This window comes from Pistacia vera, unplaced genomic scaffold, assembly GCF_008641045.1.
Source record: "Pistacia vera cultivar Batoury unplaced genomic scaffold, PisVer_v2 Contig381, whole genome shotgun sequence".
In the NCBI taxonomy this organism is placed as follows: domain Eukaryota; kingdom Viridiplantae; phylum Streptophyta; class Magnoliopsida; order Sapindales; family Anacardiaceae; genus Pistacia; species Pistacia vera.
This window is the reverse complement of record NW_022196203.1, coordinates 138,082-282,260: the sequence shown is the minus strand read 5'-3', so window position 1 is coordinate 282,260 and position 144,179 is coordinate 138,082. Positions and strand designations below refer to the sequence as shown.

Here is a 144,179-nt window from a genome sequence, read left to right as displayed (position 1 = left end):
CATTGACTTAGACTTTCAAACACATTGCCAGTATAGTCAGTGGCGGATCCAGCCACTTTTTGGCCCACCCTAAAATTTTTTTTTTTAATATTAATATGTAAATTTATATATTTTGGCCCACCCTAAAAAAATAATTAATGGACAAAAATAGTAATGTATAATAAATTTTTATTTTGGCCCACCCTAAAAGAAATTTCTAGATCCGCTACTGAGTATAGTACAGTTCAACAAATATTCATGGAAAAAGAAGTGAAAGACTACTTTCATGGAAGACTAAAATAATGGACGAGCGTCCATTAGAAAGGGATGCCTGTCCAAACATTTTTTTTTTTTTTTAAAGTATGGACGGGCGTCCATTAGGAATGTATGCCCGTCCAAACTTAAGGGACGGCCGTCCATAATTTATGGATGGCCGTCCCCAAAGTTTTTTATTTTTTTTTATTTTCATAATTTATTTATGGACAGGCGTCCTTTAAATGGGGACGCTGTCCCTTGTATATAGACACCCGTCCATATAATATGAACGGGCGTCTATGTGAGTGAATGGTCGTCCAAATTTGATGGACGGCCGTTCACTAGAAAAAAATTATAAAAAGAATGAGAGGAGTGTTACACATAGGCCGGTATACGATTTCGGTGTAGTTTTTTCAGTGTCAATTATTGCTGAAAATAAATCCCCGTTCAAGAATTAGCCCAAATAGTGTTACGATGAATCCTAATATTATAGTTTACTTTTTAGGAATTTTTGATCTTATCTTAAATTCCTTAATTCTAATGGTTTAAAAAGGGTTTAGTATCCATGCCAATTTACATGATATCAAATACCTTCATTCCTTGTTGCCGCGTAATTATGGTTGTACCTCACGTTGACTGGAATTCAGGGCAAAAGAAGTTAAGACGTGGTGGGGTTTCAACAATATAATCCTGGTCCAACTGTGAACAACTCACGCTGCTGGCGTGTCAAAGATACTATTCACACCACAAAAGAGCGAATGACAATTTCCACCCTAGGTTTAACGTAAGTACGTTTTTCATCATTTGTTCAAACATGATGATAAATTGAAAAAATCAACCAACCAAACAAAACAAACAAACTCATAAATAGGGGTGTAGCCAAAGTACACTGAATGGGGTCAGTGTATTTGATATCATTGGGTGCGTTTGGTTTAGTATTTTAGATAGGATTTTAGGGATAGTATTAGATTATTGGATAGGGGAGTATTACGAGGTAAATTTTAAAAATTTATGAAAAAGCCCTTAGATTTACTAATTTAATTAAAGACTCTAACATATAAAATGACAAAAACACCCCAACCACCTGCAGTGCCAGATTTCGGCCACCACCGCAGGAATCTGGTCGGAAAATTTTGTTACGGCACAGACCAGTCGGATTTGTGCTGTAACATGTCGTTATGGCCTTTTCCGACCAGATCCATGGTGGATCTGGCTGAAAAAGGCCAGATCTACGGTCTGTTATGGCCGTCGACGGCCGGAAAAGGTCAAACGACGGCTAAAGATGTGGCTGTCGTTTTCGGTCAACGACGGCCATTTCTTTGGCCGTCGCTGACGGCTGGATCTGGCCGGAAAAGGCCACATCGGTGAACTTCTGGCCATTTCTGGTCAGAAGTTAGGCCGTTGTACAGATTCCGGCTATCACCGATGGTGGTTGCCGGAATCTGACAAGTTGGGTTGATGGGGGTGTTTTTGTTAATTTTTAAACTTTTTTTCAGGGGGTATTTAGTGAAATTAATAACCTTATGGGGTCTAAAAGTAATTAAAAAATAGGGTAATATTTCTGGAATAATGTGCCAAACATTATTTGGAGAATAGGATCCAGAATATGGCTAAAAATACTAAGCCAAACATGCAGATTGAAATTCTGACATTATAGGAGTGTAGCCAAAGTATACTCAGTGGGTCAATGTACTTGATCCCATTGAAATTATTAAGGATGGATATATATTTTATAGTAATTAACAATTTTAACCTTATTAAAATTTATATTGACTCTGTTAAAATAACTTATATTTTATTGATCCTATTAAAATATTTTCAGATTTTATTAGTGTCAAGATTTGAAAATACTCATTTTTTTTTCAAGCTTTCTCTCTTTCTCTCTTTCTCAGCTTTTCTCCTCTTCTCTCATACTTTCTTCTTCGTTTTGTTAGATTAATTAAGAAAAACTACCCATTTAAAGGTTACAAGGTAAGATGGTGCTCATTTTTTGCGATTTTGTTTAAAAATCAATTTTTCTAACTTTTTTAATTGATGAAAGATTATGAACTATTTTGCCTAGGTTGTTTTTATCATTTTATGTATGTAATTGATATAATTGTATGTTGAATGAGCCAAGTTTAGTTAATTTTGGGTAAAAAGGTTTGGATTTTGTTGAATTTAATGAATGAGTTTGAAATTGGAAGACGACATTGAGAGAGATATTTGATGACATTGTTAATGAAGTAATTATGCAACGTTTTAAGAATATAAAAAATCATCAAGGACAATTATAGAATTGATAATTTGGTGTGTATAATTTTTAAAATTAAAATTTTAGATCAAATTTTTTTATGTTTATTATTTCAATATATATTTTATTTTAAATTTATCAACTTAGATCTTTTGACCCCATTCATTACGCCTCTGCTCACAAAATTGATTTTGTAACTAAGTTTGTCTGAAAAAATTCAGGAACTAAAATAGCTAGAGGTGGGAATTTGGGCCCGGACCCAAAAAACTAGGCCTAAGACCAGTCCCAAAACTGGACCAGGCCCATGGAGGAGGGCCCAGGCCCAAGTTTGATCCCTCCTCCAAGGCCCGAGCTTGGAATTGGTCCCAAACCCTCTACCCAATTTTATGTAAGCCCTTGGTAAATATCCATAACCCCTCTATTTTATTCAAAATAGACAATAAATATAAGGGCTAAAAAAAATCTTACAAAAAATAATTACCAACAAATTCAAAATTTTCCAGGCCCATGACCGGTGCTAGGGACTAGTCCAGGCCCTTAAAAATTTCATGGGCCCAGGACCAATCCCAACCAAAATGGACTTGGTCCCAATTTGGGACCGGATCCATTGGGTCCAAACCCAGGACCGATTGGATCCGATCCTTACGCACCTCTAAAAATAGTAAACTCATGGCAAAGTCATTCACAATCTAAATCAATTTTTCTAGACAAATTCTTCAAAATATTCTAGACAAATTCTTCAAAATTAATCTTTAATCCTTGAAACTTGAAACTTGAAACTTGAAAGCCACCCTTCTACTTGCTCCAACCATTGCATTTGATGTTGTTCAAAGATTAATTGAACTAAATAAAAAACAAACTATATGGGTTACATGGATCTGCTCATTCTCACCATCAGGAGATGTTATTTTCTAATTTTTCTCTTGTTGTGTAGATTGTAGTGTTAGAAAAGTATCATGCAACCTTAAGAGGTTAGCCTGGTGGTCAAGGAGGTTGACTCCCTTCATTGAGTTTCTGGGTTCGAATCTTGAGGTCACCTACTACATTATGACTTATTGAGACTTGTAGAGTGTTTAATAGATTTTGGAGATTAGTTGAAGTGTACGCAAAACTCATCCAGCCAAAAAAGTACCATGCATGGTCATGTTCTTCAAAGATATGTAACTATCATGCATACCAACTATTTCTTCTGAAGGAGAACCAAAACCTGATTTTGATTCGCATATATTCTCTCTTTTAAAACCAATGAATTTTAAGTGCTCTTTTTCTTTTAGCTAGCAAATTCATTTATTAAACACTTTACTATCGATTGAAGCAGAGGTACTTTTATAATAAATATCTCTCACTGAATAAATATATCGAAGAACCCACATGACAATTTCCATTTTATGGGTTTCATTTATACATTTTTCATAATTAATATAATTCATGCTCTAGTTAAATGTGATTTTTCTTTTTAATGATTGGGGTGTCTGGACAAGCTTATGCGCACTATTCCTATTAGCAATCGAGGAGGGATTTAAATTCAGGATTTCTTGAATAATACATCAAAAAGTCTATGTCGAACCACCTCAAGAGAGTTTTAGTTAAAATTATTACCATCTCACCTTCTTCAAAATTGACAATAGCACAATTAGGGGAATTAATCAATTTAATAGGGGAGTTAGGCTTAGGCAATAGTACGGGTGAGCACGGGTAGCAGATAGAACCAAAACCTGCGGGTAGAACTGGAATCGAAACTGGAACCTACCTGGAACCAATACTATGCGGGTAGGTTCTGGTTCCATTTTATTGGAATTGACATTGTATGGTTCTGGTTCCAGTTCCTACAAGTTTCGGAACCGAAACTAAAACCAGAACTTGGGAAAAGAACCTGAAACGGGTACCCAGCTTGGAACCTGCTTGTGTTTTGGTTTTGATTAAATTTTTTTATGTGAATTGTGATGAATTGATTGAATTCAAGTTTTGCCTATATATTAGAGGATTTATGATCCACATTGGACACAAATGAATGAGTAATCAAATGTTGAAAGCTACTAAATGTAAGTTTTCCTAATTTGTTTGGGGTGTATTTGTAAACTTTTAAGGTATTTTTGTTTTTGAAACTAATATGGGGTAATTCATTTTTTACAAGATAGCCGGGTAAGGAACCGGAACCTGCATTTCAGGTTCTAGTTCCTTGAATTTAAGAACTAGAACCGACATGTTTCGGTTCCGATTTCTTTTTTTTGGGAGCCTGCACTGTACGGTTCTGATTTCGATTCTGATTCTCTTGAAAAATGGAGGCTACCCAGAACCTCTCACCCCTAGGCAATAGGGGAATCAGTCAATTTAATTAACAATTTCCTGGAAGTTTCCCATTTTCAACAATATTATTGACCTTTGACCCATTACTGTTATTAGTTACTATACCTGATTTTGGTACAATATCACGTCACAATTAGATTATTGAAAAGATTATTGAGTCACTTTTACGATAAACTCTTTTAATAAAAATAGAGAAACAAATCCAGAATATTACAAAGATATTACATCAACAATAATAAACGTTAATGTTTTCATGATATTTGATTTTTTTTTCATTCATTTATTTTTATAATTGACAAAAAATTGTGGAACTGATCTCCAAAATTCATATTTAATATGATTGATAGTTATTAGATATAATATTTATATGGCAATAAATAAGTTAGTTTCACGTTGTATTGTCGACGTTCTCCTTATTACTTTCGTGCAACTTTTTCATAATTAATATAATGAGTTAACAACTTTTTCTCACCCAAATAATGGCCTAATGACACTTTCCCACTCACAGACTTTTAAAATACCATTTTATTAATCAAATTTATATTTTGACAATGAATAGAGAACAAACTCGGTCTAAGCTTTTGGGATTTTTGAATATGAGAGACCGATGAATCTTTTGATGGTGGAAGGTTAGATAATGGTAGTTGGGATTGACCGAAATTTGACTTAGAAGGGGTGGCTACACAGACCCTAACGCTCGATTTATGGTGATTAGCAGGGTCGATGGGAGTAAGGTTTGAAGGGTTTTAGTGATTGATGATCAAGAAACAGAATGGTGGTGGTGGTGATGTAGGGTAGCAACGATGCCAAAATCGAAAATGGAATATTAATTTGGATAATAAAATGGTATTTTAAAAGTCTGTGGATAGAAAAATGTCATTAAACCATTATTTGGGTGGGAAAAAATAGTTTACTCTTAGGGTGCGTTTAGTTCAGGGAATGTTGTATTACTGAAAAGATAGATTACTAGTGAATCTTTAGAGAAATGTGTTTGATGGGTTGGAATAAATTGGTGGATATGTTATAATAATATGTTTGGTTAGGAGGATAAATGAGTGGGTATGTTATGTAGATTACTAAATTGGCCTACTTTTAAAATAATAATATAATATAATTTTTTTTATTATTTTATTCTATTATTTTTTTAAATTATTTCTTTTAACCCTCTACATTTGAAATTTTACTAAAACACCCCAGCCATATAAAACTTTAATTTGTAGCAAAATCATCCCCACCTACCCCAAGCCACTACCAACAGCTAGCCACCACAGCCGGAAGCTGCCGTAATGGTGTAGGACCAGTCGGATTTGGCTGGTTGTGCACCGGTAATGCCTAATCCGACTATGGATCTTTGACCAAAAACAGCTAGATCTGGCTGTGAATATGGTCGTCAGATCTATGGCATTTCGCAACCACATCTTTGGTCGTGAAATAGCCAGATTTGGTCGTTTCCGACCATGGATCACAAATCCATGGCCGGAAACATCCTTACCAGCACATGACCGGCAAGATCCCGCCAGTCTTACTCTGATATGATGACTTTCGTCGGCGGCCAACGGTGGTCTTGGATGGCTAGGGGTATTTTGTTAACTTTTAAACTTTTTTGTGGTTGGGGTGTTTTAGCTAAATTCTCAAATATAAGGGGTCTGGGTAATTGTTATTTGGTAGACATATGAGGGCAAATAAGTCCGAAATGATAAAAGATTAAGGGCAAAATAGGGTCAAAATTAAGATTACCTTGATAATATTATATTAACACCTTTTGAGAAGATAATCTGATTACTCACAATATTACTAACAGTAAACACTATTTACAATAAAAAATTATGTAATATTTTATTACTTAACAACCAAACAAGGGAATCTTGAAAATTAAATAAACATTACATGATTAATCTTATATTGTTGAGTCATTAGAGTTTGTTTAATAAATCCTATTTAGTAGGAAAGTAGATATTAGTTTGATTGTTTCTTCTCCATGATCCACGATCTATTAGAGCTAAAAGTGGAAGATTTGTTTTTTAGTTTTTTTCTTTTTGTAAGGCTATATAAGCCAACTGATTTGCTTTTGAATTGAATAAGAATTATTCTACAATTCTTGCAGAGTTGTGTGCTAAGTTTCTTTCGCCCAACATATTTGGTATCAGAGCCTAAGGAACTGCAGCTTCCTTGAAGAAGAGTGAAACACGAGTGAGATTGAGATTAAAAGTGTGAAACACGAGTTCGAGTGTCAAGAGAATATTCTTAAAGAGTTTTTTGCTATGGCAACAGAGAGTTGCTTTATTCAACCTGCCATATCTCGGTTTGATGGTTTTTGTGACCATTGGTTAATGTTGATGGAGAACTTTCTGAGATCGAAGGAATATTGGAGCTTGATTGAAATTGGCATTCCCACAATTACAGATGGAGTTCAATCTACAGCAGCAGAACGGAAAACCATTGAAGAGGCAAAACTCAAGGATTTAAAAGTGAAGAATTATTTATTTCAAGCTATTGACAGAACCATTATTGAAACCATCCTCAACAAGGAGACATCCAAGAGCATTTGGGAGTTAATGAAGCAGAAGCATCAAGGATCTACAAAGGTGAAACGAGCTTAGTTGCAAGCACTTCGCAGAGAATTTGAGATACTGTAGATAAAGGGAGGAGAACTGTAGATCAATACTTTTCTCGGACATTAACCATTGCCAATAAGATGAAAACTCAAGGTGAAAACATGGAGCCAAATGTGATTATCGAGACGGTGTTAAGATCAATGACTTCAAAATTCAACTATGTAATCTGCTCTATCGAAGAATCTCACAACCTCACCACCATGAACATCGATGAGCTTAAGAGTAGTTTGCTTGTTCATTAGCAAAGAATGCAAACTCCTTCAGTAGAAGAGCAGGTTCTTAAGGTGACACATGAAGACAGAAGTGGAGCAAGGGGCAAAGGAATAGAGGCTTTTGAGGTAAAGGAAGAGGAAGAGGTAGACAACCATTCAACAAAGCTTTGGTAGAATGCTACAATTGTCACAAATTAGGACATTTTCAATATGAATGTCCTGAATGGGAACGAGGTGCCAATTATGTAGAATTAGTTGATAGTGAAGAAATGCTCTTGATGGTAGCTTGGTTTCTTGACTCAGGATGCAGTAATCACGTGAGTGGAAACAAGGAATGGTTCACTGATATTGATGATCAATTTTGTCAATCAGTGAAGCTTGGAAATGACACAAAGATGGCCGTAAATGGTAGAGGCAATGTCAAATTTCATGTCAATGGAATTACACAAGTCATCACAGATGTGTATTATATGCCAGAATTAAAAAATAATCTCCTGAGCATCAGACAATTGCAAGAAAATGGAGCTACCATATTAATTAAAGATGGGGTGTGTGGAGTTCATCATCCAAGGAAAGGGCTGATCATGCAAACTACTATGTCCACCAACAAAATATTGGTCATTCTAGTGACCAAGATGCCTACAATCTCAACTTGCTTTCAAATTGTTTCTAAAGATAATACACATCTGTGGCATTGTCGCTATGGGCATCTCAGTTTCAAGGGATTAAAGACCTTGCAAAAAAAAAAAGAGATGGTGAAGGGGTTACTTGCAATGACGTTGCCAAGTAAGCTATGCAAAGATTGCATGATAGGGAAGCAAGAAAAGTAACCAATACCAAAGAAGAGCTTGTGGCGAGCTACACACAAGTTACAACTGGTACATTCAGATCTCTGTGGACCTATCACACCGGCTTCAAGTAGTGGAAAGAGGTATATAATCACTTTCATTGATGATTATAGTCGAAAAGTGTGGGTTTCTTTTCTGTCCGAGAAGTCTCAAGCATTTGAAGCTTTCAAAATCTTCAAAAGCTCTGTTGAAAAAGAAACAGGTTGCTCCATTCAAGGGCTTTGAACAGATAGGGGAGGAGAATTTACCTCGCATGAGTTTACTACATTTTGTAGTGAACATGACATAAACAGACAATTAACAACAACCTATACCCCTCAACAAAACGGAGTGGCCGAGAGAAAAAATTGAACCATCATGAATATGGTTCAAAGCATGCTGTCCGAGAAGAGTGTTCCAAAATGTTTTTGGCCTAAAGCAGTTAATTGGATAGTCCATGTTCTTAATCGAAGTCCAACATTAGTAGTCAAAGACAAGACACTTGAGGAAGCCTGGAGCAGCTATAAACCAAGTTCACTATTTCAGAGTTTTTGGTTGTGTTGCTCATGTCTATGTACCCAAAGCAAAGAGGAAGAAACTTGATGATAAAAGCATCAAGTGTGTCATGTTGGGAATGAGTGCAGAATCTAAAGCTTATCGTCTCTATGATCCTTCAACAAATTGAGTTATAATCAGTAGAGATGTCGAATTTGAAGAAGACAAATGCTGGGATTGGGGAAGAAGTGCTGAAGCAGTAAAGCTAGATGTGTTAGACTGGGGAGAAAGTGAAGAAGAAAGAAGTGATGATGCCTCTCAAAGTGAAGAAGAAGAAAGTGTTGAAACAATAGAAAATGAGAGGGAGAAGCTATTGTTGCCTCAAATAATTCATCAAGTTCAAGTCAGTCTTTGGGGAAAGATCAAGAAGCAGGGAGGACAAGAAATTCATTTGACATTCAACAAACATCAGGGAGGACAAGGAGCCAACCCGTTTGGATGGAAGACTTTGTGAGTGGAGAAGGTTTATCTGAAGAGGAAGAACTAACTAATTTTGTGCTATTTGTTAATGTAGTTGATCCAACCACATTTGAAGAAGCAAACAAAAGTGCTCGTTGGAGAAAAGCAATGGATCAAGAGATGGCAGCAATTGAAAAAAATAACACTTGGGAATTGACCACCTTACCTGTTGGGGCAAAAACCATTGAAGTAAAATGGATTTTCAAGACAAAATTAAATGAAAATGGAACTATTGAGAAGTACAAAGCTAGACTTTTGGCTAAAGGCTATGCTCAATAATATGGGATTGATTACAAGGAAGTTTTTCTCCAGTGGCTTGTTGGGATACCATTCGAATGGTTATTGCTCTTGCTGCTCAAAGAGGCTGGAATGTGTATTAATTAGATTTGAAGAGTGCATTCTTGCACGGGGAACTCACTGAGGCAGTTTATGTTGATCAACCACAAGGGTATGTGAAGAAAAGAGATGAGTTGAAGGTTTGTAAATTGAAGAAAGCTTTGTACGGGCTCAAACAGGCTCCCCGACATGGTATAGTCTAATTGAAGCTTACTTCTTCAAACAAGGTTTTGAAAGATGTCCACATGAACATACTTTGTTTGTGAAACAAAGTGAAGGAGGTAATATTCTCATTATTAGTTTGTATGTTAATGATCTCATATTTATTGCTAATAATGTGAATATGTTTGAAGAACTTAAAGAATCCATGAAAAAGGAGTTGGATATGTCTGATTTAGGAAAGATGCATTGTTTTCTTGGAGTTGAGGTAGTTCAAAATAAAAATGGAATTTATCTTAGTAAGAAAAAATATGCAAAAGAGGTGTTGGATAGGTTTGGAATGAGAGAGAGCAATCCTTCTAAAAATCCTATTGTTCCTGGATGCAAGTTAACTAAGGATGAGAATAGAGTTACAGTTGAGGAAACTGAGTATAAACAGGTAGTTGGCTGCTTGATGTATTTGGCAATCACACGACCTGATCTTATGTATGTTATAAGCTTGGTAAGCCGCTACATGGGGTGTTCAACAAAGTTACATATGCAAGTAGTAAAAAAGGTGCTCAGATATCTCAAGGGAACAGTTGATTTGGGGCTGCTATACAAGAGGAATGGAGCGGAGAAGTTGGAAGCATTCACTGACAGTGATTATGCAGGGGACTTAGATGATCGAAGGAGTACATCAGGGTATGTTTTTATGCTCAGTTCTTGTGCAGTTTCATGGTCCTCTAAGAAGCAACCAGTGGTCACATTGTCTACAACTGAAGCATAATTTATAGTTGCTGCCTCTTGTGCTTGTCAAGGAGTTTGGATGCGAAGAGTTCTTGAACAACTTGGTCATGCTTAACATGAAAGCACTGTCATTTACTGTGATAACAGTTCGACCATTAAGCTATCCAAAAATCCAGTGTTTCATGGCTGAAGCAAGCATATAGATATTCGTTTTTGTTTTCTTCGTGATCTTAACAAAGATGGAACAGTGGAGCTTGTGTATGGCAGCACTCAAAATCAGAGAGTAGATATCATGACAAAACCATTAAAGCTTGAAGTTTTTGAAACACTTCGTGAAGGACTTGGGATGTGCAGAGTACCGGAATAAACTAATTGCAACCGTGCAATCAGTTTAAGGGAGGATATGTTGAGTCATTAGAGTTTGTTTAATAAATCATATTTATTAGGAAAGTAGATATTAGTTTGATTGTTTCTTCTCCATGATCCACAATCTATTAGAGCTAAATGTGGAAGATTTGTTTTTCAGTTTTTTTCTTTTTGTAAGGCTATATAAGCCAACTGATTTGCTTCTCAATTGAATAAGAATTACTCTACAATTCTTGTAGAGTTGTGTACTAAGTTTCTGTCACCCAACATATATCACTCCCAGCCAAATGCAATCATAATATAATTTATAATCTTGTTAATGTTAAATATTATTATTGCGGTGACCACTTAACTTTTGTCAAAATCGAGAATGAATTTTTTTTGTTTCCTTAAATGGATCAAAATTCTGTGGTTGATTCTACAGGGGTCCCATGTTGACTGTGTCAACACTTGTAAAATAATGCAGCTTTTTTCCTTTTCAATTCTTGATTCCCACGTAATACCCTTTACGGCTTTACTAAATATTGCTGGCATTGAAAATAAAGAGTAATATTACCTCCTATTTCTTCTTACTAATTTTTTTCGTAACTTTTATATAATAGTTTACAATTATTTAACTATAATTTTATAAATTTAAACTCATCATAAATTGATTAATTATGATATATCACATCAAAATTATAAAAAAAATTATGAAAAAAAGTTATAAAACGTAATATTTTTAAAAAATAAATCCTTGTTCAAGAATTAACCCAGACAGTGTTAAGAAAAATCCAATTTTATAGTTTCCTTTTAAGAAATTTTTATCTTATCTTAAATTCTTTCATTCTAATGGTTTAAAAAGGGCTTAGTATCCATGCCAATTTGCATCTTATCAAATACCTTCATTCCTTGTTGCCGCGTAATTATGGTTGTGCGTCACGTTGACTGGAATTCCGGGCAAAAGAAGAGATGGGGACGTGGGGTTTCAACTTTCAACAATATCATCCTGATCCAACTGTGAACAACGCACGCTGGTGGCGTGTCAAAGATATGCTTCACAGTTCACACCACAAAAGAGTGAACGACAATTTACCCCCAAGGTTTGAAGTAACAATAATATTACACTCACAATTTCTTTCCATTAACTTTTTTATCACAAATGCAACATGTCAGTTCGTAATTAATCAGTTCACAATAGATCTCATTTGTTCAACAATGAGTCTCATCTAACCAAATACGAATTAATTAATTACGAGCTACCATGTCAGCATTTTTGAGAGAAAGTTATAAGAGTATTTAGTAACCTATCTTTATTCTTGAAGTAATTACGTTTTCCATCTATTGTTGAAACTTGTCTATTAACTTTAACTGAAGAAGGACATGCTAATAAATTCATCGGAAGCCCAAAAATCAACCAATCAAACAAAACCAATAAACTCACAAACACAGGCGTAGCCAAAATATACTTGGTACTTGACCCCACTGAAATTCTAAAATAATTAAAAATAGGTATATATTTTATGGTAATTAATAATTTTAACCTTACTAAAATTATTCATATTTTATTGATCTCACTAAGATATTTCCATATTTTATTGATTTCGGGATTCAAAAATACTTATATTTTTTTATCACGTTTTCTCTCTTTCTCAATTCCTGTTCTCTTCTCTCTTACTTTCTTCTTCATTTAGTTGAATTAATAAAGAAAAACTAATCCTTTAAAGGTCACAAGGTAAGTTGATGCTCATTTTTTGTTATTTTGCTTTTAAAATTTATTCTTCTATAATTCTTGATTGATGAAAGATCATGTCTATGTTACCTTAGGTTATTTTTAACCATTTATGTATGTGATTGACATAATTGTGTATGAAGCCGCACAGGTTGGCATATATCACTACTGATTTCCGTTCATTGGCGCAATACCAAGTCAGATCTGGTGCTGGATTGGATTTTCATTTTTTTGGGTGTTTTTCTAATTTAACAGATTGAAAGAGGAAAAAAAAAAAAAAAAAAGAGGAAAGGGGTTTAGAGAGAAGAAAGTAGAAATGGTATTTTCGTCTTTATAGTGACTATACATACCATGTCAATTAACAAATCTCATCAATGGATCTTAAATTTGGGTGAGAAATTGTTTTTCTCAAAGTTTTTGGGCTGGAAAAGTAATTATGTAAAACCTTGGGTGGAAAATTGTCATTCCCCCACCACAAAATGCACAAGAACTTTGACAAAATTAACAAAATGAGAAATTCTAAAAACACTGGTCCTAACACTCTTTTCTATACTATCTCATTCTTCTTACATGTATAAAAGATAAAATCACTAATTCTATTATTATAGTATCAACCTATAGTGAATGAGAAAATGTAAAAAAATAATGTGAAAATCTTATGAATCCACTCATCTACTCATGTTTATTGTGTTTGTCCTTTGCTTCATGTTTATTGGATGTGTTTAATTTTTCTTTAATGTGGAATGAGAAAGGCACACGAAAGCGTGAAAAAAGAAGAAGTAAATGTTATCGAAATTATATATAACTCAAAATAAATAAATAGACTCTGAAGGATGAGGTCTAATAAGATTGGCGATTCAGGAATAAAAATTATGTTTAGAATAATTTTTATTTTTCAAATAATATAACACCAATGAATAAATGATATGATACAACATTTATTTGATTAGTTTTTGTGGAAAGTTTGTGTACTCTTTTTATGTCGTCTAGGGTTTTTGTAGTTTTTTCCATGTTTTGATTGTTTGAGACTTTCTCTCTTTGCTATGGGTATGTGATATGTCTCTCGTTTTTTTATAGTAATTTTGTCTTATTTATTTAACAAAAAGACAATTAAGTAGGTACTATATATAACTTAATTTTTGATCGTTTTTGTTATGTCTAAAAAATACAAGGGCTGACATCAGGTCCATCTAGCCCACAAAAGTCAAATCATTGGAACAACTGCAACATGCGTCCGTTAGGATAGTGGGTGCGCGTCAGGCTAGTCAAGAGCTAAGGTGCTCCCACATGTTCAATCCCTACTCTAAATCGCGCAAATCACTCTGGAAGGTGGGCAATGTGACATAAAGAAGGATTTGCACGGATAATCCCGCTTACTTACAGATTTAGTGATCATTACCTCAAGGCATCCCACTATAAAATGGGAGCTCCGCTCTCATTAAAGGGGATTGGCATATTTACGCTTGATTAATAACTTTCTCTTTCCTAGAATTCTCAGCATTAGATATCTTGTAACATTATTGTAAAGTCAGTCAGCTAAAAGCGACCTAACCTCTATCATTTATATAAGCATTAGTGGACGTAGGACTTGCTACCTTAGCATCCGAACCACTTTAAAAATTGTCTCCATTGCATTTACTATCTTTTATCCATTACATTCACGTGTGTCTTCTGGGTCCGCACAGCATTTCACACTTGTGTTTCGTTGGTGCAAAAACGCGCATCAACAGTTTGGCGCTAGAAGGAGGGCCTGATTTAGTGTTCATCCTTCATCAGGAGAATCTCCAACTTACCGGTCCTACAGCAACAAATGGCCCACCAACCAGAACATGAGCAAACCAACCAAGGCACAGAGGCCCCCCCCCCCCCCCCCCCCCCCACGTTCAAGAGGATGCTTCTTCCAAAAAGCCTTCAGCCCCACAAAATGCTGTGGGAGATATCCTATCAAGTTCATAGCTTGACCCCGCTATAAGAAGCTACCTGGAAAGGTTTGACAATACTCTCCAGACGGTCAACCAAAGGTTGGACCGTTTGGACCAAGGCGCGCCATCTAAGTCAGCTGTGGTGGTGCAACCGCCAAAAACGCCTGCAGGTCGCGCGAAAGCCTGGCAAAAAGAGATAGCCCGTGCTGCGAGCACTGCAGCGCGTAGACGAAAGGGTAAGCAAGTGGCAAAAAGTAAGCCCACGGGCTCCAAAGGGCCAGCCAACACTGACCGCGTCCCAAGCAGAATACCAGTCTCATTGAAACTCGGTGAAAAGACGCAGCCCGAGCTGTCCCATGCCACATTGCAGGTGCGTACCCATAAAGTGCTGGACAAGGTGATTCTTATCATCGTCAGCAAGGCAATCCTGATCGTCACCGTGCGAGAGGCTCCCACACTTTGCAGGACGGTTCTTACCACCACGAAGGTCGTGAAAATACCCCATACCTTTCATCGCCATCACACGCCTCTAGTCAGCGTGTGTCGAGAGTGGTTGGAACCGTCGACCGAGGCAAAGAGGAACCCGACCTCCGGGCATTCCTCAATCTTAACCGCGAGAATCGAACTCGCATGGGTGAAAGTAACCCCCAAGTGGCTCCATTGCCGCAAATTGAGGAGCTGCAGCGAGCTCTTGACAGACTAAAAGCTTAGCAAAATAAGCAAGGGCAGGTTGCATCTGCATCCCCCCTCTCTCTTGAAGTGTTAGCCGCTCCACTCCTGCCAAGATTCAGGATGCCTGACATGCGGGCGTTTGATGGAAATTCCAATCCGCATGATCATCTATATGAATTTAACGACCTGATGGAGCTTCTCCAGGTCTCAGATTTGGCAAAATGCCGCTGACCTCCCATGCCAAATGATGGTTCAGGTCGCTCCCAACGGGGTTGATCAGTTCATGGCCTTAGATGAGCACGACGTTCCTAAGGCATTTTCAAGCGAATCGAAAGTTTTCGGTGCCTTTGAGCTATCTTAGTAATATAAGGCAAGAAAGGGACGAATCCCTCCAGTTTTACATTGACCGTTTCCACAAAGAACTCAACAAGATGGCTCATACTCCAGAAGAGTCTGTTCGGACTCTCATCATAGCCGAATTTCGCCCGTAAACTGACCTGCGGAAAGAGTTACAAGTTGAGGATGATGTCTCCCTTATAGGATTTTACAACCTTGCGGAGAAATACCTCCAAATAGAAAATTCGTTGGCGACACTCTGCCATCGTGACCCCGACACATCGAGCAGTATGTCTGGTCGGGGGGAAAGTAGAAGAGCTGATCGCAGAGGGGATGCTGACGATCAGTGAAAAGGGAAGAAACCCCGCTACGAGCACAAAAAATCCTATGCTCCTGTTCCTCATTGCGACCGCAACAAAGTTCAATATACTCCACTGAATGTGTCCGTATCGGCCATTCTTGATAAATCTGAGGAGGCCAGTCTGCTCGGTGAGCCAGAACCCATGAAAACTCCTGCGACAGCCAGAAATAGCAAAAAATAGTGTTGCTTCCATCAGGACAACGGGCATCATACCGATGAGTGCCGAGCTCTAAAACAAGCAATCGAAGAGCTCATCAAGAAATGGCACTTCAAGGAGTATATTGATGACTCCGCTCTCGCAAAAGAGAAGAGCCAAGAGGGGCAAGGGAGAAAGCGTCGTGATCACAGAGGGTATAGTAGCGTCAACATAATCTTTGGAGGACCGCACCTCGCGGGAAACACGTGAGGTGCGCAGGAAAGGTATGCTTGTGAAGCTCATCATGACCCGATCAGGGTAATAAACACATCGCAGCGACCACAAAAGGTTCGAAAGGAGGAGCTGATCGCCTTCTACAAGAAGGAAGCAGCTCGTTTGCATCATCCTCACGACGATGCCCTTGTGATCACGCCCCTCATAGGGCACCATAATGTCCGCAGAATGCTCGTGGACAACGGAAGCGCTGTGAACATTTTGTTCTAGACCGTTTTCAAAAGAATGAACTTGGACGAGGCCGACCTGAAGCCTGCCTCAATCCCTCTTTATGGCTTTACAGGGGACCACCTGATCCCCAAAGGAATGATCTAACTCCCAGTCACGCTGGGTGACTACGACGAGATGACTAAGGTAATTGAATTCTTGGTCGTGGATTGCCCATCGGCCTTCAATGGAATCCTAGGGCGACCTCTATTGAGAAGCTTCAAGGCAGTCACTTCCATATACCATCTCAAGATGAAGTTCCCCACCCCAATGGGGATAGGGGAAGTGAACGGATCTCAAAGCGCATCTCGTGACTACTACATAAAAGCGGTGCAGATGGCGTGTAAAGGAAAGGGCATTTCGCGATGTGTGCCCCGGCATGCTATGGCGATCAGCCAGATCGAGCCACAGCCTGGCCCAGCAGAGGATAATATAGATCCTCGAATTCAGGAAACTCCTCCAAGCGGCCCGGTTAGGGATTTGTCCGAGGTATCAGTCGACCCGAAAGAGCCGAGTCGAGTGTTGAGGATTGGGAGCAGTCTCAACCCCCAGCTCGCATTTGAACTGGTAAGCTTCCTGGTAGAAAATATCGATGAGTTTGCCTGGTCGCACACAGATATGGTCGGGATCAGCCTGGACATCATTTGCCATGCGTTAAATATCGACAGCGAAGCCAAGCCAGTTCGCCAGAAAAGAAGAGCAATGGATCCAGAGCGGTATGCCGCCTTGAAATTAGAAGTGGACAACCTCCTCCAAAATGGGTCCATTCGAAAGGCACTCTGCCCTACCTGGGTTGCCAATTCGGTTTGGGTAAAGAAGCCAAATGGCAAGTGGCGAACCTGCGTCAACTTCAGCGACCTCAACAAGGCTTGCCCTAAAGATAGCTTCCCTCTGCCAAGGATTGACTAGCTCGTGAATGCCACCTCGGGGCATGAGCTGCTAAGTTTCATGGACGCATACTCGGGATACAATCAAATTCTAATGTATGGGCCAGACGAGGAGCATACGTCCTTCATTACAGATCAGGGACTGTATTGTTACAAAGTTATACCTTTCAGCCTCAAGAACGCTGGCGCGACCTACCAGCGGCTAATTAACTGAATGTTCTCTAACCAGATCAGAAAAACAATGGAGGTCTATGTGGATGACATGCTGGTCAAATCCCAGTCTCCTCAGAGCACATTGCGCATCTCGTTGAGATGTTTGACATCCTCCGGCTGTATAGAATGAAACTGAATCCTCTCAAGTGTTCGTTCGGAGTATCGTCAGGAAAATTCTTGGGGTACATGGTTAACCAGCGAGGGATAGAAATAAACCCTGAGAAGATTCAAGCTTTACTCGATATAGAGAGCCCGACCAGCAAAAAAAAGGTCATGTGACTTAATGGGTGAATAGTGGTACTTAGTCGCTTCATATCGAGGTTAACAGATCGCTGCTTACCGTTTTTCAATGTCCTAAAGGCTAACAAGAAGTTCGAGTAGACACCCGAGTGCGAACAAGCGTTCCAAAGCATAAAAGAACACCTCGGGAAACCACCTCTCCTGTCCAAGCCTTTTCCATAAGAAATCCTGCTTCTGTACCTGTCCGTCCCTCAGTTCGCGGTCAGTGCAGCTCTAATTCGAGTAGAGCAAAAGGCGCAATGGCCTGTGTATTATGCAAGCAAGCATTTGACGGATGCCGAAATGCTGTATCCAAAGATGGAGCGATTAGCCTATGCCCTACTAATCGCCTCCAGAAAGCTGCGACCTTACATCCACGCCCATACTATCCATATGATGACAAATTACCCACTCAGGCACGTCCTTCAGAAACCAGAGGCATCTGGTAAAATAATCAAATGGGCCATGGAATTGAGTCAGTTTGATCTTAAGTACAAGCCCAGATTGACTATCAAGGGGCAAGCAGTTGTTGACTTCATCTCAGAATTTTCCTATCTTCTAAGTAAGCAAGAGCTTGGCGAAGCCATTCAGGAAAATATTCAGAACCTGTCAACCTGGAGTCTTTATGTCGACAGGTCATCAAACAGGAAAAGGGCCGGTGCAGGTCCTCTCCTTGTGAGCCCCGAAGGGGCTCGCGTTCATGGCATTCTTCGGTTCGGATTTAAAGCAACAAACAATGAGGCCGAATATGAAGCTCTGCTCGCTAGGTTGTGGTTGGCCAGAGAAATGGTTGCAACCGCAATCAGTGTCTACAGCGACTCCATGCTGGTTATCAACCAAATTTTGGGGGAATATCAAGCCAAGGAAGAAAACATAGTCTGTTATCTGAAAGAAGCTAAGGCCGCACTCGAGCCTTTCAAACATTTTGAAATCACTCAAATTCCCAGAGACAGCAACTCTATGGCAGATGCCCTGGCAAGGATAGCCTCATCGTTGGACTTAGAGGCACCAGATAACATTCCTATTTGGCTCGTCGAAACCTCAAGTATCAACCCAATCGAACAGGCCGTGAATGTGATGCATACTGATTCCTAGATGACTCCCATTATCTAGTACCTCAAGGATGGGATCTTGCCAGACGACAAGGTCGAGGCAAGGGTCTTGCGAACAAAGAAATATAAAGTTAGCCAATCAAAAGAAGCCAAGGATAGTCCTCGCCGAGGATAGTTCGCTCACCTTGCTTATGTGCTGGATCGACGTGGACATCAAGTCGACGTCGCCGAAATTTGTGAACTGCTCGAATGATTTCGAGAGTCCGCATTCCAGTAAAGTGTAGACCACCGATTGCAGAAACTCTGGCAGGTTCCCCAGCGAGTCCAACACTAGGGTATCCTTCTTCGCACCTTTAGTAGTGGTCGTGTCAACCGTCGGTTCCTTTCCCGACCTTCTCCCGACGTCCTTTTGCGACCTCCTTGGCTGCTCGCCTTCAGATTTAGTCTCTGATCCCTTGACCTGAATCTGCTTCCTCTTTTTTCACTGAGCCATCGTTTTCATCCTTGGGCAAGCAAGAGACGGCTGGGAGACCTTTGTGGTTTGCAGTGGTGCATCTTTTGCCGGCTGCAGCTGAGAAGTTTTGGAAGGTCGCGCCGATTGGCCCATGGTTGCACCCTCAGCCGAGGGGACTGTTCGAGCAGCTTCGGCCACCTTAGCTTTCTTCAACCGAGGAAAATTGATAGGCCTTCGTCGAGGCTGCTCTGGCTCCTTTGGCGGCATGGTCGCTGCATGCAAGGCAAAGTTAGTGAAGGCATTCTATTCCCTGACCAGCAAAAGAATCAATTAGCAGAACTTACTTGGTGGAGGCTCTAATGACGCGCTTTCATTAAAGAAACCGTACTTCCGCAAGTTTGCGATCGTCACAAGTTTCTTCGCGTCGCGCTTGTCCTCAGGAAGGGAGCCGAAGTGCACGATTCTTCTCCTATCGTAGAGCAGCCCTACTTCGGTCGTCTTGTTAACTGTCAAAAAGAAAAAACCAGGTCGTTAGAGCGAACACGCTTCGAACGTAATGAGTTCGCCAAACCAAAGCAGAAATACAAGCAAAGAGAAAGAGGCCTACTCGGGTCTTGGAAGTGGCAATGACCATCGTAATGAAAGAAGAAAAACTTCGTTTCGTAGGCCCCCGCATTACTGGGATAACTGTGTATCCCATCGGCAATAGTAGGTCGGTTGGACAAGTAACACGAATCCTTGTCCTTGCTCTTTTTCAGAAAATATGAGCAGCCAAGCTCCAAGGTGGTCAGCTCGCCCAACCCGTTTTCCTGGCACACGATGTACATTGCAACAGCAATGACGTACGCATTTGGGGTCAGCTGCATCGGCGCAACCCCGAAGTGGTCCAAAAACGACCTGATGAAAGGGTGTAGGGGGATAAGTCCTCCACCCTTGATAATCTCCTCGGAATCGCAGCTAGGCCGCTTGTCGGATATCGCGATGAATGCTTTAGGTCATGGAAAACGTCCACCTCGATGCCGTATTGGCTTATTACCCTCTCGAGTTCTTCCTCAGTAAGTACCAAGAAAACCTCGAGAGGGATGCTAGGAGCACCCTGCGGGGACGAGCTAGTTCCCTGCTCGGATCTGGTGGCTAAGGGGTCTATTTTGCTAGTCTGCAAAAGCGACAAGCAGAAGGGTTATTTGGCCTTCGTACGCTATTTCGTACGATGACGTGGGAGGAAATAAACTCCTAAATCCTAAAGAAAACCCTAGCAGCATGATTTGAGCCGCTATTTGTGGCTCGAACCCAGCGCAAACGTCTAGTCTCCGATGGGTTACCGGAAGGTCGATGCCATTAACTCATGGAAGAAACCAAATAATGGCAGGAAAGCTCTTACCTCTCGGAGTATGATGATTGTTTCTGCTTCAAATGCCAGAAAAATACAAGTTTGGAAGACAAAGGTTCCTGGCCTACGAATGTCTTTTGTTCTCTGTGAAAGAGGCTTCGGTGACATTGCCTGAGAACGATTTGGGGTTTTTATAGCGCGTGAACCGGTGTTTGGATTTCTCGGAATCGAAACAATGTTTGGGCGGTAAAGGCCTCTTACCATTGATCTTGGCCACGTGTCATTCATCAGCGGGGGAGGGTGAACGAAACGACTGGATAAAGACAAACTTTCATCTTTCCAGTTGAAAAACTCAAACGACGGCCATACCTCTCTCAAAGCATTAATTGCGTCTCAAATCATCATTTAATGCTCTGATAAAGGGGCGTTGTCCCAACGTATAATGCATTTAATGTCCTAGTAAAGCGCATCGTTTCAGCATGCAAGGCATTAAATGTGATTGGCTGGCATTTACCACGCAAGGGACACACCTGTCAGCGCAGGGATTGCTTCATTAAATGCCTTCCTATCACCAGAACAGACAGGTGGCGTCAGAACGAAATCAAGTCGCTCGTCCTTGAGCATGCAAGGTCACGCCCATAAAAATGCCACTCCGACCTGCTTTCAAACAGACTAAAATTTCCAGAAATTATCCCGCTGCGGCATGACCTGTAGTTTCTAAGGTTCAATCCTCAAACCTTATAAACTAGGAGACTTCTGTTATGCCTAAAAAATACAAGGGCTGACATCAGGTCCATCTAGCCCACGAAAGTCAGATCATTGGAACAACTATCGCATGCGTCCGTCAGGATAGTGGGTGCGCGTCAGGCTAGTCAAGAGCTGAGGTGCTCCCACGTGTCCAATCCCTGCTCTAAATTGCGCAAATCACTCTGGAATGTGGGCAATGTGACATAAAGAAGGATTTGCACAGATAATCCCACCTACTTACAGATTTAGTGATCATTACCTCAAGGCATCCCACTATAAAATGGGAGCTCCTCTCTCATTAAAGGGAATTGGCATATTTACGCTTGATTAATTACTTTCTCTTCCTAGAATTCTCAACATTAGATACCTTGTAACATTATTGTAAAGTCAGTCAGCTAAAAGCGACCTGACCTCTATCATTTATATAAGCATCAGTGGAAGTAGGACTTGCTACCTTAGCATGCGAACCACTTTAAAAATTGTCTCCATTGCATTTACTATCTTTTATCCATTACATTCACGTGTGTCTTTTGGGTCTGCACAGCATTTCACACGTGCGTTTTGTTGGTGCAAAAACGCGCATCAACAGTTTTTATGAGTATTTTTTTATTGTTTATTCAACAGTAATAAAAACACAAATAAAAGGAGATTTATGGGTGCGTTTGGTTTAGTATTTTGGATAGGATTTTGGGGATAGTATTGGGTTATTGGATAGGGGAGTATTGCGAGGTAAATTTTAAAAATTTATGAAAAAGTCCTTAGGTTTACTAATTTAATTAAAGACCCTAACATATAAAATGACAAAAACACCCCCACCACCTGCAGTGCCAGATTTCCGTCACCACCGCCGGAATCTGGCTGGAAAATTTCGTTACGGCACAGGCCGGTCAGATCTGTGCCGTAACACGTCGTTATGGCCTTTTCCGTCCAGATCCATGGTGGATCTGGCCAGAAAAGGCCAGATCTACGGTCTATTATGGCCGTCGATGGCCGGAAAAGGCCAAACGACGGCCATCTTTGGCCGTCAGCGACCGCCAAAGATGTGGCCGGAAAAGGCCACATCGGTGAAATTCCGGCCATTTCTGGTCGGAAGTTAGGCCGTTGTATAGATTCCGGCTATCACCGACGATGGTTGCTGGAATCTGACAAGTTGGGTTGATGGGGGTGTTTTTGTTAATTTTTAAACTTTTTTTCAGAGGGTATTTAGTGAAATTAATAACTTTATGGGGTCTAAAAGTAATTAAAAAAATAGGGTAATATTTCTGGAATAATGTGCCAAACATTATTTGGAGAATAGGATCCAGAATATGGATAAAAATACTAAGCCGAACATGCAGTATGTTATTTCTAAAATCATAGGGGGAACTTGTTATTTAATTAAAAATCAGGGGCATCCCTAAAAAACGCAACATTTACGTATCTTCGTCGTTTCTTCCAGTTTTCAGTTGTTACTGTCAATCGGTCAGCGTAGTGCTTATGAACTCCATTATAACTGGCGAGCGGTTTTGAGCTCTGATGAGTAGTATTCATTGAAGTCTATTGTGTTCTATTGAGTCCTACGTTATATAAGTCTCTTTCTTCTTCTTGCTCTTTGTGATCTCATCACTAAAGAAAATACTCACAGGTATAAAGTCTCCGTCGATCATTTTTCTTCTCAGGACTCAGTGCCCGTTCCAACTTGTTTGTTTTTTCACTCTTATTTTGTCTCTGGTTTTGTGTTTCTCTGGTTTGAACGCACTACTCGTTTGAATTCCCGAGAACTAGTATGGTCGTCGGTACTCATAATTGTTGGTAACATTACCACCAAGACGGAAAAAGGCTAGGAGGATTCAGCCGGTGCCAGTAAGCTTACTAAACTCGGCTAGTAGTAAGCTTACCCGCATTGGCTGGCTTACTCTTAGATTTTTTTTTATTTTTTTCATGCTGGTGGTAACGTTGCCAACAATTATGGAGCCACTCACAGCATGTTTCAATATTTTATAAATATTATTTCCTCTTCTCATGAGGTCGTGAAATTTCACGGTGTAGTGGTGTAATAACTAATAAGCTTTACTGTGTTTTCGCTTTCCAGATCTTAAGGTTGCTTTTTATCTGTTTCTTTTGATTTTTTATTAACCTGTTTTTGGTCTTTTTCTTTTGAATTCTCAGGTCTTGACTCGTTCTTGATGAATGCTTAAGCATTAGCATCACAGCTGCAGAAAAGTTTGCTTGCCGTAGATCAGTGGGAGAATTACTTGGTATTTTCTTTTTTCCCATCCCTCTGCCCTTAGCCCTTCATTGTTGAGGTATATTCTATTGTTCATTTTGTATTTGACCACTGCTGAAAATACTTTTCTACTGTTCATCGCAGAATATACTTTTCTATTTGAATATTGTTCATTTTGTTCTTCATTCTGATTTTCTTTGATGAGTTATTTGTTGAAAGAAAGGGCACGAGGCGTAGGCCAATAATCAAATAGAAAAGTAGAAAAATCATCAGAGTTTTTAAACACAACTTAGGGGAGAAGTCCAGTCTTTATGGAACACAGCCAAGTGTTGGGCTTCTCTCCAAGATCTGTAGTTCTTGTTTCTTTATTCATGGTGCAATTGGGAGATGATGGTGATTCTATGTCGGGACTCTTTGCTTGTTGCTGTCTTTGGACTTTTTTTTGGGAATGTCGTAATCAGTCGGGGTTTAGATTTCGGTTATTTTTTAATTCCAAACTGTTAATACGTGTAACGCTTCAGGCCACACCTTGTTTCTGTGGACTGTTTGTTTACCCTTTCTTAGATCTTTCTTGAATGCAGTTATACTTTGTTTCTTGTTAAAAGAAGTTTTGAACCCATATTTTTGTGTATTCGGAAGTGGATTATGATCCTGTCATGTTTGGGCTAATTGATTATCTTTGCTAGAACCAGCATAACATGTCAGCAAAAATGCAAACCCACTCCCAAATTAATAGGACTTGGGCTGACAATGGGCCTTTGATGAGAATTGGATTGGACATTGGTTTTTTTATGGGCTTGGATAGAACTTTTCTTGAAAAACTGGTTTGCCAAGGGAGGATGCCCAAGCCCTTATAAACCATATGCTCACCCATTTTATCCTCTCAATGTGGGATCCTAATATTTCACCACGCTTTAAGACCCACGCCCTCGTTGATCTTCTTTCCAGAGAGAGCTACGAGACCTAACACCCTCGTTGGGCTTCTTTCCAAAGAGCGTTCGCCCTCATTGGCCTTTATTGCCCTCTCAATGTTACTACCCTTTCAGTGTGGGATCCTAAAGTTCCTCTATGCTTCGAGACCCAACGCCTTAGTTGGTCTTCTTCCCAAAGAGCACCTGCCCTCATCGGGCTTTATTGGCTTCCCTTAGCTTCAAGACCTAATGCCCTTATTGGTCTTCTTTCCAGAGAGTGCTCACCCTCATTGGCCTTTACTGCCCTCTCAATGTTACTGCTCTCTCAATGTGGGATCCTAAAATTCCACCATGCTTCGAGACCCAACGCCCTCATTGGTCTTCTTCCCAGAGAGCGCCCTCTCTCCCTGTGGGTCTTACTTCGCCTAGAAGCCTGTTAGAAACTCTCCTTCCCAACTCCTCAAGTGGCCCATTGAGCCTTGCTGTGCGGGCTAGAAAGGTGAGGCTTGCTTTGATATCATTTGATAGGGACTCACTACCTAATTGATAGGACTTGGGTTGGAGTAGTGGTCATTTTGTGGGCTTGGGTAAAACTTTCCTTAGAAAACTAGCTTACTAAGGGAGAGTGCTCTAGCTTTATAAACCACATGCCCACTCCCTGTTCCTTCTCAACGTGAGATCCTAACAAAATACCTTAATAAAATAATAACTAAAGTGAGAAAAGAATAAGAGTTACCATTTACCTGTTTCTCTGTTTCACTGTTTTACCCATACATAAACAAGCTTCTTCTGTCTTTAGTTGTTACATTAGCCACATGCTTCTTCTGTTTGCTATGCTACATGTTTCCACAAAGAAATAAGCTGGTTTCATCAATGTGTAGATGATTATTTCATTCTTTCTGAGCTCCTTCTACTGTTGCTGTTGCCATTGTTTGGAGATTTTTATATTTAACCTTCTCTGCAATATAAAATCTTGCTTACTCTTTGTTGGCTTACAAGATTGGATGTGCTATTTCCCATTGATCTCCCTATGAAAATGCTCTTTTGTAAAATTAGTTCAGCAGCTCCTTATCAATCATTCTATCCTTTAGTCGTTCATTTCTCTTAGTTTTCTCTTAATGTTGATTTGCTAATTAAGGTTGCATGATAACCCTCACATATATGTTGATTTGTTCTGACCGATGCTGAAAAATTCCAGGCTGAGTTTTATTACCTGAAGATAGATGCACAATGTCGCATCTAAGAGAGGCAAATTGGCAAGAGAATCTTAATAATAAATTCAGCATCAATAAGGAAGTTGGTTGCATGAAGAAAGATTGCTGCTTCTATAAATCCTTTACGTTGAAGGGTATAAGATACTTTCTATATGATTCTGTTTATGTTTACGAAGAAGATTGCCCTGAGGCTCATATTGGTAAGATTGTGGAAATCTATAAGACACCAGCCGATGAAACGGGAATGAAGCTTGTATGGTTTTTTCGTCCAAATGAAATATGGAATTTCTTGAACGATTATAAGCCAAGCTGGAAGGAGATATTTTTAGCTTCAGGCGAGGGCAAGGGACTCTCCAATATCAGTCCTTTGGTAAATCAAATTCACTAGCCTTTTTTGATATAGGCTGCTCCTGAGAGATTTAGAATAATATTTAACTTGTTATTGTTACAAGGAATTCCGGAACTGCAATAGTTTTAACAGCTGTGTCAAACTGTTTTTTTATGATGCTTGCATTTTGATGTTTCCTATTTCAGGAAGCAGTTATAAGGAAATGCAATGTTCTTTGTGCATCAAATGACAGGAGAAATCCCCAGGCATCTAAACAAGAGTTGAGCAAAGCTGATTACATTTTTAGTCGGACTTTTGATGTTGCAAAGCTCAAGATAGAAGAGAGTTTCCCTGAGGAAATAGATGGGGTAAAAGGTTAGTTTATTAGTGGATTTCCTCTCATTTTAATGTCAGAGGATTGTGTTATATGTATCAATTTCCTTACCTTCAACATTTCTTTATTGATCAAATTTTCTTGTGGGTTGAATGAACGATTGCTATTAACATTAGTAATTATGAAGTTCACTAATTTGAATGAGTGCAGTGGAGCACTTTTTCAACCCAAAAAAAGATCAAGCACTTGTTAATGCTCATAATTCTGAAGAAAATGTTAGTTCGTCTTTGAGGTTTGGATTGAAGAAAGTGGTTAGCAGTAGAGTTAAAGTTGGCAGTTCTGGCATCAAACTGAGCCCAGTGGTGAAAGGTGATTTTTTGAAGTGCCTTCTTCACATGTATTACTTCTATTTTAAACTGATAAAATCAAATTAGCTTGTTTCCTAAATTTTCAGGAGCCAAAAAGCCTGCATTTAGTGCGGATAAGCTAGGGTGCCTTCTGAGGCCTAAATCTACTGCTGCAAAGTGTGCAGCAGGAGAGAGATACAAGAAAATTATAGATGGATTAGGAGGTTGGTTAGCTTGTAATTTCTAATATATTCGAAGTCAGCACTGGTTCTTCCTCTTAATTTAAATCAGACATTACAGGATGGACTGGAGAACCAAGCTCATCTTCCAAGTTAAGATTGGAGAAAGCAATCCACAATGCAGTTAAGGATGACAATTGTGGCAATAGAATAAACCCTGTGGTGAAAGGTGATTTTTGGGAATGTCTTTAATATTTCTTCCTTGTAAATTTAACTGATTGGATGAAGTTAACTTGTTTCCATCAAGTTCAGAATCAAAAAAAGCTGCAGTTCCAGTGGACCAACAAGAGCATTTTCCAAGTGATAAAAGAAAAAAGGATGAAGCATTCATTAGGCCTCTTAAGCCTAAAGCAAGAGTGAAAAAGTGGACTGGAAAATCAATTTTGTGTCCCAGGTTTGAAGTGGATGAAGTCCTTGGGCGTGTTGTTAAATTTTCCAGTTCTGGTATCAGAGTGAGCTCAGTGGTGAAAGGTAGTTGCTAAGAATACTTTTCTTTACATGTATAATTCTTAATGTAACAAATTATCTGAATTGGTTTTTGTTTCTTACATGTTCATTATCACAAAAAGCTGCACCAAATGTGGATAAACAAAGGCGTTTTCCAAGTTATAATACATCCTTGAGGCCTCAAACATCTGACAATGATGGTGCTGCGCGTAAAATTAGCAGCAGCCAACTTGAAAAAGAGGCTAAAGTGAGGCGTTCTGAGGATAGTATACAACGAAGTGCATCAGATATCCCTTTAAAAAAGAGGAGGCTTCTTCGGTATGAGAAGGAAAGCGAATATTTGGATGCACCGACTGCCCAACATGTCCTGACCAGGGGAGCCAAAACTGAGAGCCTAAACGTGGAGGTTAGAAGAAGACCAGATTCTGTAAGATTTTACGACTTGGATTTACTTTCTTTCCCCGCATTTTTTTTTTTTTCCTTTCTAAAATGATTCAGATTACCTAACAGTAGCAAGTGATACACATTTATCTAAGGGACAATAATTTGATACTTCTTTTTATCTTGCTAAAGTTTTGTACGTCAATTGAAACCTTTCTGTTACTCTGTGATGATTGGAATGATCATCTTTAAGGTGAACCTATATATTTACATCCACTAATAAGGTTTCAAGTATGTTTATGTGTTAATTGTGATCAGTTAAGTCCTAACATAATTTGATTGCTATTTTATACCGTTGATGAATGGTTCTCTTATTTTTCTGAAATTGAGCACACGTTAAGATTGTTACCGATAGAATATTTAGCATACTAATGCATTGAAAGTTATATTTATTTTTTTGTCTTTTTGTACATAAAATGCATTAAAATAAATAAATATTTTGTTTGTTAGTGATCATTTTTCTAGTCATGAGTCATTTTCAGAAATGAAACAGTATTTTAAGAGACTTGTTTGTGAGCATTTATTATTAAAAATATAAAATTTTATTTGCAAGTTTCTTTTGTGACTTTGAATGTTCTAATATATTCCTTTTTTTTTTTTTTTTTTGTTTTTTGCAGTATAGAAGAAGTTGGTTCAAGGAACTAGTGAGTTGTCTTTCCTCTACACATTACCATGAACTAATAGTTTTATGTTTGATTGTTCTCGCACATCTAAAATGAGTTTTCCTCCTCCTAGAAGCATCTCTTTTGTTGAAGAAAATAGAAAGTACCAATTACCAAATGCTTATAAACATAATTTAAATTTGATGAACTGAAAGAATAGGATAAAACCAGAATTTAATAAACACACTTTGAGAATGATATCAAACAGAGAGTTGATCACGCATGAAACATATTACAACTTGGTCTGTTATCTGATGTGAACAAAAATATGTCACTGTAAAAGAGAGGCATACATTTTGTGTTTTCAAACTTGATCCATTGTGAACCTTAAATTGACTATTACAACAATTTTTCGTTGTTGCTGGAATTTTTTAATTTACTTCCAGTGTTCACCTTTGTTTTTTTATTATTTATTCTTTTTTTATTTTTATGATGATTTAGAATCTAATAGCTTAACACATCTACAATCTCAAAATAATGGTTAAACTCAAAATTCACTGAATCTATACTTTTATTTTTTTTTAAATTATTATCTCATGTCACTCATTATCATCACTTTTTATCAGCCTTGGGAGAAAAGACTTCAAAGAGCAGATGAAGTAGGCTCCCTTGTATGCCTTGAAAATCTGGATCCATCCTATACATCATCCGAAGTAGGGTATTTGATATTTCTCCTTGCTAATGGCTCTTTGTTAATTGTTTATTAAAAAAAAAATCATTTCTATTTGTGGATGTGGTTCATGTTGCCATCATTTTATCATATTCTATTGAGCTTGGAAGATTTTTCAAGTTTCAGACATGCATTTCTCAGAAACCAGTGAATTTGATATTGTGTTCGATTTTACTTAAAGATGTGGTAACTCATATCCTTGTTTTGTTGTGCTTTTTTCAGTGAGTTGCATGAAGTGATTATTTCAAAACAAAGTATGCAGCATGATCTACACAATATGTATTGACTGTTTGATAATGATTTTGTAGAGCGTCCAAGCATGGAAGCTAGAATGGCCAATTGCCTTGCTATAGACAATAACCATATATCTGTACTATTTTCTAAAAAATATTTTTTTAACTTCTGCACCATTAAAATAATACACGATGAATAGCTAAAAATAAATATGGCATGCTAAAATTTACAATAACCATATATCTATATTATATCATAAACTCTTTATGTGTGTGGTATTATTTATATCCCAAACCATGAGTTGGGATACAAATTTAGGATCCCAAGTATGTTTAGCATTATTGATTATTATAATACTATGAATAATACTATATTTATATAGAGTTTATACAAAGTCTTTCATATAAAGTGACGTGTCAGAATATGATTAAATAAATTAATATAAAAAGCCAAGTTAATGAATGCACATTATTTGGGAACATGTAGCATTACTCCGAATTTTATGCTCATTGGAAAATAATATATGTTGGACATTAATTTTAGCTATTCTAAGTTCATAAATTTAATGGTTGAAATTCTAGTAGTTCTGACTCCTGATGGGATTAAGTTGACATAAATTCTTGTGTATATATCTGAATTTAATCAATGGATTCATCATATAAATTCAAGCACAGAAATATTACATGTGAAAAAGAAAAAAGAAAAATCAGCCAATTTTTTTAGTGCTATAAATTAATTAATAGAACAAGATATTCAATCAGAAGATTTGTTAATCATTTTGATTCTAATATTATGTTGAAAAACCATGAATTCCAAAAGCTAAACTGATAGGAAAGATCCCAATTATGAACTCTATAGTATACAAAGTTTGTCATAAAGTATATAAATAAATAGAGTTAATCCTAATCCTAGTGGTTTTAGTTGTCAATATTATGATTATCCTTGAAATTGGTTGACCAGCGTTGATCTTTCAAATGGACTTTTGAATTGAGTAGCCAAGTTAGTGTTCACAATGAAATTGTCTCTTAGTGTCAAGTGCTGTATCTGATGTGTACTTTCCTCAAATTTTCATAGGATCTGGCTTGGCATGCATTCAATGAAAGGGTTGATGCGAAGATGTTACAACACAGTACTTTTTCTAGCCCTGACAATGGTATATCATCTTCTTGTGGCTCTACTTTTAATAATTAATCCAACAATTGCATGCAGTATTTGGTGGTTGATTATGTGATTAATATGCTGGGAAATTTCACATCCACTGCTTATGAAGATTAGTCATTGCATCTGAAAATAGGTAAAGCCCTCGTAATCTTCAAGTCCAAAGATGCAGCGGACACTGCAATATTAGAGTTAAGAAGGAGATGCCTAATGCTGGCAGGCTGGAGGTACTTTATCGAACTGGCTTCTTCTTTTTCTACTATTTCTGCTCCATGATTGTTTCTTGATTTTTGGTATGGAAGGTATCCAATACTACTTAGATAAATCACTGAATTCCTAAATATTCAATTGAGAGGATAGCTATAGGGAAAAATTGGGCTACTGAAATTATTTATATTAATCCAGTTATAATGCAGAAACGAATTATCTTAAAAGTATAAAGTAGTTAATTCTGATAGGTCAGCCAGCTATTGACCTTCGTAGCCAAATGTATTACTACATGATGTCTTTAACGTCTTTTGTAGCCTTTGAACGAACAGACTTGATGTGTTTGTCGTTAGCATAGAGCGGACTTGGGAAATGAAATCTTCTAGATTTGAAAGAACTAAATCTGAAAAATTCTATATTATTGTTGCATCAACCTCCTCTTCTACAAGTAGTTGGATGCTAAATAGGAAAGGTCAAATAGGTTAGAGAAATACTAACCATGCTGTTTTGGCATTTATACGGTTTCTTGTTTTGATGCACTCGTAGTGGGTTCCAATGCTTTGAATGAGCGCCTTCTGAGTTTTTCTCCTTTTAGATTGTTGATAAAAGAATTTAGGTGGCTTTTAAAGGAAAGTTTCTCGTTGAAAAGCTCAACTGACACTTCGATTGGAAGCAATAATAGATCACTAAATAATGTGTGAATAGGATATTGATTTAGTTGTAGTATTCAAGTTTCACCTCGAAAGCCTAATTACATAGTTGAACTTAGGAATAGTAACATGGCAGGTAATGAAGCAAGGAACCCTAAACTTGTCCCACTATACTGAATGTCTCGCATCCTGCCGACTCTCAAGTCATGGTAGCTTATGGCCCCATGCCCCTCTTCATAAGTGAGAAGAAATCCATCACTAATTAGTAGTAATTAGGCTGAGCACATCCACCTCCTATCACCTGTCAAGTCTTTCAGACCTACACCGGTATCGAATACTTTAATATAATTACTAGATACCACTGCACTAGAAGAGGAAGTATGTTTCTATTATAACCAAAAGAAACTAAATTTCGAAAATAACAAAATGTGAACTGACAAGCTTAGGGTTATCTTCAGCTTTTAGTGCTAGATGTGAAATTGAAGTAAGAAATGAGAGAGCTTGAGAGTGTTTACTGAGGAAGGGACAAGTCATATATTTAGCAAAAGGAGCCTAAGATTTAGATTATAAGGTTTGGTCCACTTAATTAAGTAGACGCATTTTGGTTAAAGGATGCTTGGAGTTCAAAAACAAACTCATGTAAGTCTAACCCAAAGAGGATGGTGTCTATCAGGTTATAGTCGATATGACTAGGGGTAAAATGGAGTTGAGTATCTAGTAAATTGAACTTGACTTGAGGGTTACAATACCGGGTTCGAGTTTGAGCCTAAGAAATCAACTTTGAACTCGAACTTAGTACTTGAAATTAGAATTCGAGTTTGTATAATCAAGTTCGAGTTCGAACTATTACTTTATAACTTTTAAATTACATATAATCTCTATTACTTTAAAAATTATCAAATTAACCATCAAGCTTGGAAATATTAGCGAACATTTCGAATTGAGTTCTATTATGATCGAACTTGACTCGAATAACTACTCCAACTCGAACTTGACTCGACTAATGCCAAGCCGAGTTCATGCCAACATCGAGCTAAGCTCGAGCCACTCGCGAGCAACTTGACTCGATTTTCACCCCTAAATGTGACAATTGATATCAAAATGGACTCACTACTGTGTGGGGTGGAGGGCAGGTGGGACAACCTTACGAGGATGTGAGGTCCATAAGTTGTAGGGAGTTCGTCACACCCCACCGCTAGTGAATAATTTATAAGGCTTAAGTCCTAAGTAAGCATACGAATTTTAGGTGAAACACAATCTAAGATTTGATAATAAGAATTGGGGTTTGAACCCATGGTCGTACACCCAAGACCATTTAACTAGGTGATGATATACAATATGTAGACAACAAAATCACTTGAACACATAGGTGAAACCCACATCCACGTGGGTGTCCAGTGGGTCGTTTCACGTATACCATCCCTTGTTAAATGCATAAAGGTTAGCTTTATTAAGGGGTGTAATCGAGTCGGGCTTGAGCTTCCCATTACTCAACTCGAGCAGCTCACAAACTTACTCGAGCTTGACATATTATAACCCTAGATTCAAATCCCCATCTCATTTACCTTTTGCCACAAATCATTCTCACCTATTGTCTACTCATTCTTCTCTTTTGACGGAATTTCTCTCCATCCTCTTTCTTCTTCTCCTTCATCTTTTCTCTCCATTACTTTCTTCTTCATTGTTTCCTTCCCAGGTTATTTTTTTAATTATTATTATTTTTTTATCCTTCTTTATTTCCTCAATGTTTCTTTTTCATATCTGAACCAAAGCCGTAAGTTTGCAATCCCACTACCGCAACATCTCCATAGCCACCGGTACAACAACCCGGGTAGCCATCAATGCTGTAGCTCGCAGCGGCACTAGCTAGCGATTGCTCACTTGGCCGAAGCAAGGTCTTGCTTGGATTTTGCCATCTATATGGTGCCACCGTGAGCAGCTCCTGGCTCCTCTGGCTACTACAAGATACTCGCTTGGTCATTCTGGTGATGGTGGAATTGATACTCTTCTGTATTTTATGGTAGACTTTACGGATGACAGTGGATTCGATAATAGTTGATGGATTTTGTGTTGAATTTTTGAGTTGATTTTTGAGTTGATTTTTGAGTTGACTGTATTACAACTGAGTTGAGCTCAAGTTTGAGCTCAAACTGGAGCTTGATTTTGACTCGGTTGTAATCGAGCCAAGCTCGAGCCCACCATAATTCTATTGAGCTCGAGCTTTTCAATGCTTGGCTTGGCTCAGCTCGATTACGCCCCTGGCTGTATAGTTTTGTCATTCTTATAATAAAAATTGTTTCCTGCAGACCTGTTGTTGGCACTAGAGGAATTCTACCGGAGCCTAATGAGCCTGCCAGCTTTGTTGGGTATCTCACTCTTGACAAATTGAGGCATAGAAAGATGGTGATTCACCTTACGTGTCTCTATTTTCATGATTTTCTCTTCTCTTCTCTTGTATTTTTTTTTTTTTTTCATTTGATTTAAAGATGTTTGAGTTACTATATTTTTGAATCTCTTATAATTGTTTGTACTTCTCAGAATAACGCAGTATCAACATCACATTGTTCCCAGCCCACTACTCTAGAGTATCATATGGCCATAGAATGGTGTCTGCAACAGGCGAAGTCAGATTTGTATTGGAAGAAATTACATGAGGTCCTTAGAATATCTTTAAGTTCTATTCCTTTTATTAATTTCATCTAATTATATCCGTCTGATTATATCCACACGTGAATAGATATACGTCCCATGTAGGGTTATGCATGCTCATAAAGATTCACGTACACAAAAAGTTGGACTGATTTTCACCGTGTAGAACTAGAAGCGTGTCTCTCATGCACTTATTCCATGCATTGCATCACCGAGTTGTGTTAGCCTTGACCTGCTACGAGTACCAAAAGTAAATTTACTGATTTATTAGTAGTTAGCATAATTTGCTATACAATATTTTCTTTTTAGCTTAAGTAATAAAAGATGTCTAGAAGAAAGAGGTAGTGATAAATCAGAAAATATGTTTGGGGTCAAAATGTAAAATTTAACAGAGGAGGAAGACTACATTATAGAAATTTATATAGGAAATTGTTTTTAAGAGAGATCAAGTGTAAAGTTATCCACAGAGGATCCTAATGGACCTTTAACTAAACAAATGAAGGCTTGTGATTAATAGTTATAGAAAAAGAATATCAGACAAATAGATCTGAACCATATAAATAAAAATACAAGGTGTCACGAGATCTTTAAAAGCTTAAGAAATCTTAAAAAAAAATTGTTTTGGGTAAGATGAGGGCTGTCTATAATAACATGTGGTTTGTTACTTGATATAACAAAATATTTGGGCAAGTATGACATTACATTCCATGTAAGTAGCTCTCATATTATTTTAGCAACTTCCTAACAATGCATATTTTAGTCATCAACCGATTTCGTGTCTATTATAATAATTGCTTGAAATTATGGCTTAATAGCAATTGCTTCCAAGTGGTTTTTGTTCAAGCAATATAGAGTATGTAGGAATTTGTATAAGTATCAAGTATGAAGTTCAACCTAAGGCCTTATATATATTCTACTATTTTGTATTTTTTTTTCTTTGTTCCAAAATTTGTATCAGTATCAAGTATATAGTTATGTAAAAAATTGTGTTAGTATCAAGTTCGATTCCGAGGTCTTTTAACTTACATTTTGTACTTTTAGCAACAAGTAAATGAGATACGAGAGCTTACAAGTCAGATGAAGATGAATTATATTGATCAGAAATTGCATTTGGAAATGTCTAAAATCATTAACATTACTTTTGGAAGTCTTTAACTCTAATCTTGTAAGTATACATAATCAATTGAAATATTCTTTTTTTTTCTTCTTTCTTTGTTTAGACTTAACTTACTTTTATTCAAGATTCTTGTGTAATATATTATGCATGTTAATGAGACGTTCTTTTCTTGCAGGAAGGATTTAATTTTAATATACTTCAGTGTTCTATAACAAGGAAACACACGACACGATGTTAACTCTTTTTGGAGCAACATACAAGAAATTACTAGAAGCAAAATATGTTTTCTCATTTTTGTATACATACAATCTTAGTCTGAGATTTTCATTGTTGTAACATGTAAATGGGTAATACTACATTGCAAAAGAATCGCAAAAACTTTCTCTGACAAACCTATTATGGCAACTAATAATTAGTTTTTGATGAATTTTTCCGCTTGCTGAATCCATCAAAAACCAATTATCAGCTACCATGTTGGGTTTGTGAGATTCATTTATGAGTCTATCTTTATTTCAAGTAAATATTGCTATCAATTTATTTCATCTAAAATTGTTATCTGTTAAACATTTTCTATCACTTATGTAAGAATGATGCTACAGTTTTTGTCATAAAGATGATCCATGTTTTCAGCTCAAATTATGAAAAACTGTTAGTTTTTAGATTAGTAAGAGTGACACATACACGATTTAGATCCAACTAACATGTTTGTTCATATTCAGTATTACTTTATAAGAAAATAAATCTCATATCACACTTAGGTACTCACACATCAGTTTAGTCACTGTGTAAGGATGTAAAAAGAGTTCGTTCCAAAACTGCATGACCAGCTAGTGGTTGGGCTTTTAGGGGTGAAATCGAGTTGAATCGAATATCTGGATACTCGAACTCGACTTGATTGCTACAGTACCGAATTCGAGTTCAAGTTCAAGCCTGAGAAATCAAGTTCAAACTCAAACTCAAACTTGGTACCTAAATGTCAAATTTTAGCTTAGTTAATCGAGTTTTAGTCGAGTCTAAATTGAGCTTTAATCGAATTCGGTTATTTGAGCTTCAATCGATTTCAAAAAATTTACATGATGATAAATTTCCTTGACAAAAAAAGTTGCAATAAAGAGTGTTATGCGGTTATGCATGAAAAAGTAGGGTTGATGCAAAACCCAGTCAGCATAAAAAGTCAGAGCTTAGGTAGGTTTGCAGCCACGTCACACAATGACATGAACGGCATGCTCCTATTAGGGCAGTGGGTGTGTGTCAGACTAGCCAGGAGATAGAGTGATTCCACGTGTCTAATCCCTGTACTAAATCGCGCAAATCGTTTTAGAAGATAGGCAATGGGACATAAAGAAGGATTTGCATGGATAATCCCACCAACTCACAGATTTAGTAATCATAACCTTAACCCATCTTACCCTGAGTATCCGAACCACTTTAAACACTGTTCTCCATTGCTTTTACTCTCACTCTCTCATCCACGTGTGTCTTCTAGGCCAGCTCAACATTTCTCACATGTGTTTAGTTGGTGTCAAAATCACGCATCAACAAAGAGGGGTTGATTTGCTCTACTTTTTTCTCCAGAAAGTGTTGGCAATCATAGTCCCTTCAATATTCAAATCATATATAAAAATAAAAAACCTGAAATAAAGAAGGTAGGTTGATTTGCTCTCTTTTACCCTCCATAGAAGCAGACTGTAGATTTTCTCTTTAACACATATTTAAATAACACTCAACTGAATCAAAGGACCAGAATACACCAAACATTCACCTCGTTACATTTACTTGGGAAACTACTTGGGAAACTAAAAAATACACAATCAATAGCGACGGATGAATTCAATTAATAAAATAACTTGGGAAACTCGCTCCTCTCTTCCACTATCGCCATTTAGCACCACCACCATGACCACAATTATAACACCACATACGCAACACTGGTGACAAACTAATCCCAAGTAAATATAAATTTGAAGAATTGTAATTTCAATTTATTGATTTATCACTAAGGAGTTACACCCTTTATATAGGGAGTATATGATATCCTAAATCTCCTGATTATGTCAGTTGCAGATTACATAATATTCTATCTAATATATTTAAGAGATTACATAATTTCTAAAATATTATGAGATCGTATACCTGACATAACTAAAGGATTACATAATATTTACATCATTACAAAAGATTTACACAATATTATTGAAATCTTAACACTCCCCCTCAAGTTGGTGCGTAAATGTCACATATGTCCAACTTGTCTAACACTTGTGAGAAAATACGTTTGGAGACAGCCTTGGTGAGAATATCAGCCAATTGATCCTCTAATAGAATCTTGGGCAATTCAATAATCTTTTCATCTAGTTTTTCTTTGACAAAAAATCTACCTACTTCAAAATGTTTCATATGATCATGTTGAATTGGATTGTGAGCAATGTCTTATGCTGCTTTATTGTCACAACATAACTGGATTGATGGATTATGTTGATAGCCCAAATCTTGTAGTAGAAATATTAGCCACAAAGCTTCACAAATCCCAAGTGCCATTCCCCTAAATTCTGCTTTGGCGCTTAAGCGTGCCATAACATTCTGTTTCTTACTTCTCCACGTGATTAGATTATCTCCTACAAAAGTGAAATAACCAAAAGTAGATCGTTTGTCATCCATTGCTCTAGCCCAATTAGCATCAATATATGTATGCACATTTTTGCAGTCCTTATTTCTAGAATTATGCATGAACTAACTGACTATACTCAATGCATAAGCAAGATTTGGCATAGTATGAGACAAGTACATCAATCTTCCCACAAGTCTCTGATATCTTCCTTTGTCAACTAGTACGTAATCAGTCTTGACTCCTAATTTCAAGTCTTCTTCGATTGGTGTATCAGCTGGTTGACATATTGACATACCAATTTTCTGCAGCAGATCCAAGCATACTTTCTTTGTGATAGAAAGATACCTCTGTTAGATCGAGACACTTAATTATGAGAAAATATTTCAAAGAACCTAGGTCCTTCATCTCGAATTCTTCTGATAAGTACTTTTGCAGAGCCTTCCTTTTTTCTTGATCATTTCTTGTAACCACCATATCATCCACATAAACAATAAATGCAGTGATCTTTCCTTGATGTTTTTTAAGGAATAGTGTGTGATCTGAATTGCTCTGATGGTAGCCAAAAAACTTCATAGCTTTGGTAAGCCTCCCAAACTATGTCTTCAGAGATTGTTTTAACCCATACAGTGACTTCTTTAACTTGCATTCCTTTTCGCTATGGATCCTTGGTAAAATACACCCTGGTGGAGGATCCATATAGATTTCTTTAGACACTTCTCCATGTAAGAAAACATTCTTCACATCGAACTACTGTAATGGCCAATCCAGGTTTGCAGCCAAAGATAACAAGACACGTACTGTGTTGATTTTGGCTACGGGTGCAAATGTCTCTATATAGTCTATCCCATTAGTTTGGGTGAACCCTTTTGCTACTAGTCTTGCCTTAAATCGTTCAATTATACCATCAGCTTTATACTTCACAATGTAAACCCATTGTCATCCAACAATCTTCTTTCCTAGTAGACGATCAACAAGTTCCCAGGTCTCATTCTTCTGTAATGATTTCATCTCTTCATTCATAGCAGCTTTCCATTTTAGATTAGATAAGACTTCCTGCACACATTTAAGAATAGATACAGTAGATAATTGATTTACAAATGAAAAATTTGATTTTGACAGACGATGGTTAGACACATAATGACTCGTGAGATATTTAACATTACTAGATGACTCAGGTTCATATGTTGGTTTAGGAATCCCTCTAGTACTCCGTTGTGGTAACTGTTTCCTAATTGGTTTAGACTATATTAAATCAGACTCTAAATCAAGAACATTTGTAGTGAATAGTGGTTCTGATACACCATGCATGAGAGATTCGGACATTGTTGACTTTGACCTCTTTTTTAACACTAACTTTGACTCTTTTTTTACTTGGACTTGGACTTTGACCTTGACTTGGACTTGGACCCTGACTTTGACTTGACTTTTCTTGTTTATTTTTTTTTTTTAAATATCAGTTGAGAATAATTAAAAAAAAATAAAGAAAATAAAATTGAAAGAAAAAATAATAAAGTTAAAAAACAAAAACTCTCAGACCAACATGGACGGCAGTTCACGATGGCGCAGCAGCGACCGATCAGAGTCGCTGGTACTAGATTGGAGTTGATGTCAGTAAATTAGTGACATTAGCAACAGTTGGAGATGGTGGCGACAATGGTTGAGACAATAGCAAATCGACGGTTTCTCGGTGACAAGATGACGACAAATTGGCAGTTTCTCAGCGACAAGCTTCAGGTCAATCTGGGTTTTTTTTCATTCTATTGATTTGGTTTCTTCCCTTCTTGGCTCAACAATGGCAGCGTGGTGGTGTTTCTTGGTGATTGAAGTTGTTTGGGTGAATGGGTGATGATGTGGATTTACGGTAGATTGGTTGAAGGTGGTTGGAGTTGTTGATTTGTTTTGGATTGGGATTTTTTGGTGTTTTGTTGTTTGCAAGGGCCAGTTGGTGGCTGGGTTGGTAGGTTTTAGAATTTAGATTGCTATGTTTTCTCCTTTTCAAATTGACGATGGCTGATGGTAGGATTTCTTGCTAGTTAATTTCCTGACAGTCGCTCTAGAGTGAGCAATTTTTTAGATCAAAGAGTAGCTCCGATACCATGTAAATTTGAAGAATTGTATTTTCAATTTATTGATTTATCACTAAAAAGTTACACCCTTTATATAGGGAGTCTATGATCTCCTAAATCCCCTAATTATGTCAATTGCAGATTACACAATATTCTGTCTGACATAATTAAGAGACTACATAATCTCTAGAATATTATGAGATTGTATGTCTGACATAACTAAAGGATTACAAAATATTTACATGATTACAAAAGATTTACACAATATTATGGAAATCTTAATAATAAAAACTCATTACAAAGCAAAACAAACCCAATCCATTGCAAAACTAATAATATTATCTTCTTATGGATTTTAGTTTTCACAATACCAGAGAGTCTAAGAGGAGATGGAGTAGGACGACGACCGACGAAGAAGAGGGAAGAAAGCGGCGAATGGCAAGACAACGAATGGATTTGCGATTTCGATTTTCCAAGTAAAAAGGCAAAGAAGTGTAACCTTTGTGATTTAAGGATTCTAATTTCTTATTCCCAAATCCTTTTTTTACTTAGTTGAATTAGGGATGAAATCGAGTCGAGTCGAGTATCTAACTACTCAAACTCAACTCGGTTGCTACAGTACTGAGTTCAAGTTCGAGCTTAAGCGATGGAGATCGATCCCAAACGTTCGATCTCCATACCTTAAAGGGATACTCGAGCTCGGTTAATCAAGCTTTTAAGCTTGAGTTCTAATTCGAGCTCAAGCTTGGCGAAAAAATCTGATTAAAAAAAAAAAAAAAAAAAACCAATAGACAAAATGGCAACAAGACTTAGAAACGTTTCATTTGCTTCCCAAAACAATTTCTCACAAATACAAAACATTTCTTCCTCCTATGTCTCTTTACAAACAACACTTACATTAGTAGCCAGCAAATACCATCTCCAAGGCTCCACCCGCTACTACTACCCACCACCAATTACATTACTCTTTTCTTTCAGTTTCACTCTTCCTTAAACGAGGAAATTCAACCTGCAAAAGACCATCTACATTAACTCTCATGGCTGCCTCTACCACTACCAACCCCATCACAACTCCTCCCACTTTCCAGCCCGCCATAAAAAAAACAAGATAATCGTCATTATGGATGCCACCGGAATCGGAAATCCTGCCTTTCTATCAATCTCGCCACTAAGTTTTTCATCTTGAAAGTAATAGGGGAGACAAGGGCAAATCGGCAGAGTAAATAGACACAGAGGTTTTAGTTTTAGAGTTTTTTTCATTTTCAAAATCCCCAAATCGATTTTTATATATTAGGTGGATTTGCAATTTTAAAAACTATAAAATTTCATATGGCCCCTATTAGTTTCAAAACTATCAAACGCACCCTCGAGCTCCTTGAAACTCGTGAACTTTTCAAATCAATCAGGGTTGTGTTTAAACTCGGCTCGACACTGTAGTTGAGCCAAGCTCGAACTTTATTCGACGATTTTCGAGCCAAGTCTAGCATTTAATGAGCCAAGCTCAAGCCGCTCATGAGCGACTCGACTCGACTTTCACCCCTAGTTGAATATGGGTGGATTTACAAATTTTAAAACTTAATAAATTTTATATGACCCTTATAACTTTAAAAACTATCAAATTAATCCTGTAGCTTAGAAAAACTCACAAACTTTTCGAGTCAAGTTTTACCGTGATCAAACTTGACTTGAAAGCCTATTCGAGCTACTCGAACTCAGTCGAGTCGAGTTTGAGCCTAAACCGAGCTGAGCTCAAGTTGCTCACGAGTGGCTAAGCTCAGTTTTCACCCCTAGTTGGGCTCGGACTCGTCCTAACTCGACGTTACAATTTCACATATGGTAGTTGACAAACTCGACTTGTGTTGTGTAAGCTCAATTCTCATCCATTATTGTAGGCTTCTCAAATCAATACAAGAAAAGAGTTGGTCCCATTACGCGGGGCCCTGGCTAACTAAGAGGTGAACCAAGGTCTGGGATAATGCCTGAGGGTAAGTTGGACCATTAATTGGGTTCTTTTAAAATCCAAGGGGTGAGTCGAACTTGCTAGCGATAGTATTGAAAGTCCTAAGATGCAAACACGATTTAGTGGAGTTTAATGTTATCATTCAACATCAGATGAGAATGGTTTGGGATTTGGACTAAAGAGATGAATAAGTAGCATCACTTAATAAATTAGTCTTTTAGGTAATTGATAACTACTCTAACGTATGAATAAGTAGAACACTCAACATTCAACAAGTTAGTCTTTTAGGTAACTGACAAGTATTTTGGTATGTGACATCAAATATAATTAAACTTAGGATGGGTCACGAGCATGGTTTATACCCGAGCTCCCAAGTTTGGATATACCTCGAGTCAAGCCCTAGCTAGCTTTATCCAACTCAAACTTGGAAACATTATATGAAGTTTTATTAAAAAAACCATAGATAACCTCTTTGAAGACTATGATAACCGCTGAAATTATAACACCCATCACTAATTACGTCAATTATAATACAAAGTCCAAATTCGAACTCTATACACATATCATCATTATATTTATAGTTTTGTATATACTTGAATAGATGTGATTCAACATATTATTCATAATTAATATGGGTAGATTTTGCATGTATTAAACACTTGGAAGATGAATTTGCTAGGACTCGCACGATTGACACATTCGGTAGAAGGGCACAGAACTGTTTTTTCTAGCCTTATTAAACACTACACTGACAATGGAAAGCAAACATACCATCATGCTGTCACTGAATGAAACAAACATATCATCATTTTGTCACTGAATGAGAACGATCGATGCCAATTCCTCAAATTGAATATTTGTCATTGTTCCTCGTTCAAATCTGTCTGGCCTAAGCTCTAAAGTACAAACACAACAAAGCTGAGAAGGTAATATTACTACAAACTACTCTTTGGAGGATTTATTAATGAGGGATTTGTGAATGTGCGGGATAACGCCTCCACCAGCTATGGTTCCTTTGATGAGAGTGTCAAGTTCCTCATCTCCTCGAATTGCAAGCTGCAGATGCCTAGGCGTAATACGTTTCACCTTCAAATCCTTGCTAGCATTCCCTGCCAACTCCAGAACTTCTGCTGTCAGATACTCCAAAATGGCTGCTGAATAAACGGCAGCTGTGGCTCCAACCCTTCCATTTGCTGCAACCCTTTCCTTAAGTAGACGGTGGACTCGACCAACTGGAAACTGCAAGGAGAATACACAACTGACTTAGAATAAGAAACTGAATGCAATTCTTGAAAATTAAATAGTGTAATTATGTCTGTTCAAGCACAGATTTTAGAATCCAACATCCCACTCAAAGCAAAAGACATTAATTTGGAATAATTTAAGCATCCAATGCCTATTATACCTAAAGCACCTGTGGTAAGATGCAAGCTCTGAAAACAAAAACATTTACATACCAGAACCTCTTGGTTAAAACAGCCAAATCAGTCAAAACTTTTATGCTTGTGGCTAATGAGTTCAATTAAAGTGATAAGTATTTTGTTTAATCTAAAACATTTATTGTTTATGTTGTCAAAAATTCAAAACCAGTCTTCAGTGGTCAAATTCTTCATAAAAAGTTCAGCGGACTACTAAGTTGCTTCCCTACAAGCACTATTCACCAACTCATATCAGGGAAAATCATGGGTACTTCTCCAGTTGGGGTCATTCCATATTACACTCAGAAAAATTAATGCCTTCTCCATCTATCAAAAACTATATCCACTCCTTCCCTTTGTCGATGGTTTCATGAAAACAAATCAGCCTGAATAAGTATTCCATTTGATGTCATGAAACAATCAAACCCAATAGCATCCAGTCAACTTAGGATCTTTTTACCTTGCCTCTTTAGCCCATCCCTGTTATATATTATCAACCACTTCAAGAATGAGTTCACATTCCTTTTGAATCACTAAGAAAAATTACATGATCAACAATTCCCCAAAAAAGATCCACACGGCCTGTTACTTTTCTGCTCCAAAAGAATCAGATAACAGAGTGGACGGAGCTATGAATTTCTCTAGAACAAGAACCTTACTATAACCCCCCAAAATTACCTATTCCTAAAATGATTGCAAAGAAACCACTTACGCAACCTTAGATGTATAATCATTGGGACATCTCATTCTTCAAAAGTCTCCAGAGCCTTTTCTAAGCCGAGTCCACCTTAAAGTTACATTATGGACAATCAGTTGAAAAACTTTCAATCATCAAAACACAACGTTAGTCAATCTTTCCACAGTAACCAACCACAGTTTGATCCGAATACATATTTCTGACCAAAAAGCATACATTACCCATCACCTAACAGCAATTCTATAGATATCCGTAAGAGTTTCAATTCATTAACTGGAAAAAATAAAGAATCAGTATAACACAAAATAAACCATGAATTTTGCACCCTCGAATCAAATCACAGTAAAAACAAAATCTCAGCGTCAATAACAAACTCAGCAAAGCTTTGACTTAACTTTAGCCCTTTGACCAACTAAACTAAACCGTATCAAAACCACACAAAAAATATAGCATAATATTGATCCAAACGTCCACGAATGAAAACATACAGACTTACACTCACCAAACATATTTCAGTATATTTCAAAATATCCATAACAAAATATCATCTTTGAATCTTCAAATGATCTAAATCAACTAAAAAAAAAAAAACTGATACGAAACAAGTAAAACCAATAATCTAGTGAAAAGAACAAAGAGAAACCTGGAGACCGGCGCGAGAAGAGCGAGAGATAGGCTTCTTCTTATCCTTATCTTTGTTAACGGTGGTTTTGCCGGTAATCAAACCCTTAGCTCCTTTGCCTGACATTGTCCCGCCAAAATTTCAGGGTTTTTATATTATTTATTTAATTTATTAATTTAATTTTTACTAAGCGAAGCAGAGAAGGAACGAAGAGAGAAGAAGCTGAAGCTCGAGTGGGAGACAGACACAAGAGAGACAGGGTGCGAAGAAGAATCTAGACACCTTTGTTAAGGAATTTATATCTCTCTTTTTTGACGGAATTACCCTTGCTATTGTACGAAATTTCCAGCACGTGGATAATATGGATTTTGTTTGGATAATGTGATTCGGATGTGACCCGACCCTTATTGGCCTATGATTGAATTGCATTTTGGTCTCGGGCCAGGCCCATTTTCACCTTAGCCCATGAGTATTTTAGATTACTTCAAGAGCAGCTTTATTTTATTATTTCAACTTTAATGAATTAACAATAAAATAAAACATACCTGAAAATTATAAAAATTCTAATTTTGAATTTCATAAAGTTATTTATAAAAAATAAAAATATGGTAAGCTTATAGGACGATAATGTCATGAAATGTTATTTTTCCTGGACCAAAACATTTATAAGTATAATAGAAGTTGTTATATTTAAAATAAAAGTAAAGGACTTTTTCCTATTCAAATAATGGTTTAATGACACTTTCCACCTACATATTTTTAAAATACTATTTTACTATCCAAATTTATATTTTGTTTTCAATTTTGACATCGTTGCGATCCCACACTACCACTATTCTTTTCCTCAATCATCACACACGATGACACGAAAACCCTTCAAACCCTTACTCTCGCTGACCCCACCAATTGCCGACAATCGAGCAACTAAAGTTTGTATAACCGTCTCTCCCAAGTCAAATTCTAATCAATCTCAAGCACCAAAATCCAATATTTTACTACCAAAAAACTCATCAGTCTCCTCTCTTCAAAAATCTCAACAACCTAAACCGAGCTTGCTCTTTGTTCATTGTTAGAATATAAATTTGGATAATAAAGTGGTATTTTAAAAATTTGTGGATGAAAAAGTGTTATTAAATCATTATGCAAAATAATCCTTAACTCTTAAAATACTGTGATCTTAGGTAGTGATGTGATAAAGAAAGTATATTGAATGATTTTGATCACCAGCTTTATGCCTTTTTCTTTTATTTATTTATTTAGAAAGTGTTTCATCCATTGGGTCCCAGTGATAAAACGTGATTTTCGACTTTAATGATTTCCGTGATTGCAAATATAAATATAACCCAAGTTATAAAATTGATAAACAGAGTTAGTTTCAAGAGTAAAAAAACAAGGTCTAAAAGAACATAGGCATCAGAAAGTTTGGCTGAAAAACATTTGGTTTAACAGCAACCAGAACTGAAACAAGAGCAGTCTATTATATTTCCACAGGACAATCCACCAAAAGGAAACAGACTCTCTCTTGCCCACAACTAGTTAATCAAAGCATAGTGCACAACATAGCAAAACAATCCAAATTAACTCTCATTGGTCAGGTTACACATCTGCGGCTTTATCTTTCTCTCCGGCTTTCCCTTCTTTGCCGATATGAAAGCCCTCGATCTTCCGAGTTACCTCATCGGCCGAAACCTTTACTTTTCCGGTAGGTCCGTTTGCAGGATGTGAGTCATTCTCTTCATGATTTGCAGGACCTGTTTGCCATATTCTAATCGTGCCATCTTCAGATCCTGAAGCATATGATTCTCCTCCAGGAGAAAACCTTACACAATGGACTGGACCATGGTGACCTTTGTTGCATCCTACAGACACAATAAAGAAGCATATAAAAGTTATAACCCCAAAATTTTATTAGTAAGGCGCACTGTATGCCTCTTTACAAAAAAGCACTCTAGATGAAAGCCTTTTCATTTCTTATTCAATTTATTATAACTATGTTATTATTTGTGTTACTAGAGTCATATTTCCTTCCTTCTAAAACTATGTCCACTTGAAGACGGGAAATGGTAAATATGCCTATCCTCAGTTGGCAATAGATAAAGAACAGTGATACTATGGAAATGAAAGGGCACTAAAATGCAGCGCCTTGATGCAGAATTCAAATACCACACTAAAAGGAGCACCTAGATACCATCATCCATGTGATTAAGCAACCACCGCACAATAAATGAGCCGGTTTAAGACATCTAACAGTAAAAAATGATCCACTTTAGGCACCAGAATTTTATCTAATAATCACCCAATTCAGATGAACTTACCAATCTCTTCTCCGGTATGGAAATCAAATAAATGGACCCACATGTCTTCTCCTCCGGCAATGAACTTATTGCCAAGTTTTGGTTCCAATGAAGCTGATTCTACATTGCAGGGCATATTGTAGCTCTTCACCAATCCAAAACTGAAGAATAAAAAAGCAAGAACTAATCAGCCATGCCTGAAAAATTAGCATGAGCACCAAAACTATTTGATTTACAACTTACTGATTTGCGTCCCAGAACTTAACAGTAAAACCATCGGCAGTAGTTATATAGCGACCATCCCGACTCACTTCAGCACTAGTAACAGGCGACTTGGTCTCAAGAGTTTGAACAATTTTGCCACTTCTTACGTCACATAGCCTACAAAGCGACCAAAAAGCAATGAGTCAATGAAAACATTGCTGCACCAAAAGAAAACTGTACAAAAGATTCAGGCAATTGTATATGCCAATATGCATATCAAAATCGAGAAAACCAGATTACTTTTAAAAAAAATAATGAAAAGTTACCCCCCAAAAAAAAAAAATGATGATAATGAAAATAAGGTTAAAATCCAACCTGCATTAGGTCCAAGAGATTACAATTTGAATAACAAAAACACCAAACTATTCACATAAATCTCACGTGTACCACAGGTTGCTAAATTATTGACAATCCAATGACAACACCTTGACAAAAGGTTACTTAAGTGCCTGGCCAAAGTCCAACATCTAGCAATCAGCATGAGAGAATATGCATATTCATTTAGTTGCTCTCATGATAAATCCTATCAGAAAATATTTCTGGCTCAGGTTTCTCAACCTATCAGAAATTTAGAGAGCCTAGTTTTGGAGTGATAACTTCAATTGACATTGCGTACTTCATAAATATCCTAGAGAGAATACCTAAATGCATTAAGAACTTCGCATAATTACCAACCCTGTCACAAAAATTTAATTAACATATAACTGAAGGTCAGATTCTGGTTCTTAACCTTTATTACTTTCATTTTGTTAGATTCTGCCAAATATTAACAGAATTTATGCTGTGGATAGTGTTTCACGAGGTAAACAATTCTGAAAATTTTCTATATAAGAAGGGTGCTCATTAGTTTTACATAAGACTAGCACATAATTTCCAGCATCTCATATAATCTCACTTCATATCTCAAGAGGTTCAATACCAAGTCATCCATCTAAAATTTTTATTACAAGCATATCAGATAAAACCAGTACATTAATAATTTAAATCCAATTTACCCAAACAAAAAAGAAACCACAGAAACCAAAAAAATGATAATGGGTCAACTAAATTACTCTTCCATACCTCACACCACCAATATCAGTACAGGAACTTAAGATTGTCTGGTCACTGTGAAGCCATGCGACAGTTCTAATTGAACCAGGAGAATTGTCAACTTCTCTTGGAGGTGCATCTGGACGGTTCAAATCAAATATACGAAGAATTTTCTCAAATCCACCAGTGAGTAGAAAGTGTGTGTCCTGTGCAAAGAATTGACTTATTGCAAGTACCAGGCAAGATATATAATGCTTCAAACTATTTCAAAAATTCATGATGCAAAAGCCTAGAACCAGAATTCATCTTTTGACAAAATATTCCCATATAATCTAGATGGCCTAGTACACCCAAAAAAGTGAAAACTATGATAACAAATCTAGAAGAAGACTTGGTACAATAAGATGGCCAGATCTCAGATATTGAGTATGATATGCCTTTGCAGAGAATCAAAATGTACAATGTGATAGTCTTATTACACTAAGAAAATCAAATTTGCAATAAAAATTAGCTAAACAAAGTCTAGAGCATGCAAATAGCAAAGGAGATACAATCAAAAACAGAATCCTTAAGACTTGAGGAAAAAATATAAATCCACCTCAGAAAAAGCACATGCTCGAACAATATGCTTGTGTTCAAACGAGTGCTTTTCGTCCCCAGTCAATGCATCCCACAGTTTCCTACAAAAGATAGAGAACCATAATCTATGGCAATAATATATAGCATATGATGATTTGTTTAAAATTTGAATCTTTCCAATCAGCTCAGACTAAACCTTTTTATTATAATTAACTCACAATTGGCTTAAAGTGAGGAAGTCTAATAAACACACACTTTGAATTGAATTTTAAGTTGAGTCGAACTTGCTAGCGATAGTATGAAAGTCCTAAGATGCATACACGATTTAGTGGGGTTTAATGTTATCATTCAACATCAGATGAGAATGGTTTGATTTGGACTAAAAGAGTGAATAAGTAGCATCACTTAATAAATAGTCTTTTAGGTAATTGATAACTACTCTAACGTATGAATAAGTAGAACACTCAACATTCAACAAGTTAGTCTTTTAGGTAACTGACAAGTATTTTGGTATGTGGACATCAAATATAATTAAAATTAGGATGGGTCACGAGCATGGTTTATACCCGAGCTCCCCCAGTTTGGATATACCTCGAGTCAAGCCCTAGCTAGCTTATCCAACTCAAACTTGGAAACATTATAGAAGTTTTATTAAAAAAACCATAGATAACCTCTTTGAAGACTATGATAACCGCGAAATTATAACAACCATCACTAATTACGTCAATTATAATACAAAGTCCAAATTCGAACTCTATACACATATCATCATTATATTTAAGTTTTGTATATACTTGAATGAGTGATTCAACATATTATTCATAATTAATATGGGTAGATTTGCATGTATTAAACAATTGGAAGATGAATTTGCTAGGATTCGCAGATTGACACATTCGGTAGAAGGGCACAGAACGTTTTTCTGCCTTATTAAACACACTAACAATGGAAAGAAAACATACCATCATTCTGTACTGAATGAAACAAACATATCATCATTTGTCACTGAATGTGAACGATCGATGCCAATTCCTCAAATTGAATATTGTCATTGTTCCTCATTCAAATCTGCCGGCCTAAGCTCTAAAGTACAAACACAACAAAGTGAGAAGGTAATATTACTACAAACTACTCTTTGGAGGATTTATTAAGAGGGATTTGTGAATGTGCGGGATAACTCCTCCACCAGCTATGGTTCCTTTGATGAGAGTGTCAAGTTCCTCATCTCCTGAATGCAAGTGCAGATGCCTAGGCGTAATACGTTTCACCTTAAATCCTTGCTAGCATTCCCGCCAACTCCAGAACTTCTGCTGTCAGATACTCCAAATGGTGCTGAATAAACGGCAGCTGTGGCCCAACCCTTCCATTTGCTGCAACCCTTTCCTAAGTAGACGGTGGACTCGACCAACTGGAAACTGCAAGGAGAATACACAACGACTTAGAATAAGAAACTGAATGCAATTCTTGAAAATTAAATAGTGTAATTATGTCTGTTCAAGCACAGATTTTAGAATCCAACATCCCACTCAAAGCAAAAGACATTAATTTGGATAATTTAAGCATCCAATGCCTATTATACTAAAGACCTGTGGTAAGATGCAAGCTCTGAAAACAAAAACATTTACATACCAGAACCTCTTGGTTAAAACAGCCAAATCAGTCAAAAATTTTATGCTTGGCTAATGATTCAATTAAAGTGGTAAGTATTTTGTTTAATCTAAAACATTTATTGTTATGTTGTCAAAAATTCAAAACCAGTCTCAGTGGTCAAATTTCATAAAAAGTTCAGCGGACTACTAAGTTGCTTCTAAGCACTATTCACCAACTCATATCAGGGAAAATCATGGGTACTTCTCCAGTTGGGGTCATCCATATTACACCAGAAAAATTAATGCCTTCTCCATCTATCAAAAACTATATACTCCTTCCCTTTGCGATGGTTTCATGAAAACAAATCAGCCTGATAAGTATTCCATTTGATGTCATGAAACATCAAACCCAATAGCATCCAGTCCATTAGGATCTTTTTACCTTGCCTCTAGCCATCCCTGTTATATATATCAACCACTTCAAGAATGAGTTCACATTCCTTTTGAATCTAAGAAAAATTACATGATCAACAATTCCCCAAAAAAGATCCACCGGCCTGTTACTTTTCTGCTCCAAAAGAATCAGATAACAGAGTGGACGGAGCTATGAATTTCTCTAGAACAAGAACCTTACTATAACCCCCAAAATTACCTATTCCTAAAATGATTGCAAAGAAACCACTTACGCAACCTTAGATGTATAATCATTGGGAAATCTCATTCTTCAAAAGTCTCCAGAGCCTTTTCTAAGCCGAGTCCACCTTAAAGTTACATTATGGACAATCAGTTGAAAAACTTTCAATCATCAAAACAACGTTAGTCAATCTTTCCACAGTAACCAACCACAGTTTGACCGAATACTATTTCTGACCAAAAAGCATACATTACCCATCACCTAACAGCAATTCTATAGATATCCTAAGAGTTTCAATTCATTAACTGGAAAAAATAAAGAATCAGATAAACACAAAATAAACCATGAATTTTGCACCCTCGAATCAATCACAGTAAAAACAAAATCTCAGCGTCAATAACAAACTCAGCAAAGCTTTGACTTAACTTAGCCCTTTGACCAACTAAAATAACCGTATCAAAACCACACAAAAAAAATAGCATAATATTGATCCAAACGTCCACGAAAGAAAACATACCGACATTACACTCACCAAACATATTTCAGTATATTTCAAAATATCCATAACAAAAATACATCTTTGAATCTTCAAATGATCTAAATCAACTAAAAAAAAAAAAAACTGAACGAAACAAGTAAAACCAATAATCTAGTGAAAAGACAAAGAGAAACCTGGAGACCGGCGCGAGAAGAGCGAGAGATAGGCTTCTTCTTATCCTATCTTTGTTAACGGGTTTTGCCGGTAATCAAACCCTTAGCTCCTTTGCGACATTGTCCCGCCAAATTTCAGGTTTTTTATATTTATTAATTTATTAATTTAATTTTACTAAGCGAAGCAGAGAGGAACGAAGAGAGAAGAAGCTGAAGCTCGAGTGGGAGACAGACACAGAGAGACAGGGTGGAGAAGAATCTGAACCTTTGTTAAGGAATTATATCTCTCTTTTTTGACGGAATTACCCTTGCTATTACGAAATTTCCAGCACGTGGATATATGGATTTGTTGGATAATGTGATTCGATGTGACCCGACCCTTATGGCTATGATTGAATGATTTTGGTCTCGGGCCAGGCCATTTTCACCTTGCCCATGAGTATTTTAGATTACTTCAAGAGCAGCTTTATTTATTATTTCAACTTTAATGAATTAACATAAATAAAAAATACCTGAAAATTAAAAATTCTAATTTTGAATTTCATAAAGTTATTATAAAAAATAAAAATATGGTAAGCTTATAGGACGATAATGTCATGAAATGTATTTTTCTGGACCAAAACATTTATAAGATAAGTAAATAGAAGTTGTTATATTTAAATAAAAGTAAAGACTTTTTCTATTCAAATAATGGTTTAATGACACTTTCCACCTACATATTTTAAAATACTATTTTACTATCCAAATTATATTTTGTTTTCAATTTACATCGTTGCGATCCACACTACCACACTATCTTTTCTCAATCATCACACGATGACACGAAAACCCTTCAAACCTTACTCTCGCTGACCCACCAATTGCCGACACGAGCACTAAAGTTTGTATAACCGTCTCTCCCAAGTCAAATTCTAATCAATCTCAACACCAAAATCCAATATTTACTACCAAAAAACTCATCAGTCTCCTCTCTTCAAAAATCTCAACAACCTAAACCGAGCTTGCTCTTTGTTCATTGTTAGAATAATAAATTTGATAATAGTATTTTAAAAATTTGATGAAAAATGTATTAAATCATTATAAATAATCCTTAACTCTTAAAATACTGTGATCTTAGGTAGTGATGTGATAAAGAAAGATATTGAATGTTTTGTCACCAGCTTTATGCCTTTTCTTTTATTTATTTATTTAGAAGTGTTTCATCCATGGGTCCCAGTGATAAAACAGATTTTCGACTTTAATGATTTCCGTGATTGCAAATATAAATATAACCCAAGTTATAAAATTGATATAAACAGAGTTTTTCAAAGTAAAAAACAGGTCTAAAAGAACATAGGCATCAGAAAGTTTGGCTGAAAAACATTTGGTTTAACAGCAACCAGAACTGAAACAGAGCAGTCTATTATATTTCCACAGGACAATCCACCAAAAGGAAACAGACTCTCTCTTGCCCACAACTAGTTAATCAAAGCATAGTGCACAACATAGCAAAACAATCCAATTAACTTCTCATTGGTCAGGTTACACATCTGCGGCTTTACTTTCTCTCCGGCTTTCCCTTCTTTGCGATATGAAAGCCCTGATCTTCCGAGTTACCTCACGGCCGAAACCTTTACTTTTCCGGTAGGTCCGTTGCAGGATGTAGTCATTCTCTTCATGATTTGCAGGGCCTGTTTGCCATATTTAATCGTGCCATCTTCAGATCCTGAAGCATATGATTCTCCCCAGGAGAAAACCTTACACAATGGACTGGACCATGGTGACCTTTGTTGCATCTACAGACACAATAAAGAAGCATATAAAGTTATAACCCAAAATTTTATTAGTAAGGCGCATTGTATGCCTCTTTACAAAAAAGCATCTAGATGCAAGTATTATGTTTTGGTTAAAGTCTTATGTTGTGGTTGTTATTTGAAGTTGTAGAGAGAAATCAAGCTCCCAAAGGAAAGGAGAAGTGTTAAAGAAGCTATTTTCCCCACAAGGTAAGTAAATTCAACCAAGTTGAGATTTGAATAAGTTTTTGAGTAGAAATTGAGTAGAGATATATGCATGTATGACTATGTATTATGCTTGTTGAAAAATTGAGTTGAGATGAGATTCTATTTTGTGGTGGTTGGATATACTTCATGTATGAGGAGTGTTTGAATGTATATTGAGAAGTGGAAATTGAGTTGAAGTTTGGGAGATGTTGAGTAAACCTATTTGGAAGTGTTTTCCTTGACAGGGTTTATGGTTGTTTGAGGGAGTTTTCTCTCAATTTGGATGACTAGAGAATGTAGTAGAGTAGTAATTATAGTAGAGATTTTGTATGCACATGAATTATTTGATGAAATGCCTAAGAGAAATGTGAGCATGAATTGTGAACCTTAATTCTTATAACATTGCATATTGGCATTTCCTAAGTGCATCAATGAGCATAACCACCCATGTGCATTAGTTGTGCATTGAGTAATAGCTTGAGAGAGAGTAGAGATTTTTGAGTATAAGTTATACTATGAGTGTTAGTTTGAGAAAGAGTAGAGAATGTGAAGAATAAGCTTCTCTATTAGTAAAGAGAAAGAGAAATTGAGCACTAGAGAACAAAGAGAAAGTAGTGCTAATCAAGAGAATATAGTAGGTTGTGCGATGGAGAACCTGTGAGTAAGGGTAGAGTATTCCCGCATGTACGCCGCATTGAGAGAGCGGCATGAGTATAAGAGAGAGAAGTGGTGTAGCCCGTGAGAGTGCATGCGGATGAGGGCTATACCCGAGAGTACCCGAGAGAGAGTTTATACACTCACATGGCCAAAGATTCTGAATCCATGCATAACCGAGTCCGATCGGGTAGAATGAGTGCAAGTCACGTAGAGTGGGAGTGAGTCCCAACCGTGCCTCCGGTCAGATGGGGTCATGACTTACTAAAGAGAGTTGGTAGAAAAGAGTTACGAGAAAGAGAAAACAGAGAGAGTAAATGAGATTTGTAGGGAAAGAATTAGAAAGAGTTACAGGGATTTATGAGTAGAGGATTTACTTACTGAGCATTGTTTTGTGCTCACCCGTTGTTCCCTATGTTTTTGCAGGATTTAGGTGAGGACACAGTCGGATGGACGTCATCAAGCGAAGAGAACTGGCTACACTGTCCACCCTGTTTGATGTTTTTATACATGATACTACTTTTTGTACAAAGAGTATATATGTTTAATAAAAGAAAAATTTGGGCCCAACTTTTATGCTATTTTACATGTATTTTTACTATGCATTTTGTTAAAAGAATATGAGTAGAATGGAGTCATTACACACCACCAATTACATTACTCTTTTCTTTCAATTTCACTCCTTAAACGACGACATTCAGCCTGCAAAGACCATCTACATTAACTCCCATGGCTGCCTCTAGCCCTCTACCACTACCAACCCTATCACAACTCCTCCCACTTTCCAGCTCCGTCGTAAAAAAAACAAGATAACCGTCATTATGAATGCCACCGGAATAGAAAAATCCTGCCTTTCTATCAATCTCGCCACTAGGTATTTCATCTTGAAAGTAATAGGGGAGACAAGGGCAAATTGGCATAGTAAATAGACAGAGAGGTTTTAGTTTTAGAGTTTTTTTCATTTTCGAAATCCCCAAATCGATTTTTATATATTCGGTGGATTTGCAATTTTAAAAACTATAAAATTTTATATGGCCCCTATTAGTTTCAAAACTATCAAACGCACCCTCAAGCTCCCTGAAACTTGCGAGCTTTTCTAGTCGATCAGGGTTGTGTTCGAACTCGGCTCGACACTGTAGTTGAGCCAAGTCAAGCTCGAACTTGATTCGATGATTTTCGAGCCGAGTCGAGCATTTAATGAGCCAAGCTCGAGCCACTCGTGAGCGGCTCGACTCGACTTTCACCCCTAGTTGAATATGGGTGGATTTACAAATTTAAAACTTAAAAAATTTTATATGACCCCTATAACTTTAAAAACTATCAGGTTAATCCTCAAGCTTGGAAAAACTCACAAACTTTTCGAGTCGAGTTTTATCGTGATCAAACTTGACTTGAAAGCTTATTTGAGCTACTCTAACTTGAACTCAGTCGAGTCGAGTTCAAGCCCAAACCGAGCCGAGCTCAAGCTGCTCGCGAGTGGCTAACCTCGGTTTTCACCCCTAGTTGGGCTCGGACTCGTCCTAGCTCGACGTTACAATTTCACATATGGTAGTTGACAAACTCGACTTGTGTTGTGTAGGCTCAATTCTCATCCATTATTGTAGGCTTCTCAAATCAATACAAGAAAAGAGTTGGTCCCATTACGCGGGGCCCTGGCTAACTAAGAGGTGAACCAAGGTCTGGGATAATGCCTGAGGGTAAGTTGGACCATTAAGTGGGTTCTTTTAAAATCCAAGGGGTGAGTCGAACTTGCTAGCGATAGTATTGAAAGTCCTAAGATGCAAACACGAATTTGTGGAGGTTTTTAATGTTATCATTCAACATCAGATGAGAATGTTTGGGATTGCTATATGATTCAACATATTATTCATATTAATATGGCAGCTTTTGCATTATTAAACACTTGGAAGATGAATTTGCTAGGACTCGCACGATTGACACATTCGGTAGAAGGGCACAGACTGCTTTTTCTAGCCTTATTAAACACACATACACACATGGAAAGCAACATACCATCATGCTGTCACTGAATGAAACAAACATATCATCATTTGTCACTGAATTGAGAACGATCGATGCCAATTCCTCAAATTGAATATTTGTCATTGTTCCTCGTTCAAATCGTCTGGCCTAAGCTCTAAAGTACAAACACAACAAAGCTGAGAAGGTATATACTACAAACACTCTTTGGAGGATTATTAATAGGGATTTGGAATGTGCGGGATAACGCCTCCACCAGCTATGGTTCCTTTGATGAGAGTGTCAAGTTCCTCATCTCCTCGAATTGCAAGCTGCAGATGCCTAGCGTAATACGTTTCACCTTCATCCTTGCTAGCATTCCCTGCCAACTCCAGAACTTCTGCTGTCAGATACTCCAAATGGCTGCTGAATAATACGCGCAGCTGTGGCTCCAACCCTTCCATTTGCTGCAACCCTTTCCTTATTAGACGGTGGACTCGACCAACTGGAAACTGCAAGGAGAATACACAACTGACTGAATAAAACTGAATGCAATTCTTGAAAATTAAATAGTGTAATTGTCTGTTCAAGCACAGATTTTAGAATCCAACATCCCACTCAAAGCAAAAGACATTAATTTGGAATATTAAGCACCAATGCCTATTACCTAAAGCACCTGTGGTAAGATGCAAGCTCTGAAAACAAAAACATTTACATACCAGAACCTCTTGGTTAAAACAGCCAAATCAGTCAAAACTTTTATGCTTGTGGCTAATGAGTTCAATTAAGTGATAAGTATTTTGTTTAATCTAAAACATTTATTGTTTATGTTGTCAAAAGTTCAAAAACAGTCTTCAGTGTCAAATTCTTCATAAAAAGTTCACGGACTACTAAGTTGCTTCCCTAACAGCTATTCACCAACTCATATCAGGGAAAATCATGGGTACTTCTCCAGTTGGGGTCATTCCATATTACACCCAGAAAAATTAATGCCTTCTCCATCTATCAAAAACTATATCCACTCCTTCCCTTTGCCGATGGTTTCATGAAAACAAATCAGCCTGAATAAGTATTCCATTTGATGTCATGAAACAATCAAACCCAATAGCATCCAGTCAACTAGGATCTTTTTACCTTGCCTCTTTAGCCCATCCCTGTTATATATTATCAACCACTTCAAGAATGAGTTCACATTCCTTTTGAATCACTAAGAAAAATTACATGATCAACAATTCCCCAAAAAAGATCCACACGGCCTGTTACTTTTCTGCTCCAAAAGAACAGATAACAGAGTGGACGGAGCTATGAATTTCTCTAGAACAAGAACCTTACTATAACCCCCAAAATTACCTATTCCTAAAATGATTGCAAAGAAACCACTTACGCAACCTTATGTTATAATCATTGGGACATCTCATTCTTCAAAAGTCTCCAGACCTTTTCTAAGCCGAGTCACCTTAAAGTTACATTATGGACATCAGTTGAAAAACTTTCAACATCAAAACACAACGTTAGTCAATTTTCCACAGTAACCACCACAGTTTGATCCGAATACATATTTCTGACCAAAAAGCATACATTACCCATCACCTAACAGCAATTCTATAGATATCCCTAAGAGTTTCAATTCATTAACTGGAAAAATAAGACAGTATAACACAAAATAAACCATGAATTTCCACCCCGAATCCAATCACAGTAAAAACAAAATCCACGTCAATAACAAACTCAGCAAAGCTTTGACTTAACTTAGCCCTTTGACCAACTAAACTAAACCGTATCAAAACCACACAAAAAAATATGCAATATATTGATCCAAACGTCCACGAATGAAAACATACAGACTTACACTCACCAAACATATTTCAGTATTTCAAAATATCCATAACAAAATATCATCTTTGAATCTTCAAATGATCTAAATCAACTAAAAAAAAAAAAAACTGATAAGAAACAGTAAAACCAATAATCTAGTGAAAAGAACAAAGAGAAACCTGGAGACCGGCGCGAGAAGAGCGAGAGATAGGCTTCTTCTTATCCTTACTTTGTTAACGGTGGTTTTGCCGTAATCAAACCCTTAGCTCCTTTGCCTGACATTGTCCCGCCAAAATTTCAGGGTTTTATATTATTTATTTAATTTATTAATTTAATTTTTACTAAGAAGCAGAGGAGGAACGAAGAGAGAAGAAGCTGAAGCTCGAGTGGGAGACAGAGACAAGAGAGACAGGGTGAGAAGAAGTCTGGATACCTTGTTAAGGAATTTATATCTCCTCTTTTGACGGAATTACCCTTGCATTTTACGAAATTTCCAGCACGTGGATATATGGATTTGTTTGGATAATGTGATCGGATGTGACCCGACCCTTATTGGTCTATGATTGAATGCATTTTGGTCTGGGCCAGGCCCATTTTCACCTTGGCCCATGAGTATTTTAGATGACTTCAAAGCACAGCCTTATTTTATTATTTCAACTTTAATGAATTAACAATAATAAAACATACCTGAAATTTTAAAATTCTAATTTTGAATTTCATAAAGTTATTTATAAAAAATAAAATATGGTAAGCTTATAGGACGATAATGTCATGAAATGTTATTTTTCCTGACCAAAACATTTATAAGTATAATAGAAGTTGTTATATTAAAATAAGAGTAAATGACTTTTTCCTATTCAATAATGTTTGATGACACTTTCCACCTACGTATTTTTAAAATACTATTTTACTATCCAAATTTATATTCTTTTCCAATTCTTCATCGTTGCGACCCCACACCACCACTATTACACTATTCTTTTTCTCAATCATCACTCACGAAAACCCTTCAAACCGTAATCCCGCTGACCTCACTAATTGCCGACAATAGAGCGACTAAGGTTGTATAGTGCCCCTCCCCCCAAGTCAAATTCTAATCAATCTCAACCACCAAAATCCGACATTCTACCTTTAAAAGACTCGTCGACCTCCCTCTTCAAAAGTCCTAACAACCAACCGAGCTTGCTCTTTGTTCATTGTCGGAATATAAGTTTAAATAATAAAATGATTTAAAAATTTATGTAAAAATATCTTAAATTGTTATTTGGATTAAATAACCGTTAACTCTTAAAATAGTGTGATCATGTGTTGTGATAGTCATAAAGAAAGCATATTGAATTTTGGTCATCACTTTATGCCTTTTTCTTTTTATTTATTATTTAGAAAGTGTTTCATCCATTGGGTCCCAGTGATAAAACGTGATTTTCGACTTTAATGATTTCCTGATTGCAAATATAAATATAACCCAAGTTATAAAATTGATACTTAAAAACAGAGTTAATTTCAATAGTGAAAAACGTCGTCTAAAAGAACATAGCATCAGAAGTCTGGCTGAAAAACATTTGGTTTAACAGCAACCAGAACTGAAACAAGAGCAGTCTATTATATTTCCACAGGACAATCCCACCAAAGGAAACAGACTCTCTCTTGCCCACAACTAGTTAATCAACAGCATAGTGCACACATAGCAAACAATCCAAATTAACTCTCATTGGTCAGGTTCCACATCTGCGGCTTATCTTTCTCTCCGGCTTTCCCTTCTTTGCCGATATGAAAGCCCTCGATCTTCCGAGTTACCTCATGGCCGAAACCTTTACTTTTCCGGTAGGTCCGTTTGCAGGATGTAAGTCATTCTCTTCATGTTTGCAGGACCTGTTTGCCATATTCTAATCGTGCCATCTTCAGATCCTGAAGCATATGATTCTCCTCCAGGAGAAAACCTTACACATGGACTGGACCATGGTGACCTTTGTGCATCCTACAGACACAATAAAGAAGCATATAGAAGTTATAACCCCAAAATTTATAGTATAGGCGCACTGTATGCCTCTTTACAAAAAAGCACTCTAGATGAAAGCCTTTTCATTTCTTATTCATTTATTATAACTATGTTATTATTTGTGTTACTAGAGTCATATTCCTTCCTTCTAAAACTATGTCCACTTGAAGACGGGAAATGGTAAATATGCCTATCCTCAGTTGGCAATAGATAAAGAACAGTGATACTATGGAAATGAAAGGGCACTAAAATGCGGCGCCTTGATGCAGAATTCAAATACCACACTAAAAGGAGCACCTAGATACCATCATCCATGTGATTAACACACCACGCACAATAAAGAGCCGTTTAAGACATCTAACAGTAAAAAATGATCCACTTTAGGCACCAGAATTTTATCTAATATCACCCACTTCAGAAGAACTTACCAATCTCTTCTCCGTATGGAAATCAAATAAATGGACCCCCATGCTTCTCCTCCGGCAATGAACTTATTGCCAAGTTTGGTTCCAATGAAGCTGATTCTACATTGCAGGGCATATTGTAGCTCTTCACCAATCCAAAACTGAAGAATAAAAAGGCAAGAACTAATCACCATGCCTGAAAAATTAGCATGAGCACCAAAACTATTTGATTTACAACTTACGATTTGCGTCCCAGAACTTAACAGTAAAACCATCGGCAGTAGTTATATAGCGACCATCCCGACTCCTTCAGCACTAGTAACAGCGACTTGGTCTCAAGGGTTTGACCAATTTTGCCACTTCTACGTCACATAGCCTACAAGCGACCAAAAAGTAATGAGTCAATGAAAACATTGCTGCACCAAAAGAAAACTGTACAAAAGATTCAGGCAATTGTATATGCCAAAATGCATAACAAAATCGAGAAAACCGAGTACTTTTAAAAAAAATAATGAAAAGTTACCCCCCAAAAAAAAATGATGATAATGAAAATAGGTTAAAATCCACCTCCATAGGTCCAAGAGATTACAATTTGAATAACAAAAACACCAAACTATTCACATAAATCTCACGTGTACCACAGGTTGCTAAATTATTGACAATCCAATGACACACCTTGACAAAAGGTTACTTAAGTGCCTGCCAAAGTCCAACATCTAGCAATCAGCATGAGAGATATGCATATTCATTTAGTTGCTCTCATGATAAATCCTATCAGAAAATATTTCTGGCTCAGGTTTCTCAACCTATCAGAAATTTAGAGGCCTGTTTTGGAGTGATAACTTAAATTGACATTGCGTACTTCATAAATATCCTAGAGAGAATACCTAAATGCATTGAGAACTTCGCATAATTACCAACCCTGTCACAAAAATTTATAACATATAACTGAAGGTCAGATTCTGGTTCTTAACCTTTATTACTTTCATTTTGTTAGATTCTGCCAATATTAACAGAATTTATGCTGTGGATAGTGTTTCACGAGGTAACAATTCTGAAAATTTTCTATATAAGAAGGTGCTCATTAGTTTTACATAAGACTAGCACATATTCCAGCATCTCATATAATCTCACTTCATATCTCAAGGGGTTCAATACCAGCATCCATCTAAAATTTTTATTACAAGCATATCAGATAAAACCAGTACATTATCATTTAAATCCAATTTACCCAAACAAAAAAGAAACCACAGAAACCAAAAAAATGATAATGGGTCAACTAATACTCTTCCATACCTCACACCACCAATATCAGTACAGGAACTTAAGATTGTCTGGTCACTGTGAAGCCATGCGACAGTTCTAATGAACCAGGAGAATTGTCAACTTCTCTTGGAGGTGCATCTGGACGGTTCAAATCAAATATACGAAGAATTTTCTCAAATCCACCAGTGAGTAGAAAGTGTGTGTCCTGTGCAAAGAATTGACTTATTGCGAGTACCAGGCAAGATATAATGCTTCAAACTATTTCAAGAATTCATGATGCAAAAGTCTAGAACCAGAAATTCTCTTTTGACAAAATATCCCATATATTAGATGGCCTAGTATACCCAAAAAGTGAAAACTATGATACAATCTAGAAGAAGACTTTGTACAATAAGATGGCCAGATCTCAGATATTGAGTATGATATGCCTTTGCGGAGAACAAAATGTACAATGGTTAGTCTTATTACACTAAGAAAATCAATTTGCAATAAAAATTAGCTACAAAGTCTAGAGCATGCAAATACAAAGGAGATACAATCAAAAACAGAATCCTTAGACTTGAGGAAAAAATATAAATCCACCTCAGAAAAAGCACATGCTCCGAACAATATCTTGTGTTCAAACGAGTGCTTTTCGTCCCCAGTCAATGCATCCCACAGTTTCCTACAAAAGATGAGAACCATAATCTATGGCAATAATATTAGCATATGATGATTTGTTTAAATTTGAATCTTTCCAATCAGCTCAGACTAAACCTTTTTATTATAATTAACTCACAATTGGCTTAAAGTGAGGAAGTCTAATAAACACACTTTGAATTGAATTTTAAGTCCATATACACCACAGGTTGGGTCAAATTATTTTCAGTTCAAGTACCAATTCCAGTGGTTCTCTATTGGCAAATTTTTTTTTTTTTTTTTTTTTTTTTTTTTTTTTTTTGGGTATGACCAGTTGCTCTTTAATTGAGCATCCAATTATCATTACTTTACATCAGATATTGAAAAGAGTGATACAAGTAATGTAAACCTTTAACATGAGCTGTTTCATAGCATCAAATTATTGTACAATATGATATCCAAACGCTATCTCACATCATTGATTACATATTATACAGCCTAAATAACCATTTTTACAAGGGCAAACAAATACAACAACAACAATGAACTTTTTGAAGTAAACAATATCCTACAAGAACGAGCTCAACACTTACGCACTAAAATCTGCAGAACCAGATGCCGCATACAATGCATTAGTATCCAGGCAACAACTCCATACTGCCTTTTATGTCCTTCAAATGTACCAATCCAATCCCCAGTCTCCCCATTTCTCAACATTGGACTAGAACTCATTTCAAAGAACATCATTATAAGTCAAAAACTAGTCACCAAACAATCTTACAAACTGCAAAACCATTCATAACACTCTGTAGCTTCATTTCTCATAACAAATTCACTTTAAGTAACGCATAATCCTGAACCACCACATATAAATTTCTAATAAAACAAAAGAGTAAAAACAAAACAAAACAAAAATTCAATGCAAACCCAACTCAGAACAATCGGGACTCAAATGACAATTCAAACAATACCAAAATCAACATTAAAAAAAAAAAAAATTACCTAAAAGAGACTATAACAACAATTCAAAGCAAACCCAACCCAGAACTATGAAATAAAATATAGAAACAAAGTCATGATCACAAAAATGTCAGTTCAAACAATCTCCAATTCCACCATTCAAGACATCAAAACAAAAAAATAGCTTAAAGTTTTATTCAAAGTCAACACCATCAAACGACATCGTACCTTGCTAGCACTGATGAGAAAAAACCCATCTGGAGTGATCGACTGTAAAATAATCAACCACCGGACTGAATGGCCATGACAAACTAATGGGACTGCCAGTTTTTTCTTGTCCATTTTTCCCACAGAAAGTTATGAAACGTACAAAACAATTATATCAATATTGATACAAAACAATTAAACAATCTTTTTATTGTACCACCAAAACTGGGTTCAGCTTCAATTCAAGAGTAATTTACACAATATAAAACCTATACTGATAAAAAGTTGGTTTTCTTTTTTTGTTTTTTTAGTGATTTAGAAGGAAACCCTAGTTCTAGGGTTAGTGGATTTTTTTTTTTTTTTTTTTTTTAGTTTTTTGTGTATGATTTAGAAATGCAATGAAAAGCTATTATTAGGAAAATATTTAAAGTGAAAAAACAAATAATAAAATGAAAAATTGAAAGATACGGAACTTGTGAAAGGTAACAACATAGAAGCAGGGATATGCTTATGAGAAATGATAGGTTACAATGAAGAATACAAAGAAAAGCATACGAACAAATCTTATCCTTAATATTCGTGGTTGTCTTTTTTTCTCTCTCTTTTTCACTTCTTTTAAGAGTATGATTTATCTTTGTATGTTTATCTTTATATTCTTCTTTGTAAAAGTAACATTTCTCCATGCTTTTATAGTGAATACTAGATTTCTTTTTAAAAAAAATTATCAATAAATTTTTTTTTTAATGATTGAGGTGTTTGATCGGTTTATACATATCTCAACTAATCTTTTGGGACCTTAAAACTATTAGTTGGGTAAGAGTTGCAATAATCACCCCTGTTAATTATCAAAGACAAAGAGAGATTCAAATCAAAATCTTTTGAGTAATACACCCAAGAGTCTTTATTGAGCCACATGACAAAGGGTTGGTTAATTATCAATAACTCCACTCTTCCCCAAACTTGTCCCAAATTTCATATGTTAAATGACTTGTAATATGTAAATTAAGTCATAATGTATTGAATTATATGATAATATCCATATAGTAACATATCACTTAGAGTAATGTTATGCTTATTCACGATCTTACTAACCATCTTACTATCCTTTGTAAATATAACGCATAGTACGGGTACCATACGCATAGTACAGGTACTATATGTAATTTTAACAAAGGTAATAAGACGGTTAATAAACTCATGAGTAAGCATAGCATTATTATATCACTTATCATATAGTGAGACATCGTTTAGAATGTAAAATTTGGTATACCTGTTTAGAATTAGTAGTATTATTCAAAATAATTTTATAACTTTATTACTTTTGGATAATATTTATTGTTTTCTCGACTTTGAAGTTTAATTTAATTAAAAAAAAAAAATCCTCCTAAGGTTTCTGAAATAATATAAATTCTCTCACTATTAGACATCAATGAGTTATGATGTGGTGAATTAATGGAAAATTATAGACTTTTTATTTATAAACTTTATATAATATCTTTGCATAATTTTTTTTATTTTTATTTTATAATAATCCACAATTTTCATTCTTCCTCCGGATTATGATCCAAATTCCAAAATATTGAAGAAAAAAAATCATCTCTCATCAACTCGTTAAAAATGAGGCCAAAAAAAAAAAAAAAAAAACAAAAAAAAGGTTTTCTTCGATTGCTGCAGAGTTTAGGCCATTTATTCCATTTTCCAAAGAATACTATTTCTTGGGCTCAAAGGCCAATCCCCTAATGGGAAGGGTCTCTGTTTTTCAGGCCCATTAACTAGACAGACTATTCTACCTTCAGTTCGAGCATGCATGAAATGTGCCAGAAAATAATTTCTAAGAGCTGAAAATAACATCACCTTACTTTGATTTTTAACAATTTTCTCATATTATCCTCAATATTTGTATACTGTTGTTGTGCATGATTCTCCTATGGCTTGGTTTGCACCACCTGTCTGTAAGCCATATCAAAAATTAAGTGACCAAGATCGTCTCACGTGTCACTCCCACAATAAATGACTTAACCAATAAGCTCATCAGTTTCAAGCATAACTACTCTAGCTTAAGTATGGATAAAGGTTGACGTAGATCCATATTAGGATAGATTATGCATGGAAATTCCTCCCTCCCCCCCGGGTAATCATCAACTCTCAACCATTGTCAAACGGGAGTATAAAAAGGGAAGCTACTTCCATTTTAAACAGGAATGGAGAGAGAGAAATTCATTCAACCACACACTCACAAAAGAAAATAGTGAGTCAAGAGAGAAAAAGAAGGAGAACAACTCGAGGGTTTACCTTGCTGTGCACCCATTTGTTACTATTTCTTGCTATAATTGTTTTGAATGTAAAGCTAAAATCGAGCAATAAAATAACAGAGGACGTAGACTTGGGAGTTAATCCGCCAAACCTCTTTAAAAATCCTTCTTTGTTTCTTCTTAATTTTGATATGTTTATCTCTTATTTTTTACATGTTCATCTTACTTTGTTGATTGATAACAACCATACATCCACCTGATTCGATCCCGTTAAGGTTGATTGAGTCTTATCGGTTATTGCGAATTTTCGTAACAACAATTGAAATAGACAATTACTAAATGTAAAACAAAGATAAATTAGTTTGTTTGATTTGGTACGTCATCTCACTTGATCAAAACCGAAATGGGTCTCACTACTTTGCTCAGCAAATCCTGAAAGTCTGAAACCATTGTTGAAAACCATGAAAGGAAGTCAAATTAATATATCAAAAAATATTATACTCTCATTAAGTGTTAACAAAGAATTATTTCGCTTTCATGAATAAACTAGGAGAAATCTTACTAACCCTATTATTTAGTTTTATATTGGGGCGTCATTGAATTCGTCAGCATTTATGTATTTCTTGCCTTAATACATCATTCAATATATAGAATTTGAATTTCTTGAAAAGTGTTTTTATTTTCATAGCTTTTTGTCAATGGAAGATAGATCAAAATTTCAACCCACTAACCAACTCTTGGGTGGTTAAGTGGCTTGATAAAAAATTTTGGGTGTATTACTCAAGAGTTTCTGGTTCGAGTCCCTCCTTGATTATTAATAAAGGTAATCATTGGAGCTTTTATCTGGTCGATAGTTTCAGGGTCTCTAAAGATTAGTTGAGGTACGTGTAAACTTATTTTGACACTTCCGATCTAAAAAAATAAAAAAATAAAAAAAGATATTCCAACCCAGTGAGTTGAACCATAAATATGGTCAGTTTCGAACTGAGGCCGGGTTAGCTAGCTCATTAATTAATTTTAAAGTTTGTTTAATTTTGTGACTTCAATTTTTATATAATAAAAAACATTAGAGGCGTTTGATAATAGGGCAACAAATTAAAGATATGGCTTGATTGAGAGTCTTTAAGCTACGTCTTTCTTTTATGACTGCATGCCATTTCTTAAGGATTCAAATTTTGTCTTTCTGCATTTTTTGTCCTCAAAGAAAACCAAACATTCACCGTAGAAAGTACAGGCCCAATTTTCAGTCAATTCAATCACCGCTAACACAGCTTCCATGTATAAGACATTTGTTTTATTCAGTAATTGTTTAATTACACGTACAAGCTTTTCTGTTTCTTGGAAAATATTTTCTGATTTCAGTATGGAAAACTCCTCTTTAATTCTAATCCATTTGGTAAATTTTCATACATGATTTTAAAATTCTTAATGTAATCAACATTTTGATATTATAAATGAAAATTTTCCGAGTACATTTTCATTCTCAATTATATTCCATAGTGGATTCATACCTAATGGTAGCTAGTTGGCAAATGTTTCGACATGAAGCAAATTTTCACTCAAAAAGTTTTGAGTACGACAGGCATATCTTGTCTATAACATGAATATAACATTTACTTTTTAGCGAGTTATTGATGTTACATATGTTTATCTATACCATGAAATAATCCTATTCATCGGTGTATCTCTCATATAAGATATCTAAATGTTACTCTCATTCATTTTGCAGCTAGTTTATTGGTGGGGTATTGCTCAAATGAGGAGTATTTCATTTTCAGCTACACAAAAGTTATATCTATGTATTTCATCTAAAATAATATCATGAAATAAAATGAGTTGATACAAAGAATATTAATATTATGCCTAAAAAATCAAACTGATGTTAGCTCAATAAGTGTCTAAAAGACAAAGTGTACGTACTAACTGTCAAGTCCATACCGACTCAAAGATATTTTATACTAACCTTATCTCATTTTAAGATGAGGACGAATAAGAGCTCCTCATGTGTCAAGACAACTTGCAAAAATACTTATTACATTGACCTCAAAGGTGAATAAATTGACACCTCTCTTCATAAAAGAGAAGACTAGACATATGAGAGTTAGACACATGAGAGCTTATTTTTCTCTGTAAATAAAGTATTTTTTCATTTTTGTATGCTTTACAGGCAATATCATGGAAATAGTCTTAAAATAATAAAATTACAGTGGATACAAGATTCGCTTTAAGCATATGAACTACTATAAAAATCTCACTTGCCTATCTATTATTTATGTTTCTGCAAACATATATAATCTCAGCATTATATTTAAATATCATAAATTCATCATTTGTAATTTTTAAAATTCTCTTAACACTTTACACATGCGAATCGTTGATATCAAAATCAAACATCAACCATTAATATATAAATTTCCAATGCCCGTTTAAGATAGTACAAATATCATACATATATATATATTCTTCATTTTGTTTATCTTGACAAAATAATGTCGTTTTGTTATTAAAGTCCAAGAACTTACTTCTGCAATATTAATTTTCAAATAATTTGTCCTTCGCATTGAGAGAAGAATCCAGAAATTATATTCTTCATATCTTATATTTCCATTACGTCAATTGGTATCAAAATTATTTGATTTTCTATTCATGTCACATTAACTTATGAATATATATATAAACTTGATATAAATCGTATTATATTATTCATTAACCAATAATCTATCTCGATTGCTTGACAAAATAATGTTGTTTTGCTATTATATTATATCCTAATATGATATCTATATAATGAGATAGATAGTCCAAGAACTTTACCTACGTCTGCAATATTAATGTATGAAGAATAGATGGAGTTGGATTAGGTTAGATTAGATTTCTTGAATAAAAAAAATATATAATAAACAATTTATTTGTCCATGAAGTATTACTCATAAAAAATTTAAAAAAAAAAAAAAAACCACCTAGGATTAATTTGAATTCATATCTAATATGATATATAATCGAGTCTATATTAGTGCTTATAAATTATGAGATGGATAGTCCAAGAACTTTGCTTACGTTGCAATATTAATATATGAAGAATAGATGGAGTTGGATTAATATTATATCATAATAGATTATATTAGACTCTTGTTTGTTACACTATTTTAAATCATTATTTGTTATCCTATTTGGATTAAAAAAAAAAAAAAAAGAATATGTGTTTATTTAATTATTAGGCCAATTCATTCAGAAAATTAATCCAACTCAAATATAATTTTTTGTCTCAAAATGAAAAGTGGGTAAGACTTGTTTTCAATTATCTTATTCTATTCAACTAAAAATATTTTTTCAACTCTATTAAAGTAAAAGCAATTACCTTTCACTTATTACAATCTGAAAATTAATCCACCCAAGACCACTATTGCCTGCCAGCAATCAACCACTGCCGTTGCCGCCGTTGCCGTCACCGGAACTGCGTATGATTGACTAGATATGACTTATAGCTAGATCTCTCGCCACCGTTAACGGCCAGGCTTGGGAGTAACTCGTCAAAACTCTTTAAAAATCCTTTTTTGTTTTTTCTCAATTTCGATATGTTTATCTCTTACTTTCTACATGTTTATCTTACTTTGCTGAATGATAACAACCATACGCCCACCTAATTCGATCCCGTCAAGGTTGATTAAGCCTCACCAATTGTTGTGAATTTTTATAACAACAATTGTAACAGACAATTACTAAATTAATGTGAAACATAAATAAATTAGTTTGTTTGATTTGGTACGTCATCTCACTTGATCAAAACCGAAATGGGTCTCACTACTTTGCTCAGCAAATCCTGAAACCATTTTTGAAAATCATGAAAGGAAGTCAAATATATAAAAAATATTATACACTCATTAAGTGTTAATTTCGCTTTCATGAAAGAACAAAGAGAAATCTTACTAACCCTATTATTTAGTTTTATATTGGGGCGTCATTGAATTCGTCAGCATTTATGTATTTCTTGCCTTAATACATCATTCAATATATAGAATTTGAATTTCTTGAAAAGTGTTTTTATTTTCATAGCTTTTTGTCAATGGAAGATAGATCAAAATTTCAACCCACTAACCATTCTTGAATGGTGGAGTGATTTGATAAGGACCATTAAATGTATTATTCAAGAAGTCCTAGTTCGTCCCTCCTTGATTATTAATAAAGGTAATCATTGGAGCTTTTATCTGGTCGATAGTTTCAGGGTCTCTAAAGATTAGTTGAGGTACGTGTAAACTTATTTTGACACTTCCGATCTAAAAAAATAAAAAAATAAAAAAAGATATTCCAACCCAGTGAGTTGAACCATAAATATGGTCAGTTTCGAACTGAGGCCGGGTTAGCTAGCTCATTAATTAATTTTAAAGTTTGTTTAATTTTGTGACTTCAATTTTTATATAATAAAAAACATTAGAGGCGTTTGATAATAGGACAACAAATTAAAGATATGGCTTGATTGAGAGTCTTTAAGCTACGTCTTTCTTTTATGACTGCATGCCATTTCTTAAGGATTCAAATTTTGTCCTCAAAGAAAACCAAACATTCACCGAAGAAAGTACAGGCTCAATTTTCGGTCAATTCAATCACTGCTGGCAGAGCTTCCATGTATAAGACATTTGTTTTGTTCAGTAATTGTTTAATTACACGTACAAGCTTTTTTGTTTCTTGGAAAAAAATTTCTGATTTCAGTATGGAAAACTCCTCTTTAATTCTAATCCATTTGGTAAATTTTCATACATGATTTTAAAATTCTTAATGTAATCAACATTTTGATATTATAAATGAAAATTTTCCGAGTACATTTTCATTCTCAATTATATTCCATATTGGATTCATACCTAATGGTAGTTAGTTGGCAAATGTTTCGATACTCAAAAAGTTTTGAGTACAACGGGCATATCTTGTCTATAACATGAATATAACATTTACTTTTTAGCGAGTTATTGATGTTACATATGTTTATCTACACCATGAAATAATCATATTCATCGGTGTATCTCTCATATAAGATATCTAATTGTTACTCTCATTCATTTTGCAGCTAGTTTATTGGTGGGGTATTGCTCAAATGAGGAGTACTTCATTTTCAGCTACACAAAAGTTATATCTATGTATTTCATCTAAAATAATATCATGAAATAAAATGAATTGATACAAAGAATATTAATGTCATGCCTAAAAAATCAGGCCGATGTCAGCTAAATAAGTGCCCAAAAGACAAAGTATATTAGCTGTCAAGCCCATACCGCCTCAAAGATATTTTATACCAACTCTCTCTCATTTTAAGATAAAGAACAATGAAAGCTCTTTATGTGTCAAAACAACTTGCAAAAATACTCATTACATTGACCTCAAAGGTGTATAAATTGACATCTCTCTTCGTAAAACGGGAGGCTGGACATATGAGAGCACATGAGAACTTATTTTTCTCTATAAAAAAAATATTTCTCCATCTTTGTACACCTTACAGGTAATATCATGGAAATAATCAAAGAATAATAAAATAACAATGGACATAGGATTCGCTTTAAGCATCTGAACCACTATAAAAATCCAACTTGTCTATTTATTATTTATGTTTTTGCAAACATATATAATCTCAGCACCACATTCAAATCTCATGAATCCATCACGTGTAATTTCTAATATTCTCTTAACACTTTGCATGTGCGAATCTTTGATATCAAAATCAACCATCAACAATTAATATATAAATTTTCAATGCCCATTTAAGATAGTGCAAATATTATATTATATATATATATATTCTTCATTTTGCTTTTCTTGATAAAATAATGTCGTTTTGTTATTGTCAGAGTGAAGCAACAAAAACGCTGTTGTTGTACCCTTTAGTACAAAGCTGTCGTTTTAAGCTTCTCATCACAAAGAAAAAAAAATCCAGACCATTGAAGAGTAAAGCATCTAACGGCCAGGATATGTTCTTCTCAAAACAGAATGGAAAAAAACGCATTAAACTTGCTGCTGCGTTTTTTTGTTTGCTGGGTATTTTTTTCAGTTTTCATTATTCCTGTGCGTTACGAGTCTGCTCTGTATCATTTTTTTCTTGGCTGTAATCTTTGTGTGGTTGGTTATAATCACTTATAAGGGTTGCGTTTCCCTTTGATTCTTGAGGATTTGTGTATAGAGTTCTTATAGGAAAGATTGCAGGTTGTTGTGAGGGAGAGATTCGTTGTTTAAGAGAGATTCGTTGTTTGATCAGTTTGTATTCAGGTTGGATTAATCTTTAGTGCAGAGAGCTCTTGAGTTTTTGGAGCTCAACGCGGATGTAGTTTATCATATACAGGATAAGCGAACCATAGTAAAAATCCGTGTCTTTTCTTGATTTCTTTACACTTTTGATTGTCTGTGAAATTAGTGGATTATTAGGTTGTTAGAAGTGCAGATTTTCTCTACAGTTATTAAAGTCTAAGAATTTACTTCTGCAATATTAATTTTTAGATAATTTGTCCTTCGCATTGAGAGAAGAATCCAGGAATTATATTCTTCATATCGTATATTTCCATTACATCTATTGATATCAAAATTATTTGATTTTCTATTCATGTCACATTAACTTATGAATATATATAAACTTGATATAAATCGTATTATATTATTCATTAACCAATAATCTATCTCGATTGCTTGACAAAATAGTGTTGGTTTGCTATTATATTATATCCTAATATGATATATAATAGAGTCTATATAATGAGATGGATAGTCCAAGAACTTTACATATGTCTGCAATATTAATATATGAAGAATAGATGGAGTTGGATTAGGTTAAATTAGATTTCTTGAATAAAAAAATATATATAATACACAATTTATTTGTCCATGAAGTATTACTCATAAAAAATAAAAATAAAAATAAAAAAACCAACTAGGATTAATTTGAATTCATATCTAATATGATATATAATCGAGTCTATATTAGTGTCTTATAAATTATGAGATGGATAGTCCAAGAACTATACTTACGTTTGCAATATTAATATATATGAAGAATAGATGGAGTTGGATTAATATTATATCATATTAGATTATATTAGGCTCATGTTTTTTACACTATTTTAAATCATTATTTTGTTATCCTATTTAGATTAAAAAACAAAATATGTGTTTATTTAATTATTAGGCCAATTCATTCAGAAAATTAATCCAACTTAAATATGATTTTTTGTCTCAAAATGAAAAGTATTATCCTATTCTATTCAACTGAAAACATTTTTTTCAACTCTATTAAACTGAAAAAGGTTATCTTTCACTCATTCCAATCTGAAAATTAATCCACCCAAGACCACTATTGCCTGCCAGCAACCACCGTCAGCAGTCGACCACCGCTGGAACCACATACGACTGACTAGGTACGACTTACAACTAGATCTCTTATCGCCGTTAACGGCTAGGATTGGGAGTTAACTCGCCAAACCTCTTTAAAAACCCTTCTTTGTTTCTTCTTAATTTCAATATGTTTATCTCTTACTTTCTACATGTTCATCTTACTTTGTTGGTTGATAACAACCATACATCCTCCTTATTCGATCCCATCAAGGTCGATTGAGTCTCACCGGTTGTTGCAAATTTTCGTAACAACAATTGTAATAGACAATTACTAAGTGTAAAACATAGATAAATTAGTTTGTTTGATTTGGTACGTCTAGGGATGGGTGCGGGCTGGGTAGGAGTGGGGGACCCCATTCCCTGTCCCCATCCCCGTTACCCACTTCTATGACTGTCCCCGGCCCGTCCCCGTGGGCGGGGATTTTTCTCATGACCGTCCCGGCCCGTGGGGATGGAATCACTCCCATCCCCATCCCGGCCCGACTTGATGAACAAGGCTTCGCGGGGAATTTCCCCTACAGGGATTCATTCTCCGAACGGGGATTTTTGCCCTGTGTAGATAAAAACTTTCCGCATGTTCTCACGACAATGATATTAAATTATTTTAATTGTGAAAAACTAGCACATTAGTAAGTACTATATTTGATTGCTTAATTTTAGTAATTAATTCATTAAAAATGCTAAATTTAAGGTAAGAAAATATAAAATCAACAATTTCTTGTAAAATTTAAATTTAGATTTAAAAAATAACATATAACTACCACCATAAACTAATTTAATTGTTACTAAATTAGTGACACCTTTTTTATATAGTATTAAATAGAGGAATTTAGATTCCACATTCTGATGCTTTATGTTACTGAGGCATTGTAATGTTTCACGGAAATAATCTCATCTACTAAAATTCATAAAATAAATACCTGAAAGAAAATTTTGCTGAGAATTGATATGAATATAGTAAATAACATCAATTTCTTGGCAAAAATTGAAACATGCTCATGGATTTCAAAGCAATAAAATATAAACATCCTTCAGGCTGCAACATAAACCTCATAATATACTCAAATCATCCATTGCAATATAAACCTCATAATATATTGGTTTGGTAAATTATAATAATCTAATCAAAAATTTTTTTGGGCCATATATTATTATTTCGTAAAATTCACAAAGTAATTATACATATATTTAATTATTAGACTCACTCGTTTAAATTATTTTTCTATAAATTTAATACAAACATTAGAAAATATTATAAAAATAAATATCATAAATTTAGATACATTATTTAAAACCATAGTTTAAACACTAATTTTATATACAATCTCATAAAGAAAAAAAAAACATAAAATTTTCAGATAAATGGGACTGAGCAAGGCGAGGCGAGCCAGGCCGAGGATTTTTCTAAGGACTATCCCATCCTTATCCCCGAATTTTTTAGGCACTCTCCATCCCATTCAGGTTGCGTCGGTCCGGATCCCCGCGGGCCAGGGCAAACGCCCATCTCTAGCGTACGTCATCTTACTTGATCAAAACCGATATGGGTCTCACTACTTTGCTCAGCAAATCCTGAAACCATTGTTGAAAACCATGACAGGAAGTCAAATATATATATATTATAATACATATATATATATATATATATAATACTCTCATTAAGTGGTTAACAAAGATTTATTTCGCTTTCGTGAATAAATTGAGAGACGAGCTAATCACAAGTCATCTTCTGCCACAACTCGCGTACCGACAAACAGACTGTAAAAAACACCTGAGCACCTTTAAATATTTCTCATCGAATCTTACTAACCCTATTATTTAGTTTTATATTGTGGCGTCATTGCATTCGTCAGCATTTATGTATTTCCTGCCTTAATACATCATTCATATTATGATATAGAGTCTATATAATGAGATGGATAGTCCAAGAACTTTGCTTACGTTTGCAATATTAATATACGAAGAATAGATGGAGTTGGATTAATATTATATCAGATTACATTATATTAGGCTTTTGTTTGTTACATTATTTTGTTATCTTGTTTAGATTAGAAAAATAGAATATGTGTTTATTTAATTATTAGGTCAATTCATTCAGAAAATTAATCCAATTTAAATAGGATTTTTTTTGGTCTAAAAATGAAAAATGAATGAGATTTCTTTTGATCGCGAAATATCAGAGTTGCTTCCAATCTTGATTGTAATTTATTTAATTTTGCTATTTCCTTTATACAACACTTATATATTAACCCCTTATAATGATGATAAAAAGGTTAACAATTTGTTCTAGGAATTGTATTGTATTCTTATAAGTTTTTAAAGCAAATAAGAAAAACAGTAAACGTATGCTCATGATCGTAACTTGTTGACCACTTTAAAAACCCTTTTTTTATCATTTACGTTGCTATATTTACATTTCTTTAATTATTAATTATCATTAATTATCTATATATCCATTTTGATTCTATTAAGATCAAACGAATCACTTTCGTTAATGTAAATTTTACATCATCAATATGAAAGCACATATTTTATTGTGGAAGTACATTTAAAATACAGTAACATAGGCTACACTAATCTATAGAGTATGGAGCCATGGTTGTATTTTTAAACAATAGATTAATAATTAAAAATTAATAACATTGAATAACGTGGAGTTGGTGCACCTTACGATAATTGAAGCATTGACATTGAGATTATAAAACTTTTAACAAATTATATTGGGATTAATAACATATATATAAGGGCATATTTTATTATGCAAGTACATTTGAAATACAGTAACATGGGCGGCACTATTAAATAGAGTACGGAGCTAAAGTTATATTTTTAAACAATAGATTAATAATTAAAAATTAATGTGGAGTCAGTCCATCTTCCGATAATTCAGGCATTGACGTAGATTATAAAACTTTGAACAAATTATAACGTGGGCCGGTACGAATCTGTCAATGAACCAGTTATATTGTTTCATCTTTTTTTATTTGTATTTTTAAACTCTTGGCTATCATTGGCTCGTCTCCGACTACTTATGAAATCCGAGGTTTACTGACAGCTTTCACCATACCAGCATGCCACCTCATCATGACCCCACTAAACCCTGTCCTTGTTCAATTGTTTTCTTCAGAAAACTACCGAAGCACCCCTCAGTAGGATCCACAAGGCGACTTTAAAGTTTAAAGCCGTGTTTCGACTCTTCCACAAGTACAAGCTGCCAACTGAAGACAGCCGTACACAAGTAAAAACACACTACGCGGACTTTTTACAGCGGAATTTCCGGCCATCCGCCACCGAAACCGCCGCCTTCTCCATCCGGTAAAGATTGATTACCGTACAACTTATGTATGAAAATATGTGCATGCATGTATGGATAATGTAAAGATATGTGTGTAAATTACTGCTTTTTGTTGCGTAGTGGTGCTGGTACAAGACTACAAGGGAGGAAGATTTTGTTTTTATTGTTAAATTTTGATTAGAGAAGACGATTATGAAAAGGGTTTCCTATGTTGGATTGAAAGAAGCAACTTTTAGGTTAATGTTATGTTTGTTTCCCGAGAGATTCGCTGGAAAATAGAAGTATTGAAATATTAAGTTGTTTTTTGTTTCGTCTTTCTTTTATGGAGTTTTACAGTTTGGTGTACTGAGGCTAATGCGTTGATTTGTCTTAACTGGTGATGAGGAATTCACTTTTTTTTTTTTTCCTCTAAAGAGAGATATGCGGTATTTGAAATTTTGTTTTGTATGGCTTTCTTTTATTTTCTCCGAAAGAAACAAATTTCTGTTTGGTTAGCTGGAAATAGAACGCCACCCAAGGATGATTTTCTGCGGAAAACTATTGATTTTTTTTGCAGGATAGTGTTATTTCATGTCTTTGAAATTTGTTCAACTGCTTTTGTTAACTGAATTTTTTTTTTCCATTTCTAATGTGTTTTTGGTACTTGTTCGTTTCTCTAACTGCGAGTTTTTTTTTTTTTCTTGTGCAATTATTCTTTACTGTATCCTTCTCGATCTAATTGTACTCTTTCTTCTATCAGAAATGGAGAACATCAAAGCTCCATTCAGGGGAATCGCCAATGATTTTAGGGGAAGGGCTGCTTGTTACAAGCAAGATTGGATTGGTGGTATTCGTACAGGACTCGGGTAATTGTGATATCTTTGTCACATAATATTGATAAAACTTTCATACAAACAAATTTATTATTGCAGGGGGTCTGATCAATTAATGCTTTTGCTTATATTTATGATAGGATATTGGCCCCAACAACTTACATTTTCTTTGCTTCTGCTCTTCCTGTCATTGCTTTTGGCGAGCAACTAAGTAGAGATACAGGTTTTCCTTCACATTCTTGGCACTGAAGTGGAACACAGTTGAAATAATTGTTACCATTTCTGCTTTCTTATGCGTTTGTTAGTATCCGCGATGATTTTGAAATTGTTGTCATTTTTTCGTAGATGGAAGCTTGAGCACGGTGGAGACTTTAGCTTCTACTGCTCTTTGTGGTATTATACATTCCATATTTGGGGGGCAACCGCTTTTGATACTAGGAATTGCTGAACCAACAGTTATAATGTACACTTATTTGTACAACTTTGCAAAGGGAAGGGAAGATTTGGGACAGAAACTATATCTGGCTTGGGCTGGATGGTAACATATCAAATCTTAAACACAGTTTTAGTGAAGAATTTCATGGATTATATTAACCTCGAGTATTGTACAAATTTGACAGGGTTTGTGTATGGACTGCTCTCATGCTGTTTGTTCTGGCAATATTCAATGCTTCTGCTCTTATCAATAGATTTACAAGGATTGCAGGCGAACTTTTTGGCACGCTGATTTCAGTTCTATTCATGCAAGAGGCTATCAAGGTAACTATTATGAAGAAAACCTGACCAATCGATTTTTTTTTTGGGTAAACCCCGTAATTAAATTAGAGAAAGAATAAAGAATTACAGCCTAGAATAGGAGCACCCCTTTATAAACACAACCTTGGGCATTCCCAAGTGACGTGGCTAAGCAAAGGCTAAGAGGAGCCTAAAGAAACTTGACAAAACCGCCAAAAACACAAGGAAAACAAGACCTACTAACAACACAAAAAGTAGCATGCAAAAGCCAAACAAAAATCAAGGTTCTAGGTTCTTGGCCCACCAAAAAGCTTACAAAAATCTATACAACTAGCAAGCCTATACCAGCACCAACCAAAACTATCTGCACAACAAAAACAGCCCCGTAAAGACTAGAAGCTAAAGAGATAGTCCAAGGACAGCAGCGCTTTTTAAGCCAACCACACAGACCAACCAGAGGGGCAAAAGCAAAACTGCCGTTGCAAAAGCTGCTGAATTTTCTGGGGCATTTTCCAGAAAATTCGACAGGAACAGAAATCCAAGTAAAGGTCATTCCCTTCCCAACTGGGATCCTGCAGAAGCAAAATAAAAAACAAGTAGACCAAATCACTGCAGCAACCCATTTAGCAACATCTTCCCGCCCTCTAAAGAAGCCACTTTCCATCACAATCTCCCTGACCAATCGATTTTAGTTGATGATCTTTGAGATAGTGTAGTGTTTGTTATCGGACAATGTCTAAATCACAGGGTATGGTGAGCGAATTCAAAATTCCTGAGGATCAAGACTCCAATTTGGAGAAGTATCAATTCCAGTGGCTCTATGCAAATGGATTACTGGGGATCATTTTCACTTTTGGTCTCCTGTATACTGCTTTAAAGAGCCGAAAAGCAAGGTCATGGTGGTATGGCACAGGTTTGTAAAGAAAATCTGAAGCACCGGGAATAATTTTTATTAGGGGAATAGTTAAAATCCAGAGTTTGAGACTTTACTGTGTTATATAGGATGGTTCAGAAGTTTCATTGCAGACTATGGAGTTCCTTTAATGGTTGTAGCGTGGACAGCATTGTCATTCACTGTACCAAACAAGGTTCCATCTGGAATACCCAGAAGGCTCTTTAGTCCTCTCCCTTGGGAATCTTCATCATTGGACCACTGGACTGTGATCAAAGTGAGTCATATACCTGTGAATTACCATATGTAAAATTGAAAGATTTATGCATATACATACTCAAACTGCAGGATATGGGGAAAGTCCCTCTGGCTTACATTTTTGGTGCCTTTGTTCCTGCTGTGATGATCGCCGGGCTTTACTTTTTTGACCATAGTGTTGCATCGCAAATGGCACAACAAAAGGAGTTCAATCTTAAAAAACCGTCCGCATACCACTATGACATCTTGTTGCTGGGATTTATGGTATACATCACTAACATATACATTTGACGTTCAATTTTTTCCCTTTATTTTATTGACACTTACGTTCTTTTATCCCATAAATGTCTTCAGACATTGCTTTGTGGATTGATTGGGCTGCCGCCTTCAAATGGGGTCCTCCCGCAATCTCCTATGCACACCAAGAGCCTCGCAGTTCTCAAAAGACAGGTTGGTTTTGCAGAATGTCGAAAATTGTCATAAATTATTGGCACTATGCAGGATCAGAAACTTACTGAACTTAATCTGTTATGTAAAGTTCATGCGAAGGAAGATGGTCGAGACTGCCAAGGAAAGCATAAAGCAGAAAGCTAGCAATTCTGAAATTTATGGGAAAATGCAATCTGTGTTCATTGAAATGGACAGCAGTCACGTGGTAAGTCCTCTAGTAAAACATGTTGCTTGAAGTCTATATCCCTTCCCCACATTTTACATTTTTGGCCTATTAAGCCCTTTATGATGCCTCTATGTTTTGCTCCAGACTGCAGTAATTACAGAACTGGAGGACTTGAAGGAGGCGGTTATGAAAGGCGAATTGGAAGGAGAGAACAAAAAGGAAAAATTTGATCCTGAGAAGCACATCGATGCTTACTTGCCTGTCCGAGTTAATGAGCAGAGAGTGAGCAATGTGTTGCAGTCTCTCTTAGTGGCAGCAGCAGTGTGCGCCATGCCTGCCATCAAGCAAATTCCTACATCAGTTCTTTGGGGTTATTTTGCTTACATGTCCATAGACAGTCTCCCAGGGAACCAATTCTGGGAAAGGATGCTGCTACTTTTCATTACACCTGGCCGGCAGTACAAGTGAGTTTTCCTTCTTTTTGAGCATTCAATCTGAGAACACATAATTCAACTCGTTAGGGCACTATGAAGCACAAATTAGTTGCTTATGATTGTCTTGTTTCTCCTGCGGCTTTGGTTCTTTCTCTGCAGGGTCTTGGAGTCAGCACATGCGTCGTTTGTGGAGTCAGTTCCATACAAATACATTGTCATATTTACTCTCTTCCAGTTTGTATACTTGCTGGTCTGTTTTGGTGTGACATGGATTCCTATAGCTGGAATTTTGTTCCCCTTGCCATTCTTCCTTCTCATAAGCATTCGCCAACATCTCCTTCCCAAGTTGTTTCCCCCATATCATTTGCGGGAACTGGATGCAGCTGAATATGATGAAATCACTGGCGCTCCAAGACGTTCTCTCAGCTTCTCTTTCAGGGTACGCAGTGTTATTTTTCTTTACCATAAAACCTTAAAATGTTATACATGAATTTGCAATGCTAAAATGAGATATGACATGTTTTAACCAGGAAATGGAAAGGTCTCATCCTGGGACTGAAGAAGGCGAAGTAGAATTGTGTGATGCCGAGATATTAGATGAGCTAACAACTAGCAGAGGGGAGTTGAAGATCAGAAACCTAAGCTTCAATGAAAACAAACAGAGTCAAGAGTTGAAGATCAGAAACCTAAGCTTCAATGAAAACAAACAGAGTCAAGAAATATATGTGTGGCTTCTCTTTTGATTTCTATCTATACAATTCTGTTTGTGAGTTAAAATTCACAAATGTATAGGAAGTTTATAGATACTTATTGACCTTTGTACAATGTGTTTTTGCAGGTTCATCCAGCGGATACTTCCAATTCTTCCGAATAGAGCAAGAGATAGATCATAGATGGAAGATAAGGAAAAAGCTGATGAGACAATACTGTTAGTTTATTTAGTTCCAATAAAAATGTTCGAATTTTGAAGGATGCCATTGTAAAAGCAGCAGAATCGGCAGAAAAAAGGAGAGCTTATCGAATTTAGCGGACTGAAAGACATGTAAGGGCAGATCAGCAGGGTTCAGATACGGATTAGATTAACCCTAGGTTTCATATAGGATTAAAACCAGGGATTTGTACCTTTGCAAAGAGACTTTCAAATAATTTGGCAGCAACTAGTGTCTTGTTATCAGATCATTCATTCTCTTCTTCTTGTAATTTATTTTGATTAGGTTAAGAAAAAGTTGAACATTGAGCTAAAATCGATACCAGGAATTAACAAAATGAATCAAAATATGCTCATATCTATGAGAAAGAGCCTTATATCATAATAATGTATCATGTTCATTTATATTTTCAGGAACTTGTTCAAAAATATGATAATGAAAGTAACATAAGAGTTTGTTACAGTTCGTACAGAACTTATCACTAAAATAACCCTTGAGGGGGGTAAGGCTAGGAAGAGCAAAAAGGTTTGAAAAGGTTTTCCATGAGATGGGAAATAAAAACTACTAGCTCCACGAAGTTTGTGAATAAATGATGAGTAATGCTACACAACGTAAAATTTAATCTTAAATAATGTGTCATTCTACTTGGTATTGTCATATCATTCAACAAATCACCCATTTATTTATATCTTCTTGATGTAAATTTCCGCATCAACTAAAAGGCCAAGACGAAGACACGCGTCAACTAGAGATACTTGGTTGACTCAAAAGAGAATCGAGTAAGATGGGTGTGTGATTCCGGGGAATCAGTAAAGAAGACTCGACCCACCAGTGGAGGTAGCCCAAGTGGTGATGCGCCTCCCGGAGAATAGTATGAAAACTACACGTTTTTAAAGTGGTTTGGCCGAGAAACAGATAAGGCCTACGTCCACTGATATTTATTTGACTATGTGGAGTTGGTATACAAGAGGAGGATTTCCCTCAGCGATCAAATGGGGTATTTTGGTACAGTTTTTCAGTGATGCCTAGACCAAAGAGAGTTTTTTATGTTCTCTTCTCTGTCTGTCGTCTCTTTTTCTTTCGTTTTCGTCCAATCCACTCCTCCCTTTTTTCTTTGGCCATTGCTGTCTTTTTAAAGAGAAAAAGGGCTTCAGTCATGTTATGATCACGAGTGCATCAACCATATTGTCCAATGTCGCACGACAATCGAAAGCTCACATGCCCTTACGCCATAGCTCATGATGGTGTTTCCTCTGACAGTAGGTGTCCTTACAAGACTCCCCTTGGATAGGCTACATGGCAAGCACATGGAGTTTGTATTATCACGTGCCACTGATCAGGGCATGTAACTTATACGTGGTAAGATGATATGTTCGAGCGAGGAGATATTTCCATAGGCGAGCCCCTTTTTTTGATCTCGTCACATCTCATGCCTGCATACGTAGGTTAATTGCTCATGTATTTTTTCGAGCATTTCTGCTCTTGAGCCTGATGCTCAGTCTGTGAAGAGATGTGGTTTGGGCTTCTCTAACAAGCCCAGGCTGGGGATTTTTACCACAAAACATCTGCCCTTAGTTTTTGAGGGTTAATGCGAGCCTGGAAAACTAAATATTTTCTGGTCCAATCCCATCAATGTTGTCGGTATGGCACTGAGTAGGTCTAACCCAAGTCGTTGAACCTATGGGAGAAGGCCGTCTCAAGTCGTTTGTGTTATTCTTATAGACATATGTTACGACCTCCTTACAGCTCGATCAACTTGATCAAGCGTCATTCGGGATAAGTCAAGTCGCGGCATAATCATGAAGTTCTCAAGGTTCAATCCTTAAACCTTACAACCCGAGGGGCTTCTATTATGTCTAAAAAGTCAAGGCTGACGTGGACTCTTATCAGCAAGAGCCAATCAGAGTTCAGAGAGGTTTTGTGTTGTCTAGACGCTACTACATTGCTAAGGATGAAAGAAGTATAGCTACCATCAGTGCGGCAGGTGAATGCTAGGCTTGTGAGTGGGTAGGAATTGTCTACTTGCCCAAGCCCTACGCGATTTAAAGATGTCTCTCGTGTAGACAACCAATGGGAAGCAGGTTAGGAACTATACCCCACCTACCAGACTGGGGACTCATGATTACTACCTTGAATCCTCCAACTATAAATAGAGGGCTTCTCTCTCATTTACGGGATTGGCTAATCTTTAGTTTTAAAAGCATACATTCTCTCTCTCTACACTCTCTCTAGATCGTAATTCAGCTCGCTACACGTAATCTGACTATAACCATCTATTAATACAACCATAGTGGACGTAAAATTCGCTTTTGAGCATTCTAACCACTTTTAAAAACCTTTCTTATTTGTTTGATCACTGCATATTTTCATATCACGTATGATTTCTAAGTCCGCTTAGCACTTTGCACATGCGAGTCGTTGGTGTCAAAATCCAGCATCAACAAATTCTAATCAATTTCTTAATGTAATCAACCGTTTTGATATTATAAAGTTGTGGCTAAATTTTCCATTTTTTTTTTTTTTTTTCTTGTTTGTTGATAGAAAGCAAAACCGAGATGGTTCGATGGCTACTAGAGCTAGCTGGTTCTATAACTGGTCGTCAAGTAGCAGCAAAACTCAGCAATGGAGTATACTGATACATGAATTGAAGACCGAGCGCACAATTTCTCTTACTTATTTTCCATCACAAAGAAATTATCATCAATCTGGTCCTCATTGTCAAGGCACCCGTGACTCAGTTTTAATTCCGATTTTCTGACTAATTATTATATTTTTTCTTAAAAGCCGACATCATTTCCTTCGAAATTTGTTCTTTTAAGTTATTCATCTATTAACGTTCTTTCAGTTTTGAATGTATTGGGTAGGTGATAAAATCTACCGTTGATACGAAAGTGACAAAATTCAAAAATTTAAGTCGCAGTTCATAATCTATATGGTATCAAGAATTAAATATCAAGTTGAATCGGTTGATTTCTTTTAAAAACAGAATAAACTCAGATATAAACTTTTTCATGTATAAACCCAGATAGTTACAAGATACAGATAAACATATTGAGGTGGTGACACCAAGCTAATCTAAAGATTCATCGTTTTAGTACGTGGGTGGTGCAACACATTCTGAATGGGAAAACAATTTTTAGGTCAAACATGTGACTGGAATCACACTCAGGAGATGAAGAGCAATTTTGACACGAAATTTAATTCACACATTTTCGACATGCAAAGACCAAAGTCTATGTGTCTGGTGGACTAATTCGATCTTCATCATCAATCCAGAAGCGTGCCAGGCTGCCAGCAACCTGTGTTTATTACTTCTTGATATAAACTAGAAAATTGTCGCTTTTATATATGCCGCGTAAATTTAAGGCTTCAAGACTATCCCCTTCGTTTGTTGGATAAGGTATATACTTTTGGTGACTTTTACGGACTATTTGTTTACGGTGACTCCTGAATTTACTAATATTTAGGTCTAGATTGGGTTAGATTCGGATAAAGCCCAAATGGAATTAGGTTTTCTATTATACATTTTCTATAATAGTGAGAAACCTAGTGTGTGAAAGAATAGAAAGTGAGAAAGAGTTGCTGTCATTATTTCTTGTAATTGCTATAGAGTTTTGATACTCTTTAATTGGAATGAACTAAGATAAATTGTGTGTTATTTTTACTTTTATGTTTTTTTCTTTAATTGTGTGTGTTTGGCTGTGTTTTCAACATCATTTTCTACCAGAAATGAAAATTTCCTGATACATTTTCATTCTCAATTTGTTCCATATTGGATTTGTACCTAATGGTAGTTAGTTGGCAAATGTTTCGGCACGAAGCTTATTTTCGCTCGAAATTTTTTTAGCATAATGAACATATCTTGTCTATAACATGAATATAACATTTATTTTTGAGTTAGTTATCGACGTTACATATGTTTATCTATACCATAAAATAATATTATTTATCGATGTATTTGTCATGTAAGATATACAAATGTTATTCTCATCCATTTTGCAGCTCATATATTGGTGGGGTATTGCTCAAATGAGGAGTATTTCAGCTATAAAAAAAGTTATATCTATGTATTTTGTGTTAGAGTTGTCGACTACTTCAGCATTATTGGGTTACGTAGACGCATTCGAGGGTCCCGCTGACCGGTCAGCGGGTGGAGGCCCGTAGGCTGTTTGGGCCTTTTCCTTGTATAACTGCTGTAGGACTTCTTTAAGTTATTAAATTCTTCTTGGGTTGGGCTTAGGAATAAGAATCCTTGTAAACTAAGTTTATTCGCTTAAACCTAGTATATAAACATATTTTTCTCTTGTTATGAGAGGGATAGCAAATCGTAAGACAATTCATTCATTGTAAACGAGAGAGAGAGAGAGGGGTGAGAAGATATTGTAATAATATTGACTCGGCTGGACACAGCCCACATTGGATAAACTAGGGTAAATCGCGCATGTTATTTTCTTTGTGTTTATTATCTGTGATTTGCTTTATTGTTGTTTTGTTTTCGCTGCTGTCTCTATTTCGTTCATTTTGATAAGTAAGATTTCATCAAAAATAATATCATGAAATAAAATGGGTTAATACAAGGAATAACATATAAATTTCCAATGCCCATATTAAGACAGTACAAATATTAAATTATATTCTTCATATCTTATCAAAATTATTGGATTTTCTATTCATGTCACATTAACTTATGAATATATATAAACTTGATATAAATCTTATTATATTATTCATTTTGTTTATTAGTCAATAATCATTCTCAATTGCTTGACAAAATAATGTTGTTTTGCTATTAGATTACATCTAATATGATATTATAATAGAGTCTTATATTAGTGTATTATAGATTATGAGATGGACAGTCCAAGTACTTAGGTCTGCAATATTAATTTTCAAATAATTTGTCCTTGCATTGAGAGAAGAAGAATCCAGAAATTTAATTAAATATTAGATTAGATTTCTTGAATAAAGAAATATACATAATATATAATTTGTTTATTCAGAAAAAAAAAAAAAACAACTGGGATTAATTTGAATTCATATCTATAATATAGTTTCAGAACTTATATTTAGTAGTATGATAAAATATAAATCCATTTTTGCTTTTAATTCCTTCTGAGTTAACGACTGTTTCCCACCAAATAAAGGCTTAATGATACTTTTCCACTCATAAACATTTAAAATACTATTTTACTACCTATATTTATATTTAGGTAGTGAACAGAGAGCAAACACGGTCCAGACTATTAGGGCGTTTAAAGAGAGGAGACATATTATTCTTTTAGTGGTAGAAGGTTGGATTTCGATGCACTACAAGAAAAATATCTTTCGGTATCTAGCAAAATTAGACGCAGAAAGTAAAATTTAGACGCTAAATCTCATTCACGTCTAAATTTCGTAGTCGCCACGTAGTTGCAAAATCGCCGTTGTAGAAAGTATGGGCGTCTAAATTTTTGGTTAGTCGCGGAAAGTTTTTTTTTTTAGCGACTAGCAAATTAGTCGCTAATTGCTGGTTAAAATAGTCCCCCCGCTTAGACGCTAATTGTTCAAGGGTCATTTGGTAAAATGGTATCGCAACTAATCAATTAGTTGCAAAATGTACCTTTTAGTGTCTAACAATTTGTCACGAATGCCATAAAAATTAGTCGCTGAAGGTGTAGGGTAATTTTGTAAAAGGTTTTTGCAACTATTTTATTAATGGACGAAAGTATCTTTTGGTGACCAAAATTTAGTGGTTAATTCTAATAATTTTAGACGCTGAAAGTGAAATCCAAAAGGTTTTCGTGACTATTTGCTACTAAAAAATTAGTTGCAGAATGTGTTTTTTTTTAGAAAATAATTAGTGACAAAAGCATTTCGTATTGACCTAGTTTATACATTCAACATCAACAAAATAATTGACACAATATAAAAATTTGATCACTAACATCAAATATCATATTTTCATACACATATATATATATAGTCCATACATGGATTTTTATGCATGATGAGCAATAAAAATCCAAAATTCACAATCATGTGTGCATAACAAAAAAAAAAAAAAAAAAAAAAAAAAAGCATGCACCCACTTGCTAAATGCCCACCCCATGTACACCATCTAACAGATATATGCAAACAATCCTAAAAAGATGGTCCTAGTCCCATGTCAAAATATCTACTGCCCATACAACAAAAAACTAACCACCAATATTGTTAGCATCTCAAGTGTCATCAGTTGAGGTTTTTGAAATAGTTGTATCTGATGAGGACGAGTCTTCATCAGTTGGAGATGGCAATGGCTGTTGAGTTGGAGCTTTATCATATTGTTGTAGTTCAAGGGCTATAGTTAGCTGCTTCATCATCTCCAACAGGACAAATTATTGTTGTTCAAGACTTTTTATTTTCTCTTTTTGTTGATCAAATAAGATAAGCTTCTCCTCCAATTGTTTAATCTTTTTTTTTTTTGTTTTTTTTTTTTTGTTGCACTATGCACCTTAACTCTGCTTCTACTGCAATATCATGATGTTGAGTATGTGAAAATGCAAAATTTTGGTTATATCCAGAAGCTTTACCCAGAACTTCCTCACATATTTCTGCTTTTGTTTTTTCACTTTCCCCTGCTTGTGTTTCATGTTACAACTGTATTATTTTTTCCTACCATCAATTCAATGCATAATCAATAAGTCAAGCAAAAAACTAAATAATTACATATAAATTATAATTAATAAGTCAATGCATAATTGATAAGTTAGATAACCATGAATAAATTGCTCGGAACCAATCTTGTTGGAGCCATCACGTTAATAATATTAAGAAGATAGCTCAAGAAATTACCTATTGTAATGCAGAAGAAAATGACTAAAAATTATGTCAGAATGTTTACATTGAGAAATAGTTGACAAATGGCTTAATATTGACATGGAAAAAGCTTTGATACTATTTACTGTGGAAGAAACACCCTTACTTTCAGAGGTTAAATCTCATAATTACTTTTCCACATTTTGTACAACTGGATGATTATTAGCATTTAAAGAAATAAGCAGAGAAGAAAAAACATTTTACCAGCTTTGTCAGCTGCATGAAAGAGCAACTCCTTTATTAGGTGTTGTGTAGGATCACCATTTGGAAACTTCTCCATAAAACTCTCAACATTTGAAAACACTTCCTGATTGGTCAGATACTGATATAAGCCATCGGATGAGAGGATCAAAAATTGATCTCTTGGGCAGAGTCTATGGTGATGAAGAGAAGGCGTGCAGGATATGTATGGAGCAGTTCCAATATACTCATTTCGAAACATTTCCAATAATGAATCGTTCAACTTGGGCTGCACCAAGATGTCATGATATCATTGAGCAAGTTTTTAAAACACACCATTGGATAAAACAATACACTGGGAACTTCATCAATTGAAAAAAATGAAACATAAGTGTAATGCTCAAGTGTGGTTTTACAAGAGCACGAATGCATAAATGAGTGAAGCATTAGCAAAATCAGTAATGATATTCTTGTGGTTTGTTAGAGCAAGGACACATATATTGAAACATTAAAAAAATAAGTACAGTAATGATATTTGGTTGGCTCACATGACGCAGCATACAACAGAAATGATATTTTTATGCACTGATAAAGGTGACCTGCAACTTGAATCATTTCCAATGCTATATACAACATTTCCTCTATCACAACACTTTTAAAAGATATCCAAAAATAACAACATTTTAATTTATACACTGATTATATATAACAATAGTAATGATATTTTTATGCACTGATAAAGGTGACTTGCATACAACAGAAATGATATTTTTATGCACTGATAAAGGTGACCTGCAACTTGAATCATTTCCAATGCTATATACAACATTTCCTCTATCACAACACTTTTAAAAGATATCCAAAAATAACAACATTTTAATTTATACATTGCATTAGATATAACAATAGTAATAATTTATCTTCAGTCAATCATGCAACTAGCAATAAACTTGCTATAACTTTAACTATTCTAATTAAACAAAAACATTTCAGTTAATGCTGATAAGATTAGCTAATAACAATAGTAATAATAAAAAGCAAAAATCTATGCTAATTAGTAGTTACATAATGTCTCACCCTTGTCTTTCAATATCTTTTTGAGCTGGTTATTGCAAGATTCACAGCATAGTCTCACCTTCAGATCAATTATATGCTGAACAACAGATTATAAAATCATAGTAAGTCATAAAAATGTCATCTAATCAAGGAAGGCTCAGTAAACATGACTAAGACTCACAACTCTGAAACACCATAATTACATCCAGACTCATCAAATGCCTCACATGACAACATGCTGCCAATGCATTGAAGGTAAAGAGAATGCAACAGAAGAGTCCAATACAACTGAAGTAGAAGCTAAAGCTCCCAAGAAGAGGAAAAAAAGGCACCAAATTGAGGTACTCTCTCATCACAATGTAAAAATAACACCTTTTGCCACCTCAACAAAGTATAATTTTTGTGCAGCTTAGCTTAAGAACTAGAATACATATACTTTCTATATAAGGAAATTCACTGATCAAGTGAAGCACATAAAAGCAATTAAGCAGAGGCCATATTAGTTAAAGGCTTATAATGCACATAAGTTTAGCATAAACAATTCAAATTCGCTACCTCTTGCGTTTTCTCACTCAGCATATCATTCTCATCTTGCGGCAGTATTCGATTCTTCAATTTTGTTTCAGCTCCCTTTTTCTCATATCTATCCTCTAGCATCTTAGCCAAAGGAAAATGTAGCTCTAACTTTGTTTCAGTTCCCTTTATCCAATGTTAATCAGTTAGCAAAGTTTGCAATACAGCAAATTTGTGCTAATTTATAATTGACTGAGGACAAAACTCTAGCTAATTTATGCTATCTTGATTCTGCTCACACAACAAATTTAACCCATAAGATACAAGTATTGACAACTTCCCAACAAAAGTTCTTGAATTCACCACACAAACAATGAGAAAGAATGAAAAAGCCAACCTGAATAAACTATTCCAATGGGTACTTTACGGGTTGTGGAAGATTCCTATATGCAACAAGGAAGAAAAAAAAATGAGATTTTGAAGGGATAATATATAAAGATCTACGCTTTATGAGTAAGAAACTATTTAAACAAAAAACCCATGAACATACAAGCACCTGGGGAAGAAGATTTAGATGGCTGGCATCACCACCGATGGTCTGAAGAGAAAAAACGAAGAAAGATTGAAACTTTAACATCTTATCTTGTTTGAAAGACAAGGATGAAAAAGGAAAGTTGAAAAAAGTTACAAAAGCTGAAAGATCTTCAAGAAATTGGTTTCTAGCTGCAAAAACGAAACAAACCCAGAAAAATGTTAATTGAGGAAGAAGAAACAAGGTATGAAATTGAGATAGGAAAATAAATTAATTGACGAAGAAGAAGAGAACATACAAGAAGAAGCATTGAAAGAGGAAGAGAATCTATCAGTAAAAAGAACAATAGGAGCTATAACCGTAACACATAACATCAGCAACACCAAATTCCTGGTCTTCATTTTGGTTTCAGAAGCAAAGAAGCACTTTTTGGATCTTTCTTCTTGAAGAAATCAACCTTTGTTGGTTTTAATAGAAACAGAATTTCATCAACAACAACATTATTGTATAATACACATGCCAATCTTTAAGATTCATCATCTATTTTTAATCTCTAAAAACTCTCTGCCTTCTTTTTCTGGGTTCAGAAGTAAAGCAGTAGGATTTTGTAATGTTTTATATGTGGTGTGGAAAAATGGAGAAGAAGATGCGAACGGAGGAGAAAATTTAGCTGCCTGGCCATCCCAAGCTTCGATTTAAGAAAATGGCCTTGCAACTGTTTCATTTTTTTTTTTTTTTTAATTTAGAGAAGATGAGGTGGCATAGTTATGATTAATTAAACACGTAAAATGGGTTAAAATGAAAAGATTAAAACATATGTGGGCCAAAAAGAAATAATAAAAAATTTTAAAATTTGAAATTTCTCAAAACAAGCCCCACTAACTATTCACCTCGCTTAATCGAAATTCATTAGAGCAAAAAGCGACTTCTTGAACAAAAGGGAGACAGTGCGATTTCCGATCGAACCTGCAAATTTTTACACCATATTTAATCGTAAACTCAATTTCTTGAACCCTAAACGGAATATAGTCGCGATTTTCGACGATAAGTCACAATTTTTTTGAACCTTAAAATTAATTTCTTGAACCGTAAATGGAATCTATGCGATTTCCGGCGATATAGCCCACATTTCCGATCCAAACTACAAATTTTCTCACCAAATTCAATCCAAAACCATGGCTGACACTCACAATGACGAGGAAAACCCAACGCCACTTCGAATCCTAGATTCCGGTGGCGCAAGCAGTTCAATGGCTACTCCAGTGGATCATCTGATCAGTGAAGGTGGTCGACAGGCAAAGGAGATGCCGGTGGCACAAGAATAGAGGGAAGAATCGGCAAATGGTTCTGAAGACGAGGAGTCAGGTGAGAATTCAGGCCAGGAGGAGGATTCCGACGAGAATTCAGGGCAGGAGGAGGAGTCCGGCGAGAATTCAGGCTAGGAAGAGTCTTCCGAGCATTTAGGCGACGACGAGAAGAAGCAGGCCGCCGAAGAAAGGGTACGTTATGAACTGTCGCTTAAGCGATCATTTGTATCGCTTAAGCGATTATCTATTACAGCACAGGTATTAGAGAATAGGCTAGAAACAGTTGAATTTACTGATACAGAGAAGATAAAAGTGTGCTTGGTTTTGTTTTTACATTCGATCTTATTGGTTGGGACTCAACAAAAGCTGTTGAGAAAGATTGGTTGTTGTTGCAAGCAACTTGAAGTTCTTTATTCTATCCATGGGGACTGAAATCATATGAGCGAACCATCAATAGCCTAAAAAAAGTAGACATGGCGTTAAAGCAGTCCCAATGGGAGGGGAAGGATAAACCAAGCACGTACAATTGTTTGGCTTCCCATGTGCAATGCAGGTAAATATTAATAGCTTTTGTTATATTTTTTGTAACATATATGTTTAAATTATGATATAGACTATTTTTTATAATGTGGCTTGGATGTACGAGGCCATTCCTGTCTTCGCTAACGGGGGGGGGGGGGGGGGGGGGGGGGGGTGGAGGGAGCAACAGTTTGGATGTGTAATAGCAATTTCCTAGGATGTTGCGGTGGCATGTCCAGAGGTACACCCTTCGGATTACGAGCAAATAGACGTTGAGATTCAAGCGGTGGGGTAATTAAAGGACTAAGCTTTTGAATATGCAGTTGCTTTAAAATGTCGCTTCAATTTGATTGATTTTGTTTCTATTGTAGGGAGTCATCCGTCCCTTTCTCACTGCTACTGGGGCTGAAGCGGAAGAGGACTATGCCAAATCTTTCAAGGCATTAGAGGATGCAAGCGATGAACGGATAGAACGCCTGATGCGGGACCTAAAAAGGGTCACTCATGTGATGGCAGTTGTGGGGCTACTGCTTCACAAGTGGTTGATGCCGAGGAGATGAAGATCCAATCGGCTGGGGTCCAAGAAGAGGGAGGAAGAGGTTTGAGCCTGCCGAGACATCGGCGTCTAGAGAATAAGGTTGTTGACCTCATACCTCCTGTTTGGGTTTTACATGCCGTTTTGCGGTTTGCAAGATGGGGTGCTGAAGGTGGGGAGAAGTGGATAAGCTGGAGAGAGTTGGTCAGTAGAGGAGGAGTTGGTTGGGGGGAAGTGGTGGGAATTAAAGGCGGTTTTGTGCAACTGCTTGAAGGAGAGCCGGGAGCAGTTGTGAAACGCCTTACATGATAGTGATACAGGTAGAAGAGAATTAAGAAATGGAGAGAAACCAGAAATGGAGGAGGTTGAGGAGGTGGTGGTGGAGAAGTGTGGCGGTGATAATGGAGGGGGCGAGGTGGGAGGCGAAGGAAGCGGGGATGTAAAATGGAGGAGAGGGGCAGGGATTGGACTCAAATGTCGATTTGTATAGGCCAATAGAAGAAAGAAAAAACTCTTCTATGCTCTTACAATGGATCAGGAGTATGGTCATATAAGTGTAAGACAGGGGTTATCCTTGGGAATGGTTTAGGAAGTTGTTGACGATGGGCATGTGGCTTGAGGACTCAGTGAGTTATTTTGCTTAATTTTCTTTATTTTGCCTATGTTTTCCATACTTATCTTGTTTTTGTTTGATGCAGCACATCGGAGATATTGGCACTGATGAGGCTACGATAGACGACTGATGGTGATTGTTGTATCCCGAGTGCTATCATTGATGTGGCGTTTGGCCAAATACTTGTTTCAGCATATCGGACTTTAATTAAAAATATCATTGCTAGTAGTGTAGCAAAAGGAACGAAGTGAAAAAGATTGGCCCCAGTACAGTTGGACTGCATCCCTGATGATTTTCATTTTGATGGCAGAATATGCAGTATAACGGGGAGATTGGCCAAATATGGCCACGGTTGGACCGTTGTTAAAGAGTGTAATGCATCCTCCTCGTCAAATAGAGCATGAATAGCAGTTGTTGCACATCTAGAGGAGGGATTGCTGAAGATCCTTGACTGCAACCCACTATTTGTCGAGACAAGCAGTGGAGGTCGTGTTGGAGCCACTATCCAGGTTGTTCCCGTAGCGTTATGTGACAGCGGGATGTTTGGGCACTTGGGTGACCAAGTAATAACCGGAAAGTGGCCAATTAAGCGCTCTACCGACCCAATAAATGAGTCAAGGTAACTTTTGTATAAAACTAACTTATATATACAATTGTTCTATAAGTTTATTCTAATGTAATGTCTTCTCCTATTGTAGTGCTGAATGTGGGGCATATGCCCTGAAATTTATTGAGTTCGACATGACCAACACCCCGATGGATGGGTTGAATGACGAAATAATGGAGAGATGTCAGGAGGGCTGAGCTACGATTGCTTCCATGGGCAGATGGATCCATTTTGAGTGAGCAGGACCCATAAAAATGTATGAAAGTTGGACTTTGAATTTTGTAGTTTATGTGATGTTGATGTTGATACTTGGGTTGTGGTGCTGATGCTACAGGTGTCATGCTTATATGGAGGTTTACCGAAAGACACGGACTGAGTGAACTTCTCACCTACCCACCCTGTAACTTATTTACATGTTTTTTTTTTTTATTTACAAAAGTTGACATGTCAGGTTCCTGGTAAAAATGAGAGGAAACCTTACAAACAGGCTGGTTGGCAGATGAGAGGAGGCATCTGCAATAAAGGCTGCTGGGAAGGCATGGTACAAAACAATGATCTCAGAGAGGTGCTGGCAAACAAAATTCAAAAACTTCTCAAGGCTAGTTGGCAGGAGGAGGCATCTGCAATAAGGGATTGTGCAAAGGTGTTAGTGACATAAACTCTTTGGCATCAAAAAGTAAATAAGGCAGTGTATAGGAAATTTTGTGCTGTGGCTCCTTTTGGGCAGTGTTAGGAAATTTTTGTAAGAATTGGATCTGACATTGGGAGATAATTTTTTTTATCCATAAGATATCTCATTAGTGTTTGAATTTACTATGCATGGTGTGATCATTTGCTTCACCCAAGTTGGATAATGGTTTTTTAGCGTTGTTTCATTTTGTGTATCACTACAACGTGTGATGTACTGGTGTGTATATTTGATTCACCCAAGTTAGAGCTAATGGTTAGCTTGTCCATATATTCGATATTTGCCGCATCCCATGCCTATTTTTTATTTTGTGTTTCGATTACATTGATGTCTCTTATATTTTGATTTGTGATGAATTAGATTGATACAAATTCTTTTGGATTTGGGAGGGAAATGAGTGATGTACAAGTTTCCCAAATGACCAAGACTTTTCCAGATATGATCGCTTAAGCGATATGAAAAGCCTTAAGCGACCAAGAGTCTATTCGAAGCATCGTTTAAGCGATACAACAGATCGTCTAAGCGATTACCCATCTGGGCAGATGTTCATTCTGCCTTGACAAAGATCGCTTAAGCGCTAAAGCGTTAAACGACAGAGACTCGTTAGGAGCATTGCTTAAGTGATACATAAGATCACTTAAGCGATCAAGATCTGGGCAGATATTCATTCTGCCTCGGGCAAGATCGCTTAGGATTACATCTGGGCAGATGTTCATTCTGCCTTGAAAAGATCGCTTAAGCAATTCAGGAGCTTAAGCAAAAGGACTCGTTTAGGAAGCATCGCTTAAGCGATACATAAGATCACTAAGCGATCATAGATCTGGGCAGATATCATTCTGCCTTAGCCAAGATGCTTAATCAAATCACTAACGACCAAGAATCTTTTAAAAAATCACTTAAACGATACAATCAGATAGCTTAAGCGATCATAGATATTGGGCAGATTCATTGTGCTTGGCCAAGATCGCTTAAGCGATCTCAAATCGCTTAAGCGATCAAGAGTCTTTTACGAAAATCGCTTTAGTGATACAAATAGATAACTTAAGTGATTTTCAATCTAGGCATCTGCCGCGAGCTAGATCGCTTAGAGACCAGGAGTAAAAGCAAAGAATCGCTTAAGCGATACATACGCATCTCTTAACCGACTGTGTAATACAAAGGATCGCTTAAGTGTTCCTATGTATTCAAAATATATGTATTGTATTTCAGAGTATCAATTTAGCGATTAACGCTGCTAAACATATAGGATTTCGACGTTCAGTGGGCTAAGCCGTTATTATATTTATATTAAACATATAGTTCTTTTACGTCAGTATGAAACATATAGGTATAGAATGTTTACGTCTATGCTAAACATATAGGGTTTACGATTCGTTCAGTGGACTATGACCGTTATTATATTTATAAAACATATAGCTCTTTAGTAATATGAAACGTATAAGGTGTAGAATGTTTACGTCTATGCTAAACATATAGGGTTTACGATTCGTTCAGTGGACTATGACTGTTATATTATATTAAACTATAGTTCTTTTACGTCAGTATGAAATATACAAGATGTAAACTTTTACGTCTATGCTAAACATATAGGGTTTACGATTCGTTCAGTGACTATGACTGTTATTATATTATATTAAACATATAGTTCTTTTACTCAATATGAAATATAAGGTGTAGAAGTTTACGTCTATGCTAAACATATAGGGTTTACGATTCGTTCAGTGGACTATGACCGTTATTATATTTATATAAACAATATAGTTCTTTACGTCAGTATGAAACATACAAGGTGTAGACTATTTAACGTCTATGCTAAACAATAGGGTTTATGATCGTTCAGTGGACTATGACGTTATTATATTTATATTAAAAATATAGTTCTTTACGTCAGTATGAAACGTATAAGGTGAGAATGTTTACGTCTATGCTAAACATATAGGTTTACGATTTGTTCAGTGGACTATGACCGATATATTTATATTAAACTATAGTTTTTTACATCAGTATAAAATCAATGTGTAGACGTTTAAGTCTATGCTAAACATATAGGGTTTACGATTCGTTCAGTGGACTATGACTGTTATTATATTTATATTAAACATATAGTTCTTTTACGTCAGTATGAAACATGTAAGGTGTAGACTTTTACGTCTATGCTAAACATATAGGGTTTACGATTCGTTCAGTGGACTATGACTGTTATTATATTTATATTAAACATATAGTTCTTTTACGTCAGTATGAAATGTATAAGGTGTAGAATGTTTACGTCTATGCTAAACATATAGGGTTTACGATTCGTTCAGTAGACTATGACTGTTATTATATTTATATTAAACATATAGTTCTTTTACGTCAGTATGAAATGTATAAGGTGTAGAATGTTTACGTCTATGCTAAACATATAGGGTTTATGAATCTTCTTTGTTCAGAACATAAAGGGTGCGTTTAGTTGAATATTCCTATAAGTATTATAAATCCTTTCCCATAATATTTCTTTGTTTACTTATTTAGGAAATATTAGTATTTTTTTTTAATAAATTTTAGACCCATTAACTGAATTAATTTCATTAATACCGCCTAAAAAAGTTTAAAAAGTAACAAAAACACCCCCACCTACCCAACTTCCCAGATTCCGGCACCACCCGATGGCCACATCGGGTCGTCATTGACTTTCAAAGAAATGGCTGACGTTGACGGCCAAATCTTGGGCATCGTTGACCGAAAACGACGGCCATATATTTGGCCGTTGCAGACTGCTAGATGTCAACTTTTTCGTCCGTCGACGGCCAGATCTGGCCGTGATCTGGCATTTTCTGACCACATTCATGGTCGATCTGCCCGAAAAAGGCCATATCGATGCCCTATCAGCCTGATCCAACCGTTATGCGTTGTAACACCCTTTCCCGATAGGAATCCGGTGGTGGTGGCCGGAATCTAGGAAGTTGGGTAGGTGGGGGTGTATTTGTTAAAATTTTAAATCTTTCTTTGGTCGATTAAGCGATCGTACTAAAAGGAACTTCGTTTACACATGGTCACTTAAGCGATCGTAGATATCGCTTAAGTGATCCTTTTCTTTTTCACTTGGTCGATTAAGCGATCGTGGATTGCTTAAGCAATCATGTGATTGGCATAATCAAATCTGCCCAGGTGCTTGATCGCTTAAGCGATCCTAGATATTGCTTAAGCGATTCTTGTCTTTTTGTCTTGGTCGATTAAGCGATCATGCACCTGGGCAGAATCATCTGCCCAGGTACACGATCGCTTAAGCGATCCGTGATATCACTTAAGCGATCCTATTTGAAAAACCCTTTGTCGCTTAAGCGATATACTTAGCCACTTAAGCGATCATGGGCAATATATACTTTTCCTGCTTTTCTCCTGAATTTTGACAAACTAAAATTACCAACACGTATTAATTCCATACATTCTGCTCAATTTGACAACCTAATTCCAAACTAAAATCACCAACAAATATTTAGGTCATGTAACAAGAAATATAAAGAATGATTTATTAAAGGTAACAATAAAATTTATAACATCAATAATTGAAAACAATAATTCATCAACAGTTAGCCTTCGCAACTCCCTGAATTTCATCCTTCTTCGAACCTAATTTTCTGGATCTGCATGTGATTACTTCTGGCAATTGCTTCTCTTATGGCCAGGTTACTTGCAAATTGAGCACTTATTCATCTTCCGGGGAACCTCAGAGGTTGATAGAATACGCTTAACTCTTTTTCTCCCCTTTATTGTCTTCTTGAATGACGGTGGATGATAATGTCAGCTAACTCTAGCGGCACTACCTACTGCTCTTCTGGAGGCACTGGATATATTGTTTCTGAATAAGCTAGCATGTAGTGATCTACCATATAAAGAGGGGAGCAAAGTTCCATGTAAATTCTTGAACCAAAATCTAGCTTCCGTTGGTGTTTCAGTGTTGCTAGTGCATGAGGACAAGGTAAACGTTGAATGCCAAACACTTTATAGCTACAAGTTTTACTAACAAGGTTTCTGGACCATAGCCATGCACAATGAACTCTTGAGCATTAAGAGGATAGGTAAACAATGCATTTGACAGTTCCATACGTTCTCGCAATAATTTTTCGGCTGATGGAACAAGGGTTGTAGTAAAATTATCTTACTCCATACGATGCTCATGGAACCATCGTGACAATGTCCTCTGGATTGCATCAAAAAATGCAACTATTGAAAATTCTTTTTCTATTAACAACTTCGAATTTATGGACTCTGTAATATTCGTGGTCATGACATCAAACCTTCTTCCGGGAAAGTAAGCTCTACTTCATCGCTCGAAACCAACATCATGCTCAAGATACTTAGCAACTCTATCATCCTTGATTCGAATTTGCTAGAAGTGCTCTTCGAACTCATCAACCCGATAAGCTTTTACTGCCATGTAGTATGTCTAAAGGAGGCCAGCACACTTAAACTTTTGTTTTATGTTCTCACCAAGGTGCCTCATACAGAATCTGTGATGTGCTTGACGGTAAATAGTGGCAATCCCCTTCTTTATAGAGTTGTGCCTATCGGATATTATGAACAACTCGTCACTGTCAGGCATTATAATACGTAATTGCCAAAAAAACCAAGTCCACGACTCGTCATTCTCAGAGTCAACCACACACCATGCAACAGGATATGTGTGATTCTCGCTGTTCTGTGCAGCGGCCACCAACAATGTACCTCCATACTTTTTTGTCAGAAAGCAACGATCAACAGCCAACACCTTTCTCATGTTTACAAAACCACTTATAGCAGAACCGTAAGTAACAAAAAAATATTTAAACATCATATTCCTGTCCCACTTAAAAGCCGTCTTGCTACCTTAGTGTGTCAACTCAAGCATATAACAGTACGCTTCTAATACTGCGTACCCGTGCTCCGGCGTGCCCCTCACAAAATCTTGTGTATGTTGTCTCCCTTTCCAACATTTCCAGTAACTAACAGCACATCCCAACTCTGTGCGCACAAGTCTCTGAATGTTTTTAGGAGTGGACCTTTCCCTTCAACGAACTGACTTTTGACAAATTGTCCAATAACATCAGCGGACGCTTGTCGATGCTCACCTGAAATACTGTTCCCAATTACCAAAAGTGTGCTCACGGGTATAGTGCTAAGAATAAATTTTTCTGACTCTGCAACCTTCTACAATAAATCCGCCACGCACTTTCGGTCACGACATGCAACTGTCACAGCCAATGAATTTGACTTTTTGGTGATGAACTCAAATTACCTCTCACGGCAACAAGTTTTAGCTTCCTCACCACTTCCTCTTTGTTATCAAATAAATACCCTATGTGCAACTCTGATCCATCCGTAAAAATATGAGCTGATTCAATACTACCTCCAATTGCCCCTCTGAACTGCATAAACGACCATAGTGTTCTCTTCCTCACAATCTACGCCTTCTGCATAATCTGTATTTAAAGGAATTCACTCTGGGGGAACATCTACGGGGTCCTCCTCCTCAACATTTTCATTTGCCCCACATCACTAAACTCTTCTACATTGTCCTCCTTACCACCCAATTCACCATCTACTCTGATTTTTCAAAACAAATCAATGACCTCGTAGTTCGAATTAAAACCAGGCAAATCTCCGCCTACTCTCCTCGTTATCCCCTTCCTTTGAACCAACTTCCAACAATTTTTCTACAAAAGAAAACCTTAAATCGGCTTCGAATCATTATCGGCCACATCAACATATATAACTTCACACTTTCATCTGACTATATAGCAGGAGTACCTTATAATGTTCAGGAACTCTGCTTAAAACATACTTCACAACTATATCACTACGCGAGCAACTCAAATTACCTCTCTAATTATTTATCAATCAACTCATCAAAACTAACATCTGTGCTCACAGCAATTGACATAACTTCTTTGCTCTTCCTAATCCACTTTTAGCTACTTTCTTCCTCCACCCCCACTCACAAAATATTCAACACCCAAAATAACGTGTCCCTGTGTAATAATAGCCAACTACCTGTAATGCAAGAAAAAAAATATTCTTAAATGTTGTACTAAGGATTCAAATATTTTAAAAAAATCTTACATAGTCGCTTATTGGTCTGCTGTATCGCTTAAGCTATCTTATGCCATTTACTGATCGCTTAAGCGATCTGCTCCTATACACCAGATTTTACCAGATCGCTTAAGTGATCTATCTGTTGCATACCTGATCGCTTAAGCGATCTATCTGCGTATTACCAGACCTACCAGATCGCTTAAGCGATCATATCATAGAACACATTTTCAGTCATCTCCACCTACAATCGATCCATCATACCCAGAATAAATTTTAACAAATTCACTCATTTCAACTTGCATTACATCAAACACAACCCAACAACCTAAACAACTAATCAAAATCATAACCCAAACCCACTCCATATTAAATCTTGTAAATCTAAAAATAAAATGTAAAAATGAGATACACATACTCAACGAATGTCAGGAGGAGGAGGAGGGGGATCTTTGGCCAAGAAGATGTTAATGGTGGAGGAAGAAGAAAGCGTTAATGGCAGAAGAACAAGAAGATATAGAGGAAGGAGGAAGAAGAAGATGTAGAGGAAGGAAGAAGAAGAAGATGCAGAGGAAGAAGAAGATGTAAACGAAGCTAAGAAGAAATAGCAACCAAGGTAGAGATGCGTTGATGGCGGGAGGAAGAAGAAGGTGTTTGGTTTGCTTGCAAGAATTTCGGGTTTTTGGGAATATAGTATAATTTTGAAAAGATTACAATACTTCATTAATCCTAATTAAGCACCTATTACCCTTAATCAATAATTGACTATTTAGTACACTTTAAAACTTGATAGCCTTTTAATTAAATTCAAACTTCATATGGCCTTTTAATAAACTGCCCCGGAACGGAGTGGAGAAGTGGGGAGTGTTTTGCGTTTTAGAGAGGAATTAGTTTGGGGATTTTGATAAGAGGGTTTACTGTTATTTTATTTTTTTTAATTTTAAGTTTCAAAAATTTATGTGCAAAATTGCTTACTTTTTTTTTTTTATGTTACCCTAAAATCGGGTTTGGGGTTTTGTTTTTCTTTAATTGTAAGGATTAGGTACTTTTCAATTGTTTACTTTAAATTTTAAGGAAATTTGGAGATTCAGTTTTTGTATTTTTGTGGACCACAACGAACGGTTTTTCAGGTAAACGAAAAACTGGTTCAGTTCCCGGTTAGGTTCGGTTTTACTTTTTCTAAACACCGCTACATTTAGGTGTTTGGGATACGTTTGCCAAAGCTCACCGAAGTTACAATCTCCGTCGAAATAAGCATGGAATAAGCGCCATAGTCAATGAGCGAGTCGTTGTCTACTGAACGAAAGTGGTAGAAACTAGAACTGTTGTTCCAGTGCCGGAGGGAGTCAACTATGAGGGTTTGTACAAATGAGTGAAATAGCGGTTAAGCAAAAGTTTTAGGGAAAAAAGGGTAATGTTAGATGAAAGAGAAGATAAAATAAAATTAAACACCATTCATATATTAGTAACAATAAAGGAATTAAAGCATCATTACAATTATATGTCATTGTAATGTCAGATGAAAAAGAAGATAAAAATAGAATCATCATTTACGAAGTTAAAGCTACCATTTAAGAATGTTACTACACAGATGCTTAAACAAATTAAAGCAAATGTTATGAAGAAACGGATTGAAAATCAAACAATAAATTAAAATACCATCTATAAAATAATGAGCTTTGACATAAAAATAAAAAAAAGGTCACCTTCAATGGTGTAAGTAGGCAGCAAAAGTAGATAGTAATGTAAGCGACAAAAGTAGAATCAAAAAAAAAATTGATTGATTACTAGTAGTAATATTATTAATAAACAATATTTAGTGGCTAACATTTTAGTTAAAAAAAAATCATATTAACAACTATAACTTTAACTACCAAAATTCATACCCAAAGTTTCAATTATTCGAACGGAATATGAGGCGCTCAAAATTACCGTACATTGGCAACTCTTAACTCCCAAGAGAAGATACTAATAGTAAATTATTTTAGTCATAAATTAAATAATATTTTTTATTTTACGGAAAGTTGGTTTAAAAAAAATTCTATGAATTTTAGTGTCTAAATACATTTTAGGTGCTATACATTTTTTGCAAATAGTTCTAACCTGCAAAATTGAACTAACCGAAACAAAAAAAAAAACAAAACCCTAGAACTCACTGACGTAAATTGGTTTGTTGTCAAATATTGGGTTTTACAGGTTTTAGATTGGGCGTGAGGGTTCTGGTTTTGGGTGAGGTGGCTACGTGAGAGAGATCAGAGATGGCAGCAAGAGAACTCAAAATTTTGTGATTGAGAGAAATGGCTGGGCGTCGGCGTGCAGGATGGTGCGTGAAGGAGAAATGACGAAATGGGCGACCGCCGACTGGAGAGATGGCTATGTCTGCGTGACAGAGATCAGAGATGGCTGAAAAAATTTCGCGTGGGCTAGGAGCTGTAAGAAAGGAGGATTGAAGAAGAAGAGAGAGAAAAGAGAGGTGGAGTTTAATGGAAGATGACAGAACTCACATAAGCATTGATGAAGAAGAGAGAGAAAAAAGAGGGCAGGTGGAGTTCAATGAGTAATGATGGTGATGGGCGAGCTAGAGGTGGACAAGGGATGGTCCCTTGCGGATCAGGTTTTTGGGACTGGTTCCAAATAGAACCAGTCACTCATAAGTTTGAGATCGGTCCCAGGTCTATGAGAAAAACTAAGACCCGAATTAGGCCTTAGGCTTGGTCGGGACTGATTCCGTGGGCTCAGGATCGGTCCTAGGATCGGTCCCATAGACTGGATAATTTCATTTTTTCCTCAATTTTTTTATATGTGGAGGTAAAACGAAATTTTATAGGGGGTTTTAGTATTTTTTAAGGGTAAAATTTATAATTTTATAAATTTTTTGGACCTGGAAGATTTTTTTTTATAAATTTTGTAAAATTTCATTTTAACTCTGGTAATTTATATTATTTTAAAATTAATAGGGGGTTTATGTAATTTGGCAAGGGACTTAATTGAAAAAATACAAAAAAATTGGGTCGGGCCTTGGAGGAGGGCCCAGTGGAGGGCCCGGGCCTTCTCCTTAGGCCGGTCCCTTTTGGGACCAAGCCTCTTAGGACCAGTCCTTGATCGGGTTTTGGAGTAGGCTTTTGGGCCCAGTCCCAAATGCCCAGCTCTAGCTGAGCAGCATGAGAGAGAAATATTTTTGGTTTTTGATTTTTTTAAAAGTAAAATACGGGTTCCCGGGTCATCCGATCCACCCGTTATTTCACGAATGGATTGGATACGGATTAGTTTTATGAGTTGAATGATGGTTATCCGACTGGATGCGGGTAGTGTTTTGCCAAGTCTAAATTCAACTAATACTTTATAACTTTGAAATTATTGATCACTTAGATGGCTACCGTTATTAGCAACTGAAAAAAGAATATTTTTAAATAATATATTAAGAGTGTTTATCAAACTATTCGATTATTCACAAATAGTTAACGTAACCAAACTCATAAATTGAAAGCTATTGAAATAACTTAACATGGCCAACAGGCCCGGCACTATAGAGTACGGAGCCATGGTTGTATTTTTATTAGAGACTACATACATTCTTTATTAAAAAAAAAAAAATAGGTTAATAATTAAAATTAATTTTCAAGTAATAAATAAGAAAAATGATAGAGTTATCGAAAAGTGTACACCGAAATTATGTATCAAATGACGTGGTAAAATCCTGATCATTAATTAATACTAATTATAATAAATCAACGGTCATGATTTTGTTATGTATTCAGTGCACAAATTTAATACACACCCATCAATAACTGTGGTATTAGCAATAAATAATACGAAAATTCAATCATAACATTGAGATTATCGAACTTTTAACAAATTAAATTGTCATATTTTTAAATCTTTTTTTATTTATTTACTATTTTTAAACTCTTGGCTATCATTGGTCCTCTCAACTACATATGAAATCCGCCGTTTACTCCACCACACCAGCATGCCACTCAGCATGACCCACAAGAAATTACTAAAGCACCCCTCAGTGGGATCCGCAAGGCGACTCGCGCTTCTTTAAAGCCGTGCTGCGACTTCCACAAGTAGAAGCCGCCACGTGAAGAAAGCCATGTATAAGTAAACACACACGAGGCGGACTTTTTACAGCGGAATTTCCGGCCACCCGCCACCGAAGCCGCCGCCGTCTCCGGTAAGGATTGATTACCTTACAAATTATGTATGGAAATTGTGCATGCATGTACGAATAATGTAAAGATACGTGTCTAAGTTACTGCTTTTTGTTGCGTGGTGGTGTGCTGCTTCAAGACTATAAGTGAGCAATTGTGTTTTTATTGTTAAATTTTGATTAGAGAAGACGAATATGAAAATGGAGTCCTATGTGGATTAAAAGAAGCACTTTAGGTTAATGTATGTTGTTTCCCGAGAAATTCGCTGGAAAATGGAAGTATAAGTATTGAAATATTAAGTGTGTTCTATTTCGTTTTCTTTTATGAAGCTTTATATTTAAGTCTACTGAGGGTAATGCGGTGATTTGTCTTAACTGGTGATGATGAAACACTTTTTTTTTCCGTTCCTAAAGATGAATTGCGATATTTGAAATTTTGTTTTGTATTGTTTCTTTTATTTTCTCCGAAAGAAACAAATTTCTGTTTGGTAAACTGGCAATGAACGCCATGCAAGGATGACTTTCTGAGGAAAAATATTGATTTTTTTTTGCAGGATAGTCATGGCTTTGAAATTTGTTGAACTGGTTTTGTTATCTATATGTGGTACATCAAGTTCATTGGTTCGTTCATGATTTAATTTATTCTAAGCTTATAATCTGTAATTTTGTTTTTGAAGTTAAGCGAAAAACTGGTCATTTGGATCTTGAAAGTAAAAGGTGTAATACGTATCTCACTCTTTCCCTTGGATTTTATAACTTTGTTTTAATGTATTGAAAATGGATGTTCTGTTTGAAGTCCCGCTCTGATTTGATTTTTTTTACTCCCATTTCTATGTGTTTAGTACTTGTTTATTTCTCTAATTGCAAGTTTTTTTCTTTTCTTGTGCAAACGTTATTTACTGTATCCATCTTGGTCTAATTGTACTCTTTCTTCTATCAGAAATGGAGAGCATCAAAGCTCCATTAGGGGAATCGCCAATGATTTTAGGGGAAGGGCTGCTTGTTACAAGCAAGATTGGATTGGTGGTATTCGTGCAGGACTCGGGTAATTTTAATGTCTTTGTCACACAATATTGATAAAAATTTCATACAAACAAATTTATTATCGCTGAAGTCCGACAATTAATGTTTTTGCCCATATTATGATAGGATTTTGGCCCCAACAACTTACATTTCTTTGCATCTGCTCTTCCTGTCATTGCTTTGGCGAGCAACTAAGTAGAGATAAAGGTTTTCCTTCTCATTCTTTGCACTGAAGTGGAACACAATTAAATAATTGTACCACTTTTGCTTTCTTATGCGTTTGTTAGTATCCGCGATGATTTTGAAAGTGTTGTCTTCGATGGAAGCTTGAGCACGGTGGAGACTTTAGCTTCCACTGCTTTGTGGTATTATACATTCCATATTTGGAGGGCAACCCTTTGATACTAGGAGTTGCAGAACCAACAGTTATAAGTACATTATTTGTGTAACTTTGCGAAGGGAGGGAAGATTTGGGACAGAAACTATATCTGGCTTGGGTTGGATGGAATTTAATGAAACCTAAATACCGCTGTAGTTAAGAATGTCATGATATATTAACCTTGAGTATCGTAAAAATTAACAGGGTCTGTGTATGGACAGCTCTCATGCGTGTTGTTCTGGCAATATTCAATGCTTGTGATCTTATTAATAGATTACAAGGATTGCAGGCGAACTTTTTGGCATGTGATTGCGGTTCTATTCATGCAAGAGGCTATCAAGGAACTATTAAGAGAAAACCTGACTAATCGATTTTAGTATATGATCTTGAGATTAATGTAATGTTTATTATTGGACAGTCTAAATCACAGGGTTAGGTGGTGAATTTAAAATTTTGAGGATCAAGACTCCAATTTGGAGAAGTATCAATTCCAGTGGCTCTATGCAAATGGATTACTGGGGATCATATCACTTTTGGTCTCCTGTATACTGCTTTAAAGAGCCGAAATGCAAGGTCATGGTGGTATGGCAGGTTTGTGAAGCAAACTTGAAATACCGTGAATATTTTATTAGAGAATAGTTAAAATCCAGAATCTGAGATTACTGTGTTACATAGGGTGGCTCAGAAGTTTATTGAGACTATGGGGTTCCTTTAATGGTTGTAGTGTGGACAGCGTTGTCATTCACTACCAAGCAAGGTTCCATCTGGAGTACCAGAAGGCTTTTTAGTCCTCTCCCACGGGAATCTGCATCGTTGGACACTGGACTGTGATCAAAGTATGTCACATTCCTGTGATTACCATATGGAAATTGAAAGATTTAGCTTATCATACTCAAACTGCAGGATATGGGAAAGTCCCTCTGGCTTACATTTTTGCGGCCTTTATTCCTGCTGTGATGATTGCTGGGTTTACTTTTTTGACCATAGTGTTGCATCGCAAATGGCACAACAAAAGGAGTTCAATCTTAAAAAACCGTCTGCATACCATAGATATCTTGTTGCGGGCTTATGTGTATACATCACTAACATATACATTTGATGTTCATTTTTCTCATTTGTTTTATTGACACTTCAGTTCTTTAACGAATAAATTTCTTCAGACATTGCTTGTGGATTGATTGGGCTGCCGCCTTCAAATGGGGTCCTCGCAATCTCCTATGCACACCAAGAGCCTCGCGGTTCTCAAAAGACAGGTTGGTTTTGCAGAATGTCGAAAATTGTCATAAATTATTGGCACTATGCAGAACCAGAAACTTACTGAAATTTACTATTATGTAAAGTTCATGCGAAGGAAGATGGTCGAGAGTGCCAAGGAAAGCATAAAGCAAAAGCTAGCAATTCTGAAATTTATGGCAAAATGCAAGCTGTGTTCATTGAAATGGACGCAGTCACGTGGTAAGTCCTCTAGTAAAAAGTGCTGCTTGAAATGTATATCCATTCCCCACATTTAACATTTTGGCCTATTATATAAGCCCTTTATGATGCTCTATGTTTTGCTGCAGACTGCAGTAGTTAAGGAACTGCAGGACTTGAAGGAGGCGGTTATGAAGTGAATTGGAAGGAGGGAACAAAAGGAAAAATTTGATCCCGAGAAGCACATTGATGCTTACTTGCCTGTTCGAGTTAATGAGCAGAGAGTGAGCAATCTGTTGCAGTCTCTCTTAGTGGTGGCAGCAGTGTGCGCCATGCCTGCCATCAAGCAAATTCCTACATCAGTTCTTTGGGGTTATTTTGCTTACATGTCCATCGACAGTCTCCCAGGGAACCAATTCTGGGAAAGGATGCTACTACTATTCATTACACCTAGCCGGCAGTACAAGTGAGTATTCCTTCTTTTTGAGCATTCAATCTGAGAACACACAATTCAACTCGTTTTGGCACTATGAAACACAAATTAGTTGCTTACGATTGTCTTGTTTCTCCTGCGGCTTTGGTTCTTTCTCTGCAGGATCCTGGAGTCGGCTCATGCGTCGTTTGTGGAATCAGTTCCATACAAATACATTATCATATTTACTCTCTTCCAGTTTGGATACTTCCTGGTCTGTTTTGGTGTGACATGGATTCCTATAGCTGGAATCTTGTTCCCCTTGCCATTCTTCCTTCTCATCAGCATTCGCCAACATCTCCTTCCCAAGTTGTTTGCCCCACATCATTTGCGGGAACTGGATGCAGCTGAATATGATGAAGTCACTGGCGCTCCAAGACGTTCTCTCAGCTTCTCTTTCAGGGTACGCAATGTTATTTTTCCTCATTATAAAACCTTAAAATTTTATATATGAATTTGCAATGCCAAAATGAGATATGACATGTTTTAACCAGGAAAAGGAAAGGTCTCATCCTGAAACGGAGGAAGGCGAAGTAGAATTGTGTGATGCCGAGATATTAGATGAGCTTACAACTAGCAGAGGGGAGTTGAAGGTCAGAAGCGTAAGCTTCAATGAAGACAGAGAGAGTCAAGTAAGATATGTGTGGCTTCTCTTTTGATTTCTAGCTGTACACTTCTGTTTATACATACTTATTGACCTTTGTACAATGTGTTTGTGCAGGTTCATCCAGCGGATACTTCCAGTTCTCCCGAATAGAGTAAGTGATAGATAATAGATGGAAGATATGGAAAAAGCTGAAGTAACAATACTGTTAGTTTATTTAGTTCCAAGAAAAATGTTCGAACTTCCAAGGATGCCATTGTAAAAGCAAAAAAAAAAACAAAACCTAGAACTCACTGACGTAAATTTTGGTTGTGTCAAATATTGGGTTTTACAGGTTTTAGATTGGGCGTGAGGGTTCTGGTTTGGGTGAGGTGGCTACGTGAGAGAGATCAGAGATGGCAGCAAGAGAACTCAAAATTTTGTGATTGAGAGAAATGGCTGGGCGTCGGCGTGCAGGATGGCTGCGTGAAGGAGAAATGACGAAATGGGGGACCGCCGATGGAGAGATGGCTTCATGTGCGGACAGAGATCAGAGATGGCTGAAAAAATTTCGCGTGGGCTAGGAGCTGTAAGAAAGGAGGATGAAGAAGAAAGAGAGAGAAAAAGAGAGGTGGAGTTTAATGGAAGATGACAGAACTCACATAAGCATTGATGAAGAAAGAGAGGAAAAAGACGGGCAGCGTGGAGTTCATGAGTAATGATGGGTGATGGGCTGAGCTAGAGGTGGACAAGGGACTGGTCCCTTGCGGATCAGGTTTTTGGGACTGGTTCCAAATAGAAACAGTCACTCATAAGTTTGAGATCGGTCCCAGGTCTATGAGAAAAACTAAGACCCGAATTAGGCCTTAGGCTTGGTCGGGACTGATTCCGTGGGTCAGGATCGGTCCTAGGATCGGTCCCATAGACTTGGATAATTTCATTTTTTTCCTCAATTTTTTTTATTGTGGAGGTAAAACGAAATTTTATAGGGGGTTTTAGTATTTTTAAGGGTAAAATTTATAATTTTATAAATTTTTTGGACCTGGAAGATTTTTTTTTTATAAATTTTGTAAAATTTCATTTAACTCTGGGAATAATTTATTTTAAATTAATAGGGGGTTTTATGTAATTTGGCAAGGGACTATATTGAAAAAATACAAAAAAATTTGGGTCGGGCCTTGGAGGAGGGCCCAGTGGAGGGCCCGGGTCTCCTTAGGCCTGGTCCCTTTTGGGACAAGCCTCTTAGGACCAGTCCTGATCGGGTTTGGAGCTAGGCTTTGGGCCCAGTCCCAAATGCCCAGCTCTAGCTGAGCAGATGAGAGAGAAATATTTTTTGGTTTTTGATTTTTTTAAAAGTAAAATCGGGTATCCGCGGGGTATCATCCGATCCACCCGTTATTTTCACGAATGGATTGGATACGGATTAGTTTTATGAGTGAATGATGGTTTATGCACTGGATGGGGGTAGGTTTTGCCAAGTCTAAATTCAACTAATACTTTATAACTTTGAAATTATTGATCACTAGATGGCTACCGTTATTAGCAACTGAAAAAAGATATTTTTTAAATAATAATTCAGAGTGTTTATCAAACTATTCGATTATTCACAAATATTAACGTAACCAAATCATAAATTGAAAGCTATTGAAAACTTAACATGGCCAACAGGCCCGGCACTATAGAGTACGGAGACTGGTTGTATTTTTATTAGAGACTCACATACATCTTTATTAAAAAAAAAAATTAGGTTAATAATTAAAATAATTTTCAAGTAAATAAATAAGAAAAATGATAGGTTATCGAAAAGTGTAACCGAAATTATGTATCAAATGACGTGGTAAATCCTGATCATTAATTAATACTAATTATAATAAATCAACGGTCATGATTTTGTTATGTTATTCAGTGCACAAATTTAATACACAACCATCAATAACTGTGGTATTAGTCAATAAAAATACGAAAATTCAATCATTAACATTGAGATTATCGAACTTTAACAAATTAAATTGTCATATTTTAAATCTTTTTATTATTTACTATTTTTAAACTCTTGGCTATCATTGGCTCCTCTCCAACACATATGAAATCCGCCGTTACTCACCACACCAGCATGCCACCTCAGCATGACCCCACAAGAAATTACAAAGCACCCCTCAGTGGGATCCGCAAGGCGACTCGCGCTTCTTTTAAAGCCGTGGCTGCGACTTCTCCACAAGTAGAAGCCGCCACGTGAAGAAAGCCATGTATAAGTAAACACACACGAGGCGGACTTTTTACAGCGGAATTCCCGCACCCGCACCGAAGCCGCCGCCGTCTCGGTAAGGATTGTACCTTACAAATTATGTATGGAATATGTGCATGCATGTACGAATAATGTAAAGATACGTGTCTAAGTTACTGCTTTGTTGCGTGGTGATGCTGCTTCAAGAAATAGTGAGCAATATTGTGTTTTATTGTTAAATTTGATTAGAGAAGACGAAATGAAAATGGAGTCCTATGTTGGATTAAAAGAAGCACCTTTTAGGTTAAGTATGTTTGTTTCCCGAGAAATTCGCTGGAAAATGGAAGTATAAGTATTGAAATATTAAGTTGTTCTTATTTGTCTTTCTTTTATGAAGCTTTATATTTTAAGTCTACTGAGGCTAATGCGGTGATTTGTCTTAATGGTGATGATGAATACACTTTTTTTTTTTCCGTTCCTAAAGATAGAATTGCGATATTTGAATTTTGTTTGTATTGTGTTTTTTTATTTCTCCGAAAGAAACAAATTTCTGTTTGGTAAAACTGGCAATAGAAAGCCATGCAAGGATGACTTTCTGAGGAAAAATATTGGTTTTTTTTTGCAGGATAGTCATGGCTTTGAAATTGTGTGAACTGGTTTGTTATCTATAATTGTGTTTACATCAAGATTCATTTGGTTCGTTCATGATTTAATTTTATTCTAAGCTTATAATCTGTAATTTTGTTTTTGAAGTAAGCGAAAAACTGGTCATTGATTTGAGATCTTGAAAGTAAAAGGTGTAAAAACGTATCTCATTTCCGTATTTTATAATTGTTTTAATGTATCTGAAAATGGATGTTCTGTTTGAAGTCCCTGCTTGATTTGATTTTTTTTACTCCCATTTCAATGTGTTAGTACTTGTTTATTTCTCTAATTGCAAGTTTTTTCTTTTCTTGTGCAAACGTTATTTACTGTATCCATCTTGGTCTAATTGTACTCTTTCTTCTATCAGAAATGGAGAGCATCAAAGCTCCATTCAGGGGAATCGCCAATGATTTTAGGGAAGGGCTGCTTGTTACAAGCAAGATTGGATTGGTGGTATTCGTGCAGGACTGGGTAATTTAATGTCTTTGACACAATATTGATAAAAATTTCATACAAACAAATTTATTATCGCTGAAGTCCGATCAATTAATGTTTTTGCCCATATTATGATAGGATATTGGCCCAACAACTTACATTTTCTTTGCATCTGCTCTTCCTGTCATTGCTTTTGGCGAGCAACTAAGTAGAGATACAGGTTTTCCTCTCATTCTTTGCAATGAAGTGGAACCAATTAAAATAATTGTTACCACTTTTGCTTTCTTATGCGTTTGTTAGTATCCGCGATGATTTTGAAAGTGTTGTCTTTCGTAGATGGAAGCTGAGCACGGTGGAGACTTTAGCTTCCACTGCTCTTTGTGGTATTATACATTCCATATTTGGAGGGCAACCCCTTTGATACTAGGAGTTGCAGAACCAACAGTTATAATGTACATTATTTGTACAACTTTGCGAAGGGAGGGAAGATTTGGGACAGAAAAAATATCTGGCTTGGGTGGATGGTAATTTAATGAAACCTTAAATACGCTGTAGTTAAGAATGTCATGCATTAATTAACCTTGAGTATCGTACAAATTTAACAGGCTGTGTATGGACAGCTCTCATTGGTTTGTTCTGGCAATATTCAATGCTTGTGATCTTATTAATAGATACAAGGATTGCAGGCGAACTTTTTGGCCTGTTGATTGCGGTTCTATTCATGCAAGAGGCTATCAAGGTAACTATTATGAAGAAAACCTGGACTAATCGATTTAGTATGTCTTTGAGATTAATGAATGTTTATTATTGGACAATGTCTAAATCACAGGGTATGGTGAGTGAATTTAAAATTCCTGAGGATCAAGACTCCAATTTGGAGAAGTATCAATTCCAGTGGCTCTATGCAAATGGATTACTGGGGATCAATTCACTTTTGGTCCTGTTACTGCTTTAAGAGGCCAGAATGCAAGGTCATGGTGGTATGGCACAGGTTTGTGAAGCAAATCTGAATACCGTGAATAATTTTATTAGCAGAATAGTTAAAATCCAGAATCTGAGACACTGTGTTACATAGGGTGGTCAGAAGTTTCATTGCAGACTATGGGGTTCCTTTAATGGTTGTAGTGTGGACAGCGTTGTCATTCACGTACCAAGCAAGGTTCCATTGGAGTACCCAGAAGGCTTTAGTCTCTCCCACGGGAATCTGCATCGTTGGACCACTGGACTGTGATCAAAGTTGTCACATTTGTGATTTACCATATGTAAAATTGAAAGATTTATGCTTATACCACCAAACTGCAGGATTGGGGAAAGTCCCTCTGGCTTACATTTTTGCGGCCTTTATTCTGCTGTGATGATTGCTGGGCTTTACTTTTTTGACATAGTGTTGCATCGCAAATGGCACAAAAAAAGGAGTTCAATCTTAAAAAACCGTCTGCATACCACTATGATATTTGTTGCGGGCTTTATGGTAACATCACTAACATATACATTTGATGTTCATTTTTCTCATTTTGTTTATTGACACTTCAGTTCTTTTAACGAATAAATTTCTTCAGACATGCTTTGTGGATTGATTGGGCTGCCGCCTTCAAATGGGTCCTCCCGCAATCCCTATGCACACCAAGAGCCTCGCGGTTCTCAAAAGAAGAGTGGTTTTGCAGAATGTCGAAAATTGTCATAAATTATTGGCACTATGCAGAACCAGAAACTTACTGAAATAATCTATTATGTAAAGTTCATGCGAAGGAAGATGGTCGAGAGTGCCAAGGAAAGCATAAAGCAGAAAGCTAGCAATTCTGAAATTTATGGCAAAATGCAAGCTGTGTTCATTGAATGGACAGCAGTCACGTGGTAAGTCCTCTAGTAAAAAGTGCTGTTGAAATGTATATCCATTCCCACATTTAACATTTTGCTATTATATAAGCCCTTTATGAGCCTCTATGTTTTGTGCAGACTGCAGTAGTTAAGGAACTGCAGGACTTGAAGGAGGCGGTTATGAAAGGTGAATTGGAAGGAGAGACAAAAAAGGAAAAATTTGATCCCGTACCTTATAATGTTCAGGAACTCTGCTTAAAACATACTTCACAACTATATCACTACGCGAGCAACTCAAATTACCTCTTCTAATTATTTCATCAATCAACTCATCAAAACTAACATCTGTGCTCACAGCAATTGACATAACTTCTTTGCTCTTCCTAATCCACTTCTAGCTACTTTCTTCCTCCACCCACTCACCAAAATATTCAACACCCAAAATAACGTGTCCCATGTGTAATAATAGCCAACTACCTGTAATGCAAGAAAAAAAAAATATTCTTAAATGTTGTACTAAGGATTCAAATATTTTAAAAAGAATCTACATAGTCGCTTATATGGTCTGCTGTATCGCTTAAGCTATCTTATGCCATTTACTGATCGCTTAAGCGATCTGCTCCTATACACCAGATTTTTACCAGATCGCTTAAGTGATCTATCTGTTGCATACCTGATCGCTTAAGCGATCTATCTGCTGTATTACCAGACCTACCAGATCGCTTAAGCGATCCATCATACCTAGAACACATTTTCAGTCATCTCCACCTACAATCGATCCATCATACCCAGAATAAATTTTTAACAAATTTCACTCATTTCAACTTGCATTACATCAAACACAACCCAACAACCTAAACAACTAAATCAAAATCATAACCCAAACCCCATCCATTATTAAATCTTTGTAAATCTAAATATAAAATGTAAAAATGAGATACACATACTCAACGAAATGTCAGGAGGAGGAGGAGGGGGATCTTTGGCCAAGAAGATGTTAATGGTGGAGGAAGAAGAAAGCGTTAATGGCAGAAGAACAAGAAGATATAGAGGAAGGAGGAAGAAGAAGATGTAGAGGAAGGAAGAAGAAGAAGATGCAGAGGAAGAAGAAGATGTAAACGAAGCTAAGAAGAAATAGCAACCAAGGTAGAGATGCGTTGATGGCGGGAGGAAGAAGAAGGTGTTTGGGTTTGCTTGCAAGAATTTCGGGTTTTTGGGAATATAGTATAATTTTGAAAAGATTACATAATACTTCATTAATCCTAATTAAGCACTAATTACCCTTAATCAATAATATGACTATTTAGTTAACACTTTAAAACTTGATAGCCTTTTAATTAAATTCAAACTTCATATGGCCTTTTAATAAACTGCCCCGGAACGGAGTGGAGAAGTGGGGAGTGTTTTGCGTTTTAGGGTAAAATTAGTTTGGGGATTTTGTATAAGAGGGTTTACTGTTATTTTATTTTTTTTTAATTTTAAGTTTCAAAAATTTATGTGCAAAATTGCTTACTTTTTTTTTTTTTTATGTTACCCTAAAATCGGGTTTGGGGTTTTGTTTTTCTTTAATTGTAAGGATTAGGTACTTTTCAATTTGTTTACTTTTTAAATTTTAAGGAAATTTGGAGATTCAGTTTTTTGTATTTTTGTGGACCACAATCGAACGGTTTCCCAGGTAAACGAAAAACTGGTTCAGTTCCCGGTTAGGTTCGGTTTTTACATTTTTCTAAACACCGCTACATTTAGGTGTTTGGGATACGTCTTGCCAAAGCTCACCGAAGTTAACAATCTCCGTCGAAATAAGCATGGAATAAGCGCCATAGTCAATGAGCGAGTCGTTGTCTACTGAACGAAAGTGGTAGAAACTAGAACTGTTGTTCCAGTGCCGGAAGGAGGTCAACTATGAGGGTTTGTACAAATGAGTGAAATAGCGGTTAAGCAAAAGTTTTAGGGAAAAAAAGGGTAATGTTAGATGAAAGAGAAGATAAAAATAAAATTAAACACCATTCATATATTAGTAACAATAAAGGAATTTAAAGCACTCATTACAATTATAATAGTCATTGTAATGTCAGATGAAAAAGAAGATAAAAATAGAATCATCATTTACGAAGTTAAAGCTACTCATTTAAGAATGTTACTAACAACAGATGCTTAAACAAATTAAAGCAAATGTTATGAAGAAACGGATTGAAAATCAAACAATAAAATTAAAATACCATCTATAAAATAATGAGCTTTGACATAAAAATAAAAAAAAGGTCACCTTCAATGGTGTAATGTAGGCAGCAAAAGTAGATAGTAATGTAAGCGACAAAAGTAGAATCAAACAATAAAATTGATTTTGATTACTAGTAGTATATATTATTTAATAAACAATATTTAGTGGCTAACATTTTAGTTAAAAAAAAAATCATATTAACAACTATAACTTTAACTACCAAAATATCATACCCAAAGTTTCAATTTATTTCGAACGAGAATATGAGGCGCTCAAAATTTACCGTACATTTGGCAACTCTTAACTCCCAAGAGAAGATACTAATTAGTAAATCATTTTAGTCATAAATTAAAATAATATTTTTTTATTTTACGGAAAGTTGGTTTAAAAAAAATTCTATGACTTTTAGTGTCTAAATACATTTTAGTTGCTATACATTTTTTGCAACTAGTTCTAACCTGCAAAATTGAACTAACCGAAACAAAAAAAAAACAAAACCCTAGAACTCACTGACGTAAATTTTGGTTTGTTGTCAAATATTGGGTTTTACAGGTTTTAGATTGGGCGTGAGGGTTCTGGTTTTGGGTGAGGTGGCTACGTGAGAGAGATCAGAGATGGCAGCAAGAGAACTCAAAATTTTGTGATTGAGAGAAATGGCTGGGCGTCGGCGTGCAGGATGGCTGCGTGAAGGAGAAATGACGAAATGGGCGACCGCCGACTGGAGAGATGGCTTCATGTCTGCGTGACAGAGATCAGAGATGGCTGAAAAAATTTCGCGTGGGCTAGGAGCTGTAAGAAAGGAGGATTGAAGAAGAAAGAGAGAGAAAAAGAGAGGTGGAGTTTAATGGAAGATGACAGAACTCACATAAGCATTGATGAAGAAAGAGAGAGAAAAAGACGGGCAGCGTGGAGTTCAATGAGTAATGATGGGTGATGGGCTGAGCTAGAGGTGGACAAGGGACTGGTCCCTTGCGGATCCAGGTTTTTGGGACTGGTTCCAAATAGAACCAGTCACTCATAAGTTTGAGATCGGTCCCAGGTCTATGAGAAAAACTAAGACCCGAATTAGGCCTTAGGCTTGGTCGGGACTGATTCCGTGGGCTCAGGATCGGTCCTAGGATCGGTCCCATAGACTTGGATAATTTCATTTTTTCTCCTCAATTTTTTTTATATGTGGAGGTAAAACGAAATTTTATAGGGGGTTTTTAGTATTTTTTAAGGGTAAAATTTATAAATTTTATAAATTTTTTGGACCTGGAAGATTTTTTTTTTTATAAATTTTGTAAAATTTCATTTTAACTCTGGTAATTTATATTTATTTTAAAATTAATAGGGGGTTTTATGTAATTTGGCAAGGGACTATATTGAAAAAATACAAAAAAATTTGGGTCCGGGCCTTGGAGGAGGGCCCAGTGGAGGGCCCGGGCCCTTCTCCTTAGGCCTGGTCCCTTTTTGGGACCAAGCCTCTTAGGACCAGTCCTTGATCGGGTTTTGGAGCTAGGCTTTTGGGCCCAGTCCCAAATGCCCAGCTCTAGCTGAGCAGCATGAGAGAGAAATATTTTTTGGTTTTTGATTTTTTTTAAAAGTAAAATACGGGTATCCGCGGGTATCATCCGATCCACCCGTTATTTTCACGAATGGATTGGATACGGATTAGTTTTATGAGTTGAATGATGGTTTATCCGCACTGGATGCGGGTAGTGTTTTGCCAAGTCTAAATTCAACTAATACTTTATAACTTTGAAATTATTGATCACTTAGATGGCTACCGTTATTAGCAACTGAAAAAAGAATATTTTTTAAATAATATATTCAAGAGTGTTTATCAAACTATTCGATTATTCACAAATAGTTAACGTAACCAAACTCATAAATTGAAAGCCTATTGAAATAACTTAACATGGCCAACAGGCCCGGCACTATAGAGTACGGAGCCATGGTTGTATTTTTATTAGAGACTCACATACATTCTTTATTAAAAAAAAAAAATTAGGTTAATAATTAAAATTAATTTTCAAGTAAATAAATAAGAAAAATGATAGAGTTATCGAAAAGTGTACACCGAAATTATGTATCAAATGACGTGGTAAAATCCTGATCATTAATTAATACTAATTTATAATAAATCAACGGTCATGATTTTGTTATGTTATTCAGTGCACAAATTTAATACACACCCATCAATAACTGTGGTATTAGTCAATAAATAATACGAAAATTCAATCATTAACATTGAGATTATCGAACTTTTAACAAATTAAATTGTCATATTTTTAAATCTTTTTTTATTTATTTACTATTTTTAAACTCTTGGCTATCATTGGCTCCTCTCCAACTACATATGAAATCCGCCGTTTACTCACCACACCAGCATGCCACCTCAGCATGACCCCACAAGAAATTACTAAAGCACCCCTCAGTGGGATCCGCAAGGCGACTCGCGCTTCTTTTTAAAGCCGTGCTGCGACTTCTCCACAAGTAGAAGCCGCCACGTGAAGAAAGCCATGTATAAGTAAACACACACGAGGCGGACTTTTTACAGCGGAATTTCCGGCCATCTGCCACCGAAGCCGCCGCCGTCTCCGGTAAGGATTGATTACCGTACAACTTATGTATGGAAATATGTGCATGCATGTACGAATAATGTAAAGATATGCGTGTAAGTTACTGCTTTTTGTTGCGTGGTGATGCTGGTACCAGACTATAAGTGAGCAATATTGTGTTTTTATTGTTAAATTTTGATTAGAGAAGACGAATATGAAAATGGAGTCCTATGTTGGATTAAAAGAAGCACCTTTTAGGTTAATGTTATGTTTGTTTCTCGAGAAATTCGCTGGAAAATGGAAGTATAAGTATTGAAATATTAAGTTGTTTCTTATTTCGTCTTTCTTTTATGAAGCTTTATATTTTAAGTCTACTGAGGCTAATGCGGTGATTTGTCTTAACTGGTGATGATGAATACACTTTTTTTTTTTCCGTTCCTAAAGATAGAATTGCGATATTTGAAATTTTGTTTTGTATTGTTTTCTTTTATTTTCTCCGAAAGAAACAAATTTCTGTTTGGTAAACTGGAAATAGAACGCCATGCAAGGATGACTTTCTGAGGAAAAATATTGATTTTTTTTTGCAGGATAGTCATGGCTTTGAAATTTGTTGAACTGGTTTTGTTATCTATAATTGTGTTTACATCAAGATTCATTTGGTTCGTTCATGATTTAATTTTATTCTAAGCTTATAATCTGTAATTTTGTTTTTGAAGTTAAGCGAAAAACTGGTCATTGATTTGAGATCTTGAAAGTAAAAGGTGTAATACGTATCTTCACTCTTTCCCTTGTATTTTATAACTTTGTTTTAATGTATCTAAAAATGGATGTTCTGTTTGAAGTCCCTGCTCTGATTTGATTTTTTTCTCCCATTTCTAATGTGTTTAGTACTTGTTTGTTTCTCTAATTGCAAGTTTTTTCTTTTCTTGTGCAAACGTTATTTACTGTATCCATCTTGGTCTAATTGTACTCTTTCTTCTATCAGAAATGGAGAACATCAAAGCTCCATTCAGGGGAATCGCCAATGATTTTAGGGGAAGGGCTGCTTGTTACAAGCAAGATTGGATTGGTGGTATTCGTGCAGGACTCGGGTAATTTTAATGTCTTTGTCACACAATATTGATAAAAATTTCATACAAACAAATTTATTATCGCTGAAGTCCGATCAATTAATGTTTTTGCCCATATTTATGATAGGATATTGGCCCCAACAACTTACATTTTCTTTGCATCTGCTCTTCCTGTCATTGCTTTTGGCGAGCAACTAAGTAGAGATACAGGTTTTCCTTCACATTCTTGGCACTGAAGTGGAACACAATTAAAATAATTGTTACCACTTTTGCTTTCTTATGCGTTTGTTAGTATCCGCGATGATTTTGAAAGTGTTGTCTTTCGTAGATGGAAGCTTGAGCACGGTGGAGACTTTAGCTTCTACTGCTCTTTGTGGTATTATACATTCCATATTTGGAGGGCAACCCCTTTTGATACTAGGAGTTGCAGAACCAACAGTTATAATGTACACTTATTTGTACAACTTTGCGAAGGGAAGGGAAGATTTGGGACAGAAACTATATCTGGCTTGGGTTGGATGGTAATTTAATGAAACCTTAAATACCGATATAGTTAAGAATGTCATGCATTATATTAACCTTGAGTATCGTACAAATTTAACAGGGTCTGTGTATGGACAGCTCTCATGCTGTTTGTTCTGGCAATATTCAATGCTTGTGATCTTATTAATAGATTTACAAGGATTGCAGGCGAACTTTTTGGCATGTTGATTGCGGTTCTATTCATGCAAGAGGCTATCAAGGTAACTATTATGAAGAAAACCTGACTAATCGATTTTAGTAAATGATCTTTGAGATTAATGTAATGTTTATTATTGGACAATGTCTAAATCACAGGGTATGGTGAGTGAATTTAAAATTCCTGAGGATCAAGACCCCAATTTGGAGAAGTATCAATTCCAGTGGCTCTATGCAAATGGATTACTGGGGATCATATTCACTTTTGGTCTCCTGTATACTGCTTTAAAGAGCCGAAAAGCAAGGTCATGGTGGTATGGCACAGGTTTGTGAAGCAAATCTGAAATACCGTGAATAATTTTATTAGCAGAATAGTTAAAATCCAGAATCTGAGACTTTACTGTGTTACATAGGGTGGCTCAGAAGTTTCATTGCAGACTATGGGGTTCCTTTAATGGTTGTAGTGTGGACAGCGTTGTCATTCACTGTACCAAGCAAGGTTCCATCTGGAGTACCCAGAAGGCTTTTTAGTCCTCTCCCACGGGAATCTGCATCGTTGGACCACTGGACTGTGATCAAAGTATGTCACATTCCTGTGATTTACCATATGTAAAATTGAAAGATTTATGCTTATACATACTCAAACTGCAGGATATGGGGAAAGTCCCTCTGGCTTACATTTTTGCGGCCTTTATTCCTGCTGTGATGATTGCTGGGCTTTACCTTTTTGACCATAGTGTTTCATCGCAAATGGCACAACAAAAGGAGTTCAATCTTAAAAAACCGTCTGCATACCACTATGACATCTTGTTGCTGGGCTTTATGGTATACATCACTAACATATACATTTGATGTTCATTTTTCTCATTTTGTTTTATTGACACTTCAGTTCTTCTATCGAATAAATTTCTTCAGACATTGCTTTGTGGATTGATTGGGCTGCCGCCTTCAAATGGGGTCCTCCCGCAATCTCCTATGCACACCAAGAGCCTCGCGGTTCTCAAAAGACAGGTTGGTTTTGCAGAATGTCGAAAATTGTCATAAATTATTGGCACTATGCAGAACCAGAAACTTACTGAAATTAATCTATTATGTAAAGTTCATGCGAAGGAAGATGGTCGAGAGTGCCAAGGAAAGCATAAAGCAGAAAGCTAGCAATTCTGAAATTTATGGCAAAATGCAAGCTGTGTTCATTGAAATGGACAGCAGTCACGTGGTAAGTCCTCTAGTAAAAAGTGCTGCTTGAAATGTATATCCATTCCCCACATTTAACATTTTTGGCCTATTATATTAAGCCCTTTATGATGCCTCTATGTTTTGCTGCAGACTGCAGTAGTTAAGGAACTGCAGGACTTGAAGGAGGCGGTTATGAAAGGTGAATTGGAAGGAGAGAACAAAAAGGAAAAATTTGATCCCGAGAAGCACATTGATGCTTACTTGCCTGTTCGAGTTAATGAGCAGAGAGTGACCAATCTGTTGCAGTCTCTCTTAGTGGTGGCAGCAGTGTGCGCCATGCCTGCCATCAAGCAAATTCCTACATCAGTTCTTTGGGGTTATTTTGCTTACATGTCCATCGACAGTCTCCCAGGGAACCAATTCTGGGAAAGGATGCTACTACTATTCATTACACCTAGCCGGCAGTACAAGTGAGTATTCCTTATTTTTGAGCATTCAATCTGAGAACACACAATTCAACTCGTTTTGGCACTATGAAACACAAATTAGTTGCTTACGATTGTCTTGTTTCTCCTGCGGCTTTGGTTCTTTCTCTGCAGGATCCTGGAGTCGGCTCATGCGTCGTTTGTGGAATCAGTTCCATACAAATACATTATCATATTTACTCTCTTCCAGTTTGGATACTTCCTGGTCTGTTTTGGTGTGACATGGATTCCTATAGCTGGAATCTTGTTCCCCTTGCCATTCTTCCTTCTCATCAGCATTCGCCAACATCTCCTTCCCAAGTTGTTTCCCCCACATCATTTGCGGGAACTGGATGCAGCTGAATATGATGAAGTCACTGGCACTCCAAGACGTTCTCTCAGCTTCTCTTTCAGGGTACGCAATGTTATTTTTCTTCATTATAAAACCTTAAAATTTTATATATGAACTTGCAATGCTAAAATGAGATATGACCTGTTTTAACCAGGAAAAGGAAAGGTCTCATCCTGAAACGGAGGAAGGCGAAGTAGAATTGTGTGATGCCGAGATATTAGATGAGCTAACAACTAGCAGAGGGGAGTTGAAGGTCAGAAGCGTAAGCTTCAATGAAGATAGACAGAGTCAAGTAAGATATGTGTGGCTTCTCTTTTGATTTCTATCTGTACACTTCTGTTTATACATACTTATTGACCTTTGTACAATGTGTTTGTGCAGGTTTATCCAGCGGATACTTCCAGTTCTCCCGAATACAGTAAGAGATAGATAATAGATGGAAGATATGGAAAAAGCTGAAGTAACAATACTGTTAGTTTATTTAGTTCCAAGAAAAATGTTCGAACTGTGAAGGATGCCATTGTAAAAGCAGTAGAATAGTCAGAAAAAGGGAGAGCTCATCAAATGTAGCGGACTTAAAGACATGTAAGGAGCAGATCAGCAGGGTTCAGATACGGATTAGATTAACCATTAGGTTTCATATAGGATTAAAACCAACCATTTTTACCCTTGTAAAGAGACTTTCAAATGATTTAGCAGCAATTAGTTTCTTGTTAACAGAGCATTCATTCTCTTCTTGTAATTCATTTGATTAGGTTAAGAAAAAAATGAAAATTGAGCTAACATCGATACCAGGAATTAGCAAGATGAATCAAAATAAGCTTATATCCATGAGAAAGAGTCTTATATTATAGTAATGTATCATGTCATTTATATTTTCAGGAACTTGTTCAAAAATATTGTAATCAAAGGAACATAAGAGTTTGTTGCAGCTCCTAATGTATCACTAAAATAATTCCTATAGAACGTATCACTAAAACAACCTTGAGGGTTGTAAGCCTAGACCGAGCGAAAAGGTTTGAAAAGGTTTTCCATAAGATGGGAAATAAAAAGGATTAGTTCAATGATGTTTGTGAATAAATGATGGGTAATACTTTTTTTTTTTTTTTCTTTTTAATGATTGGGAGTGTCAGGGCAGTTTATATACACCTCAACTAATCTTTTAGGATTTTGGAATTACCAATCGAGTAAGAGCTCCAATTCTCACTCTTATTAGTAACCATAAGACTCATATTAGCAACTGTAGGGACTCAGATTTGGGAGATCATATTAGATCCTCTTTTTACTCTTTTATCCTCAAAAGGACTTGAACTTAGGAGACTATGTTAGATCATCTTCTTGCCCTTTTACCATTAAGTGGACTCGAACTTGAAAGATCATGTTAGATCCTCATTTTGCTCTCTAACCATCAGACCACCTAGTGGTGGTTAACGATAAGAAATAGTAGACATTGTAAAAATTATATCCTAAATGATGTGTTATTCTATTTGGCATTGTTATATCATTCAACAAATCACCCATTTATTTACCTCTCATCATTACATAAGATTACACATCACTTGGTATAAAAATATTTGAGATATCATTTAAGATGTATAGTATTATTGATAAGTAATTGTTCGACGATCAAGGATATTAAATAAATTTAGATAAATAGAAAATAAATGTAACCAAACTGGGCCTAAAGAAAATGACACTTCATGTTGGACTGTGAGAGAGTTCCGTTGTTTTTGGGTTCATAAAGGCCATATATCAGAGGCATCGTCAGCTGGTTTGCAACGTAAATGGGCCGGCTTTGGATTAAGGCCCAATCTAATCAGGACAATTCTATCCCTATTTTACTTCTTTGGTCTATTCCTTCACGAGTCCGCCAAGTCACGTGCCCTCCACTCAACCATTTTTAATAAATTCAACAAAAGATCCCAAAAGTACATTAAAAAAGCAACTAAAAGCGCAAAATAGACCCCTCAACACACGCTCTCCAATGCCTTCCACGTGTTCAATCTTATCCACATCTCTCCCTTTATCCCATGCATTCCCCCACTATAAATCACGCATCAACACTATGTACTTTTCGTCCCCCAAAAACCCCTTCCACATACTGAAATTACCCAAATCCCCAAACGTACAACCAATACAAGAACACTCGCAAATTAAACTATGTATTATGCTGCATCAAATAGATTCCATTACCTCTAAATTTTGATCCCAAAAAGCTTTCACCCTTAATTCTGATCTCTGCACTTCACAGAAACGAAATCCTATGGCCACCATTTTCACGGGTTCCTTGTCTACTCCAATCCGGGCTTCATCGGGGTCGGAGTCGAGAAAGCCAGACCCCGCCCGTAAAAGACCTGCTTCCTCGTCCTCTTCCTCTGCCAACTGGTGGGCCCCGCTCTTCGGCTGGTCATCCGATCCCGATTACATAAACAACACGAACGAGGGGAAAAACCCTGAGAATCCGGATCTGGATTCGGGTCGGGTCAGATCAAGGTTCTCGCCTGGGTGCTTCACGGAAGAGAAGGCGAAGCAGCTGCGGAGGAAGACCATGGAGGGTGCGAGTTTCCATGACGTAATGTACCACTCGGCGATCGCTTCTCGTCTGGCGTCGGATCGGTCCGAGAAGTAATTGAGTAGCGGGTCGTCGGGTGCGGGTTAAGGTCTGCGTTTTTTATTGCATTTGCCTTGGCTTGATAATTTGTCGAATTGAAATTAGTGAGTTGTTTTGTTTTTATCTTTATTTTGGAAGGTTTTAACTATTAAGTTTTAGTGGGTGAGTTTGAGAACTCATAATTTGAGTTTCTAATGAATATGGATCGTTGGATCTTTTTATGGGTTGCTTATCATCGTTGATCATATCCTTTATTTCTTAATATTATAATTACACAAATTACCTCAACATTAATAATGTCGCCAAACCAACCCTGCACTGTGGTTTGACAAGGAACTTTTGGATATATTACTCAAGAGGTCATGTATTTGAGTCATTTTTCATCCTAATAGGAGTGACTATCAGAGATTTATCGGACAATTAATTTTAAAGTCTTAAAGGATTAATTGAGGTGATAAGTTTGAGGTTAATAATAATATGTTGCTAAGGTTAATGAGTGATAAAAATGTAACTTTTGTTTTAGGACAGAATTTATAATAAATTTTAGGTGTATAATTTGTTGTCAGTCCTTTGAAAGCTGAATTCTTTGTTGTCAAATTGAAATTTTTGTGATAATTAAGTTTTGTTTCAAGGATTGATATTGATGAAACTTTTGAAGAAAGAAATGTAAACATATCTGGATTTGCTTATTTCAATTTAGTTTTCTCCACTATCTCATATGAATATGCTTAAAAAAAAAAAAAAACCAAACAAACTTATGATGGCATTTTTTATGTAAATATTGTATTGGTGTATAAATAGTGATTAACGTATTATATGAGCTTACAAATCATTCCAAAACTGTGTTCAAATCGTTTAATCATATCGTTAATGCTTTGAAAATGCAAGAATTCAGGCTTCGTTTGACTCACTTTTGGGAATACTATTATTAGTATTCTAAAAAAAATTCAACAGTAAAATGTCATTATTTTCAAAATATTATTCTATATTTTTTAATTTCTTTTAAATCTCCTAAATTTGTTAATTTAATTAAACACTCCCAAATATTTTTTTTAGAAATTGCAAAAATATTCCGACCACCCTCCGGCGGTGGTGGCCAGTTGTCAGTATTTAATGGGTGGATTGGGGGTGTTTTTGTTAACTTTTAATATTTTATTATAAGGGTGTTTAGTAAATAAACAACATCGGAGATATTTTTGTTAATTTTCAAATCTTACATCGTAATATCCGTCCAATTTAACTTTTTTTAAAATATTATTCTAAAAACTATTAAAATAATGAACCAAACGGAGTCTCAATACTTTGTTTTTCCTTCACATAAATTATTACCTAAATTGAGATTGCCATGCGAGTAAACAACCTTTTCCCACCCAAGGTTTGCCTTAACGACCCGTCTCACCCAAAAAGTTTTAAAATACCATTTTTTTCACCTAAAGTTAATATTTCATTACTCCTCAAAGCGGATTTTGGAGGCGAAAATTCTCTCTATCATCACGATTTGAATCTTCGGTCTCTTTTAAACAAAATCTCTTTCACTCCGACACTTGATTACTCGTCGATTGTCTAGCCAACGTAAAGTTAGGATTTTCTGTTCTTAGCTAATTTTTGGCTGATTCTGATGGTGAATATTTAATTAGTCACCATCATTCAATCCATCGGTCTCCACTCTACAAAACTCCTCTTAACTTAGTTCTTAGTAACTCATCAAACGTTAGATAAGAAAGTGAAGTGTATTTTGGGTATTAATGGAATATAAACTTTGGGTGGGAAAGTGCTATTAAGGCAAATTTTGGATGGGAAAAATCGTTTACTCTAGTCATGTCGTTTCAATGATTCAATGGGTGACTGATGCTATTTTAAACTTGTGGGGGTGTGAATACTATAGCTCAAACAAATATCTTGTCTTGGGTCTTATATTGGGCTTAAGACTGTTCGACCAGCTTTGATAAATTTTTTTGTCTTACTGTATCATTTTGGGCCTAATATTTATTCCCAACAATAGGTCAAATCTATTTTATTGACGATCAATGCTCAACTTAATTAAGCGCGGGTTTGATATAACTGCAGCTTAAGAAATAATCAATTAACTTTAAACTAAAACGATTATTAATTTTTAAACTAAAACGACGAAAGTGTTTGGTAAACAAGTTTTAAAGCTGATTAAGTTTGAAGCCGATTATAAAACAATCAATTTTATAAAGGATTCTAAAAGTTAGAAGGGGTAGTTTTTTAAAATCAAAATTATTTTTAAAACTGATGTAAATTGTAAAAGGTCAAATATACCCTATGTAATTATTCAAATACAAAATAAACTTAAATCAACATTTCATTTATTAAATAAATAATTTTAATTATTTACAAATTAAAAAATATAGAAATAGAAGTGTATTGTGATAGTCAACATCAATCAAACCACGTTGAACGATGTTAGCACCGATCAACAGTGACACTAGGGGTGGACAAAAAGTTTGAAACCAAACCAAACTGAACCGGTTCAAGAAAGTGTTGAACGGTCTGGTTAATCGGATTTCCCCACCCTTAGGTGGCACATTGAAACTACAGTTGCCATTGGGATCAAAAACTCCCAATTTATAGGGATTCAATGTTTTTTGAATTATTTAATACGCACGAAAGAAAACATAAATTTTCAATAATTCCTCGAAAACCACAATTAGGGAGTTGATTATATGTGTTTACTTTAAAAGAAAACCATACAAGGTTTAGTTTACACCCTTGTTGGTGGCTCGTTCTCTTTGATACAAGTTGTTCGAAAACCGATTCAAGAATATAATCGAACTCACAGTATCCACACGAAGGCACCTAAAGAAGTCAATAATGAATTCAAGTAATGGATTGAATGAAGATGCGGTTAACGATTTGTGAAAGGAGGACAAGGGTTACTGTTTTTCTATCTTATGAAAAACAGACACACACCAAGAATTATCTCTCTTTAGTTCTTGAGTAGTGTTTTTATATGCACACTTAATCTAATCCTATTCGCATAGGAATAGGATTAACTTATTCCAAAAAGGAATAGGTTTAACAAGTATTTTTATTTTAACATGTAATTTTGCTATTCCATTTCAAGAAGGAATTGACATAGGCACAACTCAAATTAAGCGAATTTTACATTCACTTAATTATAACGCAAAATTACCAAAATACCCTTTATACCTAAAACGACAAAAATGCCTTTCACTAAAAACCTTAAACTGCCTTCTTGACTTGGTTTATTAAAGAGATCAAAATGTCATCCTCAATTCCTAAAATTATGACACATAATTCTAGGATCATGAAACCCACTTCATAAACCTTTAAAGCGTTAAAGCTTTGGAATTCAAACTTCTTATTGTGTGACCCGTAGGTTCCTTATATGTTGGCAGTAATTAGAATCGTGTTGACTACCAATTAATCATCTCTCTATACACAAACCAAGATTGACCTCTAGCAAGGCATCATGAAGCCATAGATAGATATAGTGAAAATTGTTATTATCAACGTGTGGTTATTGTGTAATCAAATCTTTTCATAATTTATATCCCATAAGGTGAGCACAGAAATAATGTCATCCTCAGATTTGATTCTTGATATGTGGTGTGTGGTTATTAAACAAACGACCTAACTACAATTGGATTTGAGCGACAACTCAATTTCATTGTGGTCATAGATTTGTAGTAATTGCCAATTAACCAAATTGGAGTGAGATAACAACTCCCATAAGGCACTCCAGTGATTTCAAATATAAGGATCAATGCATTACCATCCATTAGAGACATATTCCGTGACACTGGGTTACCATCTGATGGAATCCTTTGTTAGGCAGTCCACAATCTTGCTTACAATAGCATCCATATGTTGCACCAAGTTGTCACAAAACAACCTTGACATATGAGATATGTCACTACTCCTGGTAGAATCGCTCAACACGATGATAGTCTTACAGTATTATTGTGCCCTTGGTCAGAATAATATTGGGCACGAATAATTCTAGAATGGCCACCATATGTGCTCATAGGGTCCTCACAATCAATATTAAAACGCTTTATTCCGTTGTATGGTTTTACCATTTAAGGACATATTCATAACATAAATAATATGAATTACATGATATATAAAATTTGCCTTTTATATGAAAAACATGATATACAAAGAGTCAACTACAATATGCGATTGGCTCTAGAGCAATACTCTAACAGTTTTCATTGGATTTTGACAATTATTTCGACTGTAAGAGGTGGCGAAAGACTTGGTTGCCATTTGCAACCTAAATATAATTAGAATCTAGTGAAATCACTAGATCCTATAGATCGAGTTTTTGGTCTTGATGGAATCGGCTTTGGCTTTAACCCACTACTGTTGAAGATGTTAATCGTCGACTAACAGTGGTTTGACTGACGGTGGCCAAACCAATATTTTGAATTATTAATTCATTTTATAATTATTTAATATAATTATTTTAATACATTTTGAATACCTATAAACTCAAATTTAGAATTATAAACATATTTTAAAAAAAAAATGTCTTTCTCGTCATTATACATACAATATCAATTTCAAAATTAATTACCAAAACACAATCATAGATTTTGAAAATCACAGTAATTATATATATATATATATATATATATAATAAGCATTTCCCAAGTACAAATTGAAATTATTTCTAAAACTGATTATTTTCAAAGTGGGGGAAAACTAATTAAACAAAGCTACAACAATCCCAAACTAGCCTTAATGTACAACTAAGCAAGAAATTATATTAAAAGTTAATTGATTAAAAATATCATTTCTTTTCAAAATTTAAGAGTTAGAAAACTGGATTTGGATATATTTGGTTTAATAAACTTTCAAAGATCTCGGAAACTTAAAAAAAAAAAAAAAAAAAAGTTATCTAATAAGCTTAATGGTAGATCCGGGAAAGGGAAGAACAAACTAATAAAAGACAATTTCTATGGGGTGTCACAGCGCCCTCTCCTATTGATTACTATTTTCAACTATTTGATCGCTAGCCAATAAAAGGCTATCAAGTGCCAAGTTAGAGAAGTTTTGTAGAGTGGAGGCCAGTGGTTCAAGGGGTGATGTCGAATTGAATTTTGATGCTGGAATCAGCCAATTTGGCCAGACAAATCAACCCATTATGTGAGTCATGGCCGATGAACGAGGGGCTACCAGTGGGAGAGGGTTTGTGAGAGTAAAGGCGGTGGTTTAAGTGGAATTGAACTTTGGCCACGGTATAGCTGGAATATGGTGAAAAATAAAAAACTTAACTATCGTAGACCGTAGTAGAGGTGTCCCAGGATGCCATTGAAAACTGACGAACAACCCACACAAGAAAATCTGTCTCTTATGTACTTCATGGGTCTCAACCAAAGTGATGGAAGTGCAATTGTCCTCTGGGAATAGATGATCCCCGGTAAAGCCATAAAGAGGAATGGAGATAGGCTTCAGACCTATCTTTTCTAAATGCATTTCCTCAAATGCTCGTTGAAAACAAGATATTCACGGCACTCCCATATCCACCAACATTCTATGGACTTCGCACCTTCCATTTTAGCCTCGATGATGAGTGTCTCATGGAGTGATGCAATCTATTGCGTCTCTCTCAGAGAATGTAATCTCCTCTTCTTGCCCTTCCTAAGTTAAGATGTCGTGATAGACACTCAAAGGCTCATGCCGAGCTTTCTCGAGTGTACTTCTCCTAAGCACCTCGATAGTTCCCTCGATATGCGGCCTTGAAGATGGTCCCTACTAGATAGAGGCCCTTGCGACCACAACACTTCTTCCATCGCCCTCTTGATCCTTTTCTTAAGTGGAGTTGGACCATTAACATATCCTTGAAGTGCCTTTGTTGATAGAGGTCTTCAATTACCTCTTAAGAACTCGGCTCATCAGTATGGTGCCATTATCTCGATGATAATTGCAAACCTGCGTTTCTTTTAAAAGCGGGCTTTTTCATGGGCTTTTGCTCTTTGAGTAGATTAGCTTCTTCTGCTTGTTAGAATAGCGGAAACCGAGCATGAGTAGAGTAAAAAACCGGTCGGATCACTATGAGGAACTTAGGTATATGATTTCTTAGGCTCAAACGTGTTTCTTTCCCTTCTTTGATTGTCATTAGCTATTTGCGATTAGATCTTCTACTACCTTCTCCTAATTCTCCTCCCTCTGCTAGGAGTGTGGTGAAGCGGGTCATGATGATTAAGTGATACTAATTGTATTCTCAGATATTTCTTTGTCAGGTTGGAGAAGCAAGTGAGGAACACTTCCTCAAATGCAGTTTCTTCCACAGTCGTGCAGGAACAACTCAACAATGATCAGAGTACGAATGAATCTTTGGGAATTAGCCTCTTATTCAGCTCTCTAGGAACCTAATTAGAACTGGAAGATTCATTCCTTCTTGCCGTATGTTGCTGAGATAGCTCAACGGTATTGAAAACTTCTATTGGCTGAAGTGTCTAAAAAATAAAACTCATCTACTGTCACGAGTGATAGACCGGTGGAAGGATCTAACAACGTTTGACATGGGCAGTCAAAGTCATTGCTAAAGCAGCGACATTTCCAAGTTAGAAACTCGGTAAAGCTCATGAGGTCTTAAAATCATAGAGATAATCCTGCAATCAGAATTCCATGAATGCTATTGTCGGGCATTCTAAATCTTGCAGAAATGAGCAGTAAAACTACTAAGAAAAGGAAGACGCCTCCAACGACTGCCCGCTCATTCTGTTGAGCTCTAAGGTAATTCAAAGCTCGCTGTAACTGCTCTATTTGAGGAAGCGGAGCCACTTGGGGATCACTTTTTGCAATGTAGGTATGCTCCCTATGATTGTGATCAAGGAGTCGGCCAGGTCGGAACCTTCCCTGCCTTGGCTGGAGCTTTGGACATACCTTGACACATGTTGGCTAGAGCTCTGTGAAGGCATTGAATGGCTTAGGGGTTCTCCTTATCTCTGTGGTGGTCAAAACTAACCCGCGAACGATGGGTATTCCCTTGTGGTAATGGTTAGAAACACTTTTTCGGTGATGGTGGGAATCTCCCTGCCAAACATTCTTGCCGAGGTACACTTGCAAGGTGGAGTGAGAGTGTCATAATGCGACATACTACCAAGTCACAAAGCTACAGGTGTTCCTCTGCCTTGCGACCAGTATTCGTTGTCCCTTTCGACCTTTTTGGCCCATGTTCAACACTTGTTTCCCTTTATTTGCGCGTTGTAGTGCGCATGGTATGAGCTTTTGCTCGTTTCCATGCTTTAGATGACTTATAGGCCTTTTTGGAAGTGGTACCACCTTATCAGAATTGGGTGGCAAGACTTTATCCAAACGGTCTAATCTTTGGTTCACCGTTAAAGACGTGTGTAAACCTTTCTAGATAATCCATGACAAGATCTGGCTGAGAAGTTAGGGGATATGCTTAGAGAGATAGAAGTCCCATTAAGGGTCCCCTCTCTTCTCGAGACCAGATGCCACAAACATTATACGTCTCGCTCTAGCTACGAGAAAGGAATGACTCATTATGCACATAGTATTTTGGGGAACTGGAGCTACTTCAGAAGGATAACTTCTAAACTTGGGGGTTTCCTTGTTATTGGTGCTAGCACGCTCAGTTTCAAGACCTCGAGCCATAAGTTCGCAGGTAGAATTGATTCATAGAATACTGGATGAAGAACTGATGTGAAATCTAGCCTTCCTTCTAGCGCCAAACTATTGATGTATCATTTTGACACCACAGACACGTAGGTGCAAAGTGCTAAGCGAGTCTTAGAAGTTACATGTGATATGATTAGTGAGTTAGGACAAGGTTACAACTACAATCGAATGCAAATACTGAATAATAATAAGACTGAGGATTTTTATAGTGGTTCAATGCTTAAACGATCCCTAATACACTGATTCTTTTATATAAATGTGTTACAAGAGGTTGCGTATAGTGAACACCAAACAGAGGTACAATGACTATGTATTCAGAGGGAATAGTAAGTCAGTCTCTTTCTCGTAGGTTGTCTTTGCTATTGAATGTTATGAAAATCAGAGATCCCGAGTTTGTGAGGGGGAGTCTTCTATTTATAGCTGATGAATTCAAGGTAATGATTACAAGTCTGCAAGTGGGTAGGTGTCATGCAAATCCTTCCTTGTGTCCCATTGGTTGATAACTTAGAAAATATCCTCAAATTATCTAGGGCTTGGACAGGTGTGTAATTTCCATTCACTTGTAGACAAAAACTGAATTTGTTAGGTTGGTGACAGCTGTATTCTCTCTGTCTTGGGGCGACATGACAGATTTTGGATGGCGCAAAGCCTTCCTGAAATATGATTGGTGCTCGCTGATGTAAGCTTATGTCAACCCTTGGTTTTTAGGCATAACAATGCTTGTATGTACAATTAGATCATATATAGGTTTATGTGTTGTTATTTGATTTAGCCTATTGATTTTGGAAAATTTATATTTGTTTTCCCTAAATTATGTTTGATTTATTTTCTTTTATTCAAAAGATTATATATTTTTTTGGTAGTGGATTATTCCCCTATCTCTATGGATTTGATTGATTCTTCTTGAGTAGGGTTGTCAGGCTAGTCGAGCCACTTGCGAGTAGCTTGGGCTCGGATTGAGTCAAGCCCGAGTGGCTCAAGTGCTGGGTTGAGCTCCCAATACTTGGTTCGAGCGGCTCACGAGCTTAGTCAAGCTTGATAGGGGATATATGCAAATTTTGCAACTACTAAGAGGTATATGTAATTTACCATTTTGCATATAAAATATTTCAATTCTAAAACCCTAACTTCTTCTTCTTATCCGCGACTCACTTCTCCTTTTTTCTTCTTTTCTTTCCATCTTCTTTCACTTTGCTCTTTCTTATCCTTCTCTCTTTTTCTCTTCCTTCTCTCTCTCCCCTTCAAGCCGACTGATTTATTTCTTCTTGTTTTGATCTATTTTTATTCAAGCTCGAACCCCATTTTTTCTATCTTTCTTTTATAATTAGAAAATATTTAAAATAATATTATAAAACAAAGTAAATAAATAAGAGAATTTTACTTACTGTATACTGGATAAAAAATGTAGAAAAATGTGTAGCAAAAGTTTGCAATGTTTAGTGTTTTGTTCTAACGAGACACAAATTATCTACATTATAGTAAAAGACTGCTTGAATAAACTCCTAAGACTTGATTATAGTGGTGGAAAAGTAACACGCCTTGCTTGNCGAAAGAAAACATAAATTTTCAATAATTCCTCGAAAACCCACAATTAGGGAGTTGATTATATGTGTTTAACTTTAAAAGAAAACCATACAAGGTTTAGTTTATACCTCTGTTGGTGGCTCGTTCTCTTTGATACAATTGTTTCGAAAACCGATTCAAGAATATAATCGAACTCACAGTATCCACACGAAGGCACCTAAAGAAGTCAATAATGAATTCAAGTAATGGATTGAATGAAGATTGCGGTTTACGATTTTGTGAAAGGAGCGACAAGGGTTACTGTTTTTCTATCTTATGAAAAACAGACACACACCAAGAATTATCTCTCTTTAGTTCTTGAGTTAAGTGTTCTTTTATATGCACACTTAATCTAATCCTAATTCGCATAGGAATAGGATTAACATTATTCCAAAAAGGAATAGGTTTAACAAGTATTTTATTATTAACATGTAATTTTGCTAATTCCATTTCAAGAAGGAATTGACATAGGCAACAACCTCATAATTAAGCGAATTTTACATTCACTTAATTATACTGCAAAATTACCAAAATACCCTTTATACCTAAAACGACAAAAATGCCCTTTCACTAAAAACCTTAAACTGCCTTCTTGACTTGGTTTATTAAAGAGATCAAAATTGTCATCTCCAATTCCTAAAATTATGCAACATAATTCTAGGATCATGACAACCCACTTCATAAACCTTTAAAGCGTTAAAGCTTTGGAATTCAAACTTCTTATGTGTGTGACCCGTAGGCTCCTTATTATGTTGGCAGTAATTAGAATCGTGATTGACTACCAATTAATCATCTCTCTATACACAAACCAAGATTGACCTCTAGCAAGGCATCATAGAAGCCAATAGATAGATATATAGTAAAAATTGTTATTTATCAACGGTGTGGTTATTGTGTAATCAAATCTTTTCATAATTTATTATCCCATCAAGGCTGAGGCACAGAAATAATGTCATCCTCAGATTTGATTCTTGATATGTTGGTGTGTGGTTATTAAACAAACGACCTAACTACAATTGGATTTGAGCGACAACTCAATTTCATTGTGGTCATAGATTTGTAATAATTGCCAATTAACCAAACTGTGCAGTGAGATAACAACTCCCATAAGGCACTCCAGTGATTTCAAATATAAGGATCATATGCATTACCATCCATTAGAGGACATATTCCGTTGACACTAGGGTTACCATCTGATGGAATCCTTTGTTAGGTCAGTCCAACAATCTTGCTTACAATAAGCATCCATATGTTGCACCAAGTTGTCACAAAACAACCTTGACATATGAGATATGTCACTACCTCCTGGTAGAATCGCTCAACACGATGATAGTCTTACAGTATTATCTGTGCCCTTGGTCAGAATAATATTGGGGCTACGAATAATTCTAGAATGGCCACCATATGTGCTCATAGGGTCCTCACAATCAATATTTAAAACGCTTTATTCCGTTGTCATGGTTTTACCATTTTAAGGACATATATCATAACATAAATAATATGAATTACATGATATATAAAATTTGCCTTTTATTAATGAATAAACATGATATACAAAGAGTCAACTACAATATGCGATTGGCTCTAGAGCACATACTCTAACAGTTTTCATTGGATTTTGACAATTATTTCGACTGTAAGAGGTGGCGAAAGACTTGGTTGCCATTTGCAACCTAAATATACATTAGAATCTAGTGAAATCACTAGATTCCTATAGATCATGAGTTTTTGGTCTTGATGGAATCGGCTTTGGCTTTAACACCATACTGTTGAAGAGTGTTAATCGTCGACTAACAGTGTGTTTGACTGACGGTGGCCAAATCCAATATTTGAATTATTAATTATTTATAATTTATTTAATATAATTATTTTAATACATTTTTGAATACCTATTAAACTACAAATTTAGAATTATAACAAATTTTAAAAAAAAAAATGTCTTTCTCCGTCATTATAACATCATACAATTTCAAAATCTATTTACCAAAACACAATCATAGATTTTGAAAATCACAGAAGATATATATATATATATATATATATATAAGCATTTCCCAAGTACAAATGAAATTATTTCTAAAACTGATTATTTTCAAAGTGGGGGACAACTAATTAAACTTAAAGCACAACAATCCCAAACTAGCTTAAATGTACAACAAGCAAGAAATTATATTAAAGTTAATTGATTAAAAATATCATTTCTTTTCAAAGATTTAAGAGTTAGAAAACTGGATTTGAGATATATTTTGGTTTAATAAAATTCAAACGATCTCGTAAACTTAAAAAAAAAAAAAAAAAAAGTTACTTAATAAGCTTAAATGGTAGACCGGGAAAGGGAAGAACAAACTAATAAAAGACAATTTCTATGATGTGTTCATCAGCGCCCTCTCCTATCTGATTTACATTTTCAACTATTTGATCGCTAGCCAATAAAAGGCTATCAAGTGCCAGAGTTAGGAAGTTTTGTAGAGTGGAGGCCAGTGGTTCAAGGGGTGATGTCGAATGAATTTTGATGCTGGAATCCGCCTAAATTTGGCCAGACAAATCAACCCATTATGTGAGTCATGGCCGATGAACGAGGGGTACCAAGTGTCGGGGTTAGAGGGGTTTTGTAGAGTAAGGCTGGTGGTTTAAGTGGAATTGAACTTTGGCCACGGTATGAGCTGGAATATGGTCGAAAAAATAAAACCTTAACTATCGTAGACCAGTAGTAGAGGTCGTCCCAGGATGCCATTGAAAACTGACGAACAATCCACCACAAGAAATTCTGTCATCTTACACTCATGGGTCTCAACCAAAGTGATGGAAGTGCAATTGTTCCTCTGGGAATCAGATGATCCCCGGTAAAGCCATAAAGAGGAATGGAGATAGGTTCAGATCTATCTTTTCTAAATGCATTTCCTCAAATGCTCGTTGAAACAAGATATTCACGGCACTCCCATTATCCACCAACATTCTAGGACTTGCCACCTTCCTTTTTAGCCTCGATGATGGTGTATCCTCATGAGGTGATGCAATCGTATTGCGTCTCTCTCAGAGAATGTAATCTCCCTCTCTCTGCGCACCTTCCTAAGTTAAGATGTCGTGCTCAAGACACATCAAGGCTCTGCCGAGTTTCTCGAGTGTACTTCCTAAGCACCTCGATAGTTCTACGATATGCGGTCCCTTGAAGATGGTCCTACTAGATAGAGGCCCTTGCGACACAACACTTCTTTCCATCGCCTCTTGATCTTTCTAGTGGAAGTTGGACCATTAACATACTCCTTGAAGTGCCTTTGTTGAATGAGGTCTCAATTACCTCTTAAGAACTCGGCCATCATCAGTATGGTGCCATTATCTCGATGATAATGTCAATACTTCTTGCTGTTTCTTTAAAAGCGGGCTTTTCATGGGCTTTTGCTCTTTGAGTAGATTAGCTTCTTTGCCTGTTTAGAATAGCGGAAACCGATGCATTGAGTAGAGTAATAAATCCGGGTGATCACTATGAGGAACTTAGGTATATGATTTCTTAGGCTCAAAATGTTGTTTCTTTCCCTTTCTTTGATTGTCATTAGCCTATTTGCGATTAGATCTTTACTACCTTCTCCCTATTCTCCTCCCTCTGACTAGGAGTGTGGTTGAAGGCCCGGGGTCATGATGATTTAAAGCTGATACTAAATTTGTATTCTCAGATATTTCTTTGTCAGGTTGTAGAAGCAAGTGAGGAGAACATCTTCCTCAAATTGCAGTTTCTTCCACAAGTCAGTTTGCAGGCAAACTCAACAATGATCAGAGTACGAATGAATCTTTGGGTATATTAGCCATCTATTCAGCTCTCTATGGAAATATCAATATAGAAATGGAAAGATTCATTCTCTCTTGCCTATGTTGTGAGATAGCTCAACGTATTGAAAACTTCTTATTGGCCTGAAGTGTAAAAAATGAAAACATCTACTGTCACGAGTTGATAGACCGTGGTGGAAGCGATCTGAAACAACGTTTGACATGGGCAGTCAAGTCATTGCTAAGCAGCGACATTTTGCCAAGTTAGAAACTCGGTAAAGCTCATGAGGTCATTAAACTCATAGAGATAATCCTGCGAATCAGAATTCCCATCGAATGCTCTCATTGTGGCATTCTAAATCTTGACAGAGAATGAGCAGTAAAACTACTAAAGAAAAGGAAGACGCCTCAACGACTGCCCCCGCTCATCTGTTGAGCTCTAAGGTAATTCAAAGCTCGCTGTAACTGCTCATTGAGGAAGCGGAGCCACGTGGGATCACTTTTTGCAATGTAGGTAGCTCCCTATGATTGTGATCAAGGAAGGTTCGCAGGTGGAACCTTCCCTGCCTTGGCTGGAGCTTTGGACATACCTTGACCCATGTTGGCTAGAGCTGTGAAGGCATTGAATGGCTTAGGGAGTTCTTTATCTCTGTGGTGGTCAAAACTAAAACCGCGACGATGGGTATTTCCCTTGGGGTAATGGTTAGAACCACTTTTTCGGTGATGGTGGAATCTCCCTGCCAACATTTTTGCAGAGGTACCCTTGCAAGGTGGAGTGAGATGGTTCATAAGCGACATACTACCAAGTCACAAAGCTACAGGTGTTCCTCCTGCCTTGCGACCAGTATTCGTTGTCCCTTTCGACCTTTTGGCCATGTTCAACACGTTTTCCCTTATATTGCGCGTTGTAGTGCGCATGGTATGAGCTTTTGTCGTTTCCATGCTTTAGCATGACTTATAGGCCTTTTTGGAGGTGGTACCACTTATCAGAATTGGGTGGGCACGATTTATCCAAACGGTCTAATCTTTGGTTCACCGTTTAAAGACGTTGAACCTTTCTAGATAATCCATGACAAGATCTGGTGAGGAGTCGAGGGGATATGCTTAGAGAGATAGAAGTCCCATTAAGGGTCCCTCTCTCTCGAGACCAGATGCCCACAACCATTATACGTCTAGCTCTAGTACGAGAAATGGAATGACTCTATTTATGCCACCATAGTATTTTGGGGAACTGGAGCTATTCAGAAGGAGTAATCTTCTAAACTTGGGGGTTCCTTGTTATTGGTGCTAGCACGCTCGTTCAAGACCTCGAGCCATAAGTTCGCAGGTAGAATTGATTCATTAGAAATACTGGATGAAGAACTGATGTGAAATCTAGCCTTCCTTCTAGCGCGCCAAACTATTGATGTATCATTTGACACCAACAGACACGTAGGTGCAAAGTGCTAAGCGAGTCTTAGAAGTTACATGGATATGATTAGTGAGTTAGGACAAGGTTACAACTACAATCGAATGCAAATACTGAATAATAATAAGACTGAGGATTTTTTATGTGGTTCAATGCTTAAAACGATTCCTACATCCATGATTCTTTATATAATGTGTTACAAGAGGTTGCGTATAGTGAACACCAAACAGAGGTACAATGACTATGATTCGAGGGAATAGTAAGTCAGTTCTTTCTCGTAGGTTGTCTTTGCTATTGAATGTTATGAAAATCAGAGATCCTGAGTTTGTGAGGGGGATTCCTTATTTATAGCTGATGAATTCAAGGTAATGATTACAAGTCTGCAAGTGAGTAGGTGTCGTGCAAATCCTTCCTTGTGTCCATTGGTTGATAACTTAGAAAATATCCTCAAATTATCTAGGGCTTGGACAGGTATGCAATTTCCATTCACTTGTAGACAAAAACTGAATTTGTTGGGTTGGTGACAGTCGTATTCTCTCTGTCTTGGGGCGACATGACAGATTCTGGATGGCGCAAAGCCTTCCTGAAATCTGATTGGTGCTCACTGATGTAAGCTTATGTCAACCCTTGGTTTTAGGCATAAAATGCTTGTATGTACAATTAGATCATATATAGGTTTATGTGTGTTATTTGATTTAGCCTATTGATTTTGGAAAATTTATATTGTTTTCCCTAAATTATGTTTGATTTTTTTCTTTATTCAAAAGATTATATATTTTTGGTAGTGGATTTCCCATCTTATGGATTGATGATTTCTCTTGAGTAGGGTTGTCAGGCTAGTCGAGCCACTTGGAGTAGCTTGGGCTCGGATTGAGTCAAGCCCGAGTGGCTCAAGTGCTAGGTCGAGCTCCCAATACTTGGTTCGAGCGGCTCACGAGCTTAGTCAAGCTTGATAGGGGATATATGCAAATTTTGCAACTACTAAGAGGTATATGTAATTTACCATATTTGCATATAAAATATTTCAATTCTAAAACCCTAACTTCTCTTCTTATCCGCGACTCACTTCTCCCTTTTTTTTCTTTCTTTCATCTTCTTTCACTTTGCTCTTTCTTATCCTTCTCTCTCTCCCCTTCAAGCCGACTGATTTATTTCTCTTGTTTGATCTATTTTTATTCAAGCTCGAACCCCATTTTTTCATCTTTCTTTTATAATTAGAAAATATTTAAAATAATATTATAAAACAAAGTAAATAAATAAGAGAATTTTACTTACTGTATAATGGATAAAAAATGTAGAAAAATGTGTAGCAAAAGTTTGCAATGTTTAGTGTTTTGTTCTAACAAGACACAAATTACACATTATAGTAAAAGACTGCTTGAATAAACTCCTAAGACTTGATTATAGTGGTGGAAAAGTAACACGCCTTGCCTAACCCGACCGGCCTGCGGGGGGTAATCATTTTGGCATGTCGGTCCTAACCCGCCCACCAACAAAGTTTTTGGGGGTTGTGCTAGCCGGCACCAACCCTAAACCGCCAGGTTAGGCTGCGGGTCGGGCCAGGTCAACCCTTTTTTAATTTTAGATTTGATTTATTTTTTTAGTTAACTTTTCAAATGAATAATTAACAATTATAATGAATAAATGTAATTGTTTTTAGTTAACTTCTTTTCAAATATCAATATTTCAATTAAATTAATTTTTTTTTTGTTAACATTTCAAATATCAATTCAATTTTAATACATTAAAATTGTAATATAAGAAAAATAAAATTATTCATTATCAAAAAATAAATAGGAAATTACAATAATTATTGTTTCGTTAAAAACCTCACCAAGAAAAACCCAATGGGACAAAAACTTGGTAAGGAAAAAAGAGTGCAATAATGATAATTAATTTACAAGTTACAATTTACAAAACAACTAATTTTGGGGTTGTCTAGGACCTCCCTCATCTGTATATCTATATTACAAAATTAAAATGATTCTATTGAAGTATCGTCAACAACCTCGTATTGATCTTGATAGCGCGACCGTTCCCAATCTCAAAGACATATGAGGACTTTATTCATTTTTGGTGAAAGTTTAGTCCTTTTCATTTAAAATTCTTCCACTTGCACTAAATGTTTGTTCGGATGAGACGGTTGAGACAGGACAACAAAAAACATCCAAGAAAGTCTTGATAATCTCGAAAAAATAAATTTTTGGTTTTCCAATATTCCAAAACATCAAAGTTGGCTCTTTGTTGTGGATATGTTGGTAACATTTTGGGAGTTCCCAAATATGTGTGAAACTCATTACTCTGTGAATACATGGTGGACAGTATATTCATTGTTGTCGTTGGTGCTTCTGAAAAGGAGGCTGTGCCTGTGCTTCGGGTTCAGTTCTCTTCGGCCTATTAATGCACTCCAGGTGTAGAAATCTTCATTTGTTTCTTCTGATGCAACTTTCCTGTGTATTTCGTGTCTTTGCGGGTTCCCATACGTGTTTCATATTGGAAATATACCTCTGCAAGACAATTTTTACCTCTCCTATTTGATGACAAATGCTACGTTTTGTAAATTTTCAGTTAATGTCTCTAAACCATTTTCTAAACCTTCTTGTTAATTCTAGGATCAATATGACACTAAACAGTAAAGAAAAGGAATGAGTTTAAATATTTAAAAAAAATTCCATTGCCTTTATTGGTTTTTTTAAAATTTCATTTTTTTTTTTTTTGTTTTGTAAATAACTCTGAAATTTTTTAATTGTATGTATTATCAAAGGACTAGTAGGATAATACACACCAAAAAGTGTAAAGTGGATTGGTAAAAAAATTTAAGAAAAGAATGAAATACTTTAGCATTTGCCAATCATTTTCTATAAATAATGAGGACCTCTATTATTTGCATAAAATAACTAATTAAATTAGCATAAGGTAAACATGAATCAAGTATTAAATAAGTACTATTCCATCTAACAAGCATGTCTAATGCAAAAGTTCTAGGAGACATATTTGATTTTATACAAGCATCTTGAAATTCAGCATTCTTTTATTACTACTAGTAATCCAAGCTAAACAATCTCTAATTCTATCAATATTTTCTTTAATTGTTTTCATACCACTTTTACAATTAAATTAATAATGTGACATGAGCAACGTTGGTGAAAAAACTTCAAATTGTTATAAAAGGATAATTACTTTGAAAAAAATCTATAGCAGTAGTATATTAGCTTTGCATTATCTAAAGTAAACATACACTTTAGTAACAATATCATAATCTTCTAAAACTTCAACAATTTTATTATAAATTTGTTGACCACTAGATCCACACCATTAATCTAAACCTAATAAAGATTTATTTAATTTTTTCGTTATCAAAATAATGACTAGTCACACAAGTATAATTTTTAGCTCTACCATTCCAAATATCGGCAGTTAGAGCCAACTAACATGACAAGTATGTATTTTATTTTTTAATTCTAATTTCATTTTCTTAAACAATTTTATAAATCAATTTAGTTGCAGTTTTAGAATAATTTTTAAATCCTAGAAAAAATGAATTTTTAATAACTCTTTCAAAATATTTATCTTCAGCCATATTAATAGGTTAATCAGTTGCAGCAATGTATAAAGCTAATTGTTCCTATATATATCGAAATTATAACGCCAAGTAGTACCATATTAGTTATTTGAGTTTGATTGGTTTCTCTATTTCCATGTTGAGCAATATGTTTATTAGTATGCCTTTTTAAAGTACTAGTACTCATTACCTGAATCAGCTTATAAACATTTCCACAATACTTGCATCTTGCTTTCTTCACTTAAACTCCATTTTCTACCTCGTAAAACTTATCGAAATGCGTCCAAACATCTGATGTGTGTCTGTCGTCGCTTTCGACAGCAGTTGATGAACCTGCTTCAGCTTGAGATGAAGTTGGACGAGGACGACTTCGAACCACCGGGAGCTGTAGGTGTAGTAGCATGGGGAGGAATCGAGGGCATATTTTGAGGGGTATCGGATTCTGAGACGGGAAAGCGGACTATTTGAATCTCCTCCTGCATTCATGTTAGTAAATCAGTGGGACTAGGACTAGGATAGTAGTTTCCTTCCTCAATGAAACTGATAGAAGAGAAATATCTATCCATTGTAGTTGAAAAAAAAATTGATGTAGAAGAAATAAAATTAAAGAAGGAGAACGGAATATGGAAAATTGGAAATATGAATTGAAATTGCAAAAACTAATAAAAATTAAAATAAGAGCAAATTGATTAAGAGAATGATCGAGAGATTTCAATAAAGATTAGGATTAGAGAGAATGCGAGAATTTGAGTTGTGAGAAAATATGAGAGTTTAGGGCTACTTTATAGAAAAAATTGGGAAATAAAATGACGAAAAAGACCCGTCTAACTGCTATAAGACAGCTATATTTCAAGAAATAAAGGGGAATTAAAAAAAAAATTAATTTTAGTTTTATTTTTATTTTTTTTGGGCCAACCCGAAGGGTTGGTTGTTGCAACCCGCGAGTCAACCAACAATAGCCAACCCGTCGAGCGGGTCAGTCCAACAAGTTGGCGGTCCTTTCTTAGAAAGGACAAAATTGCAACCTACGGGTCGTGGGTTGCCATATGGCAACCGGCCCCGAGGGTTGCATACGGGTCGAGTTTAACTCGACTCGTCATTTTGGCGGTTTAGGTTGAACCCTCTTAATGGGGGCGGGTTAGGTGACCAGCCTAACCCGACTCATTTTTCCACCTCTAGATTGAACATAATAATTCTAGTGACCATAATCCAATTGTACTAGGTCACAAAAATTTGAA

The 144,179-nt window shown here is 36.2% G+C and overlaps 5 protein-coding genes, 1 long non-coding RNA gene and 3 pseudogenes across 8 annotated transcripts; 5 read left to right on the top strand and 4 right to left on the bottom strand.

The window, feature by feature from the left end:
* Positions 1 to 42,870: 42,870 nt before the first annotated feature.
* On the bottom strand, positions 42,871 to 45,079 carry LOC116140851 (probable histone H2A variant 3). Its single transcript, XM_031426426.1, has 2 exons — positions 44,840 to 45,079; positions 42,871 to 43,320 (listed from the first exon to the last, which is right to left on the bottom strand). Exons 1-2 carry the CDS (start codon positions 44,942 to 44,944, stop codon positions 43,024 to 43,026), a joined length of 402 nt encoding a protein of 133 aa, XP_031282286.1. The 5' UTR covers positions 44,945 to 45,079; the 3' UTR covers positions 42,871 to 43,023.
* A 1,152-nt stretch (positions 45,080 to 46,231) lies between these two features.
* Positions 46,232 to 63,857, bottom strand: LOC116140823 (serine-threonine kinase receptor-associated protein-like). Its single transcript, XM_031426399.1, has 7 exons — positions 63,744 to 63,857; positions 63,149 to 63,216; positions 49,007 to 49,088; positions 48,439 to 48,614; positions 47,356 to 47,493; positions 47,134 to 47,273; positions 46,232 to 46,677 (listed from the first exon to the last, which is right to left on the bottom strand). The coding sequence occupies exons 1-7, from the start codon at positions 63,855 to 63,857 to the stop codon at positions 46,415 to 46,417; spliced, it is 981 nt and encodes a 326-aa protein (XP_031282259.1). The 3' UTR covers positions 46,232 to 46,414.
* LOC116140843 lies at positions 50,109 to 56,600 on the bottom strand (annotated as a pseudogene).
* A 12,686-nt stretch (positions 63,858 to 76,543) lies between the features above and the next one.
* LOC116140841 (boron transporter 4-like) lies at positions 76,544 to 81,557 on the top strand. Its single transcript, XM_031426414.1, has 14 exons — positions 76,544 to 76,651; positions 77,371 to 77,476; positions 77,584 to 77,666; positions 77,789 to 77,981; positions 78,064 to 78,202; positions 78,926 to 79,091; positions 79,181 to 79,347; positions 79,419 to 79,592; positions 79,683 to 79,778; positions 79,867 to 79,983; positions 80,089 to 80,408; positions 80,538 to 80,817; positions 80,909 to 81,103; positions 81,217 to 81,557. Exons 2-14 carry the CDS (start codon positions 77,373 to 77,375, stop codon positions 81,250 to 81,252), a joined length of 2,070 nt encoding a protein of 689 aa, XP_031282274.1. The 5' UTR covers positions 76,544 to 76,651; positions 77,371 to 77,372; the 3' UTR covers positions 81,253 to 81,557.
* A 5,864-nt stretch (positions 81,558 to 87,421) lies between these two features.
* On the bottom strand, positions 87,422 to 90,726 carry LOC116140850. 3 transcript variants are annotated; one of them, XR_004129711.1, is made up of 5 exons: positions 90,450 to 90,726; positions 90,291 to 90,336; positions 89,402 to 89,477; positions 88,349 to 88,613; positions 87,422 to 87,940 (listed from the first exon to the last, which is right to left on the bottom strand). It is a non-coding gene; the product is annotated as an uncharacterized LOC116140850 (long non-coding RNA). The 3 variants fall into 3 exon arrangements; XR_004129712.1 differs by lacking the exon at positions 87,422 to 87,940 and adding an exon at positions 89,936 to 90,037 and having other exon boundaries at positions 88,233 to 88,613; XR_004129710.1 differs by lacking the exon at positions 87,422 to 87,940 and having other exon boundaries at positions 88,233 to 88,613.
* A 14,109-nt stretch (positions 90,727 to 104,835) lies between these two features.
* LOC116140822 lies at positions 104,836 to 114,115 on the top strand (annotated as a pseudogene).
* Positions 105,841 to 109,050, top strand: LOC116140833 (annotated as a pseudogene).
* A 4,541-nt stretch (positions 114,116 to 118,656) lies between the features above and the next one.
* Positions 118,657 to 122,837, top strand: LOC116140832 (boron transporter 4-like). The gene is made up of 14 exons (XM_031426408.1): positions 118,657 to 118,696; positions 119,640 to 119,745; positions 119,852 to 119,934; positions 120,053 to 120,245; positions 120,329 to 120,467; positions 120,562 to 120,727; positions 120,816 to 120,982; positions 121,054 to 121,227; positions 121,318 to 121,413; positions 121,502 to 121,618; positions 121,729 to 122,048; positions 122,178 to 122,457; positions 122,549 to 122,686; positions 122,776 to 122,837. The coding sequence occupies exons 2-14, from the start codon at positions 119,642 to 119,644 to the stop codon at positions 122,821 to 122,823; spliced, it is 2,025 nt and encodes a 674-aa protein (XP_031282268.1). The 5' UTR covers positions 118,657 to 118,696; positions 119,640 to 119,641; the 3' UTR covers positions 122,824 to 122,837.
* A 1,539-nt stretch (positions 122,838 to 124,376) lies between these two features.
* Positions 124,377 to 125,293, top strand: LOC116140834. Its single transcript, XM_031426409.1, has one exon. The coding sequence runs from the start codon at positions 124,658 to 124,660 to the stop codon at positions 125,021 to 125,023; it is 366 nt and encodes a 121-aa protein (XP_031282269.1). The 5' UTR covers positions 124,377 to 124,657; the 3' UTR covers positions 125,024 to 125,293.
* The last annotated feature ends 18,886 nt before the right edge of the window (positions 125,294 to 144,179 follow it).

Excerpts from the sequence above, each read along its gene's own strand:
- LOC116140823 (XM_031426399.1), bottom strand. The coding sequence starts at position 63,857 with ATGGACAAGAAAAAACTGGCAGTCCCATTAGTTTGTCATGGCCATTCA. Across the intron at positions 49,089-63,148 it reads GGTTCTGCAGATTTTAGTGC|GAAACTGTGGGATGCATTGA; the intron begins GTAAGTGTTGAG and ends TATCTTTTGTAG. Across the intron at positions 47,494-48,438 it reads ACTGATATTGGTGGTGTGAG|GCTATGTGACGTAAGAAGTG; the intron begins GTATGGAAGAGT and ends GTCGCTTTGTAG.
- LOC116140832 (XM_031426408.1), top strand. The coding sequence starts at position 119,642 with ATGGAGAACATCAAAGCTCCATTCAGGGGAATCGCCAATGATTTTAGG. Across the intron at positions 121,228-121,317 it reads TCTTGTTGCTGGGCTTTATG|ACATTGCTTTGTGGATTGAT; the intron begins GTATACATCACT and ends AAATTTCTTCAG. Across the intron at positions 121,619-121,728 it reads AAATGGACAGCAGTCACGTG|ACTGCAGTAGTTAAGGAACT; the intron begins GTAAGTCCTCTA and ends GTTTTGCTGCAG.
- LOC116140841 (XM_031426414.1), top strand. The coding sequence starts at position 77,373 with ATGGAGAACATCAAAGCTCCATTCAGGGGAATCGCCAATGATTTTAGG. Across the intron at positions 79,593-79,682 it reads TCTTGTTGCTGGGATTTATG|ACATTGCTTTGTGGATTGAT; the intron begins GTATACATCACT and ends AAATGTCTTCAG. Across the intron at positions 79,779-79,866 it reads TCGCAGTTCTCAAAAGACAG|TTCATGCGAAGGAAGATGGT; the intron begins GTTGGTTTTGCA and ends TGTTATGTAAAG.
- LOC116140851 (XM_031426426.1), bottom strand. The coding sequence starts at position 44,944 with ATGTCAGGCAAAGGAGCTAAGGGTTTGATTACCGGCAAAACCACCGTT. Across the intron at positions 43,321-44,839 it reads CTTCTCGCGCCGGTCTCCAG|TTTCCAGTTGGTCGAGTCCA; the intron begins GTTTCTCTTTGT and ends TTCTCCTTGCAG.
- LOC116140834 (XM_031426409.1), top strand. The coding sequence starts at position 124,658 with ATGGCCACCATTTTCACGGGTTCCTTGTCTACTCCAATCCGGGCTTCA.